We start from the raw sequence: 144,179 nt of genomic DNA, 5'->3' as shown, positions 1-144,179 counted from the left end.
TGCCTGACTCTTCTCCCTGCTGAGGGCTACGGAGGAATGGAGGATGGGGTTTCAGTCTGTTCATAACACTTTCTCTCTGCAACACCACCCTACCCATGCTGTTCCCCTGCTTCAGCATGGGGTCCCTCCCATAGGAGACAGTCCTTCATTAACTTCTTCAATGTGGGTCCTTCCCATGGGCTGCAGTTCTACAAGAACTGCTCCAGTGTGAATCCTTTCCACAAGGTGCAGTCCTTCAGTAACAGGCTGCTCCAGCGTGAGTCCTGCACAGGCCACAGCTTCTGCCAGGAGCCTGATCCTGTGTGGGCTTTCCAGGGGCTGCAGCTTCCGTCAGGGTACATCTACCTGTTGCAGCATGGAGTCCTCTACGGGCTATAGGTGGACATCTGCTCTACCGTGGTCCTCCATGGGGTGCAGGGGGACAGCCTGCTTCACCATGGTCTTCACAGTGAGCTGCAGGGGGATCTCTGCTCCAGCACCTGGAGAACCTCCTCCCCCTCTTTCTTCACTGATGTTGCTGTCTGCAGAGCTGTTTTTCTCACATTCTTCTCACTCCTTTCTCTCACAACTGCTGCTCAGTGTTTTTTACCCTTTCTTAAACATGCTGACAAAGAGCTGCTACCAGTGTCACTGATGGGCTCAGCTTTGTTCAACAGTGGGTCCATTTTGTAGCTGACTGGAACCAGCTGTGTCAGACACAGGGGCACCCCTGCAACCCATTTGCTATGAGAACCCCACCACTACGTCTGTCCTGTCTCTTTGGCCTCAATCATTTACTGAACACTAATATTTTTGAAATTCACTCTCAGTGGCCTCAAAGAAAAATGTAGAAATGAAGGCTGCAGTTACAATTAATATTATATGTATTATATGAGTCAAGTTTTTTAACACATCATTTCCTTATTTTCAGTTTTGGCTTTAAACTTTCGCAGTGTTCTGGTAGATTGGCAAATTTATTTCTATCATCAGCCAGAGGGACTAGCCATCAGTTAGAAGGCCAGTATAATGATTAGAGTTCAATTTAGTCCCATTTCTAAATGAGATGAGTGAGTCAATGCAGTATTGGCAAAGATACAGCATCTGTGAGACTGGTCAAATGGTTGACATAATAAACGTAATTAATACAATAGTGTAAGGTGATGTGGCTCAAGAGTAAGTTAATTATATGCAAGTGTTTACATATTTTGACTATTTGGAGAGAACAGGTAAAGTAAATGAACTGGGTAAACTTCAACAGACCTCTACTGTCATCTTTAGTCTCTTCTAAAAGCCCTCTCTTTAGGAGGGAAAAATAAAGAGCCAGCAGAACAATCTTCCCAGTTTGCATTAGCTGGACACACACTCGTAAGCCACATATTACCTCACGTGGCTGTGAGACTGTAAAGCCATCTTGGAGAATCAAATTGATAGTTGTGTCCTACACACACATCCAGCTTTAGCAAGTTGGCTCCTGTACATACACCCACAGCTGAAGTTACTGCAAATGCTCTGGCCTGGGTCTTTGAGTTACCATCATGGTGGTTTGCTTCCTTATTGGTAACAGTGCCATCACTAATCATAACCTACCATTACTCTATAGTCCCCCAATTTATTAGGGAGGCAGCTAAGGGCAAGGAATTGACCCCAGTGAGTCTGAACTGACCCTTTACAAAACCTCTTTAAGGGAAGGTTCAAGGGCTGTTGCTGTCTCATGTTAACTATTTCTGTTTACTTCTGCTTCTAAATTTTGAATCTCAGAATCACAGAATGGTAAGGGTTGGAAGGGACCTTTGGAGAGCAGGGTCATCTAGAGCAGGTTGCACAGGAACACGTCCTGTGCATTTAAAAATCTGCTCCTTTCCACAGAATAGCTTGCAATGCTTTGCGCTTACCGTGACTGCCAGGGTCATACAAAGCAAATTAACTGGAAAGAGAAAAACTTTTGCTGTTGCTCTACTATGTTGACATAGAAGCAATTAGATCTGACATGGTCTTGTCCATGGTGAAGGCTGGGGATAGATTTCTCACCTATGACTTCTTTTGCCCATAGAAGCGCTGAAATTTCAATCTAGTCCACAGAGATAATTCTAAAATTTTTGAAATGGAAATAAACCAATATTCCTTTGTTAAATATGGGCCACACTTGGTGTGAAACACAGATTCAAAATGGTTATGATTTTTGTTTGCGAACACCCCAAATTTCCTTTTTAGGCTTAATACATTTTTTCCAGCACTAGTGCACACAGGAACATGAGAATAAGCTTTTCCCTTTCTCTCATGCAGCCTCTTATGGAAAAGCGTGCTGAATTATAGGACTAAAGGAACTAAGGAACTTCCTTTCCTGCTCAGCTAATGCAACTGATTTTTCCAGTCATTGCACTATATTCACAAATTCGTAACACTGAGAGATTGGAAAAGAGGCATGTGCTTGCCCGTTCTATGACAAAATCACCTATGTCAGCATCATCTCTCTTCACAAATAAATTAAAAACATTGGACAGGAAAACTGATGAAATTAACTGTTCTGACTGTTTTGAGCCAAGGCATATAAGCATATCAGCAACAGCAAAAAGATCTGAGAATTATATAGAGATTTAACCCTTTGTTGTGATGTTGCTGCACTTATTTTAATTTTAATATTTGTTTTCTTGGGTTGCTGATAAAACATATTTTCCGTAGGTAATGCATGGGTCACATCTAGTTCAGGAAACAGAACACTTCAGGTTATATTTGGCTTACTGTCCCCAGTATAGATTTTAATTCCACACATTGAACTGGTCAAAACATATTTCTTCAATTCACCACCCAATAAAAAGGATGATAAATATATGCAAGGCATATACATGTTTCTGGAGTATATTGTGCTGGAGCATCTCTATGTATTGTTTGTGAGATCTGTTGCCTTGTAGTCTTCACCTTCCTAATTTATGATATCTACCGAAGCATCTCTTCACTTGAGGGTTTCATGTGCATCTGCCAGTCAGCTGTGTGATGCCAGGAGAGACACGAGGGAGAGAGCAGACCACCCTTAAGTAGAACTGAGCTACTGGGAACACAACAGGGTGAAGAGATTGGACCTAGGCACACTGCACCATCTCATGTGTGCGCGCTCTTAAGTACTCCTCTCAGCCTGCATCACTCTGTTTCCCTTGTGCCATAACTCTTTGACGTTAGACTGCGAACAGTAGGTAGTACCCCCTTAGTTTCAGAAGCATAAGAGAAAGGGTGCTTCTCTCAGAAAAGTGCTTCTTGTCTTCTCTAGCGGTTCTGGGTAGTAGTTGTATAACACTTGGGCACTTGAACTCATATGAAGAACCCCTCACACACATGGGGTGAAGGAGGGAGAGTGTAGATGTTTTTCAATGTGCTGGGATCAGCTGGACTGCCTAAAAGGGAGAGCTGGGCTGGATTGGGCTGCTGTCCCTGCCTGAGATGGGCGGACTCTGCCACCAGTTAAGCAGATAAAATTCAAAGGAAAGAGGCTCCAGCTGGAGCAGGTGATGGAGTGCCCTCTCAAGCCTGTACAGGACACCAAACTTGGGGGGGGGGAATCAGTCATATGTGCAAGGGCGGGACTGCCACCTCGAGGGATTGGGACAGGGGGGTTGGGCCTTGTGCAGTCTGGGCAGGAGGAGTGGGCAGCCCTGTCCTGGGCTGGCAGACCCCGGCAGCGATGGTGGCAAGGCTGGGGACAAGGCCTGGGGGGAAGGCGCTGCGTGCGGATGGGCAGTGAGCTGAACAGGGCCCAGGCCTGTGCCCAAGCAGCAGCAAGGTCCCGGGGTGGCATGAGCAGGGCACAGCATGGGGTGCCAGGGGACAGTGGGATGATCCCTCTGCTCAGCACCCATCAGGCCCCCCCAGACACCGCCTCCCACTTGGGACCCCATGCAGGAGGCACGTCGGCAAACCAGAGGGGCTCAGGGGAGGCCAGCGGGACAGTGGGGCTAGAGCACTAAGGGCTAGAGGTGCCGGCTGCTTTGTGGGGGGCAACTTTCTTTGCCTTTGGGTTGCTTTTTTTGCTTTTCTTTTTATTGTGGCTGGCTTGCTTTTTCAAAAAGGCCATGCGTGCCCGTCCAAGTGAGCAAATGATGGCACAGTTCGATCTCCACCGCATTTGTGAGCTCTCCAGTTTTTGCTTTGTCAGGTCAGATCAACCTCCCTGGCATGTCATTTCTGATTGCAGCATTGGCTTTGGAAACCAAACCACAGGGAGGAGCAAACAGCAGATCTCTCCCCCAAAAGGTGCACATACACTTAGAAAGACTCTGGGGAAATGAGGAGATGGTGGGGACTGATGGCATTTCAGTTCAGCTATGAGCTGACATATGAGCTGACTGGAACACCTATGCTATGAGGACATGCTGAGAGAGTTCAGGTTGTCCAGTCTGGAGGAAAGAAGGCTCTGAGGAGACCTTATAGAAACCTTCCAGTACCTAGAGGGGGCCTACAGGAAAGATGGGAAGGGCGTCTTTGTCAGGGAGTGTAACGACAGGACATGGCGGAAACATTTTAAACTGAAAGAGGGGAGATTTAGATTGGATATTAGGAAGAAATTCTTTACTGTGAGGGTGGTGAGGCACTGGAACAGGTTGCCCAGGGAATTGGTGTATACCCCATCCCTGGAAGCGTTCAAGACCAGGCTGGATGGGGCTTTGAGCAGCCTGGACTAGTGGGAGGTGTCCCTGCCCATGGCAGGGGAATTGGAACTAGACAATTTTTGAGGCCCATTCCAACCCATGCCATTCTGTGATTCTATGATTATATGATGTGCCTTTAGAAACCCTTGCCCCACCTCTGGGCCACAACAATCTCCCTTTGTGCACCACAAAGTACATCCTTGGTGGGTCTTCACACAGACCTAATCAAAGCACTCCTAAAACATCCACATCACACTGGGATGGATCCCTGTGGGGATCATGAAGCGGTGGAGAGGGCTGCCGAGACAGGAGGTGGGATACCAGCGCCTGCAAGGTCTTCGAGATGTGAGTGTCCCCAAGCCAGAGCACAACTGTCACAAGCCCATGAAGGGATGCTCACTCAAGTCCCAGAAGTGACACATTACCAGTGGGAAATGGAGCAAGGGTTTCCAAAGGTGTGACACCTCCGATAAGCTGCAATGTCAGAAAAACCCTCTCTGATTTCCCTTGGTTCAGGAGCTATTACAAACATTAGAATAGAATAGAATAGAATAGAATAGAATAGAATAGAATAGAATAGAATAGAATAGAATAGAATAGAATAGAATAGAATAGAATAGAATAGAATAGAATAGAATAGAATAGAATAGATCCCGTTGGCATGGACCTACCAGGATCATGTAGTCCAAGTACCTGACCACTCCACGGCTGACCAAAATTAAGGCCTATTGTTAAGGGCACTGTCCAAATGCCTCTACTTAAGGCATTGAGAGGCTGGGGGCATGGACCACCTCTCTAGGAAGCCTGTTCCAGTGTTGGACCACCCAGGAAAGGGTGGGCACAGCCCCAGGAAAAGGGGTAGAAAGTAACACGGGTGGGGACAGCAGTGCCACCTGTACAGTTAGTGACACACCAAGACATTTTCTGCAGTCTTAAGGCCTTTATTTGCTTCTACCGCCTGCTAATTAGACTTAGAGAGCTGGGAGCCCTTGAGGGCCAGCACATGCCCCAGCTGCTGGCCCAGTGCTGTTTTCGGCAGTGCCTGGGCTGTTCTTCTAGTGCCTCCTCTGGGGTGGCCTCTTCTTGGCTGGAGAAGAGGCCTCGGGGCTGCCGTTCATTCTCTCTGGGGGACGCCGTGGCCCCCCAGAGAAGCATTCCCTGCCGCCACTGGAAGTAGATGGAGTTGCCATGGCATCCTCGGGTTCCTGTTGGTGATCTTCTTGATCCCCGGGAACAGGAAAGGGGGCAGAAGAAAGGCTGGTGGCATTCCCACGAAGGGCAGCTGCTGACGTGCCGGGGAGGTCATCCACGCTGGTTCCCTCCACGCTGTTGGAGTGGGTCAGGCCCGCAGTAGGAGACCTTTCTCGGGAGAGAGTGGGACGAGGGCAGATGCGGGGCTGCCCTCGCACTCCTCAGCAGCACGTCCCCCAGCTGCAGCCTTGCTTTATCTGCACCCTGAGTGAATAAGGGGAAAGCAACAGACGTCATCTACCTGGAGGCATGCAGAGCATCTGACACTGTCCCGCCTTCGGGCACTTGACTGCTGAGCAGCACTTGCCTGCCGAGCAGCACTTGCCTGCCGATTGGCTTGTGAGCTGACACGTGCCCCAGCTGCTGGCCTGGCCCCGGTTTTGGCAGCTCCTGGGGCCTGGTTCGAGTGTTGCTGGCGGGGCGTCGTGGTCTCGGGCGGCTGTAAAGAGTCCTGGGAACTCTTGCTGCTCCCCGTGGGTGGGAACGGGGGCGTCGGGGGTGCTGGCAGGACCCCCACCAACAGCAGCCGATGAGGTGCTGGGGAGCTCTTCTGCCGCAGAGGTGTCAGCACGTCCCCCAGCTGCGGCCTTGCCTTGGCAGCCCCTGAGGCACCCTCCCAGGTTCACCGGTGGCGGGGTGGCTTCCTGGGGGGCTGGGAAGGGTCCTCAGGGCTGCCGGCCCTCCTCTTCGGGGCTCGCCGGGGCTCCTCAGGGGAGCGGTCCGTGCCCTGGCTGTGGCTGGAGGTCCCTGGCACAGCCTCCTCCGTCTGCTCTTCTTGCTCCCCGTGGGTGGGAACGGTGGTGGAGGGGGGGCTCCCGGGACCCCCACGGGGAGCTGGGCTGGGGGCAGGAGGCTCCCCTGGGGAGGCAGCGGGGACAGGGGCAGCCGTGGCACTGTCCTCCCGCCCCCCGGCAGCACGGGTGACCCCCAGGCCCACGCGACGTGGGGCCACCCCACTGCACCGGCGCACGACGGCCTCAATCAGCCGGCTGACAAAGGCCCTCGTGCGCCAGCCCAGGGAGGCCTGCAGCCGCTGGGCCAGAGCCTCCTCATCCAGCCCAAGGTGTCGCAGGCTGGACGTGATGAGGCTCTGCACTGCTGCTGCCTGCTGGGCGTCCTCAAAGAGCTGCCCGAGCTCCTGCTGCAGCCAGGGCAGCAGGGGCTGGAGGGCAGCCGGGTAGAGGCGGAAGAGGAGGGCATGGAAGCCCCCCTCTGGAGCCCAGGGCAGCGGCGACGCAGCTGCAGGCCGGGGTGCTGCCGGGTGACGGGGGCGGTGGGCGGCTGCCTGTGCCGACGCTCCTCCCCGCTGGTGGCGGACGACGACTGATGGAGCCACAGGAGGTGAGATGACATGTTCCTGGAAGTCGTCGTCCGCCCGCACCGAGTGCAAGATGGATCTCACCCTCCTTTTACAGAGGGGGCACTCGGGCTTGTTCTCAGCCCACCGCAGGATACAGGTGTAACAGAACTGGTGGAGGCATGGCAGCACGTAGCTGGGCTCCTCCCAGCTGCCCAGGCAGATGGGACAGCGGTCCTCCAGCTCCGTGGCCATGCTCTCCACGCTCTGCGGTGGGCTGGGGGGAGCCGAGGATGTTAAATTGCCCCTGCCCACTGGCCCTGCAGCAGCCGGTGTCACGCTAGAAAAGGAAGAGAGGCCACAGTCATTTGTCGGCTCCGGGCAGGGGTGGAAGAAATGCCCAGGTCCCCCAAGAAGGAAAGCCTCCCAGCTGCCCAGGCTGAGGTTTCCCCTCCCAGCTCACCTCTGCCGCTGCGAGCGCGCCTCCTGGGTGCCCCGGCTGCCAGAACGTGGCAGGGCCGGGGCAAGTCCTTGAGTGGCTCTGGGTCTGCTATGGAGAGTTGCAAGAAGCAACTCTCCAGGCGAGGCACCAGCACCAGGCTTCCCTCAGCACTCCAGCCTCGCAACCTTGCTCAGCTGGAGTGTGGACACGAGCCGGCTGGGTGGGACTCGGTGCCCGCATATAAGCAGTGAGGGGCACCTGGTCACAATCCATCACGAGCTGACCTCACAGTCTACCCCTTGGTGACGGCGGAACTCATCGCTCGGGGACATCGCAGCAGGCCATCTTCGACCATGGTGCTCGCTCCAACAGCGCTGTGGCCACAGCACACATGTCTGGGGCTACTGCAGCGCCACTGCCCACTCCATCCATGTCCCCCTCCCTTGTCTTGTGCTCAGCATCAGTGTTCCACGCCAGTCACCAAGGCCTCATCCGTGCCTTCCCAGGGCCCCCTCAGGTCACTCTGGCCGTGGCAGATGTCTCCAGGCACATGCGGCAAGAGGGTTCCGTGGATGACACCTCGTGCCTCCCTGGGAGGCTGCAGGACAAAGTCCCACAAGCTCTGCCCACACCCCAGCGCTGCTGGCCAGCCCTCTGGGCTGCCCTGATTCCTCCCACAGCGTGGCACAGGCAGCCCTTGTCTCACTCTCATGGGTTCTCTCCTGTCTTTCTCCCCTAGCCAGAGGACACCAGGGTGGTCCCCTCCGCTCAGCACCCGTCAGGCCTCATCCAGGCACTACGTCCCATTTGGGGTCCTGGGCAGGAGGGAGGCCAGGAAGCCAGAGGGGAGGCTCAGGGGAGGCAAGGAGGGTCTGTGGGGCTGGGGCTGGTTCAGCATGGAGCAGAGAAGGCATTGGGGCACCTCATAGCACACCCCAGTGCCTACGGGGAAGGCATCAAGGGGATGGGGACGGATGCTTGCCAGCCCTGTCTGGTGGGAGGGTGAGAGACAGTGGCACCTCCTGAAATGGGAGAGGTTCAGGCTGGAGATAAGGAATGAACCCCCAGATCCCTGTGAGGATCATGAAGCACTGGAGAGGGTTGCCCCGAGAAGAGGTGGGATCCCAGAGCCTGGAGGTCTTCAAGACCTGAGTGTCCCCAAGCCGGAGCCCAACTGTCACAAGCCCATGAAGGGATGCTCACTGAAGTACTGGCAGAGACGCATTGCCAGTGGGAAAGGGAGCAAAGGTTTCTAAAGGTGCAGCAGCTTCCCTAAGCTGCAATGTTAAAAAACCACTTTCCTGTTTCCCTTGGTTCAGCAGCTTTTACAAGCACTGGTTGCAATGGAATGGAATGGAATGGAATGGAATGGAATGGAATGGAATGGAATGGAATGGAATGGAATGGAATGGAATGGAATGGAATGGAGGAGTTCCTGTTGTCATGGACCTACAAGGATCATGGAGTCTAAGTACCTGACCACTCCACGGCTGACCAAAATTAAGGCCTATTGTTAAGGGCACTGTCCAAATGCCTCTACTTAAGGCATTGAGAGGCTGGGGGCATGGACCACCTCTCTAGGAAGCCTGTTCCAGTGTTGGACCACCCAGGAAAGGGTGGGCACAGCCCCAGGAAAAGGGGTAGAAAGTAACACGGGTGGGGACAGCAGTGCCACCTGTACAGTTAGTGACACACCAAGACATTTTCTGCAGTCTTAAGGCCTTTATTTGCTTCTACCGCCTGCTAATTAGACTTAGAGAGCTGGGAGCCCTTGAGGGCCAGCACATGCCCCAGCTGCTGGCCCAGTGCTGTTTTCGGCAGTGCCTGGGCTGTTCTTCTAGTGCCTCCTCTGGGGTGGCCTCTTCTTGGCTGGAGAAGAGGCCTCAGGGCTGCCGTTCATTCTCTCTGGGGGACGCCGTGGCCCCCCAGAGAAGCATTCCCTGCCGCCACTGGAAGTAGATGGAGTTGCCATGGCATCCTCGGGTTCCTGTTGGTGATCTTCTTGATCCCCGGGAACAGGAAAGGGGGCAGAAGAAAGGCTGGTGGCATTCCCACGAAGGGCAGCTGCTGACGTGCCGGGGAGGTCATCCACGCTGGTTCCCTCCACGCTGTTGGAGTGGGTCAGGCCCGCAGTAGGAGACCTTTCTCGGGAGAGAGTGGGACGAGGGCAGATGCGGGGCTGCCCTCGCACTCCTCAGCAGCACGTCCCCCAGCTGCAGCCTTGCTTTATCTGCACCCTGAGTGAATAAGGGGAAAGCAACAGACGTCATCTACCTGGAGGCATGCAGAGCATCTGACACTGTCCCGCCTTCGGGCACTTGACTGCTGAGCAGCACTTGCCTGCCGATTGGCTTGTGAGCTGACACGTGCCCCAGCTGCTGGCCTGGCCCCGGTTTTGGCAGCTCCTGGGGCCTGGTTCGAGTGTTGCTGGCGGGGCGTCGTGGTCTCGGGCGGCTGTAAAGAGTCCTGGGAACTCTTGCTGCTCCCCGTGGGTGGGAACGGGGGCGTCGGGGGTGCTGGCAGGACCCCCACCAACAGCAGCCGATGAGGTGCTGGGGAGCTCTTCTGCCGCAGAGGTGTCAGCACGTCCCCCAGCTGCGGCCTTGCCTTGGCAGCCCCTGAGGCACCCTCCCAGGTTCACCGGTGGCGGGGTGGCTTCCTGGGGGGCTGGGAAGGGTCCTCAGGGCTGCCGGCCCTCCTCTTCGGGGCTCGCCGGGGCTCCTCAGGGGAGCGGTCCGTGCCCTGGCTGTGGCTGGAGGGCCCTGGCACAGCCTCCTCCGGCTGCTCTTCTTGCTCCCCGTGGGTGGGAACGGTGGTGGAGGGGGGGCTCCCGGGACCCCCACGGGGAGCTGGGCTGGGGGCAGGAGGCTCCCCTGGGGAGGCAGCAGGGACAGGGGCAGCCGTGGCACTGTCCTCCCGCCCCCCGGCAGCACGGGTGACCCCCAGGCCCACGCGACGTGGGGCCACCCCACTGCACCGGCGCACGACGGCCTCAATCAGCCGGCTGACAAAGGCCCTCGTGCGCCAGCCCAGGGAGGCCTGCAGCCGCTGGGCCAGAGCCTCCTCATCCAGCCCAAGGTGTCGCAGGCTGGACGTGATGAGGCTCTGCACTGCTGCTGCCTGCTGGGCGTCCTCAAAGAGCTGCCCGAGCTCCTGCTGCAGCCAGGGCAGCAGGGGCTGGAGGGCAGCCGGGTAGAGGCGGAAGAGGAGGGCATGGAAGCCCCCCTCTGGAGCCCAGGGCAGCGGCGACGCAGCTGCAGGCCGGGGTGCTGCCGGGTGACGGGGGCGGTGGGCGGCTGCCTGTGCCGACGCTCCTCCCCGCTGGTGGCGGACGACGACTGATGGAGCCACAGGAGGTGAGATGACATGTTCCTGGAAGTCGTCGTCCGCCCGCACCGAGTGCAAGATGGATCTCACCCTCCTTTTACAGAGGGGGCACTCGGGCTTGTTCTCAGCCCACCGCAGGATACAGGTGTAACAGAACTGGTGGAGGCATGGCAGCACGTAGCTGGGCTCCTCCCAGCTGCCCAGGCAGATGGGACAGCGGTCCTCCAGCTCCGTGGCCATGCTCTCCACGCTCTGCGGTGGGCTGGGGGGAGCCGAGGATGTTAAATTGCCCCTGCCCACTGGCCCTGCAGCAGCCGGTGTCACGCTAGAAAAGGAAGAGAGGCCACAGTCATTTGTCGGCTCCGGGCAGGGGTGGAAGAAATGCCCAGGTCCCCCAAGAAGGAAAGCCTCCCAGCTGCCCAGGCTGAGGTTTCCCCTCCCAGCTCACCTCTGCCGCTGCGAGCGCGCCTCCTGGGTGCCCCGGCTGCCAGAACGTGGCAGGGCCGGGGCAAGTCCTTGAGTGGCTCTGGGTCTGCTATGGAGAGTTGCAAGAAGCAACTCTCCAGGCGAGGCACCAGCACCAGGCTTCCCTCAGCACTCCAGCCTCGCAACCTTGCTCAGCTGGAGTGTGGACACGAGCCGGCTGGCTGGGACTCGGTGCCCGCATATAAGCAGTGAGGGGCACCTGGTCACAATCCATCACGAGCTGACCTCACAGTCTACCCCTTGGTGACGGCGGAACTCATCGCTCGGGGACATCGCAGCAGGCCATCTTCGACCATGGTGCTCGCTCCAACAGCGCTGTGGCCACAGCACACATGTCTGGGGCTACTGCAGCGCCACTGCCCACTCCATCCATGTCCCCCTCCCTTGTCTTGTGCTCAGCATCAGTGTTCCACGCCAGTCACCAAGGCCTCATCCGTGCCTTCCCAGGGCCCCCTCAGGTCACTCTGGCCGTGGCAGATGTCTCCAGGCACATGCGGCAAGAGGGTTCCGTGGATGACACCTCGTGCCTCCCTGGGAGGCTGCAGGACAAAGTCCCACAAGCTCTGCCCACACCCCAGCGCTGCTGGCCAGCCCTCTGGGCTGCCCTGATTCCTCCCACAGCGTGGCACAGGCAGCCCTTGTCTCACTCTCATGGGTTCTCTCCTGTCTTTCTCCCCTAGCCAGAGGACACCAGGGTGGTCCCCTCCGCTCAGCACCCGTCAGGCCTCATCCAGGCACTACGTCCCATTTGGGGTCCTGGGCAGGAGGGAGGCCAGGAAGCCAGAGGGGAGGCTCAGGGGAGGCAAGGAGGGTCTGTGGGGCTGGGGCTGGTTCAGCATGGAGCAGAGAAGGCATTGGGGCACCTCATAGCACACCCCAGTGCCTACGGGGAAGGCATCAAGGGGATGGGGACGGATGCTTGCCAGCCCTGTCTGGTGGGAGGGTGAGAGACAGTGGCACCTCCTGAAATGGGAGAGGTTCAGGCTGGAGATAAGGAATGAACCCCCAGATCCCTGTGAGGATCATGAAGCACTGGAGAGGGTTGCCCCGAGAAGAGGTGGGATCCCAGAGCCTGGAGGTCTTCAAGACCTGAGTGTCCCCAAGCCGGAGCCCAACTGTCACAAGCCCATGAAGGGATGCTCACTGAAGTACTGGCAGAGACGCATTGCCAGTGGGAAAGGGAGCAAAGGTTTCTAAAGGTGCAGCAGCTTCCCTAAGCTGCAATGTTAAAAAACCACTTTCCTGTTTCCCTTGGTTCAGCAGCTTTTACAAGCACTGGTTGCAATGGAATGGAATGGAATGGAATGGAATGGAATGGAATGGAATGGAATGGAATGGAATGGAATGGAATGGAATGGAGGAGTTCCTGTTGTCATGGACCTACAAGGATCATGGAGTCCAAGTACCTGACCACTCCACGGCTGACCAAAATTAAGGCCTATTGTTAAGGGCACTGTCCAAATGCCTCTACTTAAGGCATTGAGAGGCTGGGGGCATGGACCACCTCTCTAGGAAGCCTGTTCCAGTGTTGGACCACCCAGGAAAGGGTGGGCACAGCCCCAGGAAAAGGGGTAGAAAGTAACACGGGTGGGGACAGCAGTGCCACCTGTACAGTTAGTGACACACCAAGACATTTTCTGCAGTCTTAAGGCCTTTATTTGCTTCTACCGCCTGCTAATTAGACTTAGAGAGCTGGGAGCCCTTGAGGGCCAGCACATGCCCCAGCTGCTGGCCCAGTGCTGTTTTCGGCAGTGCCTGGGCTGTTCTTCTAGTGCCTCCTCTGGGGTGGCCTCTTCTTGGCTGGAGAAGAGGCCTCGGGGCTGCCGTTCATTCTCTCTGGGGGACGCCGTGGCCCCCCAGAGAAGCATTCCCTGCCGCCACTGGAAGTAGATGGAGTTGCCATGGCATCCTCGGGTTCCTGTTGGTGATCTTCTTGATCCCCGGGAACAGGAAAGGGGGCAGAAGAAAGGCTGGTGGCATTCCCACGAAGGGCAGCTGCTGACGTGCCGGGGAGGTCATCCACGCTGGTTCCCTCCACGCTGTTGGAGTGGGTCAGGCCCGCAGTAGGAGACCTTTCTCGGGAGAGAGTGGGACGAGGGCAGATGCGGGGCTGCCCTCGCACTCCTCAGCAGCACGTCCCCCAGCTGCAGCCTTGCTTTATCTGCACCCTGAGTGAATAAGGGGAAAGCAACAGACGTCATCTACCTGGAGGCATGCAGAGCATCTGACACTGTCCCGCCTTCGGGCACTTGACTGCTGAGCAGCACTTGCCTGCCGATTGGCTTGTGAGCTGACACGTGCCCCAGCTGCTGGCCTGGCCCCGGTTTTGGCAGCTCCTGGGGCCTGGTTCGAGTGTTGCTGGCGGGGCGTCGTGGTCTCGGGCGGCTGTAAAGAGTCCTGGGAACTCTTGCTGCTCCCCGTGGGTGGGAACGGGGGCGTCGGGGGTGCTGGCAGGACCCCCACCAACAGCAGCCGATGAGGTGCTGGGGAGCTCTTCTGCCGCAGAGGTGTCAGCACGTCCCCCAGCTGCGGCCTTGCCTTGGCAGCCCCTGAGGCACCCTCCCAGGTTCACCGGTGGCGGGGTGGCTTCCTGGGGGGCTGGGAAGGGTCCTCAGGGCTGCCGGCCCTCCTCTTCGGGGCTCGCCGGGGCTCCTCAGGGGAGCGGTCCGTGCCCTGGCTGTGGCTGGAGGTCCCTGGCACAGCCTCCTTTGGCTGCTCTTCTTGCTCCCCGTGGGTGGGAACGGTGGTGGAGGGGGGGCTCCCGGGACCCCCACGGGGAGCTGGGCTGGGGGCAGGAGGCTCCCCTGGGGAGGCAGCGGGGACAGGGGCAGCCGTGGCACTGTCCTCCCGCCCCCCGGCAGCACGGGTGACCCCCAGGCCCACGCGACGTGGGGCCACCCCACTGCACCGGCGCACGACGGCCTCAATCAGCCGGCTGACAAAGGCCCTCGTGCGCCAGCCCAGGGAGGCCTGCAGCCGCTGGGCCAGAGCCTCCTCATCCAGCCCAAGGTGTCGCAGGCTGGACGTGATGAGGCTCTGCACTGCTGCTGCCTGCTGGGCGTCCTCAAAGAGCTGCCCGAGCTCCTGCTGCAGCCAGGGCAGCAGGGGCTGGAGGGCAGCCGGGTAGAGGCGGAAGAGGAGGGCATGGAAGCCCCCCTCTGGAGCCCAGGGCAGCGGCGACGCAGCTGCAGGCCGGGGTGCTGCCGGGTGACGGGGGCGGTGGGCGGCTGCCTGTGCCGACGCTCCTCCCCGCTGGTGGCGGACGACGACTGATGGAGCCACAGGAGGTGAGATGACATGTTCCTGGAAGTCGTCGTCCGCCCGCACCGAGTGCAAGATGGATCTCACCCTCCTTTTACAGAGGGGGCACTCGGGCTTGTTCTCAGCCCACCGCAAGATACAGGTGTAACAGAACTGGTGGAGGCATGGCAGCACGTAGCTGGGCTCCTCCCAGCTGCCCAGGCAGATGGGACAGCGGTCCTCCAGCTCCGTGGCCATGCTCTCCACGCTCTGCGGTGGGCTGGGGGGAGCCGAGGATGTTAAATTGCCCCTGCCCACTGGCCCTGCAGCAGCCGGTGTCACGCTAGAAAAGGAAGAGAGGCCACAGTCATTTGTCGGCTCCGGGCAGGGGTGGAAGAAATGCCCAGGTCCCCCAAGAAGGAAAGCCTCCCAGCTGCCCAGGCTGAGGTTTCCCCTCCCAGCTCACCTCTGCCGCTGCGAGCGCGCCTCCTGGGTGCCCCGGCTGCCAGAACGTGGCAGGGCCGGGGCAAGTCCTTGAGTGGCTCTGGGTCTGCTATGGAGAGTTGCAAGAAGCAACTCTCCAGGCGAGGCACCAGCACCAGGCTTCCCTCAGCACTCCAGCCTCGCAACCTTGCTCAGCTGGAGTGTGGACACGAGCCGGCTGGGTGGGACTCGGTGCCCGCATATAAGCAGTGAGGGGCACCTGGTCACAATCCATCACGAGCTGACCTCACAGTCTACCCCTTGGTGACGGCGGAACTCATCGCTCGGGGACATCGCAGCAGGCCATCTTCGACCATGGTGCTCGCTCCAACAGCGCTGTGGCCACAGCACACATGTCTGGGGCTACTGCAGCGCCACTGCCCACTCCATCCATGTCCCCCTCCCTTGTCTTGTGCTCAGCATCAGTGTTCCACGCCAGTCACCAAGGCCTCATCCGTGCCTTCCCAGGGCCCCCTCAGGTCACTCTGGCCGTGGCAGATGTCTCCAGGCACATGCGGCAAGAGGGTTCCGTGGATGACACCTCGTGCCTCCCTGGGAGGCTGCAGGACAAAGTCCCACAAGCTCTGCCCACACCCCAGCGCTGCTGGCCAGCCCTCTGGGCTGCCCTGATTCCTCCCACAGCGTGGCACAGGCAGCCCTTGTCTCACTCTCATGGGTTCTCTCCTGTCTTTCTCCCCTAGCCAGAGGACACCAGGGTGGTCCCCTCCGCTCAGCACCCGTCAGGCCTCATCCAGGCACTACGTCCCATTTGGGGTCCTGGGCAGGAGGGAGGCCAGGAAGCCAGAGGGGAGGCTCAGGGGAGGCAAGGAGGGTCTGTGGGGCTGGGGCTGGTTCAGCATGGAGCAGAGAAGGCATTGGGGCACCTCATAGCACACCCCAGTGCCTACGGGGAAGGCATCAAGGGGATGGGGACGGATGCTTGCCAGCCCTGTCTGGTGGGAGGGTGAGAGACAGTGGCACCTCCTGAAATGGGAGAGGTTCAGGCTGGAGATAAGGAATGAACCCCCAGATCCCTGTGAGGATCATGAAGCACTGGAGAGGGTTGCCCCGAGAAGAGGTGGGATCCCAGAGCCTGGAGGTCTTCAAGACCTGAGTGTCCCCAAGCCGGAGCCCAACTGTCACAAGCCCATGAAGGGATGCTCACTGAAGTACTGGCAGAGACGCATTGCCAGTGGGAAAGGGAGCAAAGGTTTCTAAAGGTGCAGCAGCTTCCCTAAGCTGCAATGTTAAAAAACCACTTTCCTGTTTCCCTTGGTTCAGCAGCTTTTACAAGCACTGGTTGCAATGGAATGGAATGGAATGGAATGGAATGGAATGGAATGGAATGGAATGGAGGAGTTCCTGTTGTCATGGACCTACAAGGATCATGGAGTCCAAGTACCTGACCACTCCACGGCTGACCAAAATTAAGGCCTATTGTTAAGGGCACTGTCCAAATGCCTCTACTTAAGGCATTGAGAGGCTGGGGGCATGGACCACCTCTCTAGGAAGCCTGTTCCAGTGTTGGACCACCCAGGAAAGGGTGGGCACAGCCCCAGGAAAAGGGGTAGAAAGTAACACGGGTGGGGACAGCAGTGCCACCTGTACAGTTAGTGACACACCAAGACATTTTCTGCAGTCTTAAGGCCTTTATTTGCTTCTACCGCCTGCTAATTAGACTTAGAGAGCTGGGAGCCCTTGAGGGCCAGCACATGCCCCAGCTGCTGGCCCAGTGCTGTTTTCGGCAGTGCCTGGGCTGTTCTTCTAGTGCCTCCTCTGGGGTGGCCTCTTCTTGGCTGGAGAAGAGGCCTCGGGGCTGCCGTTCATTCTCTCTGGGGGACGCCGTGGCGCCCCAGAGAAGCATTCCCTGCCGCCACTGGAAGTAGATGGAGTTGCCATGGCATCCTCGGGTTCCTGTTGGTGATCTTCTTGATCCCCGGGAACAGGAAAGGGGGCAGAAGAAAGGCTGGTGGCATTCCCACGAAGGGCAGCTGCTGACGTGCCGGGGAGGTCATCCACGCTGGTTCCCTCCACGCTGTTGGAGTGGGTCAGGCCCGCAGTAGGAGACCTTTCTCGGGAGAGAGTGGGACGAGGGCAGATGCGGGGCTGCCCTCGCACTCCTCAGCAGCACGTCCCCCAGCTGCAGCCTTGCTTTATCTGCACCCTGAGTGAATAAGGGGAAAGCAACAGACGTCATCTACCTGGAGGCATGCAGAGCATCTGACACTGTCCCGCCTTCGGGCACTTGACTGCTGAGCAGCACTTGCCTGCCGATTGGCTTGTGAGCTGACACGTGCCCCAGCTGCTGGCCTGGCCCCGGTTTTGGCAGCTCCTGGGGCCTGGTTCGAGTGTTGCTGGCGGGGCGTCGTGGTCTCGGGCGGCTGTAAAGAGTCCTGGGAACTCTTGCTGCTCCCCGTGGGTGGGAACGGGGGCGTCGGGGGTGCTGGCAGGACCCCCACCAACAGCAGCCGATGAGGTGCTGGGGAGCTCTTCTGCCGCAGAGGTGTCAGCACGTCCCCCAGCTGCGGCCTTGCCTTGGCAGCCCCTGAGGCACCCTCCCAGGTTCACCGGTGGCGGGGTGGCTTCCTGGGGGGCTGGGAAGGGTCCTCAGGGCTGCCGGCCCTCCTCTTCGGGGCTCGCCGGGGCTCCTCAGGGGAGCGGTCCGTGCCCTGGCTGTGGCTGGAGGGCCCTGGCACAGCCTCCTCCGGCTGCTCTTCTTGCTCCCCGTGGGTGGGAACGGTGGTGGAGGGGGGGCTCCCGGGACCCCCACGGGGAGCTGGGCTGGGGGCAGGAGGCTCCCCTGGGGAGGCAGCGGGGACAGGGGCAGCCGTGGCACTGTCCTCCCGCCCCCCGGCAGCACGGGTGACCCCCAGGCCCACGCGACGTGGGGCCACCCCACTGCACCGGCGCACGACGGCCTCAATCAGCCGGCTGACAAAGGCCCTCGTGCGCCAGCCCAGGGAGGCCTGCAGCCGCTGGGCCAGAGCCTCCTCATCCAGCCCAAGGTGTCGCAGGCTGGACGTGATGAGGCTCTGCACTGCTGCTGCCTGCTGGGCGCCCTCAAAGAGCTGCCCGAGCTCCTGCTGCAGCCAGGGCAGCAGGGGCTGGAGGGCAGCCGGGTAGAGGCGGAAGAGGAGGGCATGGAAGCCCCCCTCTGGAGCCCAGGGCAGCGGCGACGCAGCTGCAGGCCGGGGTGCTGCCGGGTGACGGGGGCGGTGGGCGGCTGCCTGTGCCGACGCTCCTCCCCGCTGGTGGCGGACGACGACTGATGGAGCCACAGGAGGTGAGATGACATGTTCCTGGAAGTCGTCGTCCGCCCGCACCGAGTGCAAGATGGATCTCACCCTCCTTTTACAGAGGGGGCACTCGGGCTTGTTCTCAGCCCACCGCAGGATACAGGTGTAACAGAACTGGTGGAGGCATGGCAGCACGTAGCTGGGCTCCTCCCAGCTGCCCAGGCAGATGGGACAGCGGTCCTCCAGCTCCGTGGCCATGCTCTCCACGCTCTGCGGTGGGCTGGGGGGAGCCGAGGATGTTAAATTGCCCCTGCCCACTGGCCCTGCAGCAGCCGGTGTCACGCTAGAAAAGGAAGAGAGGCCACAGTCATTTGTCGGCTCCGGGCAGGGGTGGAAGAAATGCCCAGGTCCCCCAAGAAGGAAAGCCTCCCAGCTGCCCAGGCTGAGGTTTCCCCTCCCAGCTCACCTCTGCCGCTGCGAGCGCGCCTCCTGGGTGCCCCGGCTGCCAGAACGTGGCAGGGCCGGGGCAAGTCCTTGAGTGGCTCTGGGTCTGCTATGGAGAGTTGCAAGAAGCAACTCTCCAGGCGAGGCACCAGCTCCTACGCTTTCTCAGCACTCCAGCCGCGCAACCTTGCTAGGCTGGAGTGTGGACACGAGCCGGCTGGGTGGGACTCGGTGCCCGCATATAAGCAGTGAGGGGCACCTGGTCACAATCCATCACGAGCTGACCTCACAGTCTACCCCTTGGTGACGGCGGAACTCATCGCTCGGGGACATCGCAGCAGGCCATCTTCGACCATGGTGCTCGCTCCAACAGCGCTGTGGCCACAGCACACATGTCTGGGGCTACTGCAGCGCCACTGCCCACTCCATCCATGTCCCCCTCCCTTGTCTTGTGCTCAGCATCAGTGTTCCACGCCAGTCACCAAGGCCTCATCCGTGCCTTCCCAGGGCCCCCTCAGGTCACTCTGGCCGTGGCAGATGTCTCCAGGCACATGCGGCAAGAGGGTTCCGTGGATGACACCTCGTGCCTCCCTGGGAGGCTGCAGGACAAAGTCCCACAAGCTCTGCCCACACCCCAGCGCTGCTGGCCAGCCCTCTGGGCTGCCCTGATTCCTCCCACAGCGTGGCACAGGCAGCCCTTGTCTCACTCTCATGGGTTCTCTCCTGTCTTTCTCCCCTAGCCAGAGGACACCAGGGTGGTCCCCTCCGCTCAGCACCCGTCAGGCCTCATCCAGGCACTACGTCCCATTTGGGGTCCTGGGCAGGAGGGAGGCCAGGAAGCCAGAGGGGAGGCTCAGGGGAGGCAAGGAGGGTCTGTGGGGCTGGGGCTGGTTCAGCATGGAGCAGAGAAGGCATTGGGGCACCTCATAGCACACCCCAGTGCCTACGGGGAAGGCATCAAGGGGATGGGGACGGATGCTTGCCAGCCCTGTCTGGTGGGAGGGTGAGAGACAGTGGCACCTCCTGAAATGGGAGAGGTTCAGGCTGGAGATAAGGAATGAACCCCCAGATCCCTGTGAGGATCATGAAGCACTGGAGAGGGTTGCCCCGAGAAGAGGTGGGATCCCAGAGCCTGGAGGTCTTCAAGACCTGAGTGTCCCCAAGCCGGAGCCCAACTGTCACAAGCCCATGAAGGGATGCTCACTGAAGTACTGGCAGAGACGCATTGCCAGTGGGAAAGGGAGCAAAGGTTTCTAAAGGTGCAGCAGCTTCCCTAAGCTGCAATGTTAAAAAACCACTTTCCTGTTTCCCTTGGTTCAGCAGCTTTTACAAGCACTGGTTGCAATGGAATGGAATGGAATGGAATGGAATGGAATGGAATGGAATGGAATGGAGGAGTTCCTGTTGTCATGGACCTACAAGGATCATGGAGTCCAAGTACCTGACCACTCCACGGCTGACCAAAATTAAGGCCTATTGTTAAGGGCACTGTCCAAATGCCTCTACTTAAGGCATTGAGAGGCTGGGGGCATGGACCACCTCTCTAGGAAGCCTGTTCCAGTGTTGGACCACCCAGGAAAGGGTGGGCACAGCCCCAGGAAAAGGGGTAGAAAGTAACACGGGTGGGGACAGCAGTGCCACCTGTACAGTTAGTGACACACCAAGACATTTTCTGCAGTCTTAAGGCCTTTATTTGCTTCTACCGCCTGCTAATTAGACTTAGAGAGCTGGGAGCCCTTGAGGGCCAGCACATGCCCCAGCTGCTGGCCCAGTGCTGTTTTCGGCAGTGCCTGGGCTGTTCTTCTAGTGCCTCCTCTGGGGTGGCCTCTTCTTGGCTGGAGAAGAGGCCTCGGGGCTGCCGTTCATTCTCTCTGGGGGACGCCGTGGCCCCCCAGAGAAGCATTCCCTGCCGCCACTGGAAGTAGATGGAGTTGCCATGGCATCCTCGGGTTCCTGTTGGTGATCTTCTTGATCCCCGGGAACAGGAAAGGGGGCAGAAGAAAGGCTGGTGGCATTCCCACGAAGGGCAGCTGCTGACGTGCCGGGGAGGTCATCCACGCTGGTTCCCTCCACGCTGTTGGAGTGGGTCAGGCCCGCAGTAGGAGACCTTTCTCGGGAGAGAGTGGGACGAGGGCAGATGCGGGGCTGCCCTCGCACTCCTCAGCAGCACGTCCCCCAGCTGCAGCCTTGCTTTATCTGCACCCTGAGTGAATAAGGGGAAAGCAACAGACGTCATCTACCTGGAGGCATGCAGAGCATCTGACACTGTCCCGCCTTCGGGCACTTGACTGCTGAGCAGCACTTGCCTGCCGATTGGCTTGTGAGCTGACACGTGCCCCAGCTGCTGGCCTGGCCCCGGTTTTGGCAGCTCCTGGGGCCTGGTTCGAGTGTTGCTGGCGGGGCGTCGTGGTCTCAGGCGGCTGTAAAGAGTCCTGGGAACTCTTGCTGCTCCCCGTGGGTGGGAACGGGGGCGTCGGGGGTGCTGGCAGGACCCCCACCAACAGCAGCCGATGAGGTGCTGGGGAGCTCTTCTGCCGCAGAGGTGTCAGCACGTCCCCCAGCTGCGGCCTTGCCTTGGCAGCCCCTGAGGCACCCTCCCAGGTTCACCGGTGGCGGGGTGGCTTCCTGGGGGGCTGGGAAGGGTCCTCAGGGCTGCCGGCCCTCCTCTTCGGGGCTCGCCGGGGCTCCTCAGGGGAGCGGTCCGTGCCCTGGCTGTGGCTGGAGGTCCCTGGCACAGCCTCCTCCGGCTGCTCTTCTTGCTCCCCGTGGGTGGGAACGGTGGTGGAGGGGGGGCTCCCGGGACCCCCACGGGGAGCTGGGCTGGGGGCAGGAGGCTCCCCTGGGGAGGCAGCGGGGACAGGGGCAGCCGTGGCACTGTCCTCCCGCCCCCCGGCAGCACGGGTGACCCCCAGGCCCACGCGACGTGGGGCCACCCCACTGCACCGGCGCACGACGGCCTCAATCAGCCGGCTGACAAAGGCCCTCGTGCGCCAGCCCAGGGAGGCCTGCAGCCGCTGGGCCAGAGCCTCCTCATCCAGCCCAAGGTGTCGCAGGCTGGACGTGATGAGGCTCTGCACTGCTGCTGCCTGCTGGGCGCCCTCAAAGAGCTGCCCGAGCTCCTGCTGCAGCCAGGGCAGCAGGGGCTGGAGGGCAGCCGGGTAGAGGCGGAAGAGGAGGGCATGGAAGCCCCCCTCTGGAGCCCAGGGCAGCGGCGACGCAGCTGCAGGCCGGGGTGCTGCCGGGTGACGGGGGCGGTGGGCGGCTGCCTGTGCCGACGCTCCTCCCCGCTGGTGGCGGACGACGACTGATGGAGCCACAGGAGGTGAGATGACATGTTCCTGGAAGTCGTCGTCCGCCCGCACCGAGTGCAAGATGGATCTCACCCTCCTTTTACAGAGGGGGCACTCGGGCTTGTTCTCAGCCCACCGCAGGATACAGGTGTAACAGAACTGGTGGAGGCATGGCAGCACGTAGCTGGGCTCCTCCCAGCTGCCCAGGCAGATGGGACAGCGGTCCTCCAGCTCCGTGGCCATGCTCTCCATGCTCTGCGGTGGGCTGGGGGGAGCCGAGGATGTTAAATTGCCCCTGCCCACTGGCCCTGCAGCAGCCGGTGTCACGCTAGAAAAGGAAGAGAGGCCACAGTCATTTGTCGGCTCCGGGCAGGGGTGGAAGAAATGCCCAGGTCCCCCAAGAAGGAAAGCCTCCCAGCTGCCCAGGCTGAGGTTTCCCCTCCCAGCTCACCTCTGCCGCTGCGAGCGCGCCTCCTGGGTGCCCCGGCTGCCAGAACGTGGCAGGGCCGGGGCAAGTCCTTGAGTGGCTCTGGGTCTGCTATGGAGAGTTGCAAGAAGCAACTCTCCAGGCGAGGCACCAGCTCCTACGCTTTCTCAGCACTCCAGCCGCGCAACCTTGCTAGGCTGGAGTGTGGACACGAGCCGGCTGGGTGGGACTCGGTGCCCGCATATAAGCAGTGAGGGGCACCTGGTCACAATCCATCACGAGCTGACCTCACAGTCTACCCCTTGGTGACGGCGGAACTCATCGCTCGGGGACATCGCAGCAGGCCATCTTCGACCATGGTGCTCGCTCCAACAGCGCTGTGGCCACAGCACACATGTCTGGGGCTACTGCAGCGCCACTGCCCACTCCATCCATGTCCCCCTCCCTTGTCTTGTGCTCAGCATCAGTGTTCCACGCCAGTCACCAAGGCCTCATCCGTGCCTTCCCAGGGCCCCCTCAGGTCACTCTGGCCGTGGCAGATGTCTCCAGGCACATGCGGCAAGAGGGTTCCGTGGATGACACCTCGTGCCTCCCTGGGAGGCTGCAGGACAAAGTCCCACAAGCTCTGCCCACACCCCAGCGCTGCTGGCCAGCCCTCTGGGCTGCCCTGATTCCTCCCACAGCGTGGCACAGGCAGCCCTTGTCTCACTCTCATGGGTTCTCTCCTGTCTTTCACCCCTAGCCAGAGGACACCAGGGTGGTCCCCTCTGCTCAGCACCCGTCAGGCCTCATCCAGGCACTACGTCCCTTTTGTTGTCCCTGTCTTTTTTGCCTAGTTTTCTTGTTTGTTGAAACTTAAAAAAAAGCAGAAGACATTGTCCTACTGATTTAAAATAAAAGTAGAGAGAACTTGGAATAAATATTATAGATCTTATTTTTTACCATGTGAGGCCTAAATGCCTGTATATGTAGATGGGAGGAAGAAATGGTATTTTGCTACTTACTAACTAAAAAACTCTTTGACTATCTGAAGTTTTGTTGCCTGCCAGAGGGCAGAAACTGAGTTTTCAGTTTTCAACAAACGAACAAACAAATTAATCATCCTCGGAATCTGTCACACTCCTTTAAGCTCTGCTTCTTCAAGTGAAGGAGGAGTCTCACGGAAAAACCCTGGACCCATTCTGAAGTCAGCAGCTGACAAATAAATTGACAGACTTTATATGTTTGATATAACTTAATGTAGCCATTGGGAATGTAATCTGCATCACTAACCTCGTGCATTTTAGTAGCTTCTGTGTGTGCCATTCTTCTAAACAGGTGAGTGGTAAATTCCTAATCTTGGTTGTTTCTGTATGATATGAACTCTGTTTTTCCATCACACTGATCTGGTGGCCTATGAGTCTCCTCATAGGTTGCTCCTGGTTGCATAACCCTGTCTTCTACCCTACTTCATAGCTTTCCCAATTGATGTCTCAGGGATGGTCTTGAACCTCTTTCTCATAGGTCATCTTCCATAAAGCTATGAGGAAGTTTCAGTCTGTCTGCTAAACCTGCTTCTCTCACTTCGAAAAAATGGATAAATATTGTTCCTGAAGAATTCTTTCAGGCTAAGGAAGAAAACCTTGAAATCATGCTTTCAAATTGATCCTACTTGTCACTGTGTGAAGTTCATTCATTAATAAATAAATAAATAAATATACACATATGTATGAAAATTGAGATCTTCTGGATGAACGATATTAAAAAAGTAACTTGCATTCGAAGCCAAGATGGTGAAAACGGGGTCATTTTGAAATCATGTGGTATATCGGCTAAAAACACATTGCTTCTTATTCAAAGAGCAGTGGACTGAGACTAAATTTCATCATATAATCAGTTCAGAGGCTGGAGTATTTTGAGCCCAAACTGACTAAACAAAACATACATTTACTACATGGGCATCTGTGCAGTCAAAAAATATATGTCAGGCCTAATCCAGGGCAAATGTCAGTCAAAAATATCTTGCTACAAGGGGACAGAGAAAGAATTTCTTATTACAGTTGGAATTAAAATGTTGAGTTCATGAAAAAAAAGACTATAAGGAGAGTCTGAATAAATGGATTTCCAGAAAATAAATGGCAGAATTAGGGACTTGACCAAAATGCTGTCTAGGGAGCTAATAGCTTGCTTATATAAGGAGCATGTATTCATCCAAATTCATCAGCGATATGCAGCAAGATAAAGTGTTCTTTACATTTTTTGATACTCATTTCACACAGAATATTGAGAAAAGTTTCATTTTCATTTTCTGTCACCTAAAGATACCTTTGACTTGTTCAGCTATCAACAATCTTAACTGATAGTCTGTTTTGTTAGTAACTATAAATTTGAATGCGTTAAGATGTTGTCAGCTGTCTAATTTGGGTGGTGTCCTTGCTGAAACTCAAAGGCCTGTTTTGTGAGTGGTGCGAAGCCACATTGAACCCGGGAAAGCAACCGCAATCTCTTGCAGAATATCTTCCTCTTCTTTTGTAGTACCCTTTTAAAATGTGTAGTTTCTCCAACATTTTTTCTTAGAACTTAAATGTCTTAATAGAGAGGATAAAAGGATCTGAAAGGTAATTACTCAAAAGCAGGCACCATGGGTACATCATAGCAGAGCTGGCTAGTCTCTGCTCTGCCCATAGAGTATTTCCAGTTCTTTTCACACAGCACTGCCATGTACAGGAAAGAAAGAAATAGCATAGCATAGCATAGCATAGAGTCATAGAATCATAGAATTGTTAGGGTTGGAATGGACCTTATAGCTCATCTAGTACCAACCCCCCTCCCATGGGCAGAGACACCTCCCAGTAGATCAGGTTGCTCAGAGCCCCATCCAGTCTGGCCTTAAAAACTTCCAGGGATGGGGCTTCCAACCCCTCTCTGGGCAACTTGTTCCAGTGTCTCACCACCCTCATGGCGAAGAACTTCTTCCTAACATCCAGTCTGAATCGTCCCATCTCTAGTTTTAATCCATTCCCTCTAGTCCTACCATTACCTGACATCCTAAAAAGTCCCTCACCAGCTTTCTTGTAGGCCCCCTTAAGATACTGGTAGGCCACTATAAGGTCTCCTCGGAGCCTTCTTTTCTCCAGGCTGAACAACCCCAGCTCTCTCAGTCTGTCCTCATAGGAGAGGTGCTCCAGCCCTCTGATCATCCTCGTGGCCCTTCTCTGGATACATTCCAGCACGTCCATATCTCTCTTGTAGTAGGGGCTCCAGAATTGGACGCAGTACTCCAGGTAGGGTCTCACGAGAGTGGAGTAGAGGGGGAGAATCACCTCCCTCGACCTGCTGGCCACGCTTCTCCTGATGCAGCCCAGGATACGATTGGCTTTCTGGGCTGCTAGTGCACACTGATGGCTCATATTGAGCCTCTCATCCACCAGCACCCCCAAGTCCTTTTCTTCAGGGCTGCTCTCAAGCCAGTCACTGGCCAGCCTATATCAGTGCTTGGGATTGCCCCAACCCAGATGGAGGACCTTGCACTTGGCCTTGTTGAACTTCATGAGGTTGGCATGGGCCCACCTCTCCAGGCTGTCAAGGTCCCTCTGGATGGCATCCCTTCCCTCCAGCGTGTCAGGCGCCCCACACAGCTTGGTGTTGTCGGCAAACTTGCTGAGGGTGCACTCTATGCCACTGTCCATGTCGCTGGCAAAGATGTTAAACAAGACCAGTCCCAGCACTGATCCTTGAGGGACTCTGAGGAGAAATAACTGGACTCCAGATGATCCAATGTGAATCAACAGAAGCCGTTTATTAAGCACAGATCATCATCTTTTATACCCTGTGTTGTAGCCATACATGCCACTTGCTTATTTCTGATTAGCTAGTTACACTGCCCACGCGCTGTCCATGCAGTTCATTCACAGATCAGATTGGTTACAAGAATTCGCATAGTAAATTGCTTAGTCATTAGCACAACATGTTTTCTACCTTCTCAGTTCCCGTTTTTCCCATGTACTAATTCCATCTTCTACCACCTGTTTTGCCCTTAATCTAATCTCTCATAGTAGGGAGGCTGGCTCACATGGCCGTTTTCTCTCAGATACATTCCTACAGGACTCCACTTGTCACTGGCCTCCACTTGGACATGGACCCATTGACAGCCACTCTTTGGGTGCAGCCTTCAAGCCAGTTCTTTATCCACTGAATTGTCAGTCCATCAATCCCATATTTTACCAGCTTGGAGACCAGGATGTCATGCGGGACAGTGTCAAAGGCTTTGCTCAGGTCCAGGTAAATGACGTCAGTTGCTCTCCCCTTGTCTATTGATGTTGTGACCTTCTCCTAGAAGGCCACCAGGTTTGTCAGGCATGATTTGCCCTTGGTGAAGTCGTGTTGATTGTACCCAGTCACCTCTTTCTTATTCTTCTGCCTCAGCAGTGCCTCCAGGAGGATCTGCTCCATAATCTTACCAGGCACGGAGGTGAGACTGACTCCTCCTTCTTTCCCTTTTTGAAAATTGGGATTATGTTTCCCCTTTTCCAGTCAGTGGGGATCTCACCAGACTGCCATGACTTTTGGAATATAATAGAGAGTGGTTTAGCAACCGCATCCGCCAGTTCCCTCAGTACCCATGGGTGTATCCCATCAGGTCCCATGGACTTCTGCACTTTCAGGTTTATCAGATGGTCACGAACCTGATCTTCACTTACAAAGGGCAGTTCTTTCCAACGCCTGCCATTATCTTCTGTGACTCCGGGAGTGTGGCTGGAGCCCTTGCCAGTGAAGACTGAGGAAAAGAAGTCGTTGAGAACCTCGGCCTTCTCCATATCACTTGTCACCAGTTCTCCCGTTTCCTTTCTGAGGCGGCCCACACCTTCCCTAGTTTTCTTCTTACCATTAATATACCTATAGAAATTTTTGCTGTTTCCCTTGATCTCCCTGGCTAGATTTAATTCTCACTGAGCTTTAGCTTTCTCACCAGGTCTCTTGCTGCTCGGACAGCTTCCTTATATGCCCCCCATTCCAGCTGTCCTTTCTTCCACTCCTTATAAAGTTTCTTTTTGTGTGACAGCGTGTCCAGGAGCTCCTTCTTCATCCAGGCGGGTCTCCTTGCATTCTTTCTTGCCTTTCTCTTTGTCGGTATACTTTGCTCCTGGACACGGAGAAGGTGATCCTTGAATACTGACCAGCTGTCCTGGGCCCCCCTTCCCTCTAGGGCTTTGTCCCACAGCACTTTGGCCAGCAGATCCCCGAAGTGATCAAAGTCTGCATGCCTAAAGTCCAGGGTTGTAAGCTTGGAATACATCCTCCTAGTTGTCCTGAGGATCTTAAATTCTATCACTTCTTGGTCACTGCATCCAAGGTTATCCCTGAGCCTCATGTTGGTCACCAGCCCTTCCCTGTTGGTGAGAACAAGGTCCAGCATAGCACCTTTTCTTGTTTGTTCCTCTACCATTTGGAAGAGGAAGTTGTCATCTACGCATTCCAGGAACACTCTGGATTGCTGGTGCCTTGCTGGGTTGTCCCTCCAGCAGATGTCAGAGTGGTTGAAATCCCACACAAGGACCAGGGCCTGTGAACGCAAAGCCACTTCTATCTGCCTATGGAGGGCCTCATCTGCTTGGCTCTGCTGGTTAGGAGGCCTGTAGCAGACCCCTACTGTAACATCACCTTCCCCTGTCTTCCCTTTAATCTTATCCCATACGCTCTCAACCAGCTCATTGTCCTTCCCCATGTGGAGCTCCATTGATTCTAGCTGGTCACTGATGTAGAGGGCAACATCTCCTCCTCTCCTACCCTGCTTGTCCTTCCTAAAGAGCTTGTATCCCTCTATCCCTACATTCCAGTCACGGGAATCATCCCACCAAGTTTCAGTAATAGCCGCTATGTCACGGCTTTCCAGCAGCACAGTGGCCCTTAATTCATCCTGTTTATTGCCCAAGCTGCGTGCATTTGCGTAGAGGCACTTCAGCTGGGCTGGCCGTGTCACCCTTTTGTGCGAATCCCCCTTGATTCCTTTGGGATGTCCCGGCACATCGTCTCCAGCTTGCCTCAGGGCAACAAATTGAGAGCACTTACTAGGACTCCATCCCTCTGATGTGCTGCCTCACTGTTTGTTACAGGCAAGTATGAAATTATTGACCTCTTCCCCCTTCAAATCTAGTTTAAAGCCCTATCAATGAGGCCTGCCAACTCCTGCCCCAGAATCCTTTTCCCCCTCTGGGACAAGTGCATCCCATTAGTTGCCCGCAGCTCTGGTGCCTCATATACCAAGCCGTGCTCATAAAATCCAAAGCCCTGTCAACGGCACCAGTCCCAGAGCCATGAATTGACCTATTGACTCCTCCTATATATTCCCTCATCCATCACTGATGTCAGAGGGATGGAGGAGAACACAACTTGAGCTCCAGATCCCTTTACCAGTTGTCCTAAGGCCCTGAAATCTCTTTTAAATGATTGTGAGCTTCTCATTGCTACATCATCACTTCCCACCTGAAAGATCAGAAGTGAGTAGTAATCTGAAGGACTCACAAGGGTGGAGAGTTTACCTACGACGTCCTTTACCCAGGCACCAGGGAGACAGCAGACCTTTCTATGAAACAGGTTCGGTCTGCATATTGGGCCCTCTGCTCCCCTCAGCAGGGAGTCACCTACAACAATGGCCCTTTGATTATCCTTTTCAGGGTCAGTTTTGATGGCCAGCCTGAGGCGAGTTGGCCTTGGTGGCTCTTCTGGCCTTCAAGAGCCCTATTCCGTGCTCGCAGTCAGTTCCTCCTGCAAAGCCCCATACCTGTTCTGCAAGGGCACTATAGGTGGTGTGCTTCTTAAAGGAACCCGCTTGCTCCATTTGTTTCTTTTGTTACGCCAGACAGAGACCTGTTCCCATTGACATTGCTCATGCAGGTTACTACGGGACGGCTGGGGGGCTTGCTGGTGAAAGGATACAGAATCCTCTCGTCCACTAAGAGTTACCTCCCATTCTGTTTTTGTAGATATCAGCTTGTGGAAATCATCAATTTCACTCTCACTCTCTCTGATGTTCCTCAATCTACTCACCTCTTCTCTGAGCCCCGTCACTTCATCTTGGAGCTGTGCCACCCGGCTGACGAGGTCATCAACCAGCTCACACCGCATGCAGCCATAGTCGGCCTTGTCCCCTGCTACCAGCGAAAGGCTGTGGCATTGCTCACAGCCTGTGTCCTGGATACCAATATCCGTTTGGGTGGGTGCTGAGAGCACAGCCTTCCTGCTCCGAGTGGCCACCATCACTCCTTGAGTGAAGTGCAGCACCTCTCTAGGAAGCCTATTCCAGTGTTTGACCACCCAGAAAAGGGTGGGCACAGCCCCAGGAAAAGGGGTAGAAAGTAACACGGGTGGGGATAGCAATGCCACCTGCACAGTTAGTGACACCAAGAGTTTTTATGCAGTATAAAGTCCTTTATTTGCTTTTACAGCCTGCTAATTAGAGTGCTGGGAGCTGTTGAGGGCCGGCGCGTGCCCCAGCTCCTGGCCTGGCACTGGTTTCGGCTGTTCTTCTAGTGCCTCCTCTGGGGTGGCCTCTTCTTGGCTGGAGAAGAGGCCTCGGGGCTGCCGTTCATTCTCTTCGGGGGACGCCGTGGCCCCCCAGAGGAGCATTCCCTGCCACTTCTGGAAGTAGATGGACTTGCCACAGCATCCTCGGGTTCCGGCTGGTGATCTTCTTGATCCCCAGGAACAGGAAAGGGGGCAGAAGAAGGGCTGGTGGCACTCCCACGAAGGGCAGCTGCTGACGTGCCGGGGAGGTCAGCCATGCTGGTTGCTTCCACGCTGTCAGAGTGGGTAAGGCCAGCAGTAGGAGAACTTTCTTGGGAGGCAGCAGGGATGGGGACAGCTGCGGGGCTCTCCTCCTGCTGCTCCACAGCATGGCCATTGTCCAGGCCCAGCAGACGGTGGGCGACCCCACTGCACCATTGCACAGCAACGTCAATAAGCTGTCGGACAAATGTTGCTGTGCGGTTTCGGAGGGAGACCCGCAGCAGCTGGACCATCATGTCTTCATCCAGCCCCAAAAGGATCAGGAGGGGCATGACGAGGTCCTCCACTACATCTGCATGTGAACGCCGACTCCCAAAAATCCATCGCAGCTCCTGACGCACCCAGGTCCAAATGGGTTGGACGAGAGCTGGGTGCTCCTGGAAGAGGGATGCCCAGGTGTGGGGCTGGAGTCCACCCAGAGGAGCCCTGGGCAACATTCCCACAGGCTGTTGTTCCCTCACTGCATGTCTGTGAGCAGCTGGATGTGCAGGAGCTCCTCCTGCCTGGTGGCCGATAACAGATGACACCGCAGGTGTTGTGACAACGTGCTCCTGGAAGTTGCTGTATGTCCACACTGAGTGCAAGATGGAGCAAATCCTCCTCTTGCAGAGGGGGCACTCGGGCTTGTTCTCAGCCCAGCGCAGGATGCAGGGGTAGCAGAACTGGTGGAGGCATGGCAGCACATAGCTGGCCTCCTCCCAGCTGTCCAGGCAGATGGGACAGCGGTTCTCCAGCTCGGCGGCCATGCTCTCCACGCTCTGCGCTGGGCTGGGGGGAGCCGAGGATGTTAAGTGGCTCCCTCTCGCTGGCGCTGCAGCAGCCGGTGTCACGCTAGAAAAGGAAGAGAGGCCACAGTCATTTGCCGGCTCCGGGCAGGGGTGGAAGAAATGCCCAGGCCCCTCAAGAAGGAAAGCCTCCCAGCTGCCCAGGCTGAGGTTTCCCCTCCCAGCTCACCTCTGCTGCTGCGAGCGCGCCTGCTGGGTGCCCCGGCTGCCGGAACCTGGCAGGGCCGGGGAAAATCCTTCTTCACTGGCTCTGGGGTTGGACATGGAGAGCTGCAATTAACAGCTCCCTGACTACACCACCAGCACCAAAGGCCTCTCTCAACACTCCAAACCTTGCAAACTTGCTCAGCTGGAGTGTGGACACGAACCGAGTGAGTGAGACTCAGCACCCGGATATAAGCAGCGAGGGACACCAGGTCACAATCTATTGCTTGGTGATGTCACAATGCATCACCTGGTGATGTCACAGTCTGTTTCTTGGGGACGTCACTATGGGCTGTCCCTACCCATGGTGCTCGCCCTAGCAACACTGTGGCCACAGCACACGCATCTGGTGTTATCGCAGCACCACCGCCCACGCCATCCATCACCCCATCTCTTGTCTTGTGCTCGGCATCAGTGTTTCACGCCAGTCACCGAGGCCTCAGCTGTGTCTTCCCAGGGCCCCCTCAGGTCACTCTGGCTGTGGCAGACATCTTCAGGCATGTGCAGTGAGAGGGTTCATTCAGTACCACCTCGTGCTTCCCTGGGAGGCTGCAGGACAATGTCCCACAAGCTCTCCCCACACCCCAGCACTGCTGGCCAGCCCTCTGGGCTGCCCTGATTCCTCCCACGGAGGGACACAGGCAGCACCAGGCTCCCTCTCACGCGTTTTCTCCTTTTCATCTTTCCCACACGAACCACCTTATGTTTCTCTTATTCTGTGATTAGTTCTTAGTGCCAAATCTCTCATCATTGATCAAACCGTGATAGTAAAGAACAATTTTGCTCTGTGTCCACAGTTTGAGATTTATCTTAAGAGGTCAGTGTTATAAATCAGGAATTACAGTATTTTAGCCCATATTATGCCATGTTTGTTCTTTGGTCACTGGTTTTTTAATGGTTAATCCAAGGCTAGTATGCTACTAAAAAGGGGAAATGCCTTGCTTTTGGCAACCCAGCTTTCCATCTTTCTGAAGGTTGAAGATTTAAGCATTCAAGAGACAGGCTTGAAAGTGTCACCCCGTTTACAGAATTAGTTCCTGTAGGAGCAGACAGTAATCAAAGTTCAGCAGTTCAAAATCAGCCTTGATTTTCCACAAAGCATCTCACGTACTATTTGCTTTCTAGAAGGTGGAAAATGAAATACGTTACTTGGTGGTCCAGCATTGGCAAGGATAACATTTTTTTTATTTCCCATGCTATTTCAAGATCCATTCTAAGCAAATGAAAAACAAAGGAAAAAATTTCAAAGCATTTCCCATCTTACATTAGAAACTTTATTAAATTAACCTACAGGTATGTGAAGTGAAATAAATGGTAGTGAAGGGCAGAATGATGAATATCAGTCATCTTTGGAAAATAGATATATTTTCACAACAAAACACTTTTTTGTTACAGCTAAGAAAAAAAGCCAGGCATACTTGATAGGTTTTCTTTAAAAATATATTACAGTTCAATCATGTCAAAGCAAAGTCTTGTGGGATAAAAAGCTGAAGATAAAAGAGTTAGGTTCAGTGCTCTAGCACTAGTATGAGTGTACCAAATGACAAGATTTTTTGTACAGTAATTAATAACCGTGCACTGATTTGTTTTCAGTCATTTAAACTACTATAAATACAATCTTTAATATAAAGCATTTTTGTCAAAATTAGCTCTGTATTCTTCAGTCTGGACTTTAGAGCTTCAGTATAAGGATTATTATTTGGACACATATCTAGTTAAAATTAAACTGTAGTCAGAGTTTTTTGGAAAATCCAATGTACTTTAAACAACACATTCCCCACTTTTGATTTTGTTTTATCCTAACTTTGCAGATTGTCTCAGCAGAAAGTATGAGTACAATTAAATCTTCTTTCCCCTGTAATCTGCATGCACATCTCTAATTAAAATTAATGGGAGTTCTCTGGGTAGATCAAGATAAGGACAAATTTTCTGTGTAACTGTGTTGTGATTAAAAATCCTTGATATAGTACAAAGATTTGAGTTCATTATGCTTCTAAATGACCAGAATTAATATGCCTACAGTATTTAAAACCTAACATTTATACTCACTACTTACTTTAAAATCAGCTATTAACTTTGTGCAGCACTTTTCACTTCATTAAACTGAAAACAAGTTGCTAGGGGATAGCTATGTCCATTTTCAATGCTATATTTCTCACTATTGTAATGTGAATATATAGAGGCAAGGCACCTCTTTCCATTCCTGTCTATGGTGAAGCCAATTCTCTGAGTAGATGGTGCTTGCTAAAATTTGATCATTACTCATTTCTCATTAAGTTCCCACCACAATATGTATGTATGTTCTGAAATATTTAAGTTCTCTAAAGAGCATACTGGGACCTACAAAAAGGGCTATCTGACATTCATGAGGATAGAGTTGTGGGTCTCTTAAATTGACAGCAGCGTGTTATTCACAGCAAGCCTCCCTAGCCATACAGGAGACAGCAGGATTGCTAACGCAAGTCCCCAGTGCTTTTTTCCTCTGGAATGATACACAGCTATCATTTAACAAGAATGTATTACCCTTCCAGGCAATCTGTTTTCTGAGTGTCTACCAATGATCACTCACTAAAGTAAATTCACAAGTCGTTTACATGTCCTATATGTATTGCCAATCCAGCACAGATATATGCAGACATTGCTTATGCCGACTACACAGCAGGAGTTTTACCCGCTTACAGGAAGGCAGACTTTGGTAGCGTGTATATTTAGAACATCCAGAGTAGAAAAAGTTATCAGAAACTCATCTGTTTTAATTAATATTTTGCTGAATGTATCACTTGAGGATATGTGACATACTGGAAATTTTCAAAGAAATAGAACTTATTCATCTCTTCACTTTTTCATCTAAAAGAGAACTGTTTATATTATGAAGATTAATTTACCTAGTGGTCTCCAAATTTTACACAGAGTAAGAAAATATTTTTTTGTGAGCTCACAATTGCTAAATACAGCATTTGCTGTTCATGGCTTCAGAGAATAAATGTTTTATTTTAAAGTCTGTTTCACAGAGTACAAACACGTACAAACCAGTAGCTCTACGTGTTATTTATATGCACACAAACCAAATCAATACTTTGTCTTATGGAGGGATTAAATGGTAACTGGCTTTTGAAATCTTGTAGTTAATTTCTGTACTTGCAAAATCCAAAAATAATCAAATTATTTATTCCAAGGATATACAGGAAATGCCCAGAGAACTGGAAAACTGCCAGTTGGCCAGTGAGAACCGAGAATGTTACAGGGCACTTCATAAAGGCATACACGTTCTCAGGCTTGGGCACATCCACAACGATGTCTTCAGATGCAGATCTCTCATTTATCACCGCTTCAGTGACAACAAATAAAACCAAACTGCATTTCCATTTCAGCTCTGGGGTTGCTTTTATAAAAATCTCCAAAAGTTTTTTCAGTTTTTCTTCCAGTTGATCTTCTGTTGTATTTAGTATTCCAAAGGCAACTGGTTGTGATTTTCTTAGGAGTGTATCAATGCTATCACAACAGTGATAATTCTTTGTCTCAGACTGTATTGCAGTCCATATGTAAAGATAGAAATGGTTGCGGCACTGCCTGTGCTGAGCTGGAAAGCACATCCACCAAACTCTTCACCTATCGACTGCCCTTCACATCGTTATAGCGTATCACAGGTCTCACGTGCCAAAATGTGAGCCCAACAGAGAAAAAAGAAAGGACTAGCGCTTCCCATTCCATGCCACACGATGTAACCGCCTGTACCTTTTCCCCATCCATCAGGGATATGCCCAACCCTTGCAACAAGCCATTCCCAAGAAGCTAGAGAGTTACTGCCGGGGCGGAGGAGGAAAGCCTGCTGGGGCTGTGTTACAAGCATGTCAGCAAGTAGCATCGCCGACAGCCGCAGCAGCAGCAGCTGAAAGGAATACTGCCACATCATTTTTAGGCTCCTAAAGGAAACTTTCCCCTGAAAGAGAATGTCCAGTCTGCATCAGTCCTTTTTTTTTGAGGCTGACGTGTCTAGGGGACGATTTTGCTTCCATGGTCGGACACCTTGGCAAATTTTAATTTCCACTGAATTGCACAGTTCATAACAGACTGTTTTTGAAGGAGAGAAAGGAGCCTATTGGAAAGATGGTCTCCATCCATATAGTCAACAGAATAACCTAAACTTTAAAGAGGGACTGGCTGTTACTTTTCTTCTGCATTCTTGTTATTATCCTTAACAAAAACACCTTGATATTTTTTTCCCCAATTAACTAAGTTAAACTATTCTGTATTAGCTAAGCCCCACTGATAGACATCAGTAAGACATGAATTCTTACTTTCATCCTCTCCTTCTGCCCAGAGGTCCCTTTCACCAGACAAAATAAAGGCCAGCTGGCAAAAATGCAAAAGAAATGGACACACAGTAGAATATTTTTGCAATTACAAGCTAGATCACTAGCAACATGGACACACAGCATAAAAATGGAGACACAAGTTAATGAAGAATGGGGGGTACATGTGTCACATTATTAGCAATGCAAAAGACCAGCTTAAGCATGTGTTTCCCTACATCAACTATAAAAAAGAAAAGGTGCCTTTTTAGCAAGTATGCACAGAGATTGCTTAGTTATTTCTAAGAAAAAAACATCAGAACACTTTACTATTTTTATCCTATATTACAGTCATTATTACTACCTGTTTATAAAATGTAAACCTTCCCTTGCAGTTAAGATTTACAGCAGTCATCACCTTTGTCCACTCCTTACATAATCAGTCCATGATGACAAAAATAAACTGATTTAATTTACATATTTTATGAAGTAATTACTGATATGTTACAGATTATTAGTTGTGTATGACAGAAATAGTGGTCAGTATTGCAACGTATGGAGTTGAATGGTAGCAAAAGATTTGTTGAAGATGGGCGCTGTGTCTGGAGTACCAAGAGATCTTCAGGTATCATATAGTACTGATGTACGCAATGCTTTTATCTCCAAAACTATTCAAGCAAGGTACGTCCACCACCACGAATGGACAAAAAAAGCCTGATGATGGATTTCCCAAACTGGAATATTGTACTTACTTATCCCCATCAGATCTTGTTTCTTACTATGTCTTGACTAAAGATCAGAATGGAAGGTAAAATTTGGCACGACAGTTTTTCTTCTACATAACTAGCGAATCAGATCACCTGTACAAAGTGGTATTTGGTAAATTGCGCTGTCCTGGGAGTATTTCTACTCTGAAACATGACAAATGTGAAGTCTGTATTTAAAGTTGCTGAAACATTTAAAATCGATGTTATCAAAACTGATCTGCAAACTAATATTTTTAAGCCAGTATATTACAGTATAAATGTGTTGCATACCTGTTTCTATAAAATTTACTGCCATGAAAAAAAGAATGATCAGGATCCCCAGAGTGTGGCATTTGTCCATCTGTCACTTGTATACACAATACAAACCTCATGTTGAGATTCTGTTTAATGCACAGCAGTTGTCTGCTGGACAGATTAGGAGCCAAATATGATGGTAAACTAGAGGAAGGAGCACAACGATGCCACTTTGCTCCTTGAAAGTCCCACTGTGCTCCCACATCAGCGTTTGGGGTCATTCACTGCTGACCTCCTTCGTAGAGGGTGTGGGGCTATCTCGAACTGGTAGCAAGTCATAATGACACGGAATATGGCTGTTTTTTGGAAGATCATAAGGATCCTGGCTGAAACGTCCACTGCTGCTGAATGCTCCCTGGACAACGCTCACCGTAGGTTCTGTGATAAAAGAGAGCACATGCATTCAACATAAGAAGCGGCAAACAGAAGGCAAATACTGTATTTTATTTCAGTTTGCATTACAAAATATCCTCTCCTTTCTGCTTCAACATAAAGATTCCTTGTCCTGCTGAGTCCTGACACGCAGGTGTAGAAACAAAGGTTGATGTTAAAGTGTTCTGGCTTTACACTAAATTGCACCTGTCAGCTTGCAGCAGGGCCCTGCCATGAGTATAGTTACTGACAGAAGTTAAGTGTACTGGCATCTGTTCTTTGTGTGTGGACAAAGTTAAAAAAAAAGTCCAAATCTGGGGCTTTTAATCAAGATTTTGTAAAAATCCTTAGAAACACAATGGGGATGTTGATGGATTTCAGAGGAATCTCTAACTGGCGACGAAAAAGGAAAATGGTATCCTATGACATGTGACATACACTTTATTCCAGTCAAGAGACCATTAGGATAACTACCATTCCATGAGACCCCTAAGTTTTCTGTAACTACAGTAACTACAGTAATACAGTAATCAGATAGGGCCCATATCAGTGAAATACTACATCTGTGGGTGAAGATGCTGTTTTTTTCTGATCAAGAGGAGGAAACGGATCTTTTCGATCTCTCCCATACAGTTACTCTAGCTGCCTTCAGTATTTAACAGCCTAATCCAGAGTTGAATTATATTGCAATCAAACGCTAATCTTACTTTATGCTACTGTTTAAAGAAAGGCTTTCAAAACAGGGAAATTCAGAGGCACCTGTAGGCTATAGAACAGACCTGAAAGTATTTCATACTCTGTTCTTGTGAATTACACCACTTATCTCAAAAGAATGAGATTTCTGTTATAGCTTTTTAGCAGAAAATAAAATCCGAACGCATCACCTTTTTTTTTCAGTGATTTTTCATATATTTTGATTAAAGTGACTCAAAAAAAACATATGCTGTGCTCCTTGTTCTTAACCTTCAACATCTAGAAGTAGCTTTTGTACTTACCAACTTCATAAACATTCTTATTGGCTGAAGCAGAGCCGGCAATCTCAGCATATGGGGAGTCCCTGCGTGCTGGTGACTTCATTTCAACATAGCCGCATTCTGAACTTTTTGGTACAAGAGCTGGTGGGTCTTTTATAGTAGCGTATGGGTTCTCAGAACTACTTAATGAGCAATTACTTAAATTGTATTCTGAGTTCTTCACTAGATCTGCAAAAAGAAAAACATATTACTCCCTCAAGCATGCTGCAGACTATGGACATTTCTACTAAACAGGGCCCTATTTAATTTTGAGTTCTAAGAAGTCACTCATAAATGCATATTTAAATGGAACCAGTAATAACACTTCAAAATGGTTATACAGCAATTAATGAAAGCACTTCTACTGCTACGCTCTTTTATGAGCTTGATCTTGCCATAAGCAAATTCCTGTTGCAAAGTCTGAGCACCTTCAATTCTGGTTAAAATAGTAGCTAGCATTAAATACAGATACTATGTAGACTCAGTTTTTAATAGACACTTCAGAATACTTTTTGCCTTTGCAAATCCAGGGTAAGTGATCTAAGACTGTTCCCAACAGCAATGTCCAGGCAGATGGTAAGGTGACTTCTAGGGATGGCCTGTTTGCTGCAAAGTTTGAGTATGCAGCCACACTAAAAGAGTATCCAGCTTCTCACAAATTTCTGTAAGATGCACACAGGAGAACTGAAAATGAACCATCTTGTCATTTCAGGATTTAACTGAAGGACAGATAACTGTAGTTTAAGAGAAGACGTATTTTCTAAGCTGGGATGAGATTTTGTGGTATCCGTGTTACTTCGTTCTCTGCGTTGTTTTGTGATATGCTGTGTTATTTAAGCTTTATAGAGGAGGCTTTCTCAGCCTGTTCCAGACTCTGAATATTCAGCCTGAGACTGACCTTGGTGAACCTGTCAGCGGACAGGTGCTCATAACTTCATGACTCCTTTAATATATTTTAAATTGGGCTTCCCCTAATCCTCCAAAACCAGGAAATGTCAGGTATAATAACTCATTCCTTCAGCTTAATTGCCCTGTATTATACACAAGGTGACAAACCAGCTGCTTTTCTCTACTTATTTAACTCATTGTTTATATGAACTTAGGTACGCTTTACTCGTTGTTTGGATATCCAGGCATTCTAGTCACGTTGGCATTAATCATATAACCCTTAACTTAATCATACTACAAAAAACAGTGACACACACCAGTATAGTCTAATATAAAGTCTTATGAGAAAACTGGATAATTCAAAAGGTCAAAACATCATCACTACCCTGAAGTTCTGAAGCTTTTTATTCCTCTCTGTGTATTCATGTTTTGATACCCTTTCCAAAGCCCTGCAGCCAATGTGATGAAGCACTGCAGGCTCGTAGTCACGAAGTGGTACATTGACCACGCCACGTGCAAGAGGGATTATCTCTTAAAAGCCTTTCACCAGAGGCAGCCTGCATCCTTACCTGGCTTACCAGGCTGAATTCAAGGGCCACCCCCTTTCTGCTGTTTAGAATAGAGCCATCTTGTGACTCAAGCATTACAAAAACGTTTAGTGTATGCGACACTTAGGGGACTTAGAAAGGCTTGGGTTTTTTCTTTTGTTTTGTTTTGTTTTTTTAAAATCCCTACCCTTAAAAAAGAATAAAAAGCAAACAAACTTCAACCATTGATTCAGTTTCTAGGAATAATTTAGTCCCAAATTATTTTACATTGTCTTCACACAGAAACCAAAGCTAATTTAGAAGAGAAAACTGGATGTCTGTATCATTTCATGTAAATACATCAGAAAATAAACTCACCTTTCAGGGACTTTCCCAAATATCCCCTATCAAGTCCAAAAGCACCTGAGAAAAATGATATAAAAAACAGAGTAGTTTTAGAATCAAAGAAAAGTCATTGGATAACAGCTTCTAAAGCTTTAAAAATTGCTTTGGGACTAATTTCTACCTTAGCAGAATAATTGTCATGCACACTGTGAAACTGCCGAGTATGGAGTTACAGAGGCATTGTTACTATTTGCACTTTCAAATGGCAGCTTTCTGAACAGGGAAGGTGGTTAAGGTCATATGGGACAATTAAATACTGTAGTTTGACCTCATGTATGTCACAGGCCCTTACATTACCCCCAGTGAGCCTAATAACTGCTGTTTGATTAAAGCATATTCTTTTTGTCTGGATAAACCGTATCTACCAGAAAGGCAAAAATCTCAGGGTATGCAAAGTTCACTCCAATTCTTGGTACTTTGCTTCCAAAGTTAATCACTCCCATTGTGTTGTCCAAGGTCACTCTGTTCCAGTTCCTTGATCTGCAGGAATGGCCTAAACACCTAGTGCCTAAGTCTAAAACTTCGCAATTATCTGTTAGTAACAGATTCTTCTAAATATAGATCCCAATATAAACATCAGCAATCAGCAATGCCTGTCAACTGTCTTTGGAGACCTGGCACTTACATCGTTACTAATCCATTCAAATACCTTTGATTGATATTATGGACTATTAATTTTATAATCAGATTGTATTGTGGTACTATGCTAGATGCCTTACAAAAGCCTAAAATGATTTTATATACACAATATCTCTACAAACGAAACCACTGCCAGTATCTCTTAGGAGTCTCAAGTGCTAGTACAAATGCTTTAAGTGCTCATACAAATGTAAGAAAATGTAAATTGAACATTGAACATATGACTGAAACCCTTTTCTAAAAAAAAACCCAGATCTGAGCCTGAATTTTGGTTAGACGAAGATTGGGGATGAGCAAGAAAATAACAATGCTGCATATTGTTGTTCTGATTCCCAGAATCTGATACTGATAAGGATCAGAAATGATGGTAATTAAATGGTTTAAATTATCGTGGCACTGAAAGTCCCTTTTAAGGCTTTCACTGGTCACAGATATGGTCAGTGCAATATAGCCTTTTGGGAATGCATGAGATTGGGTAACGATGAAAAGACAGCAAAAGATAGCACCACTTCCCAGGAATTTTTTTTCTTATGGATGGTGCTCTGTCTTTTAGAAAACAGGAGGCTTATGTGGGAAGATACTGCTAGAATTTGCACCTGAATCAGATCAGGTGATGAAAAACTACTTAATAAAGCATTCATTTCATTTAGTGGGGATTAAAATAAAAAAAGGATATATGCAACCTCTCATTTATTTAATAAGAATATGTAATTTTGCCAAAGCAGACACTTATTGCACAATACCCATTGTTTTATGAAACTAATTAATAAGCAAATCTTTTTATAAAAATAACATGAGATATTTTGAATATCATGTCTTCACTGGGCATCAGACTGATTGATGAGGTCAGGAAGGCCAAGGCACGGCTGGAGCTGAACTTGGCAAGGGATGCTAAGAATAACAAGGGCCTCTACAGGTATGTCAGCCAGAAAAGGAAGGTTAAAGAAAGCGTACCCTCCCTGATGAGCAAGAATGGCAAACTAGTAACAACGGATAAGGAGGAGGCTGAGGTTCTCAACAGTTTTTTGCCTCAGTCTTCACTGCCAGCCTCTCTCCTCACACCTCCTGAGTTGAAGGAACGCAAGATGGGGACCTGCGGGACAAAGTCTCTCCCACTGTAAGTGAAGACAAGGTTTGTGACGACCTGAGGAACCTGAACATACACAAGTTTATGGGACCTGATGAGATGCACCCCAGAGTCCTGAGGGAATTGGCTGATGTAGTTGCCAAGCCACTCTCCATGATATTTGAAAAGTCATGGCAGTCAGGTGAAGTCCCTGGTGACTGGAAAAAGGGAAACATCAGACCCATTTTTAAAAAGGGTAGAAAGGAGGATCCTGGGAACTACCGCCCTGTCGGCCTCACCTCTGTGCCTGGGAAGATCAGGGAACAGATCCCCCTAGAAGCTATGCTAAGGCACATGGAGGACAGGGAGGTGATTCAAGACAGCCAGCATGGCTTCACCTGGGGCAAGTCCTGTCTGACCAACCTGGTGGCTTTTTACAATGGGGTGACTGCAGCAGTGGACAACAGAAGAGCAATGGATATCATCTATATGGACTTCTACAAGGTCTTTGACACAGTCCCCCACAACATCCTTCTCTCTAAGTTGGAGAGATACGGATTTGATGGGTGGACTGTTTGGTGGATAAGGAACTGGCTGGATGGTCGCATCCAGAGGGTAGTGGGCAATGGCTTGATGTCCAGATGGAGAGAGGCGACAAGTCGTGTCCCTCAGGGATCCGTACTGGGATCGATGCTGTTCAACATCTTCATCAATGATTTAGACAGTGAGATCAAGTGCACCCTCAGCAAGTTTGCCGATGACACCAAGATGAGTGGGGCGGTTGACAGGCCAGAGGGATGGGATGTCATCCAGAGGGACCTGGCTGAGCTAGAGAAGTGGGCCTGAGCAAACCTTAGGAAGTTCAACAAGGCCAAGTGCAAGGTCTTACACTTGGGTCAGGACAATCCTCGTTATCAATACAGGCTGGGGGATGATGTGATACAGAGCAGCCCTGTGGAAAAGGACTTAGGGGTACTGGTGGATGAGAAGATCGACATGAGCCAATGATGTGCACTTGCAGCCCAGAAGGCCAGTCACTTCCTGGGCTGCATCAAAAGAACCGTGGCCAGCAGATCGAGAGAGGTGATTCTTCCCCTCTACTCTGTTCTCATGAGACCCAACCTGGAGTACTGCGTCCAGCTCTGGAACCCTCAGCACAAGAGGGACATGGACCTGTTGAAGTGGGTCCAGAGGAGGGCCACGAAGATGATCAGAGGGCTGGAGCACCTCTCTTATGAAGACAGGCTGAGAGAGTTGGGGTTGTTCAGCTTGGAGAAGAGAAGGCTCTGGGGACACCTTATAGCAGCCTTCCAGTACCTGAAGGGGGCCTACAGGAAAGCTGGGGAGGGGCTGTTTGCAAGGGCATGTAGCGATAGGATGAGGAGCAATGGTTTTAAACTAGAGCAGGGTAGGTATAGGTTAGACATTAGGAAGAAGTTCTTTACAATGAGGGTGGTGAGACACTGGAACAGGTTGCCCAGAGGGGTGGTGGAGGCCCCGTCATTGGAGACTTTCAAGGCTAGGCTTGATGAGGCTCTGAGCATCTGATCTAGTCAAAGATCATAGAATCATAGAATCATAGGGTTGGAAGGGACCTCCAAAGATCATCTAGTCCAACCCCCCTGACAGAGCAGGGTCACCTAGAGCAGGTTGCACAGGAACGCGTTCAGGTGGGTTCTGAATGTATCCAGAGAAGGAGACTCCACCACCTCTCTGGGCAGCCTGTTCCAGTGCTCTGACACCCCCAAAGTAAAGAAGTTCCTTCTTATGTTTAGGTGGAACTTCCTATGTCCAAGTTTGTGCCCATTACCTCTTGTCCTGTCACTGGGCACCACTGAAAAGAGCCTGGCCCCATCCTCCTGACACCCACCCTTTAAGTATTTATAAGCGTTGATAAGATCCCCCCTCAGTCATCTTTTTTCCAGACTGAAGAGACCCAAATCCCTCAGTCTTTCTTCATAAGGGAGGTGTTCCAGTCCCCTAATCATCTTGGTAGCCCTTTGCTGTCCCCTCTCCAGCAGTTCCCTGTCCTTCTTGAACCGGGGAGCCCAGAACTGGACACAGTACTCCAGGTGTGGCCTCACCAGTGCACAGTAGAGCGGGAGGATGACCTCCCTTGACCTGCTGGCCACACTCTTCTTGATGCACCCCAGGATGCCATTGGCCTTCTTGGCCACAAGGGCACACTGCTGGCTCATGGTCATCCTGTTGTCCACCAGGACTCCCAGGTCTCTTTCCACTGAGCTGCTCTCCAGCAGGTCAGCCCCCAACTTGTACTGATGCATGGGGTTATTCCTCCCCAGGTGCAGCAGCCTACACTTGCCCTTATTGAATTTCATAAGGTTCCTCTTTGCCCAGTTCTCCAACCTGTCCAGGTCTCTCTGTATGGCAGCACAGCCTTCTGCTGTGTCAGCCACCCCCCCTAGCTTTGTGTCATCAGCAAACTTGCTGAGGGTGCACTGTATCCCTTCATCCAGGTCATTAATGAATATATTGAAGAGGACTGGACCCAGTACTGACCCCTGGGGAACACCAAGATGTCCCTGCTTACTGCAGGGGGTTTGGACTAGATGACCTTTAGAGGTCCTTTCCAACCCAACACATTCTGTGATTCTATGATTCAGTGTTCCTCACAAAGAATCACTTTTTATCTTTAAGGGTATTGCCTTAAAGGAAGGTCAAACCCATAACCCTGAACCTCACACACAATCTGACAAGCCTTGCATTACCCTGAGTGGAGAGCCAGGAAAACATCCCTGCTTTCCATTCCATCCCAAACACAATTAATAACATTCACATTCTCCTCCTTTTTTCTTTCTTACCAAGCTCATTGAGGTAGCCACCATGCTTCCAGTCTGCAGGCAGTGTTCCTGTGTAGTCCATGACAGTGCCTCGTTTTCCAGGTTCCACATTTTTAAGGTTCACAAACAGCTGATTGTTTTTTGCCTATTTCAAAGAAAGAAAGGTAATAGAAATTGATGGGAAGTTGCTGAATTCCCAGGTAACCAGGGAAAGCAAAAATAAACCAAACATGAAACACCAGGGAACAAAGTAAAATAAGCCAAAGACTAATTTACACAGAAGCATCCAGATTTTTGTGCTTTACCTTTGCCAGGGTCAGTCTGTCCATGTTGTTGACATGAGGTGGAGTAGTGCATTGAGTTAGAGTATGATAACTGGGGTTAGAGAAATAGTGACTGTTAGCATTTCCACCATTACTGTGAGGGATGGTTTCTGAAAAGAAAATGAAAGGAAAATGAACAATTAAAAATAACTTGGCATTTCTTTCTTAGGATATATTTTTGAGAGTGCTGCACTGATTTCAGAATCTGATTTAGAGTTTCTCAAAAAAAAAATCTAAAGATATTGCATTCGTTTAAAGAAATCAGAGATACAGAGCAGTAACTGACCAGTCATGTCCTCACTTTCAGCAAAGAGCATTCACAAGTGATACTTGCTAACTCCTCTTTCTGCTGTGGTCCCTTGCTCTCCTTTGCCTCTGTAGTCATAGCATTGTCCTAATTACAGCCACTTTTACCATCAAGTGCTCAGCAACATTTTCTGATGCTTCAAGAGCACCACAACCTTTGCTGACACATCTTTCTTGACTCTGAAAACTGTTTCTGCTGCCTTCTTTACCTGCCACCTTCCTTAATAGCTGTGTGCAAAAGACAGCATTGCCTGAAGTTTCATGTACCCACTGCATCACAACTCACATGCCCTTTCATAGGTCAAAAACTCTCGTGTTGTTTCAGGAGCATTGCTCCTTCTCTTCATTTGTTTCAAACTCAGGCCACTCTGCTATATGGTGTTAAACGGTATGCGGTAAAGCAAGGTATCTGGTCACTTGTTCCTTACAATTAACACATTTTACCAGGGTAAGTCATTTCATGGTATCAAAAGCAGAGATTAAAAGAGTGTGTTGCAGAACAAACTAAGCAGCTACAGATTCTGGGGCAGCATCCTTCTGAACTTGGGCGAACTGTCTCTGGTAGCTGAAAGGTAAAAACAGAGGTCTCCCACTGCATCCCCTCCGGTCTCATGTGCCAGACCACCAGCACCACTGTCAGTGCCGTCTCAGTGGCTGCTCTCCTGCGAAAGGCAGTCGGGAGCAGTGTCTCAGTCTTCCTCTTCCTAAAGAGGGAAACCCTCCTCTGCCTCTCTTCCAAGGCAGAACTGTAGACACCCTTTTTGAAATCAAATGTGTTCCTGCTCACAGCAGCTCTTGCTAAGGCGAAAAGGTGAAACACGCGCATCCAAGCCCTGTTAGGGGACAATCTGAACCCCTTCAGAGCTCAGCTGAAAAAGCAAAGTCAAGAGAGAGAAAAAAACAAACTCTGTTCTGAATGTCACTTACCTGAAATGGTGTAATCTGCATTGATGACCCTCATAGCAGGGGTATAGGTCACTGCAGGCATATTTGTTTCTTTTCCTTTCTGCTTATGTCTGTAAATGATGAACAGCACTAGCAGGAAAAGCACAACCAGGACAAGAATGATGATGCCTGCTATGGCCCCTATCTGGTAAGAATCAGCAGGGATGGCAGTACTGGTACGGCTTAAACTGTTCAAGTTTCCCACTATAATTACACCAGCTGAAATGCAAGAAGAAATGAAAATATGTCACACAAATTCAGAGGCTTATGCGTCAGGAACAAAGACAGTATTTCATTTCTAAATCTTTCTGCTAATTTAACTGTATTTAATAATGACAAAATAGAACCATGTCAGAAACCAACATGAAGACAACCCTAGTCTTAAGGAAAAACATCGTCTTCATAGACAGAGAGATTTTCATGGAGTTGAAAAAGTAAGAATATTCTCCAGGCAAAAGCAGAGAGCAGGTAAAGGACATGCTCTCTCAGCAGCTTTGGATAGCACAGCACTGTAAAACATCTAATGCAATCTACACTTCAGTGCTTTGCTCCAATAAACTATCACAAAATCAACAGAACATATACAGTTTAATTGAAAGGACTATTTCAACACACGTGCCTTACCAGATTAATTTAATGAATGATAGAGAGATGGCATTTCATAGGTTAATTCGAGTCTTATGTAAAAAATTACAAACATTTTATTGCATCTAGACTTTACCTTGATCACACCTGGCCCCTTTCCAGCCTGGGCTGCAGTAACAGGTTCCTGTGATGTGGTCACAGGTTGAGTTGTTCAGACAGTCACATATCTGCCGGCATCCATACCCATATGTACCTTGAGGACATTCTGCACAAAATAAATGCAAACAAAAATCAGACATAGTCAGTACTTCTTAAATCTTTTGGTATTACAGATTTACAGCACCATACATGCTACCATTTGTTTCGAACCCCATCCGTTTTTGTACATGGCCAGCAGATGGCAATGTCTTATTAGTGGTAGACCTCCATGGAAAAGATTTTTTTAAGAGGACCTCTCTGTGTATGTGTGTGTACACACAGGAAAGGAGAAGGAAATTGTATTCAGAAGTGATTCTCCTTTTCCTGTAACGTTGCTGCCACTAAGGCAGTGAAATTAGGAAGGGGGGAAATTAAAATAAAATAAAATATAAAATAAAATAAAATAAAATAAAATAAAATAAAATAAAATAAAATAAAATAAAATAAAATAATAAAATATTAAAAGGGTAGAAGACAATGAAAAAATGGACGAAATGTGAACAAAGCGCCAATTCTACACCAGAATGTCAGGTCTCCCTGACATTACTCAGATCCCACTGCCTGAAAAATCTCATCATCATATGAGTGGATCCAGATGTGTGGCTGGTGTAATGCAGCATGACAGATGTGCTGATGTGGTAAAAAAGCAGGAGATAAGGGCCACAAGAATGAGCCTAACAGACACCACACATTTATATAAAAATAAAACCGGTCCTAGGCTGTTTATAGCACACTTTGATATTGTAATGTACACATTGACAAACCATCTGCAGGACAAAAATTCTAAATTATGAATAATAAGCTAATTGGAGGAGTTTTACATGATTTTTTCTCTCTTAGAATGATTTGAATACAATAATTAATTACTGATCAAAGTGTCTCCTACATCATGTAATTAGCATGGTAAAGAATTATCCTACACTGATAAAAATTATTTCTTTTATACTGCCACCTCTGTTACTTTGGGGCTTGTTACATTATTGTAGTTCTGATGGTTTGAGGAAGCATAGTATTTCTTCACCTTCTGAGATTCAATTTTCTGAAATCTCTCAAGAGTTTGTAATTATATTAAATTGTTTTTCTTTTTGTCTTTTTAAAAGAATCTAACTCATCTTTTATGTATTCCTAATTTAGAATAATTTACAAAATAGCGTAACACAATAGGTGCCAGAGAAATGTTCTTGCAGTCTTGATAAATCCAGAATCAAGTGTAATTTCACCCCTATATACCTTCTTCTTCTCTCAGTTACATTCAAAAAACCAAGATTATAACTACTGAAGTCAGTAACTGGGCAAAACCCCTTATGTTATAATATATTTTGGCATTTTGAAATCTGAATTGGAATGAAAAGTCAATTTTTAACACTGACATTCAAATTCAGAAATACCAAAACATTTAGTTTAGTATTGTTAAATCATTATTATCAAATTATAGGATAAAATATAAAATCTATAAAACAGAAAATAATATTAGATTTGCCAAAGTATTCAAAACGATTTTTTGATACGACATCAAGAGAGGATCTGAAAAAGTTTATCTTTTCCTAAACATCTGTGATTATTGCTCTTTTGAAGTGAAACAGAACTCATCAACAAAGAATAAGAAAATTCAAATAGCTAATAATTACGTGCTGCCAGCTATTATTTCACTGAAATAAATATATTCCTCTAAACTGTTCAGGTTTTGTTGCAACTGTATCTTTCTTATTCGGGAAAAAAATAATCCACTTCCAAATTTTTAGTGGTTCTACCATATAGATGTGGATTAGCCTTAAAAACATTAACTCCCGTTGCAGCTGGGGCTGGATCCACTGCTGAGGGAAGAAAGTGTGTTCTATAGGGATGGCAACCTCCCCTCCCCTCTGCCACACAGCTGCCAGGTGTGACACATGCTCTCTCGGACACTGCACGGCCTTTCAGATTCAGGCGCAGGTCAATCAGTTCTGGTTATAGGTGGTGCGTAGTGTCCTCAAAAACAGAGCCCTGTGCATGACGCTGAGGCCAAAGACAGGTTTAAACCTTCGCAGTAGGAGGGTGAATGGATTGCTTTGCACTGCAGAATGACGCATGGAGCGTGGGAGCACCACTCTGTGATGTTAGCAAAAGCTGGACTAACAGTTCTGGGTGTATGAGCCTGATTATTCTTTTAACGTTGTACAACGTTATACCACCACCGATGTCACTGGTGGTATTCTTGATTTTCTTGGGTAAAGAATCACACGTATGAAAACAAAATGCCATCTATTATGATTTTAATAATCCAGTTGTGTTGCGTTGTAAAATCAGACTGCAAAGACTAATTTTATCCCCTAGGATTGATGTGGTACTTCTTATTTTTAGTTTTCTCACTATTAGTTTTCATTGTGACAACTGACAACTCACAATGACAATTACTTGGATTCATTTGTTACTTTTACATAACTGAGTTGTTGGGGGTTTTTTAGCATTATGTCCAAAGCAACTAGAACGTAGTACAAATGCCTCTTACGTGTAGCTACAAATTGAAAGAAACAGCCATCACAACCATAATCAGCCTTAATAACTAATTCTGTGGGCTTTTATCTGTATGGAAAAAGCCTAGGTCCAGCTCACGAAGCTCTTTCCCCATCAAAACTCCCACAGAAGCCAAGAGGTTGCATCGCAACACCGGAGAGGGTCGGCTCAGGATTTAGTATTTCATAGAACAACAGAATCACAGAATGGTTCAGGTTGGAAGGGACCTTAAAGATCATCTAGTTCCAACCCTCCTGCCATTTGCTCTCAGGCTCAAACAATTCCCGTCCCGACTCACTCTGCTCGCAGTGCTTCCCCATGAACCCCGTGCGGCAGGTGCACTGCCCGCTGATGTGGTCGCAGTCGGCTCCGTTCTGACATTGGCATATCAATGCGCAGTCCTTCCCGTAAAACCCTAGGGGACACCCTGCAATACAGGGAAGGGGAAGGGAAAAGGAGTGAAACAACCGCTCTAGAAATAAAATGCAAATATTCTGGTTAAGGATGTTATTGAGAAGTCAGTTCTGCAGCCCCGCTACTCAACATGGTATTCTATAAGCACTTGACCTGGTTTAAATGGTTTAAAATCCACATTAGGCAAAAACTACTTAACAATGAGGTTGGGATATTGTGTGGACAGCAGATGTTCAGAATAAGGCAGCAAGAAGGACTCCTCAAAGAAATGGGTTTAAGAAGATATTTGAAGGAGGAGAAAGAGGGCAGTTTGTGAACCAGAGCAGGGAGTCTGTTCAGGGATGAATGAACCTTTCGGCATATTTTCTGCGCAGTTGAGGTTGAAGCAAAAAAAAATTAAAAATTATAACATATTGTATCTCAGTTCCTCACAGAGATACCATTTCAGTGTGAAGAAGACATATCGCTGCAAAGACATCATTATTCACCAGCAGGAAGCAAAATAACCGTGATAGCTGACAGCTGAACCAATATAGTGAATGTCTTCCAGAGCTGCATCCATATGGCCCTATAATATATCTGTTATTTCCTGCCACTATGACATTAGTCAGTCGAAAAAGGAGAGTTCTGATTCTATGAAAACCGTGTATTTAAACATTGAATGCAAAACAGAGTTAGCAGTCCTATCTTTCTTGAGTTCAAAGATAATGGTTGTGCCCAAATTACAGGCAGTGGGGGTACCTGGGTTGAAGATAAATAACCTTGAAGCCATAATATGAAAAAGATAAGAAGCCAATTTAATAAATACCTATCTCTAACAAATGTTTATTTCTGAAACTCTCTATATAAACTCTTATCCAACATATAATGAGTGCCACATACCCATGTCAGGCCATTGCACTGCTTGAATTTTTATTTTAATGAAAAGCTCTTAGAAAAAAAATCAGTATTAATGTATTAATTACATGAAGACAATTCCAAAATGAATTATAACATTACAGTCTAGTGAAGTTAAGTTTCTAAATTCCAAATAAAATAGCTTCTATATCAGTATTACAGGTGCTGAGCCAGAGCTGTTGTTGCAATTGCCCTCAGGAGGTAGCAACTACAGATACGAGATGTACTGTATGATCACTTTGCAGTGACAGCAGGGACCACAGACACAGTTAAGCTGGAAGCTATTTGCATGGCTTCAGTCAGCTCTGTGTTATCTTACAACCGTGGTTGTTGGGTGCCTGCTGCTAGAGCACTTCTTGGGGAGGTTTCATAGAGGGAAGGAATTAGACGGTACCATCGCCCCAGCCTGGGGGGAATGCCTGCAGAACTGACACCATCCACGCTGCGGACCGCAGCCATAATGCCACATCTGCAGTGGCCACACCTGAATGTCAGAGTCAGTCATTCTGCACATGCACAAGGCAGACTCTTCCACAGGGATGCCCAGCTGTGGCCAAAGGTTGTCTTTCTCTGAAGGAAGGCTAAAGACGAACCAGAATGCAGCAGCCAACACTCTGCCAGTGCTTATACAGGGAGCTCCCCTGCAACCACGGAGGTAATGATGTGTTGCATCTTGTGGATCAAAAAAGGTTCAGCAGCATGGGAAGAAATCAATGAATAAAGCACAAAAGTACTGAAGGGAAATTCTGTCAGTGATTTGTAGATTAAGAATGGGTAACAAAAGTCACTTACTTTGCGTACAGTAAAGGCCAGTCCATCCTGGGGTACATTTGCACTCCCCATCGTAGGCACTGCAGTAAGCTCCATTATGGCAGTTGCATGTGTGGATGCAGTTTGGTCCCCAGTGGGAAGGTGGGCAAGCTAAAACAACCCAGAGCAACTAATTAATCTCAAATTACAAAGATCCTTGATACCCATGAATAGAGCTGCTTACATTCATATATGAGTACTGCTTCATTTGGGGCTTGTTGTTTTTCTTTTAAATGCATTTTTTGGGCTGCTCCATTCTGAGCAAATAGCCACAGATTTTTTCTTAAACTCAGGAAATCATTTTACTCCAGATAAAAAGGGCTGAAAAAGATGAAATGTGTGAAAGAAACCAGAGATGCATACTTGATACTCAGTAACTAAGACACTCACACCAGCCTTCTCATACAGAAAGCCATGTAAATTTCCTTTCTTAATTTATTTTTTAATCTGCAAACAGTTCAACTGACCACAGTCAAGGGGATAAGCCTTTTAAGCCTCAAAAGTGAAGGACAACAAACAGAGAAGTTTAAAACACACCTTACAGCCTATAGCTTTAGACCCAATACTAAGCTTATTTCTTCTGTTTCCATTGTTAGGTTCTACCTAATTGCCTAAACGTGGTCCATATGATCAGGACTGCACCTTAATCAAGTCAGTTGCTTCCGTGGGTCCATTAATCAATATAGTATTTCTAAAAACCAAGTCATTATCTATAAAGTGGAGATTTTTTTTCGCTCATAACCATGTCAACATGTTATGAGATAGAATTTTACTGACTGCTTTGAAAATGTCATGATGAATGAATTTGGTATTACGTGCTGCCATTAGAATAGTGAAGTGGTTCCAAAATGCTAATTACTATCCAAAGACAGCAAAAGATAATTCTTTTCCTGTCAGAATATCACTAAATGCATAGGGTGCTCTAAGTACCTTTCTGCTGACTGTGATTCACATTGAGATTTTTGTGTCTTTAGTAAAGAGACGCTTAATTTAAAAATAGTTTTGTGAAAGTACAACTTGAGTATCTCACAGGAGAGAAGAAACAGGTCAGACACGGAAGCCTTAGCTTTATTCCTGTGTAACTCCTTATTGTTGTGTACTGATTTGGTCCTCGAGACCTGTCTGAGAGCAATACAAACTCTTGAATCCTTTAAATGTTTGCATAATGACTCATCTATGTGTGGGCTGTATTTTTGCAAAGTGCTACATTTGTCCAAATTTCATTTCCTTAAGAAATATATTATGTTGTATTGAAAAAAAAAAAAAAGTACTAAGTTTGTTTTTTGTTGTTTCCACTTCAGTTGTGCCTTATAATTATTTTTATTATTATTTTTTGTTTGAAATTAGGGGTCAACTAAGAAGGAATGTAAATCACATAGAGACGAAAAGTTAGAAGTTTCAAAAAGGTCGCTAGTTCCAAAAGAAATTAATGGAATCATTATTTTCCATGTGAACGAAAGGCCTTTATACAAAGCAAATAAACTTCCTCTGTTACAGTCCATGAGCACAGCCTCAATAGACGCTTCCATTCATATTGCTGGCACCATTTTCTTGTTATTGATTCAGTGACTAAGTCCCTCCTCCTCCTAAATACCCCTATTCTGCTACTCTCCCAACTACCTACTTATTTTACCATAAAAACAGGGACCTTTGTTGCTACTGGCTTCCACAGGAATAGGCTCAAGATTTATTTTGGTATCATATTGAGTTGTGCATGCTAATCACTTCACAGAATTTAGCCAGCAAAGTTGTTTTTTTTTTTCCAAATTGACCAGATGTTACATTGCACTGAGTACAGAGTCAGTTAACCTGAGACAGTCAAACCGTAAATGATATAAACCAATGAGGCATGTTATTAGGAAATGCACCTCCCTGGAAACCCCAGCACAATTTCTTTTGAATTTTGACGTATCAGGGTCTGGTGCAGCTTCTTTTATTCATGAAAATGGGTTGACTTAAATTTTGGCATGCACGGGTTTCAGACTGTATGGATTTTGGTACCTTAGGGAATTGGATATGCTTCTTGTGAGAATTTTGCTTCAGATATTTCTTTCCTGTCATTAGTAATTTGCATAGACCCAGCAAGGCATCTGGAGAATGCCTCGTTATTTAATAAAATAACTCTATGAAACATAATAAAATTTGAGTCTAGCCCTTCTCCTCTTTAAGTCAGCAACAGAGTCTTCACTGAGTTTAGCATACTAGGACAACACTCATTGAGTGAGGTAGAATGACACTAAAAATGTGTATCTGTGAAACATTTATAAAACAAATAAAGAGAAAAATCCATCAAAAAGTTATAAGCACTTAAAAAAAGTCACAGTGAAAAAATTTCTTATCAAAATGTTCATATATTTAGCAAGAATTAGGATGGTCTTGCAGCCAGAGCACTAACTTGGATTTGAGAAAATCTTGGCTTTGTTCTGAGCCTTGCCAGTAGCTCTCTATGCAACTATAGTAGGAAAAAACATCCTGTTTTTCAGTGCCTCAGTTCCTTATTTGTAAAATAATACCTCTGTTATTCGTAAGACTGTCCTGAGGATACAAGCCCTGGGATGCTCACAACATTACTGCAATAAGACTAAATAATTACAGACAAGCAAATAACTGGCCAAGAGCCCTCTCTGCAATGCAAGATTCATCAAATCACAGACTTTGTGTTGGAAGAGACCTCTAGCATCCCCCAGTCCAACATCCTACTCAAAGGACCTTCAACGATGATCATTTCAAAACCTCTTCCAGGCTGAAGACTTCAGAGCCTCTCTGGACAGTTGCTGTGCTTATCCACTCTCACAGTAAGGATTTTTTTTTCTCGTATATAGTAAAAGTCACCCTTGCTGCAACCTGTGAGCATTGCCTCTTGTCCTTCCACAGTGCACTTCTGAATCAAGTCTGATCCAGTTGCTCTACAACTCTTCTTTAGGCAGTGGAAGACTGCAAATTGATCCCTCCTGTTGTATGCTCTAGCCCACTTATTAGAAAAATCATAGTGCAAATGTGTTTATGATAGTGCCGATGACATGAAGAGAAGTGTAGCATCTGTTCATTATATACCATGAAGTCCTCATTTCTGACTTAGACAGTGTTTCTTTACCAAAAAGTAGAGAATTTAAATGGCCAAATGATTGATTGTTTTAAAAATAAAGGAAAAAAAGCTGATACTTACGCTGAGAGCAGTCGCTGCCAATCCAGCCAGGGTAACACTGACACGATCTATCAATAGGATTACATGTGCCATTATTGGTACAGGTGCATATTCCAATGCAGTTCTTGCCAAATCTGCCACTGGGACATACTGAGAACAAGTTGTTGAAATTAGAACTCCTTAGTAATCAGAACAAGATTGTATTTTCTTTATCTCAAGAGAAAGCAACTGCTATTTGGATCAAGGAACGTATTACTTAGTATAATGTTAAAGTAAGGCATTATAAGTTCTGGTAAACCCATTATACATATTCATTATACAAATAATACAAATAAGAATACAGTGGGTTTCACACTTAAGGATCAGCTTAAACCTGCTTAACGTTGCTAATTTATAAACTGCACATACTACAACAGAAACTATTTTTGGTTTTAGAGTTTCCAGGTGATGGAATAAAAATTATTACAGTGCTTGCTCTCTGCATCCCATAGCGTCTTTATTACAACTTTTACCTTCATTACAGAGGGCTCCTGTAAATCCAGGTAAGCAGTCACATAATCCAGTAATGTGGTGACAGGGACCACTGCTGTGTACACACTGGGGGCATGTCTGGCTGCAGCGGTGTCCATAAAACCCAGGGGAACAAACTGGAATCAGAAACAACAAACTGTCATTGCTTCCTGCACTTTCTATACAGCCATGAAGTACTCTTCAGTGCACTTGCTGCTGACTTTGAATCAGTTCTGCTTTCTAAAGACACAAGAGTTGTAATGGTGGTTGTTATTCATACAGTTCAATGCTTTACACTCACGAAAGGAGATTTGCTCATCTTCCTCAAGGGTTTACTATATTCTAGTTGTAATAGTTAGTAATGACTTGACATTCTATCACTTGTCAGGCCACACTGCACTTGGGTTATGTTTGAAATGCATATGTACTTTATATAGTATGCACATTTGGCTATATATTATATGTCCTCCACAACAACATGAACGTATTTTAAAACATATCTGAAGAAAAGTAATTTAAAAAACCAGAGTGGATAGTTTTATCTATAGCTGAGTCACCTTAGACCTTGACTTCCTATGAGGCTCCTAACTTGGAACACTAATAGCCATTACTTCACTGAAAAAAATGTACAGATATTTTCCAGTCATCCTTTCATTTGGGTACTCACTGTACTCATTACATGGTACAGATGGCTACACATCACCTAGCTTTTAGAGAACCTGGGACCAGAAATACAGAGTCGTCCATTTAATTCTTACGCTAAAGGTGCTAGCTTCTTTAAAAAAAGAAAAGTGGGGGGAAGGCGGGGGGAAGTCTGTGGCATAAAATCTCCTTCTTTGTTGCTCTAATCCCTTTTGGCATTTATTTTCTGATAAATTAGAATATTAGGTAATGCATCAAGAGAAATACCTGTTGCACAGAAGCAATTAGCACTGATGAAAACTAACTTGGAATCTTTTCAATATTTTAATTTCATTCAAGATTCATCCTTTTAATTATACACTTGATACAAGTTATGTGGCCAGATCTTTCTAGAGAGATTAACTTTTCCAAGTGAAACAGTGACAAAAGGTCTTCCTGTTTACTGAAAAGGCACTTTCTGACTGGGATCCAAATTATTCGTATGACCTTTGTCTTCCCAGCCTCCAGACCGTGCATCAGAGAAGGGCTCTGAGAGCCACCGGACTGGAAGCCTCTTGTCCAGGTTATAGGCACAGTTCCAAAACACAGGGAACATTTTTACACGTAGTGTTACACTTAGTCTGCTTTGGGATTAACTGATTAACTGCAAGGCCTTTACAGATTAGATAGTGAGAATAATTACTGCCCTTAGTTAGAAATGCTTAAGGAATACTAATGCCACGCTAATGCAGGATTTAGTAGTGCCATAGGCAACCACATTCTTCAGCTTGAAATCTTGCCATTCCTGGACTGTTAGGACTTCATCCTCCTCTGGTTCTCCTTCTACCTTCTAGTAATCATTTCACAGCGTCTCCTGCCCTTTAAGCCTCTTTTGGAGGACCTAGTAGCAACTCTACTTAGCCTTACTCCACTTGCTTCTTGACCCTGTTTCTGGGAGACCTCCTCTGAAAACAGAGTTGGTCTCCAAGTGCAGAGGGCTCACTTTTCTTTTCTCTGCGCACCTTTCCCTCACAGCTTCGACAGTTCAAACAGAAGACAGCTAGACTGCTGGCAAACTGTGACAAATCTTCTTGGGAGGGTAGACATTTTGCACATCATCTTATTTTTGCCTCGCTGTTTCTGGTATGAGTTACCTCAGTTCATCTGTATCTCTGTTCTTGTCACATTTAAATTTTGCAGTTATAAATTTTTCAAATGTAACTATGGGTAACTGTGATATCCTCTACTTACTGTGTGGCCTGATCCCACTGGCCATTCTTTGCTGCTTCAAAATAAGTGTTAAAAAAAAAGCAATATTTAAGCCAACGATTCCTACCAGACTCAGTGGGAAGCTAAGGTTTCTAGCTTCTGAAACTCTTGCATGTTTTATACAGCTACCAAAATATGCATTACAAAATTAATGTTTGTCAAGCACATTTGTAAATGCTTACCTTTAGAAAGGACTCGCCTACTGAATTTGTTTCTTAGAAAGTCATGTGTATAACAACACAACATCACAGCACAGACAGTGACTAAAAGTGAAGTTGTACCATAACACAAAAAGCACTACTAGTTGGAAACATTTGTTAATTTCTGATAACACTGATTTCTGTATATTCACACATTTTGACAAAATGTCCAATCAAGGAGTGCTTCATAGTACTTCATACTACAATTAATAAAGAATTATGGTATTATATCGTATGCATTACAAGTAAGGGAGGGCGAAACAGAGATTTTTAAGCATTTATTTCGTCCTTACTTCTCTGACAAGTGGTGCCTCTGTATCCTGGTGCGCACTCACAGATTCCATCATCTGGAGAGCAGGATGCTCCATTTTTGCAGTAACAAGACAATGAGCAATTTGGACCCCACTGTCCCTCAGCACACACACTGTCACAGTGAATGCCTGCAACCATAAATAAACAAAAATGTCAGCCTTTGTAAAGAACTCTTACGTGTAGTTAGGTTAAACCTTTGGTCCTCAGAGGACTCATTTTTAAGACACAGCTCACAAAACCTGTTTATGAAAATATCACTAACATCAGGAAAATAGAAAAAGAACATAGTAAATTTGCATCTCTGCTCCTGCCTTCCCCCAGAACAGTGAATTTCTTTCATATTCCAGTTTTGCCAAAATATACATAAGGGCTGATCCTGAGTTCTGCAACAGGAAAGCACTTTGCAGATTTACATGGAACATAAGAGCTCCATGGGGTGCTACCTCTAGGCTTCCTGCCTGCTAATACTTAAAGATTTACAAGACTTTTACACATATAAAAATTTTGAAAGGTCTTTTATTCCTCTCACTTTCACCACTGGCTCCAATAAAGAGAATTGAGAGTAGAAAGCAATTCAAATGCATCAAAATAATGGCTTTTTCTTCCTCCGTAACGGCTTTTTCAAAACAGCAAAAGCTTATTTTCAAATTTTATCTTAGGGAAATGCATGACAAAAGGTATTGCAGAAACTTTTCCCTCTGAATGTAAAAATTCTTAAGGTCTGACATAATTTTGTGTAATAATAGGGTGCAGGACAGAATGATTTCTAATTAGTGGTGAGCTGATTACTGCTAAGCCTCATACCAAATGGAAAAATGTAGCACACACAAAGGGTTTCCAAACACACCATGTGAGCATTCCAAAATGCTTAGCTGCAACAGTGTTAAGGATGCTGGTCAGTCAGTGCTTTGTCTAACCTTTTTTGGCATAAAATTGATTATAAAATGGCCACAACCTAAACCCCTATACATAAATCATGATACAAGCTACTGATTATAATCATCCAATCATAGGATGAGATTTCTTTCTTTGCAATGCAGCAACATTAAATATAACTTTCCTGTTTGTTTTTTCCACTATCTGATTTTAAAAAGCACGCTGCATGTTAAATGCCAGCAGGCACCACTGTGGAACTCAGACCGTATTGTGTCTACAGTACTTTGCATTAACAATTAAGTATTATTGTAGCTCCTCTACTGAATGAAGCCCTTCGCTAAGGGAAAAGTGGACTGAATCCAACCACAAGCATGTCTTGCTTTGTAAGTATTTCCAGCAAAATACGCCACAGGTTTGCTGGCTGCCAGAGTCCTAAAAAAGCAAAACAGTTTCACATGTGACAAGAAAAAAATCTTTTAACTTTGAAGAGCAAAACCTACTGTTTGTAACAATACTGAAAAATAATTACACTGTTTACTGACAGACCAGACTCAGAGGTGATTCCTCAACCCTCACACCAAGTGCCTTGTAAAGCTCCCTATATCCAAAGACTAACTCTCTAATTAGAGGAAAGGTGAAACTCCAGGCTCTCAAATTGTTTCTCTGCAAGAAAATCAACAGATTGAACAATCAAATATGTGGTTCAATAGAATGGACCAACTAACTCCGGCAAGAGAGAAAACACTTGCCTTTTAGAATCCAAATGCTAACCATGAGCAGACAGTACATGGACCACCTAAAACACCTAATTGTTCAATGATCATTGGTTAACACTGACCTAAAACAAATATATTGTCAAAAAATGAAAGGCTTCTTATATCATTAGTTCTTCATTTTTGCCTGCACAGGCAATGTTGTTCTCCTTTCTTCATCTACTTTCGAGAGTCAGTGTAGACTTGCTTCTCCGTAACCTGGGTCAACTTTTTCATTATGTCCCAATTCGTGGATAACGAGTTACAAGAGAGTGATTTGATTCTCATAGATGGTGATGCACATGAGCAGGATGAGATGACAGCATTTTTTTTTAGAAACAAGACCACTTATTTCAGATGTGTAAGATTGCTCTGCTTGAAAGCACAAGCAGACACATGCAGAGGATTTCAGAATTGAGCCTGGCATTCTGTTCACATGAGTGTTATCTGTCATATCACACATAGCTTCACTCAGTGAGCCCTGCTAGAGAAAAGGCATTTTTCATGGAGTCTTAATAGGTTTCAGCGGTGTTCAGTATACAATGGTCACTATTAACAAGTCAGTGGTTGCCAAGAGTTACCATAGTGCATTATCTGAGATTATGTAGACCAGTGACATACAATAACACCAAGCTCAATTATATCGTCCTGATCTGTGCACAGAGGATGCTTTATGACAGCATGGTGTCAAAGGGTGATACTGGGAACACTGGGATAGAAAAGACAATGGCCTCCATGCTGCATAGAGCCACGATACTTAAAAGAGCCAACAACTACCATTAAAAAGGAAAAAGGCACACATCAGGGAAAATTATCCGATACAAAAACTGAAAAAAATCACCTTTTCTTCCCACTTTCATCCCTTATGAGGAAGTAGTCGGGCCAAGAATGATATCCCTCTATTTAGCAAAGAAATAGTGTATCCTAAATATCACTGAATAATAATTATGACAATATAACATACTGAGAGAATGCTGGATATTACTGCTGTTTCACCATAAAAGGAATTTTTTGACATTCACTATTGGTCATAAGCAAAATCAGTTTCACTCCTGTACGTGAGTGTCAAAAATGAATGTAGCAAAGCAGAAATACTAATTCATTTAGTGATTTATTGCATTTCTAATTATAAAAATAATTCTAAATCTGACTCACTGTTATTTAGATATGCTCACAAGGCCCTTAAAAATGCAAAACTGAGTTTCATATCTTATAGCTGTAAAAATCAAATATGTGCATTTTTGAGAAAGAAGAAGTTAGAAATACTAAAAGGATTAATAAATTAAAAAAAAAATTCCACTCTTGTGCTTTATATGAAATGTCAGCAAAGAAAGCCAGGCTTTTATAGAAAAGCTAGAAATTAATGATGAAAAAGAAACATTTTTACTAGAACTTACAAAGCAAGATTAGACTTAGCTTTTACAACAACAGTATCAACAGTGTACTGGCTTATGAGTACCACACTTTCAAGCAAGTATTAATCTTTTAGGCAATAAAATTGTTTTTTATAAGTTTTCATGTTGATTTTTATACTGATAAGGATATCTGCGAAGAAATGTTTTTGCCAGAGCTATGAACAAAGAGCTCTTTGATGGCCTTCACAAGTTGCTAGGCAATGGCTGAATGGTCATGATAAACTTCAGCTAAGCTGCTCCGAAGAAATGCTCGTGCATTTAATGCTCAGTGCTTTTTGCTGGGGGCCTCACATCTAAATCAGCATTCCCCCAGCATTCGTAATTGTATGAATGAAGTAAATAATTCTTTAGGGATACCAGTGTTTCTGCCCGTGCTATCAGCGTGTTTACATACTCCCTATGCTATTTTTTTAAGTTGAGACTCAATGACCCATCCAAGTCAGATCAACAGGAGCTAATTTGTTTTAGTACTCGAATTGGAAAAAATCTACCAATTATTTCTTACGATATTCCCAGGCAAATTTATTGTCGAAATATGTGCTATTTTCCAGCTTGTTATGTTTCCATTAGTCTGATAAAAAGTTATCCAAACTTTAAAAAGAATTACTTTTTTCATAAAGAATATGTTTTTGCTGTACAATTTATCTTCACACACATGGAACTTTCCAGTATAGTCTTTCAGAATTAAAACCTATTTTCCAATATGTCAGAGCTAGACTGGATGCACAACAGCCTAAACAAAAGGACCAAGCCCCCAAAACTTGGGGAAATCTTAGTGTCATTAAGGCTAATGATACATTTCCATCATGGTCCAAGATCTCACCCTTCGTATCTGAGCGAAACAAACACTAGATCGCTTCTGTTCAAGGAAGCTAAGACTTCTGATGGTGAGAATTGCTTCCCTACTCCTCTGTCAAATGATGGATGAGAACTCCAAAGAAAGGGGAGAAACAGCACAGAGAAGCAATGAAAAACTTCATAGGCGCTATTTAGAAGTTCCTTCATTGTCTTTAAGGGAAAAGAATTAACTCGTTCCCTAGCTGAAGATAGCCAGAAGACTAAATGAAATTGTCTCAAATTAAGGAGATAATGAAAGGATCAAACATTTTCTCTAGAAGTTCAGGCTACTGCTCCTTCACTGTGACAGCAGGAGAGTTTGTGACTGCGAGTTTTGGTAGGAAGCCAGCTACAAAAGCTTGTCAACAAAACCAGCACTGTAACAGAGTTTGAAGGCAAACAAAACACCAGTATCTGCAAACTTCAATGGAAGAATCACTTTTGAGTATCTTTCTGAAGGCTGTACTGTTGCTACATACTGTTATCCACTCCAGCAGTGCTCTTCTTTTCATCTACCATGTTTTACGTAGCCACAAGAAAATAACACTTCTTCTTTTCCTACCTTCTTGATAGGTAGATAATAAGTGTACTTCATCTACTGATTTAAAGTTCTTCTTATAAGACAGTGGTATTTCTTTCACTTAAACACCCTCCGCAGTGTATAGGCAATAGAGGTACAGACACAGTGAAGTCCAGACACAGGGCAGGCCAAACATCTTATTGAAGAATTAATCTCCCTAAGTTTGGAAAGTAAATATGTCTTTTATCATGACACAGTGCCCACATATGATTTCATTTGCAGCACACTGAATATTCATCGCAGTGGGACCTCATGCTTCCGGACCCCAGGGGAAATTGGCCAAGGTGGAGGGAGACGTATCATCTTGCAAGAGGTTCTTGGCTTGGGCGCACTGTGGCACCAGCACCACACATGCCATTCCAGCAGCAGCTCGTTTCGGAGTCTTAAGGTGAGGGAGACCCGCGACAGTACTCTCTTGTGTCTTTTTTCTTCTTTGTAGGAGAGGGATAAACATGCGTACGTATTAAAAGCTATGGAGCAAGGGAGAGTTCTAGCTCGTGCTTCCCAGGGAACCTGGTTATTTGCATCAGTGGGGTGGGTGTCAGATGACAGTCCTCCCTGTTATAATCCAGCAACAAATGTGCCTCTTAGAAATAATGTCAGGAGCACATGCAAAGACACAGCACTTCCTCAGAGAAAAAACACATTTGGTGATGGGCAATCTGACTAGCATTGGCAGGTGTCCGGCACAGCAAAAAGTCGCCAACACCCTATCTGCTTTAGCATATGGATGAATACTGTACACACTGGTAAAATGTAGGCTGATATTACTGCATCTGTCTTTTCCATAAACCAATGCTATTGTTTTGGTACAGAGAGCAGATGAGTGGTATTTCATAATCCCTGGCACTGCACAACCTTTAAATTGATTTTAAAAATGACAAATGTTGTATCAGTATGACGTGACATTTTTTCCCAAACAGAAAGGTCCATCAGAACTGCACCCCAGAAAACACAACAGTAATGTGTTATCAGTAACACCCACATTACTGTAATACAGTAATAAACAAACTGTCTGGGGGAAAACCTTTTCCCTTTTTACAATGCCTTAATGTGAAATCTCACTTTGCAAGAATATGAATTCTCTCATCTTCTGGGCAATTTGGAAAAATTGTATTTTGACAGCTGCTTGCAGAACAGATAAGATTAAGGGATGAAATTAACAGTTACTGTGGTGCTTGCTGGATTGTGGTCACTAGGAGAAGTGGTAGAGGTAGCTTTTAAATGGAAGTTAACGTCTTGGTAGAAAATATTAGGAGAATTTTTACTTCTTGGGAGAGTAAGTTTTCTGTGTCCTTCTTCTGCTTTCTATTTTAATAGTTCTTATTCTTTTCCACTGTCTAACTATTGCGCTCCCTCCAAATGAAGGAAAGTTATTTATAAGATACAGTGAAAATGTCAAGGGACAAGAGCATTTGGGGCAGACATCATCCTCTGCGTGGGCGGATGTTTCTTGTTTGTACCATCCTGTCATGTGGCTCCTGGAACGTGATGGAATGGTGAGATTGCCAGGAAAAAAACATCACCCTTAACTCTTGCTTTTCTAAGTGCTCTAGGGAGCACTTGGTGTAAACTACAGAGAGGCTAGTATTTCTAACGGAAGTCCTATAAATGAAGTAACTTTTGTTTAAGATGAAAAACCTAAGTATCCTCCTAGGCAAAAGAACCTAAATTAAAACCAGAAACCCTAAAGTGAAATAGAACCTAATTAAAACCAATTTTAATTACTTCTTGAGTTTTGTAACAGATCAAAACAATGCAACAGTCAGTAACTGAACTTTCACTTTCATTGATAACTAGGACCTAAAAAGAAAAAGATAACACATGGGGCATGTTCAAAAAAATAAAGAAAAGACGACTTCAAAAACCTAAACCATATAGCACCTTACTGTTGACCCAGCTGCAGCTATATCTTGAAATTTCACTTTCATAGATAACTAGGACCTAAGAAGAAAAACGTAACACATGGGGCATGTTCAAAAAAATAAAGACTGCTTAAAAAACCTAAACCATATAGCACCTTACTGTTGACCCAGCTGCAGCTATATCTTGAGACTAAAGTAAGGGGTAAGGTGTTAGCTAGGCTGCCCTTTGGTACATGACAGTAGCGCTGATCCCCACTTCATTGTCTCGGAGCTCCCTCGCTACCCAGAGGGAGGTATTGATGCACCATACCAGCCCAGTGACCCTCCACTCCCTGTGCAGTGTGTTCCCTGCTCCTCAGCGTGGTGGTACAACTGTGCCATCCATCAAGGGAAAAAAGTCTTCCACCCTTCCATTATTTTTGCAAAGTTATATAAACTCTTCCCTCCGACGAAATCCCCTGGGTAAAGTGTAGACGACTGCTCCGTTCACAGGGTTGAGAAAAATACTACGTTTAAAATATCTTTTCAAAAACTTTATATACTTTTGGTGTCATCAGAACATTTGTGGGAGTTCACCTTGGATTCATCAATTTATTCTTGTTGAAAAAGAAAAAAGACTCAGAAGTTCAGATTTTTAAGCTTCTTCATATGTATTTCTTTTTTAATACTACTCTCCCCATGGTTTCTAAATAACTAAATCCTTCATTTGGGTTAGATAATCATTAGACTGGTCCAAATCAGTCTCTCCCACTCTTTGGGTTTTTTCAGTAGGTAATACTAACCACCAGAACCTGGTAAGTCTGATGGTTACTTTAACAAATCTAACAGAAAAAAAAAAAATCAAAGCTATTATAACATAATTTCTTGCATTTTACTACCTTCATATATTTTCACAAATCCTCCATCTGTTCTCCACCTTCTCCACCTATTATGCATACAAATAGTATACAACCTCCCTTCTTAATCCTGCTATCTCTGCAATGTAACATTACAGTACAGCTATTTGAGAACCTGTTTCTAAAGTGTTGTCTCCTTTTTTCAATCATTCTAAATATAAGTATCTACACAAAGACCAGATTCCTCTGACATGTGAAGTGTGGGAGGAGGATTTTTCCAGACACTAAGTATAAAGCAAACTATGCCGTTTATGTCATATTGTGTGTCTAGACATCACAAACATGTTGAAACTAGTCTGTTACAGACATTGTCGTGATGACATCACACAGGGACAGATACTCAATTTTATCTATAATCATGCATGAAGTCTCCTTCTAGTGAAACCTTTTTCCTTCTGAATATGAAGACGAAATAAGATTTCACTGCAGGCAAAAATATTGCCTTCTTTTCAAGACCTGAGTTCAACCACCATCAAAGTCTGTGCCACGCTTGAAGCCTTTGTCACATCCCAGGTTAGTTACACCACACTGGAGAGGCAATTTTTATAATCTGTTATAAAAAGTTGCTAGATCTTCAGTATAGCCATTCAAAACTATTTATTTTAATGTTGGCTTCATTCATTAACATACTTTTGATCTCCAATGATTTGTCTCAGTTTTAGAAAACTTGTAAGATGTATTTTGAGTAATACATCTGGAACTTATGAACAGCTCTAACTGCCTACACCACGGTTGCTCAAGATCAGCAACTGTTCACATATTTTTCACATGGGTATTCTTTGCTTAATACATTTATTAATTTAAGAAAACATATTTTGAGCAGATCCAAATGTAAGTTTGAGAAAGTGTGTCCAAACAAACACACACAATTACCTGAAACTACCTGAAAGTAAGAACAGTCATCAAAGGGAATTAACATCATAACGAAACAAACACAAACACAGTGTCTCAGAAATTAGTTACAGATGGCATGATACTAATCGTATTTTTTCATAATTCACTCAAATAACTGGTTTGGTTTTTTTTCACTCTTGTAATAGTCATTTCCCAGAGGTATCTGAGTGGCTGATGGTAAGTGACAGTGAAGCTTGTGGGAAGAGAATAAAACCAACAAAATCCCGGCTCAGTTGGGTGACTGCTGGCTCTGGAAGCCTCTCTCTTTCACACCAAAAGGGGCGACAACAGGGAGACTCAATGGTGAGTTCTCAAAGAACTTGGCAGAAGCTTAATAGACAGGAAAATTGCACAAATAAGAAATGGGTTTGGTCTTTCACAGCAAAGCAGGAGCCCTTCCTGCCCATGTCTGCACCCCTTCAGATTTCCACTTCTTACCCCCCAATAATCATAAAAGTCATGTTCATCTGAACAGAAAGCAGAAAAAACACCAGGTAAGCTGTCACCAACTACAACTAATCAACTGAACTGCAGACACAGAGTATTACATACTTTGAACAAAATGCCTGTGATCCATCTACAGAGCTAGTAAAAAAAAAGCATATAAAAATCAGTTTGTGAACTGGAAGGCTGTTTCTGAGGAAGTCCTAAGCTCTACAGAAACTTTTGTGAGCACAGTGATTTTATAAACTCGTCAAATAAATGGCTTGCTGCAGATTGTCTGCTCACCTCCATCTACTATGTCTGGAAGAACCAGAGGAAAAAAAGAACACAATTATATCATAAACCTGCAAGTCAATCAGGAAAAATGTTAACTTACCAATGAGTAAGCGGATAATAAATAGTACTAGGTTATATCTGAAATCACCAAAAAAAGCCTCCTTTATTTTCACAGCAGAAACCGGCTTTGTTCATTTAAGGTGTGCTTTCCATCCTGACGTCTCATTATTAAATGGAAGGAGTCCTTACAGATGGGTGACATGAAATCTCACCCTTGCAACACTACAGTATCGCTGTGAGACACAAAGTCCGAAACACTCCAAGAGGGGCAAACTTGTAGAGTCAATAAATCCTTATTGAAGATGGAAGAGTTTTCCCACCACTCAGAGCTTAGAAATCTATGCGAAAACTCAAACTACCTCATAGGGATAAAGGCAACATTTCATGATAACTTGCCCTTTTGCATAGTTTCATCATGTTTTCTTGCTTTCCACAAACGGGAGTGTAACAACAGTGTCAAACACAAATTTTTATAAATAATTAAGTTTATATATTTCTTGAAACCACAATGAAAATGCTGGAGAATCCTTGTGAAAAAAAGTGCAACAATTTTCACACAGAACAAAATACCTGCGGAGAAATTTAACTTTTTTCAAAAATTCAGGAAACTCAAATGGCAGCACAGCTTCTGCACAATTTATTCTCTTTTTGGCTGCTCGAGCAAAGCTTTCTGAGTTCCTGGATGTGATGCTTTACCTAACAAAGCTGCCAGCACAACCTTCAATATTGACACTTTTTCACCACTTTCATAAGGAATCATACTGTGGAGGCGCCCAACTTTTAAGATTTCCCCCTCTATTTCCAGTTTTCTGCGGATCCCATGCTCAACAAAGTTTCCATGCCTGTAAATCACAGAAGGGACACTGCCGCCACAGAACCGTCCATTTTGTCCTTCCAAGCCATACTCCTCCTCTACCCACAAAACCAAAAGGCAAGACCAAGTTCCCCCACAGTGGAATCTCTCATTGTCCTTCATGACAGTCTCTTTTGTACCTGACCATCCTGGTAGACAGCGACAGTAACCCGTGGTGGGATGACAACCGTCTGCATGGCTGCAGTCACAGCGTTCAGCACAATCCATACCATATGTGCCGTCCTGTGGCAACAAAACAAAAAACAAACCAGAGATGACGACAACTGGGAGTTAGTGGAGAACAAGTTCTGGCCAGTTGTGCCTCAAAAAGCAACCACAGATCGCTTCTGAATCCGTAATCGGCTTTCTGAATATAAAATGCTTCTGGATTTTGGAACATTTTAGTTTCCTACATTTTCATTTTCATTTAAGAGGGGAAGATAAAGAATTAATTACATTGCTTTGACAAATCACAGACTAATGCACCTGGAGACAGTGATTCAGAACACAGTAACCTACGCTAGCAGAGGCTGCAATGAAAGCTTTCCTGTACTGTCCCTGTGATTTCCCTTACAGCTGAGTTCCTACTCCAGGACCTGGGGATCCCTCGATGCAAAAGCAATTCAGTCTCCTTTTTGCCTCAGACCGTGGGCTCTCTACGTATTGGTCAAAAAGAATACCACAAAAAGCCACAATTTCTAAAAAAGAGTAGTAAAACAATAGATTAAAATATATCTTCAGTATGAAGTTTATTGCCTAAACAACGCAAAATGTATTACTTTCGATTAAAAATCCTTCCCTCTGCACTACAGCATATACTGTGTTAAGAAGAGAAGTTCTTTGGCTATAAGACAGTACACAAACCAAAATTATTTTCTGGCTATGCAACATTTTTTAAACTGACATGAGACATTAAAGTTACAAGTTGAACACACCTCTTGGTGTATTCAGCTGTGCCAAAAGAGCACAGCTGATTTTCATGGAACTATATCTAAACATTTGAATTTTACTTTTTTGTTTCTTCCACAGAAGGTGGCACATACATTTGGGGGTAATTCTGAACAAAATCGACCTGAGAAACTGAAAAGACCAAAATCTTTACAGTTGCATTCTGAAATGAAGGCAACGTGTAACAATAAATTGATCTTACAGAAAAAGTGTCAAAACCAAATTAAAAGACAAGGGAAAAAGCCAGTATAATTTAAGGTAATAATTCTGGGGTTGCCCATCGCGAAAGCAAAAGAAGAAAAAACATGTCAGGTTTAAAACTCAATCATTTAAAATTGAGATTAAACATTCTCTAAGTCACATTAAAAATTAGAATAAAACCTATATGAAAATTCATCTGCTGTTCTTTGATGTTCATGTCTACATTTCAACCAAGTTCTACAGGATTTAGCTATTCAGTTTCCAGTCTTTCAAGTCTAAAGTAGAACAAAATCTTACATTATGTGACTGTAACGAGCCTTTTGCTCATCTCAACAATACATTTTTATATAGAGAAAAAGAAAAGATCAAGCATTTCCTTTGCATATAATCAGATTTGGAAAGAAAGGAAATCCTCAAATATGTTGTTGAAAAGTGGTATTTTTAGTCTGCTATGTATTTGGACTGAAGTCCAAACTTCAGTCCAATCTTGAATAACAATCTGGGCAGTGACACTAATTTTCTGAAGTTATTGAAACAAATTGAAATACATTGATTCAAATAAACTCTCTGCTCAAACAAAAAAAAAAAATTCAGAAAACACTGGACACATTTTAATTAGTTTGCTGTTTATTCTCCTGATGTGGAATTTTAAGGCAGAATATGCATCTGAAATATGTAAATGCTTATGGACATCATTTGACACAGAGAGAGAGAGAGAGAGAAAGACAATGAGTATGGGCATGTTATCTGATACAGAAATGCTTCTAAGCATTATTTTGCTAAATTTGGAACAGTGAACAAATGCCATGAAACAGTACCTATCTTTTTTAATAAGTTGGTTTTGGAAGAGCTAATGGACCTTGGGAGATCTCATCATCCTTCAGAATCAGACACTAAGTGATAAACAAAGCTGCTTTAGAAAAAAGAAAAATTAGTCTTCTGATGGAGATGCATTATTGGAAACACTCCATAAATGTGCACAGATGGTACACTAATCAGCTTCCAGATCATTTTAGAATTTAGTTTCCCACTTTACTCACAATAACGGTGTATGCTATACCTCATCTTAAAACAAAAAAAAAAAAAAAACCAAACCAAAAATAACTTCTATGTATTCTGAGAGCAATTCAACACAACAAATTTTCATTCAAAACAAAGGTGTGGTTTCCGGTCTTATGTTGTAGTTCAGTTACTCCTATCACGTTATTACTCAGTAGATCTAGTCCAAACGGACAGAAGCTTGACTGTGATACGGGAGGGGAACTTACAAGGTTTATGTTCATTCAGGTGATTACTTTACAGTTACATTAAACCAACAACCTGCTATCCAGGTAGTATTGCAAAAGTGAAGGAAAGACAGTGGAGAGGAAAAGGAGAGCAGTTTAACACAAAAACGAATTTTATTAAAGATTTCCCACAAAATTTAAGTCCATCATGCGAAAAGATGGACTCTGGAAAACCCCATTTTTTATAAAATATTCCAATTTTTGTGTATGAAATGTAATTGAAACCAAACAGTTACATAATAAACTGAACTTTACCATTTTAAAATTTTGAAATTATATATTTTTATGGCTTCCCCAAACTACCGATTACAAGGTGGAACAGAACTGATGAGGAGCGTGCCTTTGTCAACACAATGATTTGTAATTTTTCAGTTCCCAAAGTCTGGGAGATGGTGGAAGTCAGAGCCCCATTACAAAGGCAAAAGACCTGTCATAGCACTGGGTAGTAAGAGTGCCTTCTCATGTCTGACTGAGAAGGAATGAAAGTTCTTCATTCATACTGTACCATAAATATAAACTAATTTAATTAAAATTATGTCATTTGATGTGGAATATATTTTTGGTATATTTTTTCTCTCGTCATTTTTACTTAAAGTAGTTTAACAGAAGCAGTTTGGATAGCATTTGACGCTGATTGATAGGGAAAAATTTGGTTCTGTGTTTTTCAACAAATTCTAAAGGAGCTAGTGAAAAGTTTGAGGTCCAACTTTAAAGTGTGAAAGCAGAAAAAGCGTTCATGTGTGCATCTTCGTTTTGTGTAGTCATTTTGTGTGTGCTTTGGTGTTCTGTGTGGCAGAATTCTTCCAGAAGAATTGGTGATGCACATCCCTGATCTTGACCCCAGATACCAGGTGCACTGCTCCTTAGGGACTTAATCCCCATGAAGTCAGAAGAATAACAGGAGCATCCCCCTGCCCATTATTATCCTACAGTGCAAAGTTCAGTGAAATTATTAAAGTACCTGGCAAGGGAGTTCACATTTTTCTCCTCTCCAGCCCGGGGCACAGGTACAGGTTCCATCCAGAGCATTGCAAGCCCCTCCGTTAAGACACTGGCAAGTTAAGTTACAGCCAAGTCCCCAGGTACCACTGGGACAATTTATCGAGCAATCTACACCATGCCAACCTGCCAAAAATAAGAATTAAAGCGACAAATTAATCAGGTTTTCCCCCATTCCTCTCTAGGGACATGTTTCCCTCCGCCTACCATGTGGCATCTCTCAGAGATGCACAATAGCCGGGTAACAGTAACTACAGGCTACTATCAGCAGTCTCAGCTGAGGACTTGTCCAGGTTTGAACAAAGGTGCTCAAGGGCACCTTGTAACATCTGTGCACAGCACACATTTGCAGATGGGTGCCAACATACAAAAGCAACTGATGGGAGACATGAAATGAAAACAGAGACACCTTGAAATTTCTCTGAGAAGCACTAAACTATACTGAAAGTTTTACGGCATACCCTGAAAAAAATTAGAAATATTTTCCTAGACCTAAGCTGCTGCATTCGTCATTCTTCCACCAGTGTTCAATACAGACAGTTCTGCAATATGGTTTTAACAGAAAACTTAGACACACAAAAAAGAGAAAACATAAAAGTAGTGCGTAAGCTGGATTTCTCCAAGGATACACAGAAGACCTTTTAGATTATTTCTGTACTTCTCTCCATATACAAAAAAGGAATCTAATGGAAAATAGTCATAACAAGGCAGAATTCACCACTGATTATGCCTGATAGCAACAACTCGCAGACTGCACACTGGATAGACAGAGATGTAAATAGATTTTTCAAAATGTGATCACCTATTGGATACAAGAGAAACAACGCGAGCCAGTGATATGTTATCATCAGCAATGACACAAGCCAAGTTTCTAATTTTGTACCTTGTTTACAGTAAACCAAGGGAAAAATAATTCTGCACTGAGCCTAATCAATAGACCATGCAAAACGCACATATTGAAATGATGCTGCCTCGTGCCCTGGATTGATAACTTTGAATTTAGGGGTCATTTCAGGAAAAAAGGTTACACTATACTAGCTAGAAAACTGAGACACTTTCTCTGAGTGTCTTTCCAGGATTTACAAATTTCCTTCATTTAGATTACAAGTATCTGCATTTAGTTTAATTTCACCATTTGCTGTCCTTCTTCATCATAGTATGACTAAAACTGCACAATGCACAAGAAGATAGGATTATGCATGACTGAAGGAATAGCTTTTTCTCCTCACAATCTAGCTATGTAGCAGTAGCTACTTTAACAGAGTTAAATCATCTCCACCGTCCCTGGCAAGAGTAGAAGCTGGGAAGTCTCCACATTTGCTACATGACTGATTTAACTGCATCAGCCCCTGACAAATAGTGGATCTTTGTCTAGGTAATTAACACTTCTTTCCCACTCTCAACCTTCACCTATTTTTACAAAAACATTTTTAGACGGATGGGTCTACAAAGCAGGCTGGGCATGGTATTTGCTTGGTTGCATTCAACAGCCTGTCCCTCTCTTCTCAGCAATCCAGCATCACAGCTGAGGGACGCTGGACTTTAAATCCTTTCTCACAGCAGAAGTGAAAAAGAGAACAGGTGTATTGCAGGAGCGGATTTTGAAGTGGAGTTTAGTAGCAGATTTTGGGTTGAACAGGAACACCATGAGGACCTGTACACCTTTATATAGGAAAAGATCTCTGCAGAACCAGCACTAGGGGATGGCTGAGATACCTTTGTTCCACCCAAAGGCATGTGCTACTGGGATACAGAGAGGTGGGCACACACACACGGTTTCTGGTGGAGGGGCACTGACCGTCAAAATACTCCTGGGAGGAGAGAGCCAGGCAGAGGGGTCGAGGAGAGCAATACCGCTCACACTAATGCATGCAGCCACAGTATCCCGCCCACTGAGGACTGTGTCAAGGAAACACAAAAGGTACATGCACTCTTCTCTGGGCAGATATTTTCACCTCCCAGAGCAGCAGAAGCATGAAGTATCTAGTGACATGGCCCTCAAGGTGGTCTCCTTTTTATTAAGTTTCTTTCTTCTCTACTTCAAAAACTCGATTTCATTTTATGATTACAGAAAAAGAAGGTTAATCTGAAGAGATACTTACCTGCTTTGCAGGCACAAGAACCATCTACTGGTGAACAGATGGCTTCATTTTTGCAGTTGCACACAGACGAACAGTTTACTCCGTATGTCCCCGGAAGACAAGGAGTACCACAAGCAGCGCCCTGAATTATACAAAACCAGAGTCTAAAAACTATTTGAGTAGGTTCAGATAATACAATTGATAAATAACCTAGACTGACTCAGGCACTACAAAAGCCAGAAAACATACAGCCCATGATTGTCCTCGGCTGTCACTAATTTCCTGAATTTAAGGCAGAGGGAGTCCTTCATGCTTTTTAAGTCTACTGCAAGCATTAGTTTTCTATTAGTTGCTGTGAGAGCTCAGACCGCATAACTAATAGCACTTGGTTAGATCAATGGACAGTATTTTCAGTAATAAAGGAGCCCTTTATGAATCCAAAACAGAGTAAGACAGCAGTTTAATGGAAAATTATGTGGATATGTAAAATATTTTTAAGAATTTATTTGGCTGAAGTTTTCACAGTTATTATTCCCAGAACTGTTATACTGTAAAATATTTTCTATGTTAGATTAGCATCCAATGCATAGGTAACAGCAAATATGTGTAAAAGCTGCAGAATAATTTGTCCAGCACTGAGAATCCATCATAAATTTTGCCTTTTCAGGGTCCTATAACACACCTTGTGGTACCTAAATATCCGTACTTCTTTTACTGTGGAGGAGAAAGGACACTCTGTCATCTTGAAGAATTTGGCACTCAACTAAAGGCACTGGAGTCGAAAATGGACTGTGAAAGTGAGACTTATTTACCTTAAATCCAGGGGCACAGGTGCATTTTCCAGTCACACTATCGCAGTCAGCTCCATTTTGGCAGCTGCAGATCTGCTGACACGACTCGCCATAGAATCCCGGGGAACATGTCTCGTTGCAGTAGAGCCCAGACCAGCCAGGCTTGCAGGAGCATTCCCCAGACATAGGGTGACAGCTGCCAGGAGGGGATGAAAGGATAAATAATTCAGGACCAAACATGACCTTTTTTTTTTTTTTTTCCTCCCCAGAGAACAAAACGCTGTTATAGATAGGTTGCATAAAGGATCTTGCGTACTATGCATAGAGGTGATTTTACTCCCCGAACCACAAAGCAAAGGTTTCTGTATATGTATATATAAACACATGCCAATTAAGATAAGAAATGTATCATACAACATATAGACATTTTGGGAGGTCACAGAAAGAAAAGAAGAGGTATCATTTTTCTGTAGTTAGTTGAGAAGAAACCTATCTGAAATACAGTTTTTACCATAAAATAGATATCCATGGTTACAATTATTAAGGTGATGAAATCATTAAATTCCCTAAAATGCATTGTTATGTTTCCGCTCCAAGTATAACAGGATCATTTTCGTAACACTGCCCAAACTCAGCAGCATATTGTGTGAGAAATATGATGCTTCAGTAAAACAGCGTGGTAGCCAACACAAAACAGTAACACAGCACCCAGTGAGTAGCAAGCATGCTCCTTTCCTTAAATCGTTGGTTGAAAAGAGGAAAACTAGCATCTTTCTGGGAATGACAGAAGATCATTTGCGTTGGGCAGAAGTCAGATATACCATCAGAGCTGCGACCTTTCAGAGAGTATCCATCTCCCCTGTGTTGGCCATACCTGGTGGTAGACCAGCTGTCCCTACCTGGAACAGCAGTTTCATTGAAGGGCCAGTCAGACAGCTGTTGTTCATAACAAATGGACATCATCAGCTGTGCAAAGATATATGTGCTGGAAAAGTGGACACAATGGGGTACTCTGTAGCACTCTGGCAGACAAAGCACTTGCCAAAGGAAAGCCTTAATATCCAAACCCCATATATTTACAATGGGAAGACTGTTTAAAGAAATTCATCTGCCACTGATTGAAGCGAAGATCCTTTAAGTGTGCTGGAAAAAAAATGTGCCTTTGTCCAGATGTATTAAATGACCCATGACAAGAGCCTGATTTTGCAAGATTTGCTGGCTCCTTGTGTGGGGGTGTGTTTGAAATGGAGTATTTTTCTGACCATTTGAAAGTTTGAAAAAATACCTACTGCACCTTTAGGTGCTATAACATAAGGAACAACAATACTGTTTGAAAAAGTTGCAACATAACAAGGGAATGCAGTATTAGCTGCAACTGCTCGTGGACTCGAGGACTACTCTTGTCAAACTAAGCATTTCCTATTGCCAAATACAACCAACCAACAACATATTGCTGATCAAGGAAAGTATGAATTATAAAGGTTGGAATGTCATTATGTATTCTGCTCTCCATATATTATTGCATACAATATGACATCACAAGTATTTGGGGCTCTTGAAGATCCTAAAATCTCTTTGCCGCCATTATGCTAGTTTACATAAAGTCAGAGGAAAGATCTTTTCAACTAAATGATACATGAAGAAATGGTTCAAAACTCATAGCCATTGTTCATAGCCAACAGTCCTGGTTATTTGTTCAGCTATAAGTATACCTGCCATGAAATATGTTGGAATGGAACTATTCTCATATAAAATGAAAACACATGATGCAGCAAGGTAATCAGATTTGTTCACTACTCCAAACTTCCTGTAATCACCCGGTGGCATTTTGGATGGGTACAGGACAGGGAATATAAAAAGATTTTTCTGTCCACAACAGGATAGTCATTAGGATATGAATCGGAATATCTTTATAACATAAAATTAGTAGTACTGTCATTTTTCAGACGTAAATCCCAGCATTGTTTGTTGTTGTTTTTTTTTTCTTTCAGGAGAGGGGGAGACCACATGCATGAACAAGCGTTGGGTATGAAGCAGAGGCATTGATATTCTGTGCCCCCCAGTGAGTGTTACTAAGGGATACTTGCGCATACATTGATTGACACCAAAATTAGTATTCCGTAATTTGTAATTAGATGTAGGAAGCTAAAGCACTTCTGAAGCTTTTTGATGGCTTCTCATGCAGTTAGATTAATTGGCAATGAGATTTATATATTAAGATAGGGAAATAAAGAGATGTTGAGAGATACTGCCAGTACATTCACTTTTATTCCTGGTCTTTTGTTCACACTTTCTGTAAATACAACCCTACTCTGTACGGAGACAAAGAAAATACTTGTGGGTAGTTGATATCACATATTTGAAGGACTTAGATGAATTTAATGTTTAATTATTACAATAGACAACTAAATTCTGTAGCACTCTATGCAATGTAAAGTTTCCATTAAAAGCTCTTGTAGATGTACATACATGTCCATTATAAAAATTAAAAATTGCAAGTTTCTCTAATCTTGACTTTAAAAACACGCCCAGACTATATGAACTAAGCATGTATCACACCACAAAATTCCACTCAACATGATACACATATCTCAGAAAAAGCATGAGACAAACCAAACCCCATTAGAGCTCATGACATGAAGAAACCCTAATTCCAGCCTGACCTATACAAAATTAGTTGGTGATACAGAACGACCCCAGCTGATCTTACCTACGGGTATGAAGCAGTGGTGGAAGATCACCAGAAAGAGGTTACAAAAAAGAACACCAACCCAAAAACAGTGACATCTCAAAATTAGCTTGGAGATCAACCTGAAACCAGTGCACATGCTGTAACAGGGCTATAACAAAAATCCTCTGTAAACCTTCTAGAGAAATATGCAGCTACAGTCTGCCCTTTTTACATTTTCTGAATAATCATCAGGTATCACTTGAGTAAGGCATGACAAACCCAGTCTCAAAGTGGTTTAGGCTAGAAGAACATTCCTGTACAAAATAAAGTGACAATGTTGATGAAAGGAGATCAAGGTCGTTTTTCGCTCATTCCTGCAAACTGGATCTTAAGAATGACAAGTTTCTGTGAACCCCACAAACTGTGGATGGAAGTGGCAGGGTGACACGGGTCTGCTCATACCAGCTCACAGCACTGCTGTTGTACCCCCCTGAGGAACTCTCTTCTATGTGGTCTTAGTCTCAGCCAGCGAGTGCTCACTCTCGTTTTTTTTCCTGACTATTGAGTAAAAAGGGAAAAATCGATAGTGTCACCTGGTCATAGAAAACAGAGGTCTGTATCTTATTTGCACTCTAGTTCAAATCCTTTCATATGTATCAAAAAGATGCAATAGAGATGAACCATTTGTGAAAAAAACTCTTGGCACAAGAGCATTGTTAGCTGCTGCTGTCCTCTGGACCCCTCAAAAAGAATAATATCTCTCAAGTATATCTATATCTAACACTTTACAAAGATTTAATAAAGGCTGCTGATACAGCTAAGAACAAGGTTGGGCTTGCCTTTCATCCGCAGGAGCTGCCATCAGCCAACAGCACCAGCAAAATCCCTGTGCCTTAGCCTACCCAAAATGCAAATTATGGATTATTGCCAAAGCTGTTTTGATGCAATTTCTTCAATCATAAAACAGTAATAGAAATATGTATACATTTTTGAACTGTAGTGTACCACAATGTTTTTGTATCCTTAAGTATTTGAAGACAATGGTGAGACATATACTTGTATACTGCAACTTATGTACATATATTTTAAAGCAATATTTTTTGGTGCTATGTATTTTTTTAACTAACCTTTAGTTCATTTCCATATCTATGAATACTAAGAATGTAAGTAATAGCTTAGGGCTCTAAGACTACCAACAGCTCCTCTTTGAGGACCTCTAAACTAGTGATCATACCCAGATGAAGAAAGGCTTTACTGTAACAAGGCCCCTAGAAGTCCTAACAGAATACAGACACACAAAATACAGACTACAGACATGCTAAGTGTGTTCGAAGAAGGAACTGTACCCCCTTATTAGTGTCCTGGAATTACTGGTTGTTACATTGCCTCTAAATGGGTTAGTGCTTTGAAGAAGATCCTTTGGCTACAGCCAGCCCAAACAGTGCTTGTGGTAGGCAAGTAAGGAGTAAGGGTATTTCCTGATGTGCTTAAAAAGTTGCCTCCTGGCTGACTGATATTTAGTGAGAGGCGAAGACAGCCAGACACAAATGGCTTCTCAAAAGATTCTCTAAAGCATAGTGTCCACAAGGAGCTTTGTCTTCTATACCATCACTCAGACGCCTTTTGATTTCTGTTATTTGCTGGTGTTAATCACTTCCTGACCCACGGGGATGGAACCTATACATGAAAAATACACTTGTGAAGTCAGGACAAGCTTTTTTTTCCCTCACAGACCATTTTGCCCTTGCAGATATGCTCCTGCACCTACAGGGTTGTGAAGTGCCATTTGAATTGTCATACAGAGGGGAAAATGTTCAAAAACAGACCAGCCATATGCTGCTGTTTACACATGAACATTTGTGATCTGATTTGACCACAAGCTGTCTTCCACCGGTATAAATGAAGGAACAGCTGTGTTGAACATGAATCAGAAGTAATCCCTGTAATATCAGACATACTATACAGTGCAATGCGTTCCTGTCAAACAAGGCTGCTACAACAGTCTGCGGACAAATTTTCAGGAAAGTAGCTAACCATAATTCATAATGCAATAGTATCTGGTCTACTAGCATAATCTGAAAGCTAGACAGGTCAGTGTTATGGTGTCATTTATTCTTGAATGCATTGCCCAGAGAGTGAATTGCTTAATTTTATGTCAAAAACTCTCAATTTTTTCAAAAGACATTTCAAGAAAATGGGATAAACAGAAGTGCAAGCACACAACTGTAAAAGCATATGAATGGAAAGGGAAAAGAATTCCGTTTGCTGTCACATGGTTTGTCAATGAAAGGTGTGTTGAACAACTCAGACAATCCACAAAATAATTTTTCACAGAGGCCGAACAGAATAGGTATTTCCACGTATGTGCTTGAGTGCTTTAATATCACTGCTAAACTCTGACTGAAGGCTTTTGCTTTATCTATGAGGAAAAGTGCATCTTATATACCACACACAGCAGCATTCTATGTGAAAGTCAATAGTTTCTGCAAACTTCTTTCACAGCTATTTTAAACAGCAAAATTTTAGATTACGCTTACAAACATTATCTAAGGTACTGTGACTAGTAATGCAATTAAGTGTAAAGTGAACATGTAAGTGAATGCACAATGATCGAAGTATTTAATCAGAACTGTGTTTTGTAACACGAGAAAGCTGTCCAGAATTGTTCTATAAATATGTTGGCTCGCCTCCACTGACATCTGACATTCCTCCCTCACAGCTGAGAGTTTGTCTCCAAATATTCACAACAATATGCTGAAACACTGCGAAATCCACAAAGACACACAAAACTCAAAAAATAGACCTCGTTACCGCCTGAATAAGGAGAGATGGTAAAAGGTAAGCCAACTGGAAAACTATTTTCCGTCAGTTTCCAGGGATCAGATTTTACCTGCTTTCTATGAAAATCATTTAAATGACAAAAAATGTATTTTTGAAACCTATATTTACAATTGGTAAGGCTTGAGAAATTTTGTATTAAAATAGTCACCTACATCAAATATTATATATGATTATGGAGAGAGAGAGAGAGAGAGAGAGAAACAGATTCTCTTCTCATGCCCGACTTAAGACTATAGAACTATTGATTTCAATTCAGTTATTTCTCATCTACAATACACCAAAATATGTGAGGGATGTATGATGTATATTGACTTCATGCAATGAACAATATAATGTGGTAAATATAGACAAAGGTCACACTTTGTCATAACATTAATTTCATGGGTCAGAGACCAAATACAGTGGTGAATATTAAGAACAAATATAGTTGCAAGCACGGATTCAGACTGTCTTTTGGGTTGATATTTTCTTTCTTGATACGGTAAGATAATATCAAATACTCTTACAAGTCTTTATCTGCTTCAGTTTGCATGAAAGTACTAGCAAAATCAGGAAATATGTATTTTCAGATTTTGTTCAGATTTCTACATTCTATATAGAGAAAGAAAATAGGATAAAGGGTGTGAAGCCTACCTCCAGGTGTTGGGCATGTGGCAGGGACACTTTTTATCACATTTGAGACCATAAATTCCCTCAGCGCATAGCCTTGTTTCACAGTGCTCTCCGGTGTATCCTGGTTCACAGAGACAGGCACCGCTAATATGGTAACATTTCCCACCATTCATACACTTGCAGGTCTCAGCACACTGCACTCCGTAAGTCCCCACTGGACACTCATCTTGGCATCTGTGAAAAAAAAAAAAACAAAAACAAAAACAAAAACTAGTTTCAATAACCTGCTTCTAAAGCTTCAATATCCTGCTTCTGAAACTTGTGACTCGTTTACTAATGAGTCATATTTTATTTATTCCCATATTTTATTTATTCCCATATTTTTCCATATATGAATCATATAAACTCTGAATTACGTTGACATAGAGAAAAAGACAAAACAGCTAAATCCCAAAGCTTTAGTGACAGAACATGCTGACATTGAATTCCTGAGGTATGCTGTGAAGTCAACCGGTGATGTCAGGCACATAACACCTTCTGCAATTTGGGTATCTGTAAGTTTTACCAAGTTACAGATTGTACAAAAATATTACTTGATAATACAGTACACTATTAATGGTTTATGAGCTTACAACATGCTCATTTCCCCAGTCCTGTAAAAGAATTTCCTTGGTGGCCTCTTTCCATTTTTTCTTATATAATTTGCTTTTTGGGTTTGTGTGTTGTTTTTTTTTTCCTATGATTGGTGGTTTATTACAGAAGAATTTCAAAGACGTGTACCATAAAGCACTGCAAAATGTAATAGAATTTAGCAGAGCCCTCTGACTGAGGTAAAATAGGCATACATGTTCATTTTATGCTTCTGCAGTATTTGCCTCAACCTGATACTGCTATCCAGAAGTTTCAACATATTCGTAACTCTGCCCTGACCGAAGCCAGCAATAAAATCCCTTTTCCTTCAGAGCTAATACCCCTGTTTAAGTGTTTCCTAATGAAGTTATACAAATAAAGCTGAGAATTAATTTTCCCCAAATGGCAATCAGGAATCCCTGCCAAGTTTGACAAAGTTTAACCTTGCAATCTGTATTTTTTTTTTAATTGCATCTTCATCCGCTTCTGAAAGACCCTTTTCCACTTCGTTGTGAGGACAGGTATCAATCAAAAAGTATTAGGCAGGACAATTACAAAGGTAGTTTAAACTAGATTCCCTTGTGTTAACTCAGGTCACCTAGGAACTGTTATATGCTGTAGGAGTCCGCTTTTTCTTGCAGTATGACCAAGTTCCAGGAGTCACCACCACACCAAAATCTCAGACAAATATGGTTGAAGTTACACACAGAAGTGGCGAACAGCTTAGCACGTTTAAAAACTGTCCTTTTCGCTGCTGGTGTGTATGTGCTAGCTCAGCCAATGCCCACACATTTCTTGTAACACTTCTCTCCCTTTGCAGTCCACTGCCGTGGAATAAGAACCAGGTCTACAACCTTGCTTGTGACCCATTCCTGCCCTTGTAGTATCTTGAAAAAACAAAACAAAAAAATTGCAAATACAACTTCTCTTGCAGGAAAAGAGGGAGCTCAGACTTGCAAAAGTGATCAAAATGCTGCGGCCTGTAAGGCATTTCAGATTAAAGTCAGATTTAAATTCCAAGACAAAAAAATTTAATTGCTTTTAGAAACACCAGTGGAGTGCAGCGCGTAGACTCTCATACGGATATTCCTTAGATTTCCCTACTGACTTGTCTGTGTCTCTTTAAACGCGTCTACCACGTTCTGCACTGTTTCTTCACAGACGCAGATTAAATTTTGTCATCCAAATGCCTCTGGACTAATTGTTTTTCTTCTTCATGAGTTTTTTCCCCTTTATGTCTGGCACAGCTCTCCCCACGTCCTGTGAACACTTGTGTGGGAAGTGTATATGGTTATAATACCTACTGTTGTTGGCAGAGATCCCCTGGACTGACCCCAGTGATTAAGCTGCTGCTGACTTCAGCAAATGAGTTGTGTGCTGTTTAAAATACATGCAAACACTTCTTTCATCACTTTCCACTGCCTTCAAAAGTAGTGTCTTGCTATATTATCTTTCCCGTCTACCAAAGATAATTTTTAACCAACAACTCAGAAAATAAAGAAGTTTCGCTTCTTCATTTGAATGAAATACTTTAGGAGACAACTCTCCAGCTTGGTTATTTTGAAGAGGAACTAAATGAGCCTCCCTTGCCACTATGACTAGTTGCCAAACATCTGCACGAAACCAAGAGCTTCCCTCCTCACTCCTTCACCATAACCCAAACTGCGTCATTCTGCAAGCCGCCCTATCGAAGACCCACAAGACACTGCCAGAGCACAGGCAACAGCAGGAAAACCCTGAAACCAAGCAGTTCCTCACTAATCACAAAGGCACTTTTAACTTGTGGCCCAGCATCATGTAAGTGACATAGTAAACATTTCATAAGACCGTTAATCAAATCACAGATATTATCATTCTTCTCTCTGGTAGGTTCTTAACTTTCTCTGTTGTAGCACACCCCTTGCTGGTTCAGCGGTCTGGCAAAAATAAGTTTTCCTTACCGTTCCCCAGTGTAACCTGGGCTGCAATGGCATTGACCAGTCGACGAGTCACAGGTTCCTCCGTTGTGGCACTGGCACTCCTGGGAACAGTTTCTCCCATAACGACCCTCCGGACAGGGCTGACCACAGACCATGCCCTGCGGATGCAGAAAAAAAAAATAAAAAATCTTAATATTAGATTTGTGTTTACACCTTGAATGGACAAGGAAGAAAGGTTTGTAACGAAGGAAGATCAAGGAGATCTCGTTTCACTCGTGTAGGGCTGATGGAAATGCCAGACTCTTCTCCAGCTTTAAACACGGAATATGTTTCAGCACTGGAGGAATAATCTTCTCGGAATTCCATTTTGGAAGGCAATGCTAATGAAAAACACTATCTCTAAGCAACGGTGAAAACACTTAAACATTTAAGACTAATTGATGTCAAGCTCTCCCCAATTTATTTATCAGGAGTAGTATATATCAAGACATCCGGAAATGCCCTCCAGTGCATAATGGTGTAGAAATCAGTAATTGCTGTAATGCCCCAATTATACTACTTTATGGTAAGTTGTTTTTTTCTGATGAAAGGAAAAGCTGTTTGTAATTTCATTGAAAGCAGCATATCTTAAAAGCTTAGGAAGGATGTCTGTTTCCCTTTAAGGGGTTTGGAATTTCTGTACTGCTATGTACATCCTCGGAATTAATTACACTTGTGTACTGAGGTGAGCATCTAATCTTAAGACTTTTAACAAGACATTTCAAGAAAAACATATTTACAGGCATTTCATCAGACAAATGACGTGCAGCTTTTTCAGCTAACATTAGATTCTGCAGAATTTATACTTGGCTACTTCAAAACCTTCCTTAAGGAAAAGCAAAAAAGATTATACTGACAAAATTGTGTTTCACAGAACTGGAAAATCTAAAACTAACACAGAGTTATGCTTAAATAACTGCTTGGAATGGAAAAATTAGTCAAAGAGATAAACAGTAATTCATTAGTTAAGACACACACTAGTATAAAATTTCCATCACTGCTTCATATGCTATCTCATTTTGCATTCATTTTATTTAGGCAGATAAAGGGAATGAAAAATGTGTGCAAACATTTGTATTCTATAACCAGTAATTTTGTTCTTCTAACATGAAGTGGAATAAAAGGTAAAAATGTCCATAATCCAAGCTGGGTAGTTAGGTGAGTGGTGCTACACAAACACCCAAACAGAGATTATCATTTATAGCTGTGTTCTCTAGTTGGTGAGAAATTGACCCCTGACACAGGTTATCTCAATATAATATCTCAATTATCAGGACATAATTAAAAGTTCAGTAAATGCAGATTTCCCCCCAAATAGGCATCTGAATAGAAAACATTATTAACAAATACTATTGATAAATATTATCTACAAATGGATTTAAAGAAATTATTTGGGGTTTGATGACCTTTCTACTCCATTATTATCCAACTCAGAGTTTGTAGCCTCGTAGGAGGGGAGGCTACTTGCAGCTCCAAGGTCAAGTCTTCTTTCCCTACCCACTGACAAAAGGGCAGAAAGTCTAAAGATAATGTCAAAGTTCCGATGTCCCATTTCCATCGCCACCATTTCACACAGCAACTCCTAAAGGTTTGGGGTTTTTACCATGAGTACTATACATATGAAAACAGGCACAAAAGCCACTGCTAAAATATATAACACCTCCGTGTAATAGCGAATTATACCTAGAATTGACTGTCTTCCAGACAAGATCTAAAAGACGTTGCCTTGTCAAACAACAATTCAAGTCTTTTGCTTCCCAGAATCTGATACAGTTAAAAAGGCAGTGCAGAACTGGAGGATTTTTAGTAACAGATGGTTTTGCAAGTACTTTATTCCAGTCCCTTATGCTAAAATATGTTTCTCGTTACTCCTGGCTACAGGCAGACTGCATTTGCTATCCTCATTTGGTACCCTTTTCTGATGCTGCCCAAAATCTACAAATATGGAAGTTTTACGGGTTTTTTTTTTTTATTTCAGAAAGTGTTTTTACCATCCATCCTGGCGGGCAGGCGCACTCCCCGGTGACGTGGTGACAGACGCCTCCGTTCTGGCACGGGCACCTCTCCTCACACTGCGGCCCATGCTTCCCGGGGGGACAGAGGTCCTCGCAGCTGGGGAGGTGGTGGTGTACAACAGAGACAACTGTTACTGCGGCACATGCTCCCGGGTACAAAACAGAAAGCAGTCCAACATAAAGAGGCGCACAGCTGAATATTGTATAGCACCCCTGCAATAAATCTAAGGAAAACAGACCTGGAAATCCAGGAATTATTTCCTCTTTAAGGTATTTCTTTCTACACTGGTTGGTGCTTATTCATTGTTATTCACAAAGCTCAAAAGCTATGACAAAGCCAAATAACTCCATGTTTCAATGCAATTTTCCAACCTTGCAGCCAAACCGCTTTCATGGTGGTCACGAAGAAACTCCTGTTGTTACTTTTTGTGGCTTTACCTTAGCAGTCAAGACCAAGAGGGCTTTCTCTCAGCTACACATCCGCATGTGCACTGCAACATAGCTTGCCCAGCTGCTTCTTAGCCACCAGCCCTGCTTCCCTGCATCTCACAGCAGCCAGCCCAACACCACTATGTTAAAAGTCAATCTAAACTTAATTTCTCTTGTTAGCACTATTTAAAACCTGTATCTCTGCCCCATAAATAATATACCCGCTGCTTACAAAGCACCCGTGTATCCAGGGGGACATCTGCACTCTCCAGTCACGTGGTCACAGGTGGCTCCATTTTGACACTGGCATTTTTGATGGCAATCGTTGCCGTACGTCCCTTGATCGCAGCGTTCCTCGCAGCGCCAGCCTTTGAAACCTGATGCACAGTGGCAGGCTCCAGTGATGGGGTTGCACAAGGCTCCGTTTTGGCACTGGCAGCGGCTGCTGCAGTGCGGTCCCCAGTGGTCACTGTCACATGCTGAAGGGGTGGAAGGAAAAATTTACAGCAGTTTTATAATAGCTCATGTTACAGCACTGAAGATACTATGAGTCAACTGCAAAAACAAAAACAAAAACAAAAGAAAAAGAAGCTGCAAAATGGAAATAGTTATGCAGTACATCCTCAGTTCTCCTTGGTCCTCAAGGATCTTGGCAGGCAGACCGAACTTAATTTATGCACACAAATTAATTTCTTAAGCACAAAAGCAAACACTTTAAAATGTGAAGCTGTGAAGTAAATGCAAATTCTAGTCTCCTCATTGTCAAAATTTCGTTATGACTTTCCACTGTCAAATAACAGTTATGGTTGCAGTGAGCTTCCATTTACACAGAGGAGTCTTGGTAACTTAAAAAAGTTTAAAAAATGTTGTCTAAATCTATGAACAACTGTCTGAATCTCACAAGAAAGTTGCAAAGCTTACTTAACGTAAGACTATGATTTGTTTCAAACCCGTAAGTTCCTACTTGTTTACATAATGGCAAATATTTCCCCTTAAATCTTGCAATACGATGATAGGGCAAAAGAAAGCATAGGAAGTGTTTCACGAAGAAACAGAAATTAGCGATTATATCGTTAAACTTCAGCTGGATGTTACAAATTTGGTCATCCAATGTGTCTTCACAATCATTCAAATGCATCTTTTCTTGCCTGCCCCAAAGCAGCCCATTAAAACCACTCAGAAGTTATTTCAGCATCAAAAGAAAAACTTTAATGTCAAGGAAGAAATTTTTCTTAAGTGAGAAAAATGGGAGTTCTGTAAAGAGCCAGAAGATTAAGGTCACCTAGAGTTCAACACGAATCTGCTATTCATATGGTCAAATGATCTGATTTTATTTTTATATTCTGATGATAACTGCAGTGCGACAAGAAAGCCTCAACTGCAGCAACTGGAAGCCTGGGCTCTCCTCTTGGAGACTGACAACCATTGTTCTCCCAGTCTTCTCCTGGGGCAAAAAAGCCAGGCAGAGAACAGGCACACTTTCCTAGACTAATTCAAGAATCCTCCTCAGGGTAGGAATTACTCAGCCATAGGAGCTGTTCATTCAGGCTACACAAATAAAAAGGGATTAGGGTCTTTTAAAGAATCTACTCCTTAAGATTTTTTTTTCCAGGCAAGGTCACTAGGACATGCATCCATAACGGAGATATTGTGAGCACCTACACACAATAAAATGCAGAGCAACACAAAGTATTGTGTGTATTATAAACACCCAGCACTACTGAGAAAGTGACAGACCAACTGTCCGTCTTATTACTGGCCTCTCTCTTTGAAGACGTCTGGTTTTCGTTCTGGACTATACTACAATGCACTGCTGTGTACAGCACACAGCATTTCACAAGTTCCCTTTCCCCATGATAACTCACATTCATTCAGAACTGCTGTATGTTTACTTTCAACATGTCTGCATGGAATAGAAAGTGTAATCCTTATGCTTAAACAGTCCGCAAACTGTTGTCAGGAAACTAACTATTTTGGGATATATACAAAAATATATGTAGGGGTGGTGAGACATCTGAGGCAGTCACATGTTTTCTCATGATTGAGCAGACACCTCTACTTTTTTTTTTTGCTTAACACATTAGTCTGGATTCAGATAACAGTCTTCCTCCTGTTCCCAGAGAAAACAGACAATTTCCATTTCAGCCATTCCTCATGGAATAATTAAAAAAATTAAAAAAAAAAAAAAAACCAAACCAAAAAACCAACAAACAACCAAAACCTGTCCTGGCATGTCTGATAAACAGAAGAATTTAGAATGATTGTCAGACTGCTACTGTTCCACTGCAGAGCTCAGTCAAGGACGAATGTGGCCTGAACACTCTAGATATGAAGACACGACAGCAAGAGAAGACTTATTCTTGGTTGGTAAGTGTGAGCTTATGTTCTTTCACTAACAGCGGGAAACGAGATTTTTGGTGCAGTGCAAAAACATTCATGCAGCTGCCTGAAGACCAGACAGACCAGAAACATCTACAACCACACGTCTGCCATTGCATCCAACACTGAGGCACCAAGACTGCTTTGCTAGAAAACGCCTCACTTGTGAAGCAGTGGAGGCCTTGTGTTCCCTCTGCTCTTTTTACAATCCCATCCCCAATCTGTCTCCCTGGGATATGTCCCACTGTCTCCTGGAGATTTACTGATGTCCAAGGTGAACGTGCTGTCTCTCTGAACTTGACCTTTTCTCAACTATTTTACTGTTAAGAAGAGCATGTACCGCACAGTACATAACAATTTATTAGTTTCCTGGCGTGATCTTCTTGTTATATGTGCAGGAAATCATTAAAAAAAAAGGCATCATATATCTGCTAATAGGATTTCCAGTCTCACGACCCTTCTCCTGGCAACGGCCAGGTGGGGAACAAATATTGACTATGCAATTTTTCACTACAGCACAATGGTGGAGCATTCCACCAGGACAACACTGGCCCCACTATAGTACAACTGCACGATAGTCCTTTTTGCAAGGTCTGTCACCAGCCTAGCATCTCTCTGTGAATTATGGCCAGAACCATGGAGAAATCTTCAGGATTAATGGGAATAAATAATAATTTTGAACAAGATGGATAAATCATATATTTTACCTCTATATCCCAGGACTGATAATCAATAATGTTCCCCATAGGAAATTAAAGTGATTTGTCAAAAACTGATGCTCAGTTTACTATTGAAAAAGAAGAGGGCAAAGGGTAGAAATGTTCCCTGTGGTGAGTTTGTTTTATTTTTAATTAGTTTTGGGGGCTAAATTTACCAACTATTACATCAGACTACTTCTGTTGCTTCCTAGTATTCAGACATTCATAAAGCCGGGCTGGAAGTTGCACAGCTGCTAATCTGGTGGAATGGCATAGTCTTTGAGTTAATGACTATCGTCAGGTTACAGACTGTCAGCTGGAGTTTAATCAGAATAGCTGCTCTGACTGTCCCGACGGCACCAAGGTCACAGGCACACGCACATATGCAAACACTACATGCACAACACGCAAAAAAGCCAGCTACTGGCTTCTTCTGCACAGATTTGGGGCTGTAAATCATCTGTCTTGGCACAGGGTATATGTGAAAGGGAAGCAAAGTACAGACACAAGAGGCCCATGTTCAGAATGGTTTCAACACAAGGAAGATGCATCTCAGCCCAAATAACTCCTGGAAACACAGTCTGAATCCTGCAGAAGTGCAAACCCCAATCACTAAATCAAGGTTAATTTTCTGTGTTGATCTGGCCTGATGCTTCTCTGTTTTATGCAGAGCACCTCCCTTACAAAAGTTGTTCTCCTTCCCCTTTTCACATATGTTATATTCACCCTCAGGTTTTTCTGTGCAAAACAGAAGAACCAGCTGGCTGTACTGCTTCCCATCAGCTTTTGTAGTACACTCACAGGGTCCTTTCTGCCTCCCCCTGATGCTGCAGGGAGAAAAAAAAAATCAAAGTAAATGCTGAACAAACATTTTTGTATTGATGCCACACCTTGTTGTCATTTTTCTTTTTATACATGCTGTTCACCTGGGAATACCTTTTTTGTTACGGCCTTACGTACTGCGCACATCACACAATGCTACAAACACAGGACAGAGAACTTTTCTCTCAAAAGCTGACTCAGTGAAAGCAAAAATTTGCCTTTGGGAATAAGGGTACTGCATCGTATAAACCCTCATTGAAAATGAGCAAGTATGGTATGAAAATCTAAGACAATACAGGTCTACCATCATAAAGAAATGCTCACTGAAACCAACTGCCAAGCAATGACTTTAGAAACATACAGAAGCTCAAGGATTCAGTGGTGAAAAAATAACCTTCAAGAAGAAACTGAAATCTGTGATGCAAATTGCTATCATCTGTGGGGCCTTCTGAAGATATAAAATTCTGTATTTCCTAGTATAATAACTTTCATGCACATTATTATTATGCTGGGCTAGATTTGGGTTTATGCACGTCGTTTCTGTGAATGGCTGGTGATTTGCAAATTGGGATGGAGGGAGCCCTGATATTTTATGAATTTTTATAATAACATGAAGCACATCTGAAGACTTTGCTAACTCCTTTATTGCTTCTTATAAACAAAGACATTTTTAAGTAAATATGGTCACATACTTATGAGGGTTTTTTCTGCTTTTTTTCATTGATTTCATTAAACGGCAACAAAAAGAAAAGTGCAAATGAGTCCAACTTTATTCCTGACAAACCCACCTTGATCACCTACAATCCTGTTCTTCTCTAAAGAATGGCCTATAATGAGAGCAAAATAAAGCTATCAAATCAAGTCAATGAACATTTCAGAAGAAAAACCTCCTTAGAAACTCTGACTTGCAGCTATCTTTTAAGTATGCCACAGTTTCCTGTATAACATATTATTCAAGCCACAGTATTTATTGCAATGCTTTTTTTTAAGATCTTTCTTCTCCTTTTGTCTTTCTCTCTTTTGCTAATGAGGAGGTGAAAGTGAAGAATCACAGCAAAACCAAGATTTACTTTTTTTGCTATCATTTTTTGTAGCTGTCTTATATGTAGCACCAAGACAACAGAATTTTATTCTGTTTTACACATATTTCTGCAACACACGCTGCTGTGTTTCTGGAAATATGCACCATTGCCATGAAAACAGAGGGGATTCTTAATGCAGCATTAGGCTTATGCATTTTTATGGTCTTTGAAAACAACTGAAAACATAGTTCCCTACCACAAACAGTAGAAACAGAGTAAACACTCTCTCATTTAGAATACAATATTGTGAAATACAAATTTGAAATAAGAAAACTGAGGCAAATAAGCAGAATTTCTACCTCTCCTCAAAACTGCAACATAATTTCTTCAGATAGGTTCAAGGATCCACCGCTTTTAGTGAGTGAAAGTTTATTTTCCTGGCTGCAGCATGTAAAACAAATTGAAGCTTCCCATAACTTCAGCATTATATTTGACTGACCTTTCTTCCCTTCTAGGTTGTCACATCAAGGAGAAGTCTAAATCTTCATGCCTTCCTTTGCATCCCTCTTTCGACTCTCAGATCTCTGTTGCCTTGTCCTTACTTTCATGGCCTCTATGGTCTACCCCTCATCTATCATTTCTCATCCAGTATTCAAACATCAACCCCCCCTTCAAATTGCCTGTGACATTAGCCCTTTGTTGCATTTTCAGACTACCATCTTCCTTCTTTCTCCTCAAGTTACCTCTACAACTTGGCACAGCTCTCCATACCCCAAACCATAAAACTACCATGACGTCCTCCTCCACATCCCTACCTTAAAACTCCTTCCTGTGAAGTCCACAAAAAGCTGATGCAGCAAATGCGTCAAAACCACTACCTGCCATGGTCATTTTCAGTGTTTGCTTCCTTCTTTATCATAGAATCATAGAATCATAGAATCGTCATAGTTGGAAAGGACCTTTAAGATCATCGAGTCCAACCATGCACACACAAACAAAAAAAACCCAAACCCCTACAATCTCTGCCACTGGAGCATGCCCTGAAGTGCCAAATCTAGATGTTTCTTAAACACCTCTAGGGATGGTGACTCAACCACCTCCCTGGGCAGGCTGTTCCAGTGCCTGACCACTCTTTCAGTAAAGTAATTCTTCCTAATATCTAATCTAAACCTCCCCTGCCGCAACTTCAGACCGTTTCCTCTGGTCCTGTCATTATTCACCTGGGAGAAGAGGCCAACACCCACCTCTCTACAACCTCCTTTCAGGCAGTTGTAGAGGGCAATGAGGTCTCCCCTCAGCCTCCTCTTCTCCAAGCTAAACATGCCCAGCTCCCTCAGCCTCTCCTCATATGACCTGGTCTCCAGACCCCTCACCAGCCTGGGAGCTCTCCTCTGGACACACTCCAGTACCTCAATGTCCCTCTTGTACAGAGGGGCCCAGAACTGAACACAGTACTCGAGGTGAGGCCTCACCAGTGCCGAGTACAGAGGCACGATCGCTTCCCTACTCCTGCTGGCCACGCTATTTCTGATACAAGCCAGAATACTGTTGGCCTTCTTGGCCACCTGGGCACACTGCTGGCTCATGTTAAGCTGGCCATCCATCAGCACCCCCAGGTCCCTTTCTGCTGGGCAGCTTTCCAGCCACTCTTCCCCAAGCCTGTAGCGTTGCTTGGGGCTGTTGTGACCAAAATGCAGGACCCGACACTTGGCCTTATTAAACCTCATACAGTTGGCTTTGGCCCATCGATCCAGCCTGTCCAGGTCCCTCTGTAGAGCCTTCCTACCCTCAAGCAGATCAACTCTCCCACCTAGCTTGGTGCCATCTGCAGACCTACTGAGGGTGCACTCAATCCCCTCATCCAGATCATTGATAAAGAAATTAAACAAAACTGGCCCCAAAACTGAGCCCTGAGAGACACCACTGGCGACCAGCCGCCAAGAGGATTTCACCCCATTAATCACAACTCTCTGGGCACGGCCATCCAGCCAGTTTTTAACCCAGTGAAGAGTACACTTGCCTATGCCATGATTCGCCAGCTTCTCCAGGAGAATGCTTATCTCCTACGTGTTTCCAGCTTTGTGTTACCTTTTTTCTTTTACTTCAACCACATGTTCTCTGGGGTGGAGGCAACTTTCTTCTGTATTTTTACTTGCAGAAGGAGTCCACAAATCCCCAGCAGTGACAGCCATGAGGTCTACCAAGGAGCAAGAATGACCATCATCTACAACTAAAAGTAGACGAACTGTAACATGCCCTATTTACAAACTATTCCAGTATTTTGGAGCAGAGTATATAAATAAGAAAAGAGTAACATTTCTAGGAGGGCCTACAAGTCACTTGCATTATCAAAGAACAACCACCACTAATAGCCAACCAGAGCCCGTGTAAGTAAAATAGACCAATATTGAAAAAACTTTGATTTATCCAAAGGAGTAGCCCACTGAAAATCTTGTCCATAAATTGCTCTAAGGCTGTCTAGAGTTTAGCATTAGGAAGAATCACTCTTCCCTCTGTTTCAGATGCAAGAAACATGTTTGTCTCAACATAAATATACATTAGTCGAGCTAATACTTTAGACATCTAACTGGCAGTAAGTAGAATCTGATGAATCTCCCAACAAAATAGAGTAACTTTTTATGAAGATGGCATTTAAATTCATAGGTGAGAGGAGCAACTCACCTCAACACTTCTTCAGATGACCTCAGTAAGGAGGGACACCCAGGACAAGTCCTCCCTTTTCTCCATCAGCAACGTATGTCCATCTAACTTTCAAGTGTCAACAGAAGGGAAATGTAACTCCAATTCACGTGTTAGTCTTGTATTTTGCATACCTGAAAATGTGTTTACTGTTCTGCCCAAAGAGAGTGCCATAATTACAATATGAAGGCTTGCAAAGACATGGCATACACCACACTCCGGATCAAAATTTTGTCAGAAAACTGGATTATTGTCCTTCTTCACAGGAAAGGAGGTATTTCACATACAATGACAACAGTCAAATAGGTCATATATTATTATATCATGTACCTTTGGTCTATGCGAAACTATACTGGGATAATACTTTATGGATCCTCAGTTACACTTAACTGATAAGGATGTGAAAAGTCATAGCCAGGTAGATGCTACTCTTAATCATCTTCATTTCTGAGCATGTTTGTGTTCCGAACAACATTAATTGATTCACTGAGCAAAAACCATGACAAAAATATAAATGTTGTCACTAATCTAAATCCATATCATCCTTATTGGAAAGTTTAGGGAGTATTCTGGAAACTGCTCCCTGCTATTATGATTTGGTTAGCTGCAGAACTAAATTGATGGTGTTGTTTTCGCTTAGGATATTCCTGCAGGATAGGAAACCGATAATAATTCTCCCAACTGGAATTTAAACCAAATAAAAGTAAATTTCCACTGATTCTAAAAGCTATAAATACACAAGTGTGTTCAAAATTCAACAAGATGCGTTAAGCCCCTAGTGACATCAACTTGTATGTCAGCCTGGACTGCAAGACAATAAACGTGGAACATAGCAAACAGAAATTTAAGAAATGAGTCAAAAAAGCGAGAAAAAAAGCCCATCTGTTCTGAAAAGTAGAATAAAAATATCCTTTTAAAAAGTTCAAAGACTTATTTAATAAAAACATGAGATTATTCCTCCTATTTTTTTAATATGCTCTGTTCTAGTCACCTCAGGATGTTATGAAAATATATGCACATACATATCAGAAAAGAATCTTTTCCCTTTAAAGAATCACTCATAGTAATTATAAAATATCAATGCCTTTTAGTAAAAGACTTATTTTACCTACATTCCAGACACATAAATGCATAGTAGTGGGCTTTTTTCCAAACACTCTTTCTATTAAATCTGGATTTTCTTTGAGTCTTTTGTTTCTATCTGATTTCATTTGTTACACTGTAGGCTTTTTACCCTGTGGCATATTTTTCATTCTTACGTTTTGTTTTGTGTGTAAGAAAGGATTTTTATTCAAAATGCTAAGCTTTAATTTAATTTAGGGATTTTTCTTTTTTACTTTGTAAAAGCCTTTTGATCCGTGAAGTGGAAGAACAATGAAAATGTGTTTTTCAGATCCTATAATAGACTGGAAATATATGCCATTCACATGCCATAAATTTCAGAAGACTCTTTAAAGTGCTTTGGACATCAGAACACAAGGTTGGATAGTTGCTAAGGAAAACACACACAGATGGCTCTTGGTGCTGTTAAAAATAATCAGTACTATAGGAAAAATTACAAAATTATAAGAATGTGATTGTACTGTACAAAATGGACTGTTGTCCATGATCCTGATTTTGCACAGATCTCCTTGTAGGACCATAAATTAGACTTTATGGTTTTTTTTGCAATGACTTGAAGGTCATCTTAATTTTTAAATTACCAACAAATCTTATCCTTCACATCCTTGAAAAATCTCTAAGTGAGCCACCAACAATACCTAGGTCTGCCAATACGTAAGGCAGATTGAACTTAAGCCAATACTTTTGCACTGTTATTAGAAAAACAAAATTTACACAGATATTATTCAAGAAATCAACTTAGGTAAACACCACAAATACAATGAGTTTACAAAATGGTGAAAAGAAAAAATGAAAAGCAACTCTGATTCAGAAAATTTTTACAAATCAATAAAGTATCACCATTTACTGCAATGCCTTCCTGCAGTAAATCTCACATAGGTATATTTAATAACTCAGCTTTCTAGAAAATATATTTTTGATTAAAGATTGGAACTGTAATTCAGCAAAACACTGAAGCATGTCCAGCTCCCCAGAACTTCAAAACCAAAATGCTTTATAGGACAGAAATTATATCAAACATAAGAATAATATAATTTCAAATACATCATTGGACTGAAAAAGCACAGCTGCTATGTAGCCCTGGTAATTTTGATATCACGTACCATAGCGACACTGTAGTGACTCTGTCAACAATGAAGGTGGTGGCAACTTCCATTAATACCTGTTTTTCCTATTTGCACCTGATCTAACTTGCTGGTGGGTTATTTTCCCAACCCAAAGACTTTTAGCCTTGTTAGAGGAGAAAACAAAGAGTTCAGCTGGCAAAACTGAAGAGAAGTCTGTTAGGTGAATCACAGAAGTAATAATTACAGAAGAATTAAGGACAGTGAAGAGTATGGGAAGACACGTGTAATAGGAAAAGCTTAAATTTAAGACTGTTTATGAGCTGCTGCCACTTTTGCTAACGGGATGCATTTGCACGTGTGGCCATTTGGGAGTCGGGGCAGGAGGCATTACTTGAGTGAGCTATTGCTCTACATTTTCCATAAAAGCACACAGCTCTCTGCCAGGATATTCTGCAGTTTCACTTGTGTGTTTAGCTGTTTCTCAGTTCTGGGAGTCAAGCCCTTCTGGTGCCAGCATGTGGTTAAAACCAGAACTTATTTCTGCAGCCTGTTGAATGGCTTGGAAAACTTAAGGATGAGCTATCTCTCTAAGCGTATCTTGCAAGCTCCATTACTCAAAATGCTTTTGACAAACAAAAAGGAAAGCAATGCCTTGTTCAAAGAAGCTCAATTCAAGATTCATGAGCTGTGCCATCAGAGTGTACAGGATGCTCCCAGGCACCTTGCCTGGTACTCACACCAAGGGGGCTGCTTCATTTGGGGTGCCAGTGTGTCCGTGGGAAATAGTCGCACATCCACCTCTGCAGGGTTAATGGAAATTATAAGCTCCACTGAGAAACTGGCAGTGCTTGTAACTCACGTGAGTGTCTCACACAAGCTATGCCAAAGGATCCAGTTTCTGCCATATTCTGCATCTGCCAAATCCCATGAAGAAAACAGCGAGATTGTCATGGAATTTGCGAACTTTACGAACACCATGACAGTGAAGAAAATCTGACACTAGCAAAGCTACCGTACCTTGAAAATTTCCTTAACAAGTGCATTTAAAGGCAAGAAGATGTTTCTCTGAGATGCCAGGTTTAGATGCTTAGCTTAATGTGTTAAGGAAAAAGCCAGTTCTCTTCTCGTGCTTTATAAAACCCTGGAGTCAAATTACGCCTTAGTGCCACTTCTTCTACCCCCATGCCCTCATTCTATAGTCCCAATGAAACTCTATTAATTACCAACAGAATCAAATTACAAATTAAAATCCAGTGATTCAAACAAACCTCAGATTACTTAAATACAATAAAAATAGAAAATCCTTTTCACATTTCCACAAACAATCCTAACATACTTGTCATAAACCAAAAACATGTCATCCCCTTTTTGCTTTACTGCTTAGGCCAGCTGGGGGATCATGAAGGCTATAATCTTTGCAGACAAGTCAGTGTAATATTGATTTTGGCCTCTTGCCTCTGGTCTAGTTTATTCAGAAAGTGTCCTATTGATTTTGAAGGAATTATTTGTGGACTACTAGGCATGAGAAGAAAAACAAAGTGAATGTCCTGATTGCTTAGTGGGGCTCCGTGTTAGGCTGCATGTGCATCTCTCTTGCACACGCATTCACAACTGACAATCAGGTCCGTATACTGTGTATTACAGCAAATACAGTTGCAAGAGCGTGAGCAGAAAACATAATCTGCAAATGTAAAACATGGTTTGATCTTCTTTACATGTCTAGACATCCAACTATCACTACATGTAGCAACTTTTACAGAAGACTGCTTTATACACAACCTGTAGTAAAAATGCTCTTACAACATATAACGCATCTGACACATGCAAGTTAAAAGTTTGATATAAAGAATAATCCGGTTTGGGAGGGAGAGTTTCTGTTGGTTTGTTTGTTTATCAATAAAATGTATTTGCTTTCATTTTAAATCTACACACATGCCTATCTTTACAACTGTGTCCTTTTTTCTAAATTTTGTCTTGTCCCCAGCCCAGACCCGATCAACTTATACTCCTGAAGTTCACAAGCACTTCTTCAAAGGGGTGCTGACAGTGCTGCTTGTACTGATTCATTCGCTCCAGGGGACAGGTCCAACACTCTTCTGTCCACTCATTTGTCATTGACGTGACTACTGTGTTCGGTCAATAAATCTTTATTAGAATAACTTGTTTCACATGACTGTCATCTCTCCTGCTAGAATGGAAGTGTTCTGCAAATGAGTGATGTCTCAGTCCAAGTAGTATTTCTTTTCAGATATTTGTACGTTATCATCATCTCCTTCATCACCTCCCACTGAAATTCGCTGCAAGGAAACACTGCCTAATACAGTATATTTCCTTTAACTGAAAAGAAAAGGCCTGAAGAAAGAGTACATCTCAACAGAGGAAATGTTCCCCAAGGAAATATTATTTAATTAGCCAAATTCCGAGACCACCACTGAGGTTTTACTGACAGAAGAATACATGAAATCCTGTTTTCCTTTCAGGTGGGATGTAAGGTTTTCAGAAAGGCAGAGGATGTGATGGAGAGTTACGGCTTGGGCTAGAACTAAGCACTCAAAGAGGACAGACTAAGTAGTCTAGTCAAATCTTTACATTCCTCTTCTTACTAAACTGAAAGCAGCCACTGACCTAGGCCATTGGGAGTTGTCTAAGACTCATCACAAAAAGGAGGTAATGGTTGCTACAAAAAGAAATGGGAGTCTCCCAAAAAGCTGAGTCCCTAGCAAGGTTATTAGGCCTTGCTATTATAGGCCTACCACACAGTGGAAGGCAAAGACAGCAGGGGAAGCTTGCTGATTCAGCTTTTACAGCACAATGCACGAATTAAGTCCTTGCAATCACTCTTGTCATTTTTGGAGAGAACATTACAGCATCTAGGAAGCACTTGTCTGCAATTAACACCCAGAAAGCCATGGTCACACTGTGGCATATGGTTTAAAATGTTATTTTAAACACACTGGATAAATACAACAGAGAATCAACAGATAAAATAAAGCTGGTGGCTGGCAGATGGACAGATGCTGCAATAGGACTAACTCTGTTCTCAGATACTGACAGATTAAATTCCTTTGTAAAGAGAATAATCAATCCCAACGCAGAAAGCATAGTCCTTTGGAAGAAAAAGGTTAGTGCTGCAGTTTTACAAAATGTTTGGTGCTTAGGTAGAACAGTTGCTTCTGAGATGTTTATGTCCATGAAAACAAACAGATTACTAAATCTGGAAGTTTGCCTATTATGTCACACTTTGAGAATAATCTATCCCTCTCAGTCACAGTATTTTATTTGGTCATCAGTAACCATTAAATCCCTGACTGTCTGCCTTACAAAAATACTGGCCTGCCTTGTAATCATTGTTCCTTTTCCATTATTCAGTTAAATAGTTACATAGTTACAATGTTTATATGATAAACATTACTACAGTACAGCAATTTGCATGTATTTCTCTTGAATAAATAACTTGCCATATCAACAAAATTATTACTAAAAAAAAGCATCTCTCTATTTTATCTCATTGTACCTTTCTGTCACTAAAACTAACCAAGTTAAGGATCATGCAGGAAATACAGTTGAAGGCAAAATTTTAAAGTCTCCTATGTAGGGCAAGCAACAATAAAACTCAGTGCCAGAGAGCCAACACTATCCACTGCTCTTTAATTCAATTTGATCTGCACTGTGGCTCTCGGATAAGGAAATCACACAAGCTTAAAACAAACTGCAGCACTCAAACTCAGAACTGATGAAAGCAACATCTTCCTTAAGTTTTTCCACATAGAATGGGATGAATTCCCCAAAAAATGACCCTGTAGTGCAGGCACAAACATATCCTCTTCCTCAGCCTAGCCCCCCTTCTCCTAGGGCTACAGTAATGATCTGAAACAAATTTCAGCAGTTCCAGTTAGCTCTAACGTCACACAGAAGCCTTTAGAGGATCACCAACCTCTCCAGAGATCGCACTGTTCAAAGGTACATGAACAAAGGCTCTTTCAGCTTTGGCCTGTTGTGTACACCCACCAGAAAAGGATTTCTGCTATTGAGGCCGCTGTGACAAGCAACCAAAGGCAACCAACTGAGGAAGAAGCAGAGGAAAAGAGCTGCACATGTATTCAGAATGAATTATAGCAGGCAGGTAAAGGAAATGGACTCTAGAAAATCCTGTGAGAGGAAGGATTATTTCCAAAGACAGATTTAGAGGTTCCTGTCTCATCTAAAGTGCCCTCTCAGCGAGTTTCGAACTTGGAAATCTCAATAAATAACAGTATCTCCCCACTCTGCATTGTTTAGTGACACACATTTCTTCTGCGCGTTTGATTAGTTACAGAAAAGCGCGATACGTAAGGCTTTCAGAAAGAAAGATAACATTTTCTGACAATTTCTTTTGACAATTCAGCACACTAGATTAAGATCAGTATTACAGTAACATTGCTTTGCTAACTCATTCGGTTTTATGTCTTACACAAAACTTAGTGTTTCTTTAGAGTTGTTCATGAAAAGAATCACATGTATATACAAAGACTATACAAAACAATGTAATAATTTTTAACTGGTTAAGTTCTTCCTCATGTAATCTTTCTCTCTCAGATTTCACAAAACAGGCTGCCTGAACAACAGATCAGCTCCAGATGAAGAGTCACTATAGCACCTTTTTTGAAAAAAAATAACATTTGCCTATTTTTGTTAAGCAGAAAAAAAATGAAAGTGAAAATATAACCACATTATTTTTGTCCTGCTGATGATCTAGGTTTTTCACAGTTATCTTTACAGGAATCGCATACTAAGTAAACTAGCAGCATAATGTCTTTGCAAGACACCAAGCTCTGTTTTATGAATTGGAATTTTATATGCTCTGTGAAATTTAAATTATAAAGTGACCCACTAGCAGTGACCCACTTTGAACTTGATTATAACAAAGCATATGGTTGTAATGTTAGCCTAAACATTACGCTTCCAAAGACCTTACAAAGGGGAACAGAAAGGTGGAATAAATAACAAATACTAATGAATAAAAAAAAAATCAACAATTACTCTGAGAAACTCTTGTTGAGGGATATTGGTTGTTTAGCTTAACGACTTCTCCTGTAAGAGCTCTATATCAGGCAAAGGGAAGAAAAAATAACAATGCATGTTCTGCACAAATGATTATTTTTGACAGAGGAAGGGAGAGTGCACAAACACGCCAGCCCTGCCACTGAGGGGTTTCTGCCCTCTGTCCAAACCCTGTTGACTTACTGGAGCCTGCAGTGTCTGGATTTACGCGCAAAGAAAACAGCAGTGACCGAAAAGGTCATGAACTGTTATTCCTTTACTACTTCACTTTGTGTTTCTGACATCATGCTATGTTCCTGCATCGAGGGTGCGATGGCCTTGATCTTCATACTTTCCCTATTAAGCGTGACCACCTGCTGGCCCACGCCAAGCAGGAAAGGTGCCAGCCTGCCCCTGTCCCCCATCGCGTGTGTCCTCGGCACTCCTTGCCTGCTGCCCTCATCCCCTGCACGCGCTCTCACAGCAAAGGGCAAGGACAAGGAAGTTGGAGAAACGTGACTGCTTCGGTGAGAGTAAATTGGAAAGAGACTGAGCGGACAGGGAGCAACTAGTAGTGCGGGGAACACAGTCAGGGGGGAAAAAGGGACAAGTTAGTGGCAGAGTGAAAAAGGGTCGTGAGGACGGCTTTGCTCACAGCTTTTAAATATGACCAAGGCACCATCATCCTTTACGCATTAGGAAAATAAAAAATTAGAGATTTTCTTACAGTTGAAATATTATTTTATCTGCTTCACTCCAGATACTAAGTCCAGTACCTCCTGGCTTGTTTCTGAGCACAAAATAGCTCATGACATTTAGTGCTGCTACAGGGTAACACTGTCTGCAAGTAAATGAAGAAAAATCAGGTCATGCAGAGTAACCTGATAACTCCGAACAACCCCCTGACCAGAAAGCAGGAGTCCAAGCACAGGATCGATGGTAATCCACCCAAAAGAGAGGACAACACCGTGGAAAGAGCATAAGACAGACAGAAGCAGGTGAAAACTCACCACTGGAGCAGTTGGGTCCTCCCCAGCCAGGCTCACACTGACAGGTGTTCGGAGCAATACAACGACCGTGGACACATTTATCAGCACAATGAGCTGTCAGAGAAGGAAAGGAAAACAGAATTAAAGCAGAACTCCCAACACTAGGAAGAACATCCTAAACTTATTCCTAATCCAGATCTTTCATGTCTCAAGTATTGTTTAAAAGCAAAATAAACAGTGTATTAATATTTGATGGTATCCCTTCAAAATAAATTTTACTTCACTCTTTACTATTTCTCCAAAGTTTGAAGGCTCCAACTAAAACCATGTTGGTGCTATTCAAATACTTTTATGTTTAACAAAGAGAAAATTGTCCACATTTAATGAAAAAAGAGTCATAGTATGATATAGGTTGGAAACGCATCTGACCATGATCCTGGACAAGAGACTTGAGGTGGCCCTGACTGAGCAGGGAAGTTGGCTAAGATGACTTCCACAGGTCCCTTCCAACCTCAGCCACCCTGTGATTTTCTGAGGCAAACTCTCACACCAAGAAAGAGAGAGGAACTTCTGCATGCATAAAAAGAGGGGTTCTCTTGCAACGGCATGGATAAAACACAATTTGCAACACATCAGTATTTTAATATTGATTTTTCTGAATGGTTGCAGAGTTTTGTTTTGGTTTTTTTTGCAAGCATGTGTTCCTACAGTTAAGGCTTACTTTGAAATACAGTTTTTATTTGAAACTTTTAAGAAAAACTTGAAATAGCTTAGATACCCAGCACATTGATGCAATTGACTCAAAATACAATACTCTGAAGAGGAAGAATCTACAACCAGCAACTGGTAACCTGGCATCACATTCATCACAAAATAAATACCCTTAATTTTCCCAAATATATACACTGTAATACTTTCCTTCTGGTTTGATAAAAAACGTGCACAGGATGAGAATTTTCTTTGTATCAACATTTCCAGAGGAATTACGACACAAATCCCGTTAGTATACCAATGAATACAGGGTGAACGATGGGAAAAAGACAAAGTTGGTATTTATAAGAAGTTTATTGGGACTAAATGTGAGTCATTTACATTCTGAATGGATTGAAAATGCTGTACAGTAATTGCAAAAAATACTTGCAAAATGTCCTGGTTTTTTACGAATTAAACACGATGAAGCACATTGGTCATCTTTATACTTTGTATGGCCAAGAAGAAGGAAAGCCACACAGAGATCAATCATATATATAATATTAAAATCTTTGATTATCTGGGTTTCCAAACATTAATTGTTTATTTTTAGAACCTTTAATTTTCATTCTCAACTTTTATTTCTAATAAGCTACTTTTCAGATGTGTATTAAACTGATCTTCATTAGAAGTCAACAGGGAGAATACGGATTTTTAAATGTTAGATGATACAAGGTATTAATACAAAGCTATTTCATTGTTCTCTATTTATTTATTATGAAAAGGATTGCTTTAAATAATACATCACAATTTTCCATTAGTCTTATAACTAGACATGAATTACTTGTATGTTTGAAGATTCTTGCCTTGTACATGCTGCCCTGGGCACTGAAGCTCTCCCTGAACCAGACGTGTGAAAAATCTTACCAGTAAACTGTAAGACAATAGACGGCAGTTGTACACATACACATCTCTGCATGTGCATATGTATGAATAACTTAGTGAATACCAACATACTCAACCCAAATTCCCAAGCACTAAGGCTAAACACAATAAAAGTGACATTCCACCACATACGCTGTGAGACAGATGGGAAAAAAAAATAAAATCAAAATGTGGTAAGAAAATGGACCCAGGAAGAGATACGGAAGAAGCTCTTGGAGCATCTCCTTGCACTGCCCTTCAGGCCACGCTGAGCACATAGGCCCTTCCTACAATCCATACGTAACAGCACACGCTATGGTGCTATGGCAAATAATCATTGATTACTTCCAATAATAAAATGGAGTTCTCTTAGAACAAATGTAAAACAGATGAAATTTTGGGTCAGCGTGTTTGCAATGCAGAGTCATTTCCCAAATTAGAGTTGCATTCCTTTCTTAGCCACAATAGCATAAATCAACAGTAGCTCCTTTTCAGCCACTGAAGTGCTGTTTCAGTTTTCCACTAGTAGAACATAAACACAACTCTTCAAAACAGGCTACCACTACTAAGTCGCTATAGAAGTTATCTATAATTAACAGTGTTGGGGGTTTTGACAGACAAACCTCTGCTGACTCTAAAGACAAAGAAATATGTTATAAGGACCACTGGAGGAAGTTGTATAATATAAACACTGCTGCTTGAAAATAAATTCAATGAAGATCAATTATAATTACACATATACGGCATACAAATACACAAATTTCTTTCTCAAAGAAGGGTTACATGTAATTCTTTACTTTGAAGAAGCTAAACTAAAACCAAGAACATTTAAAAAAATGTCAAGATATATAAAAGAATTAAAGATAGCCAGTATTTCCTCTTTTTTTTCCCCCCACAAGTTTCTTAATGCCCCAAAACATATCTGATCAAAGAATCATTTCTTTCTACGCTCTGGATATACATAAAAACCTATTTTGTAACAAAAGAAATTATTCTCTAGACACCTTATGGGCTGACTGATTCTTGGCAACTGAATCTGAGTTAACATCCCTAAGAGACAGCATCTGTAAAAAAAAATAATTATTGCAATGAATACAGGGATAAGAGAACCAACATTTACTACATGACCTACAAAAAAGTGTAAGGTGAGAACAACATGAAAAGGACTAGAACAAGCCGAAAAGACATGAATAACACGAGGGAAAGAGAAACTATTTTCTCTTGGTTTTCCATGAAATTGTTGGACGTGATATAAGAAAATACACATGTGCAAGTGCAGGTGAAAAAACTTAACATGAAGGCTTTTTGATACTGAGCAGTGTAAAGAAGCACCAAAACCCCACTGGCAGCAGTAAATTGCATAAGTCATATCTTCTTCTTTTGTAAGGCAAAAATCAATTATCATATGAAAAGCAATCTGAGCTCACTCTTGTGTATTTCCTTTTACAACTCATTTCCCCTTTTCTTCTGTATCTTATTGTTTCCTTCAAAGTCTTTAAAATCTTGCCTTGTCCAAGTTACAGGTCTGTTTGAGTGGATCGCACCCTTTCATTTTCTTAAAAAACAAAAGGTAGACTTGCTCTTTCTGATTATAGAGAATCAGCATGCTTATAGTATCTATATCTGCTGCTGTGTGTGCAATTCCATGTAGCAGCCCTTTCTGCCCCATGGGAGGAGCTGCCCCATGCACGGGACACAAGTCCACCAGGCTGCTTGAGCTCTGTTCCCACCTTGGTCGCAGGCACTGGTACTTCTGTAACCAGCTGAATGAACCTTCCTCCCCTGCTGAGGAAGCTCAGCAAAGAGAATCAGTGTCAAAATACCTGTGTAACCCACCCACATCATCAATACCATTATTACAGCAAGCTAAGCGACGTGAAGCAAGGACTTGGACAACATGCTCACAGACATGCCTTAGCACCACAGCTTCAGGATGGGAGCTCATACTAGAGGGATTAAGCCAGTCATGCTAGATGCATAGAACGTATAATGCAATTTTAGGTCAAGTTGCCACTTCCAAACACTTTTCACGTGTCTCATACTGATATCAATGAAGAGCGGGAGATGGTGCTCCAGCTCAAGAGAAGATTGCAATTCAAATGCCTACTTACATGCTGATGGGCTACAGCACACCTGCTGTGGTGCAAATGTGGATTGCCTCTCCATTGCTACACCTCCTTAAAGTATTACAACTGAGCGGAGTAACTCCCGCGCCTCATATGACTTCCACTTCAGAACTAGGCCATATATGAAGAGTGGAACATTCCAAGACTTGAGATTTCTGAATAGCATATTATGAATCTGCTCCCCGTGCTTAAGAAAGTGACATGAAGTTATTTCATTATTATTTCATATATATTAATATATCATATAAATTATTTCATTTATAAAGTTATTTCACCATAGACAACATTTAGACAGCTGTGCACTGCATTATCTGATGTTAAAAGAAGATACAGAAGAACTTCCAGTAATAATATTTTTAATGCAAGTTTAGGCATGCATTTTGATCTTTCATTTTGAGAAGCCAGACATAAATCAATTAATATAAAAAAGCTTGAAATATTTTGACTGTAATTATGCACGTAAGTAAATGACCAGGAGAATGAACTATAGTTCCACAATTAGACTTCCACCTTTTAAATAAATTAATCGTACCATCAAATGAGCAGATACCTGAAATCATATCTGATTTCATGAGATTTCATAACTGACATTTATTAAATAAAATTCCTATCAACTTTACAGACAATTCATTTTAGGAAGACTGGAAGAGTATCTGAACTGGGCCTGCTTTTTGTATTGTAAGTAGATCTCCATATTATTTCTTTCAGATAAGACTTTCAACAAAAGAAGTCATACTGCATGTCTGACTGTGCTTTGTGTTTAGCATTTCTGCTAATATCACTCTATCCTGATCTGGACACCCAGTCTTTGAAAAGAGCAAATTGAAGCAATATATAAATTTAAAAAAAAAAAATTTAAAAAGATTCTTTAGCTGTTGAAATTCTCAAAATGTTGTGAATTACATTTGAATGCACAAGCCATTTTAGACTGGAAACAGAAAAAAAGAGCCTCTTCAACATATTTCACAAGGCTTAACTTCAGCTTCCTCAAAAGTAATTAAAACAAGGTCCCTCGGCACTTATCATTCCAAATAAAATTCAAACACCTTTTAAACTGTATTATAAATGTGTTTTTTCAAACAAATTCTCCACTTCCATACTGAATGCTAGACCATATGCATTGGTTAATCCTTTTTTCCTATGCTTGATAAGTAGTTGCTATTAAAGTGAGTGATGCCCAGTCATGCATTAACATAAATGGTTTGTTTTCTATTTCATGTGTAGAGGAAATTCAACCAGCATAATTCTGCTTTAATGTTCTTAGAAATGTGCCACACTGTCAAAAACTGTATGTGAAGTTAATGTTCAAGCTACCAAAATGCTACTAGGATCAGTCAGCCTCTGTGTGTGTGTCAATCTGCAACAAAGTCACCAGAAGATATCTTAAAGTCTTTGAATGCTTTCATTTCAGAAACATGCTAAAAATTGAATGGACTTTGTAAATGTGGAAAAAATAAAGAACAACATTGCCCTTTTTGTAAAAACTTCTCAGTCTGTAGCTCAGCCTAGCATCTGTCTGCCAAATCTCCTAGGGATTGCCACTGATATTAGGATTTTGAATAAATATGAGACTAAGTCAATTACTCAACAGACATTCTGAGGCCAAGAGTAAATTCCTTTACAGAACTTAATGGAATGATTCTATCTTTGTATCTGCATATAAAATGAGCTTGGATCACCTCAGAAAGTCCATCAGATCTAAACATTAGTTACATACACTGTAATTTTTCAGAGCAAAACTAAATAATCACCTGAGCTCCAGTTAGCCTACTCTTCTGCAGAGGCACTGGCAATAGTGAAGACAGAAGTCAGAAATTTGCACATTATTTGTATCCTTTACAAACAGGAATTATATGAGGAGAGCACAAACCATGGTAATACTGGAAGTATTAACAGATATCTTCATGCTTATAAAACGGTCCAAGTACTGACCCCGTATAATCTTGGAATTGAAACTAAACTACAATTTTTTTACCCACCTGAACACAAACCCATATGGCACAACTAATAAAACAAAGGATAATTTTTCTATTCAGCATGACTGAACACTGCTTGCCATAATAAATCTGCAATAGAATATATCTATACTGGCCAAAAGTTATACACACAAAAAAGGTGTCTATTACAATATTTGTTAAGATTATTTAAAACTTCCCCAAGAGGTTCCCTGAAAAGCTTCCAAAGGCTGCAGGTGGAGGCTGACTTCTGATGCCACTTTGTTTCTTACTAATAGTGATGTAAATGCAGCATCATTTCAACAAACTCAGAAACATTGGAAAGACAGGTATCTTTGTTTTTTAAAACTTATGATTGCTGTAGTGGGGTGGTCTTTTCCGTAAAACTTTTAACAGATATCTACTTCTAGTGTGACTGTCGTCTTCTTATCAATGGCATTAGTCAAAAGAAGAGGATGCTAAAATTCTGTATCAGAGTTTGGACAGGTTACAATACAACAGTTATTTTTAATTTGGAGAAAAACAAACTAAACTAAAATTTCCGTATAAGTGATAGGAAAGGCCTCTTTGTATATTTTCCACATATATTTATATATTACACACACATACACACACATATATATATTCCATATATATATATATGCTGAATCCAAAGACAAAACACAAAAAGGAATTTTCATCAAAAAGTGAAAACACAAGTTTCACCTATTGAAAGTTTTCAGGAGCACGTATGGAAGTCAGTCATAACTCCACAGAAATTTCGTATCCTAAGATGAATTCAAATTCATCTGTTCAGACTGGACTCCAAAAGACTCAAAATACCCCACTTATATTTCAGACAGTGCTGTTCTCCAGCTGTTGGCCATTCTTTTCCTTTGCAGATACAGCATTTACAGACTTAGCAACATGAGGCTGGTACATTCATTCAATTCTTTATGCAGTGACAAATAATTCTCCATTATAGTAAGGACAGTAAGTCTCCACTAGTAAGGACTACCTTTAGGGCAATAGTGACAGGTGAGTATTCACGCTATAGATTCCTAATTATTATTTTAAAAAAGAAGTCACAATATTTCAGTTCATCACTGTGCTCACTGAAGTGTTGAGTCATACCAAAATCATCTACCAGTAGAATTTTCTAATTGAGCTCTCTAAATTGAGAAGTCACATAAAGGGACAAGCAAACAACAAAACATCAACAGGACCACAAATATTTTGGCCTTTTAGAAGCATCCTATATCGTCCACTAAGTAAAAAATAATCCGCACTGCATGGAAAATAAAACTACCCTAATGGAAATGTTGTGTGGATCGTGGAGCAGCAACAGCATAAAAGAAGGTATCTGCAGCACTTCAAATGGCTTTGATTCTCTTCTGTCTTTGCATATAAAAAAGGGGGGAGGTGTTTTTCAATGTGGTTGCCATTTTCTTGCAGAAAAGATTTATGTTGACTTTTTGCCACTGATATTTCTGCTATGATGACACAGCAGAAGAGTACTCCCTATATCATTATCTCTTACCATCTGATCTCAGCTGACAGCACCACACTCGCTTTCCAAGTTAAACTGGATGACTACCATTATCACAGCATATGTAGGCATTATCTACTCTACTGTGTACAAGTTCATTATGAAGAAAGCTGGTTGAAACAACGGAAAGCATGAAATATTTGCCGCCACCTATTAACCACTGAGCTCCTCCTTTGCCCTGAATCCTCAGCTTCAGTTCAAGACCATGAAGACTGAAAGTTTCTCAATGCCTTCCGGAGTCAACCATTACAGAATCAAATAAATGCAAAGTTAGCTCCACTGAAAGATCTTCAGTTTTACAGAATGTGAAGTCTGAAGCATTCCAAAATTGCTTCAGAAGTCAGAGCAGAGATGTCCTGAATATCAGCATTTGGGATCTTTTTATACAGTAACAGTAAAAAATTAGTACATCCAATGTGATCTGAATTTATAAGGTTCTGAGTACTACTATGTTGATATAGAATTAATTTACTACATATACTATAGCTATGTAAAAGCTGTAGTTACATAAGAGACTCATCATCACGCTTCTCGTGATCAGTCTTATATACTTCAGGAAGTATACAACTTGTGAACTGTTATATACTTCAAAAAGTATACTACTTAATAAAAAAATAAATATGACCATTACTATATGCTTGTATAATAAACAAATGTAGTTAGACATTGGTTCCTGTAAGTCCAATACATACACGTCAAAAAGGCTGAAAAAATTGCCAACATGATCTCAGATAGATCCACCCATCAGATAGATCTGATCTATCATCAGATATATCTTTTTTCTAAAAAGTTGGTTTTTAAAAATATCATTTTCACCGTGCTTTTTCATGTGCAGAAAACACTTTAAATCAAATATCTTACTGTTGCATTTTCAAATTCCAGTAAATGCTGTAAAACAAAAATATAAATGAGGATAGTGTGACATGTTATGACATTCATGGGGTATAATTTTCCAGGGATATAAATAAATCCTGTTGGTCACTTCCAGTACGCACCTCACAACAAGCAGAAAGGCACAAATTAAGAAACTATTTTGCATTTGTATTGAATAAATAAATTTAATGTACATACTGATAGTGATTTTCAGACTCTTGTTTATCAGTAAAGACCAAAGAGTTATCCACCACACTCTCATCTCCTAAACTGGGCTGCAAAATCCAGCAGCAATGACAAATTTCTTGTTATCTGTTACTTCACAGGATGTTTTCCCGGATAAGCTTCTTCACACCTTGAGTGCTATCCTTCACCCCTGTCATTATAGCCATAAGGCAGACAATAAAGCAATGAACGACATAACTCCATTTTTCTCATTCTCGGCTGAGAAAAAACACCAGGTAAAGCAGTGTGCCTTTGAGAGGTAGGCTGGAAACATGCTGTTGGCGAGCCAGCCTTTTGCACATGCCTTGGTCCAGGTCCCACTTTGGGTTGGTGGGAGGTTGCCACTGGGCTCCCCGCGCAGACCAGCCGAGCCGGGGTTTGACTTGGGGACATGGCACGGAGCTTCACATGAGAGGAGCTAAAGCAGCCGCCAAAACAGCTCACATGCTGTGGCTTTCCCAGTAAGATGGGCTTTTTGCTTTTTCTCTCTTGGCAAGGCTTGCCAGTTGGTTGCCTGTTTAGAAACTGGGCAGCAAGCCCAAGGGGAGCCCTGCAGCCCAGAGTCTCCAGCCTCTCGCCAGTCTGCTCTTAGAGGGACCCACATTTCTGAAAAACTTAAACTATACTGCCTCAGTCCCTCTGACATTGTTTGTTAAGGTTCTGCAGGTTTTTTAAATCTCATTATTAGAAGAGCTGAAGCAAAAGCAAGGAATGGATGTATCTGCTGTCCACTATAATGCATGCCTTTTCTGTCTCCTAAAATTAGTAAAAGTATATGCACAGGTCAACATCACAAATGATGTTACAGACAAAAGGTTTTCCCAGATGAGTCCAGTTTTTCAAGGAGATGAAAAGACAAAGAGATTTGTTTCCCTGACTTCTGGAAGACCTACCGTTGCAGTCCGTGCTGCACATGTGCATTCACAGGGACAAATAATTTGAATTAATTTCAGTTTTAGCCCTACACATTTGCCCTTCTGCAAGGATATGCTGCCCTTCACAAGTGCTTACCTATCACAAGTTCCCTGCTGTCAGTCCTGCCGACACAAGCATTGAGCTACCCAACCCGCTGCACGACTTCGAACAACCCTACGTTAAACTACTAAACACGCTCCCAGGGCTCTGGATTAACACCTGCTCCATTTTCATTCTGCCTTTCTATGCTCTTGAATGATTATCATTTCAAGAATCAGACCTTCCTCGGTCTGCACAATGCCATACAGCAGAGAGAAAGGGAGCTGAGCCAAGGCCACCGCCAGGCTTCAGACACAGCTCTTCCCTCTTTAGACTTAGGAAATGTGGAGACTGGGGAATGGGCCACACAAAAAGGTGGTGCTGCTGCCTTCAAACAGTCATTAAGGTCTCTCTATCTGCAAGAGAAGCTAAGAATAGGGATCAACCAGGGCCGACGCTAAGGAGAAAAACCTTCTGTTTCACTTCTGGTTTTGAATCTCATATTTATTGACTGTGTTGGAAAATGCACTGACACTTGTGCTGTGCATTTTCCATAGGATCATTAGCTAGAATCACATCAAGACTGGTTACTTAGACATGTGAGATCCAATTATCCCGTCATTTGCATATGCACAACACCAATTGACTTCGACGAGAGCTGCACGTGCACCACTAATGAATAACCGAGCCCCCATAACTCAGCTTCCACAGGTCGCCCATTAAAAAGGAGTCAAACCAGCATTGTGATAAACATACGGAATTTCAAAGCAAAAAGAAGCTAAACTTACGGACACACATTTCCCTGCTTTCATAAAATCCAGGACAGCACTGGGATTTACGCCTGTACATCGTTTTTTCACCATGTCTGTAGGCAGTACGGTAACTGATCCTAAATAAAAGAATAAATGGTTGTTACATATAATTCATGGTTCAGAAACAAAAATATATTGTTACACATTTTAAAAAAATTCAGGTATCAGTAAGAGGAGAGAAAAAAAGTTTAAAGAGACATTGATTTATCTGTTGCTGAGTTCAAGACCCCTAGTGGTTCCTCAACAAGCACTATGTCCATGGGTGGCCAGACAGCAGGGAAAAAAGTTAAGGATTTTGGCTACTTAACTAATATGCAAACCAGAGCATCACTGCCTTTGCCATTAGCATCCCCTGCGGAGGCTAAAGGCCAGCAATACAAATCAGTTTGCTGGATCATTACAGCTATCAGTTTGCAAGGGAGAGACTTGTGGGGATCATCCTGCTGCGACTGAGCCAGTTTTTTAGGGGCAGAGATGTCATGAGAAGAGAAGTTCTGGTTACGGCAAGAGATGGAAGAGCTCAAGGGAGAGCTCGGACCTCCTGGGCATCCGGTAGCGCTGCGCACCTCTCGCCAGGGGGGAGGCTGCCTTTTGCCGAGCACAGCCCTGCAGGGCAGTGGTGAGCAGCACACACAGAGAAATCAGCACATAAACCCATCAAGAACTGCAGAAAATATAGCTTCCTTCTGACACCAGCAGGTAGTATTTATCAGAGTCAGGCTCTCCCACTGCTCTCTCCCCACTGCTCCTCACTGTGTCCATAAATCCCCCCCCTCAGCTCTCCTGGCACTGACCACATATTCCACCAAGCAGTAAACACGTCCCCTCAACACCTGAGAGAGTCTGAACTCACAGCAAGAAACAGCTCGCATACAAATGGCATCATAGGTAAACAAAGTGTAATCTCTCTTTGAACTCAGTATTTGCTTTTTACGTACTATCCATACTGATCTGTCTCTTCCAGTTGCTGTGCCCGAGGGAGCCTTTCCCACTGCTGATGGTTCATAGTTACGGGCATATTCCTCTGAGGAAAATGCTTTTTACAGCTGTGAACAGCTTTTAATCATTCACCCCTTGCTTCCTTTCTGCAAGCACAAGGAGTTTCCTTTAACGAATCTTTATTTTCCTTTCAAGTAGTGTACACTTCCCCCAGAACATAAGGTTGCAAGCAGCAAGGGGTCTCTCATGACATTTCTAAACAAATACACCTTGCAGGGTCTGGGGAATTTAATTTTGTGCATTGCATGCTTTTTCCCAACCTGTTCATTTTCTGTTAGCCCCCCGTTGAATGATACACACCAAACTGCTAACAAAACATACAGGACATTGCTTGGACACGCATTTTCCAGTTGACACAGACCACAGCAGTTAGACAGACTAGTCACTATAGCTAAAACATCCTACATATCATGCTCGATTTTGACAAACACACAATCTTTACAAATATTTACAATATCAGCAGTTTGACAACATTAACAATTATACGTCACCTGTGTCGTGTGCACTTAAACCAGTTTAGGATGTCAGTACAGCTGGTGTAGTAAATTTGATCAAAAGGATGCGGATATGACTCTTGCACTGTAACTGAATAGCTGGGGGGAGAGAGAGAAAAAGCAGACAGATTATAGAGCAAGTCCTTTATAGTACAGTCTGGTTTAAGTAAATCCTGATGTAGAAAGGAATAAATACAACAAAATACTCACATGCAACAAAAATTCACATACAGTTCAAGCTTAAGTGAAACGTGAATGAGCTAACTTTATAAAACAGAAGGTATCAATTGAAAGGTTTTTCTTCAACCAAGCAAAGAAAAATATATATGCAGAGAGCTGTGTGTCTCATTTGATGAAACATTTAAAGAAAAGTAATGTAAGCCTAAAATTAAACAAAAACCAAAACACCTGAGTTTCAAATTAGCAGTAAATTGAATTAGTGTGTAATATGTCTTCTCCTGTGGCAATAAATTTTTGCTAACATTACTGGATAGCTGTAAAACTAGTTAAGAGCCAGAATATGAGGTTTCTTCTGTTATCATACAAAACAGAAAAATCTCACTGGATTTTCTGAGAAATTTCTTTTTAAAACTGTAGCTATATCCATAGCAAAACATCTCCTTCAGTAGTGGAAAGGTCTGCCAATGTATTTATATGCTAACTGATTGTGAGCACAGAAATACACCTAATTAATAATTACTGAAAAGTAGTGTAACAATTATGCCACCAAACAGCCTATTCGGCAATCAGAAATTATAAAATATTAAAGCCCATACCTTATTTTGTTTACTGGCTGATTTTTAATACATAATCTTTTTTTTTTTTTTCAGAAATGTTTTATCGAAGTCCTATTATTCTTTTCTGCCAAATTATAAGCACAGTGTCCTAGAAATAAAACTATCCTCTGAACTCCAGAGCCTCCAGAGCTGCCAGTGGGGCAAGAGGAACAGAGCCCTGTTGCAAAAGAGAGAAATATTGAATCACCCTTGAAAACGCCTCAGCAGGCTGTTTGTGCTGGCAGCCAGTCAGTCCTTGATTGCGCAAGGGGTTTAGAAAATACGGGAATACATGGCAAGTTCCTGCAGCAGGAATAATTCCCAGGACCAGCCAAAACACTTACAAAGTGTGTAGCTTGTCTGGCTTTGACTCACTTTCGCTCGTGCCCTCTTTGACCTCTTAGCACCTATTGCAGAGTAATAGCCACAGTCTCTGCTTCCTCCTGTCATCGCGTGTACTGAGGGAAAACACACCCAGACCCACTTACTCCAACTGCCCAGACCTTACTCCCTGTTTTCCCTATGTCCATAGGAAGGCAAGCAACCCTAATCCATCCAGCTGTCCGACCTAGTCCGACAAAACGTTGGTGGGGCGCCGACACTTGCCTGAGGCTCTGCGCTCTTTGTTTCAGGCAGGGCACGCTCTACCCCTTCTTGCTGGGACCGCGATTCGTTTGTAAAAAAGCGTTTTATTACTAGCTGGGGTAGGTTTATATAAAGCACATAGCACTGCCAGTGACAGCAGCAGTAAAGAGATTGTATCTGGGGTTTTCCTTTTTCATGCTTATGTACTTTTGCCGCCTGCTCTAAGCAACAGCGTGGATGTTCCTTTAAGTTTTCTCGGGGTTCCTCCCCATTTCTGAGACTCAGCAAAAGAAGGAAAGTAGTTCACGCAACAAAATTGGCATGCTTGCTAGATATATTTTTCTTTCTGCAGACTTTGATTAGTCTGTTTTAAAGCACATTCTGTAATGTAGATAGCTATATTTGGGGTTTTTTCCCACTTTGTTTTCACTATGTTGTAGCTTCCCTCAAAATCACATTTTTCTATAAAAACTGCAAACAAAGCATACACAATATAGAGCAGTATCTAGTAAGGTTGTAGACACATGCCTGAATACTGTAAACAGGTATTTAGTATGGTAACTACTTCACATACAGATTGTTGTACAAGCCAAATTATGCACAACAGTACAAACAGAGACTCCAAATTCTTCACATGAAGCTCAGATAAATTCCTGGGCAAAGTCCTTAAGTGATTTTTTTTTTTTAATATATAGAGGTTTTATAAAAATGTAAATAAATGTTTACATTTTCTTTGTAAAGATTCAGCATCAGCAATCACAAATAAATGTACAGTGGGTTAGCAGCACTCCCAGTGATTAAACATAAAACACAGTTTACCTTATATGCAGGGAATCAGCAGTCTAGCTGATCAATCATGGGAATAATAATATCAACAACAACAACAACAATAATAATGAAACCCTAAGGCTTGATTTCACTACTACAACGTTTACACAAGAAAAGAAGTAGAGCAAATGTTGGTGGCTCAATCTCTCCTACCTATTGCAGCATTCTCTTTGAAATTAACACAAAATTGGGTGAATGAATGGACCAACTAAATTGATGAATTTCCTTCTGTATGTTATCAATTTATGAACCCCATCAAAAAAATTAAACAACAAATCTTAACTCAGATTCTGTGACTGTTGAATAGGAAAGAATCAGCATAATCAAATTTGGCCAAACTCCAATATCGTTAATTATATTTTGCATATTAAAAGCTTCTTTTCACTTGAATTGGAAAAAGCTATTTTTATTCACTTCTTGTACCCAGATGGTTGTGTAACATTGCTGGTGCCACTGTAGTATTTTTTGCATCCCAACCCCTACTGCAAAGATGGCTGCATTTGAGCCCAGTGTGAAATAGCCCTTCACTTATCCATGAACTTACTTTGCCCATATAGCAATGCAAATTTTCTTTTCCCAGTTCATCACTCAACTGAAAGCTTCAAACCATTTAAAATGTGCCAAGTAAATCAAAACACAGTTATTACAATCAGAATTTGTATCACGTATCTTCCAGAAGAAAATATTACCTTTCCCAGTGGCTACACACATTGGGATCTTCCAGATTCAAAGACAAAGTTGTCCCCATCCAATGGTACAGCAGTATGACAGGGAAGCCAAAAAAGGAATTCGAATGAAGAACCATATTTCCAAAAAGGTGTCTGTAAGAAAAAATATTTATATCACATTAACAATATTATACAAACGATAAAGGAGCTAAAACTATTGAGCTACATAAGGATGTCTAAGCAACCTGGGGCCGGGGCCAGCAAGAGGGATGATGCCCAGGGTCTGCTCGGGAAAGGCTGGGCACTCCCTTGACCTGGCTGTCTCCATGAACTGCCTTCGTACAGGACCCAGGCAGCAGCATCACATGGACAGATGCAAGTCAGAGGAACAAAAAGCAATATAAAGATGTTCTGCAGGACTCAAGGGGTGGCAGTGTTTATTTTTTAATGCAAATACATAAATGTAATTACATATATGCATGAATACTCCTTATCAGTTCTACAAGATGCTAAACAACAGTCCAATGTGAGCTCAGGACTTCCTAAAAATGGCACAATGCTTTTACTAACTATCCTATAATCCTCATGCAAACAAATTAATTAATCAGGGGAAGGGTTGAAATGACTTTGCTTTACATTGTTAAGGAACAGACTCACGTGTTAGGCTGCATTGTAACTGCTCTTTAAAGTTGAATTCCCAATACAGTCTGCAAAAATACCTGCTCCTCTGCCAGTTGTACCATTCCCAAATAGAATAAACATTCTGCTCACAAAGAAGTTATAGTAATAACATAAAAATCTAAAAAAATTATCCTAACTCTTTGACTAGGTCTATCTTTGTTTCGAAGTAAATTATTTTATTTTGCATACTGAAACACCTTTAATCCAACCAGCCATTAATCCACAAATGCCAGAATGAACGCTGGTAACAGGCAACTCGTAATGATTTAAGCTACTGTATTTCCCTTTCAGTGAACGTTTCACCTTATACCCTCATTTTCACACAAATTTTAACACTATGTGGCTGCAGAGATCACCAAAAAAAAAGGAGATCACTCAGTCTAATCTGTAGTATAATAAGAAGATAATTTCTAATAAATACGTTTGTTTTGAAATAACACACATATTTTTAAGGAATTAAGTTAATCAGAAATAGAAATTTCTTACTTTAAATATTATGGAGCAGAATAAATCAAACCACACAAACAACTTTATTTTAAGAGGAAAAAGTCAACCGGGCCATGAAAAAAAAATAGAGATAAAATAGTCTTATTTTACAGTACCTTCTTCAGAAGTCAGCATAAAAAAGCACACAAAAAGAAACTATTGTATTTAAGATACCAGAGGATATAGAGATGATCCCATTTTGCTAAATCCCTGTTGAAAATTCAGGGCTGCTGAAAAACATTTCATGGTCTGTAACTTTCTCTTCATGCACACTGCTTAGCTGAGTACTCAATGTGCACTTGTTTAAAAAGCAGTAAAAGCAGCTGTATTTTCAGCGAATAACTTCAACACAGTAGTGATTTCCTTCATTGAAAATAGTCACTTTGATTATGCAAACTGCATTTCCTTTTTTTCTTTTATTCTCAATCTCAGTAACTTTCCTTTGGATACATTCAGCAAAATTTAAAATTAAAAAAAAAATAAATCATTTGCATGAACCCCCTAGTGTAAAACTTGATTGCATTCCAGATCTTTTGCTTAATTATTAAGGAAAATCAAAACAGAAAATCAGTACAACTGATTAGCATTGCTAAAGTGTTTATATTAGCAATAAAAATGTAGATGACTCATTTAACTCTTGCCTTTTACAGTTTGCACTGATGCCCTGTTCAGAGATTCACTTTTCTTATTATATATTGCTTAAATTATCTCTACCCAATAGTACATCAGTATCTTCTACATATACATAGTACCTGTGTTTTAAGTACTGAAAACGCTGATGTTGGAGAATGCTTTCTCTATGCAAATTAGTGATTAGTAGATGTATGAGAGAGTAAATAACTCATGCTAAAACAGAAAGCTCCTCTGACCTCGTACCACATATTGTATAATTTATGTTCCTGAGCCATAAACGGGAATCTTGCTACCAGGCATCAAGCTTTCTACTGTGAGCAGCACCATTGACCTCCACGAAATAGAACTTCAGAGGTAAACGGTTGTTCCCGAAATGCTCTCCAATATCTAGCAACATGTTTGCATATATGCAGGGAGGGAGGGGGGGGAAATAAAAGAAGATATTTTTTAAACTTCATATAGGAGTTAGCAAATCTGACTTCATAACCTTACTACCCACACAACAAATTTAACCTAGCCCACAGTGGTTTACTGCCAGGTCTTTCTTCCACAAAAGCACACGACAGAAGACGTATGTCTCAACGGAACACAAAAATCTTATTGCCCCTCCGCATTTTTTATACTGTTCGAGGCAAAAAACTTTAGTTGATTAAGCTGCATCTTTACTCTCATCTGGGCAGGATCTTTAAGGCGGGTCCCATTCAATATGACGTCTGTTTCGCTCAGAGACTTCCCTGTTTCCCTGGACTTTAATACAGGCCCATGGTTTAAAAATGTTAACAGGAAAGCAGTGCAGCTGCATGAGGCAACCATAGACTACTCCCCTAAATTTCTGTAATCTAATTAAGGACATTTAGTTCATTACACGTTTATTACATCAAAGGAAGATATTAATAGTCATCAGTAATAGTCACATTAAAAAATTAATCTGATCATTCCAAGGCATATTATAATTACTAACAAGCTCATTTTAGTACGGTGTAACAGGTGTACAGGTATCCCAAAAATATACTGCCATAAATTACAGGTACTCCCCTAAAATTCTTTTTAATGTGAGCAACTACATAAAATGCATTTGTCTCACTAGTCAGCAGATGAAAAAGCCTCTATGCACCATATAAACACAGACAGTTAACCACTGCTACACATCACCTGAGATTTGCAGGCACTTTCTCCACCACTAGCAACTGTGTTGACAGTTTTGCACATCTTTTGCTGTCGTTTGTGTTTTTTTTTTTTCCCTGTAGAGTTTAAGATCAAAACCAGAGTAAGAACAGATAACTAAAAAAGGCAAACAAATGCTTCTCCACTATGTAGTGAAAATTCAGACACAATTGCAAACTAATCTCTCCACCCACCCACAGCAGAGCCACAAGCAAACTCGGGGGATGCAACTCTCCCTCAGATTTGTCATACCAAAAGGTAAATAAATATGAGGGGAACTCTCCAGAGTAAAACAACGCAAAACATAACAGAAATAAAGGTTGCTCAAGGCTGCGAACAAGTACTTTTTGGTCAGCAAAATCAAGTGCTGCTGGTGAATTAAGCAGGATTAGAACTGCATGAGCAACAGAGAATAGTACGATGCAGTTGCTAACACGACATAATGGACCCAAGACCAAGGGAAACGCTGATGTAGCTTTCTCATTATTGTTGCAAAAGCATTTTTACCACCGCAACATAAAAAATGCAGCAGGAACATGCCATTTAGTTAGAAGACAAACTTCAGAATAGTAAGAGCTTTTCATACTCTGTCATGGTACCTCTAAGGTTTTACAACACTCATTTCTGCTTTTCCGCAGCAATATGGCGGAGGTATGTCAAACTTTTCCCTGGGCTGTAATCCCGTGGGCTGTTCTTAATTACATCTACATTGCATTAGCCTGCATGTACAGCAAATGCTGGGTTTTTTTTAAAAGAAATCTTCATTCTGTCCATCACAGTTAACCTTTCAGACTGAACTGTAAACCACACTGTCACTACTGCAGAGGCCCTTGCTGGTGCCTCTGCCTTCACACTCTCCAGAGCATGACAAAGCCAGCACCCCATAACAGACTTAGTGACTGCTACCTGCAACTGGAAATCACAGCTCCAGAGGAGATAAAGACTTTTTCTAAAGATATTCCAGTGAAGAACTGTTGGGTCCTTCACTTCCTCCATAGTGTTTTTTCATAACATTGTACTCTCCTCACTCCTGAGTTTCAGCTCCTCTACCAGGGGCACAATTTTTGTTTATAAAGTCATCTCTTACACTACCGATGTCAGGCAAAGCAGAATTTGAACCTGACCTAGTCTTGTCAATGATGATTAGTCCCATGTTAACTTCTGTGAAAAAAAATGATTGCTTTTATTGATTACATTAGAGAATTAATGGGTGAAGAGCAGAAGGCGTTTTTCCTTTGGAAATCAGTAAATCAGTTTGATGCACTGTCACATGAAACCTCACTCATAAACTAAATACGAATTAACCTGAATAGAAGCATTATCACACAGACCCTAGACTGGCTCAAGAAGTACAATTACGGCAAACATAAATAAAGTGATAATAAATATGTCACTCTGAAGGCATCATTGCCAGTTAGGGGAGCTCAGAAAAGGCCGATATGCAACCCATCTGGCAAGGCTGAGGCTCTACTTGATAGAAAATGTGTGGGATGTAGACAGATAATATGTCAGTTTGCTAAATGATAAACCAATAGTGCACTGAACCGAATGACCCTTTCAGATCCCCCATGATCGAAGACTACAAGGGCCCTTCTTGATGCTGCTTAATCAAATCTGACCCTTTTAGCTCGTGCTTCTTTACGAGAAATAAACCTCACTGCCTCACTGTTCATTCGAACATATGCTAACTGGCAGGTATTCCCTTAGCCACGCACTCACTAACAACGTGACCATGCTGGATGAAATTGCTAAATATATGACTAGCCATAAACCATACTAACCCAATCACTGAGCCCTCCCTCAAACCACAGTATTAATTTCCTTATTTAGAATCCTAGAATTGCCTAGGTTGGAAGGGACGTTTCAGATCATTTAGTCCAACCATCAACCTAACTCTGACAAAAACCATCACTAAACCATATCTCTGAGCACTATGTCCACCTGTCTTTTAAATACTTCCAGGGATGGTGCCTCAACCACTTCCCTGGGCAGCCTGTTCCAATGCTTAATAACCTTTTCAGTGTAAAAATTTCTCTGAATATCCAGTCTAAACCTCCCTTGCCGCAACTTGAGGCCATTTCCTCTTGTCCTATCACCCATCACCTGGGAGAAGAGACCGACCCCCACCTCTCTACAACCTCTTTTCAGGTAGTTGTAAAGAGCCATAAGGTCTCCCCTCAGCCTCCTTTTCTCCAGGCTAAAGAACCGCCGTTCCCTCAGATGCTCCTCATAAGACTTGTGCTCTAGACCCCTCACCAGCTTTGTTGCCCTTCTCTGGGTTATTTCATACCCTAGTGCACAAAAGTAACAGCCCCTCCAGTTTCCCCCTTCACACATTTGTTCTTCTGCAAGCTTTTTCACTCCCAAGGTCCCTCTGGGGGTGGCAGCCATTTCTACCAGTTAAGACCAGCTTAGGCCTAAAAGCCAACGCAGCCACGTCAGGCTTCCCTTCACAAAGGCTAGCAGGTCTTGCACAAAGAGAGCACCCCTAAGTCACTCAAAAACAGTTATATCGCAAAGTCTCAAACCTGAGTTAGTATCTAAGATTCAAAGTGAAACAAACTGGCACATTTGAGGAGTCCAAAGGTGTTCAAGATGGACTAAGTTCATGAAATGGAAAAACAGTTAATTTATACTGGTACCTGAAGACTAACCAAATCAGAGGCTGAGTGTGCTGGAACAAGTCTCCTTTATGGGGACAGATAATACTGCTACTTTTTTCAAGTGCCATGTTATTAAGAAAAATAAATCATTAATGAATTGCCATTTTTCTTCAGTTAATAGATTAGACCATTTTTATTTTTCTGTCTCCCTTTAATTACCAGAGGTTTCTAGAAAAATGAGGTTTATTTAATCACAACGTTTGTGTATGTGTTCTGGGTTCATGTGCAATAACTTCCAAATCCATTCATCATTTACACTGGAGTTAACAGAAGGGAAGAAGTACTGAATTGTCAAGTTCCAAAGAATCAACAGATAACCCACAAGTTTGGAGGACACCAGGCTTTATTTGCCCATAAGTCATCGAAATCTCTGTTTTGAAAGCTATGGCATCACAATCCTTTAAGTAACGTTATCATTTCACAAGGGTCCTCCGGGACTACCTGCTTCCCTGCAAGTCACGCAGCAGTATCTTTTACAAGATTTGTTCTTACTGTAAAAGATCAGATGAGAGTTTCCCCAGGATCTTATGACATCTTGGGAAGCAAGACTCTTTTTGGCCCTCTAGCTTCTGACGCTGCCATACACCACTTTCACCGTACAGTGAGAGTTTCTGTAGCTGCTAAGCTGGCAGGCATGACATATGCATTTATCAGTCCTCTTTTCCCTCAAATCAGTATTAAAAGGAGAAGGAAAGAAAGTTCAGTGGAAGTCAAGTCTGCACGAGGCAAGGAGGCATGGTAAAGACAAATGCCAGCATGCCGGATCCTTTGCAGATGGACTCATTATTATTCCTCTGAGGCAGGCTGCCAAACATCACAAGCATGGGGTCACTTCACTGTAGCTGTCATTGTCCGCTAAATCAGAGCTCTGTTCATATTAAAAGACTGGGGTTTTTTTAAGGCAGATAACACGTATAGGTCTTGAACATGCAAACCTGTGATTGTTAAGGTTACCTACAGCCCATGGTACCATAAGTTTAAAGATTATTCACATGAGAAGTTGACAGCATGAACTGTTAACAAAAATCTTTTGGCTAAATGTGCAGTCCACTTATTTTCCACCCAGATGAAAGGCTACCAAATAAAGATAGTTAAAGCTGTCTAGAATCCAAACTAAAGTATCTGAAAAGCACACTTTCAGAAGATGAAACAGCAGCTAGAACATAAACCCTGATACACTTTCTGGTCTGGGTATTAGTGGGCAATAATTTATTGTTTTAACTTCAGGTTCTCATACCAAAAAGAAAAGGGAAAATTCCTCAAGATGCTTAATGCTTCTTCATCCCAAGCCAAATAATGAAGCAAGAGTGAGATGAGGAATGACAAACAAAAAGAAACAGTTTCTAAAAATAATTTATAATAAACCAATTTTGTGAACACAGACCACTGATAGTCTTCCCAGGTGTGTCTGTACTGTTGGTGGTAGCATTGCCTCAGGTTCGTATTTTTGGGTAATGGCAATGTGCAGCTTGTCACCAGGGGACAGCTTGGGACCAGGACTAGTTCCCCCTTCCATGCACAGGGAAGGCCACGCAGGAGCCTTGTTTTAGAAATCCCACCTGCAACCACAATCTCTTTCTCTTAAGCGTGTGTAGATCTTGGGAGGTTGCCGTTTCCCAGCTGACTGCCTGTTTGCGGGCGAGCTATTGCAGCTGTTTGTTGCCTGCACCCTCCAGCCAGACCTTCAAGGTCTTCCTCCTCCCCTTCCAGCCACTCTCCACAGCTGTGGATTGCCCCGGGGCTGGCCGGCTGCCCCCAGGGAAGCCACAGGCCACGTTTTGGAAGAAAACAGTGGTGGGACGCAGAGACATGCAGGAGCCAGGGGCTGGCTGGTGAAGTCAGCTGTCTGGGACAAGGCTACCAACACAGGGACCAGCAGCTTTCAGTCCATGCACAGATGGCACCTATCAGCCCTGGGCATCTTTCCCAGGGTGGCTGTTGACAGTTAACAGTCAGTTAACAGTAACAAAAGCAAATAACACATATTTTAAGAGAGGCTATACAGTAAAGGGCTTGATACAAAAATATCCACACAGACAGACTTCCTTTTCCCTCTCTTCCCCTTTTCTTTTTTTAACCAAATAACGTGTTCCTTACCGGACCATCAGTCTGTATATTAATCCTAGGGCTGTTTTAATAGTACAGGTGAAGGCTATAAGGCTAGGAGTAAAAACGGCTGAATGCATGTGTTTAAGGAAAGTTATTTCTCAAGTTAGATGTTAGTGGCATGTATGAAACCTGTCTATTACAGAATAAGACGATAAGAAATCTGTATCAAATTTTTAGCGCAGTCCCCTTAAGCAAACAGCATCACCAGACATCTGACATTTCTTCTTTTTTCTAACGGGAATCATAAGAATGGATATTGTATTCATGGATGCAACTGTGAAAACTTTGTGGTTGCTGACAAGTTGCCTGGGAAAATCCTGTGGTTGCCCAAATACACTGATGCCCTGGTTCCACTGCTGTGGAAATTCTCATTCATGGTTTTACCCTCTCTTGACCGTAGCTTTTGTGACCCTTCTTTTCCTATTATCTCAAGTACCAGCCTTCCAGACACTGTGTCACTTCCCGTTTATTGCCAGCATATAAAGAAGTACAATGACAGGACTCAGACAATTCCTTTAGCTTCCTATGCAATTTAGGATCCATTTCAAATGTGCCTGCCATCCTTTAAAAGTCTTCTGCTTTCTTGTTTCAGCCCTCTTCAAAGACCGCCTCTGTTTCTTTCCTTCCCCCATTACATGCATGTTCTCTTTTTCGACGTACATTTTCATCATACACTAGATTCTTCCCATTCCCAGACACAGCCTCCGTTATCACTGACAAAACTATTCAGTCTGCAGCTCCCCACACTTGTCACAGCCTCTCACTGGACCCTTTCATTACAAAAATCAGACATATAACACCCTCATTTTTTTACATCTTCTAGTTGCTAACGAATTGTTATAATTCGTGAACAAATTTGTTGGTAACACTGCTTCAGTTACATTTATCTTTGTAAATCATCCAAGGAAATGACACTTTGCATATAACGCTCTACAGAAAATAAAGTTGTCATTTCAGTTAGCTCCTGTTTTCATGATTTTGACAGAGCATTTCGCTCTTGTAAATTCTTATCGCAGTACTTTGTTACAGACTTCAGTTTTCAAATGATCTGCTGTTTGGTTTTTTTTTAAAGTTAATTAACTGACGCCATCTCATTTTAACAGCTTCTGAACATTTCAATGCATTACTTATCAGCTTTTCTTTTCCACCTCCAGCAAACTAGTTCAAAGCATCTATGAATCATTGCACAAGCCTCCCACGCCCCCCTGCAAAGTAAATCCAAAACGCTCTCGTAGAAGAATGGGGAACCCAGAAATGTTTCCTTTGACACTTGATTCAGTCACTTCCTCCATCTCTTATTTTGGCACCTGCAAAGGTTAGAATGGATGTAGTACTCATGCATTCTTTCCTCAAAGGGGAAAATCTAAGACCACAATGCAAAACCAAAAGAGACTGGCTAATTCTGATTTTTTAACAAAACCACAATTAAAGGGACAAATCCTATTCCCATTAAAGTCAAAGGGAATTCTGCCCTGAACAGCTTTCAGTGAGACTATAATATAAACTGATGAGGCCATCCAATAGTGTGAGCAACACGCAAGACTCTGGTTTTCAAAGTAAACTGGTTCAACAACATTGGGAGATCCTTTCAGTGCAACCTTGGGAGTTGATACTAGCTGGAATAAATCTGTCGCGGTTTTGGCCGGATTGGCCAATCAGAACGACAGATGGCCGTCCCCCCGCTCTCTCCTCAGAGAGAAGAGGAAGAAATAAGGAGATTTACGACTTTAGAAAAAGAACTAAACTACTTTAATGAAAATAATAATAAATAAGAAAATAGCAAATAATAATAGAAATTAAAGAAAAATAGTATACAATATATACAAAACCGTATCCAGCTCCCAGGATGACAATTGTGTCACCAGCAGACACAGGGACAGTCCCAGACTGGAGTCAGCGATGGACAGGAGCTGAATTCTGGAACTAGAGTCAGGAATGCTCGGATCAGGATGAAAGGCAGATGAACAGACAGGGTCCTCTTCACACATTGGCCATTGAAGAAAGAGAGCGAGCCAGAGGCGCCTTGCCCCTTTGATCCCTCAGCTTTTATACTGAACATGATGCATGTGGGATGGAATACCCTGTTGGTCAGTTTGGGGTCACCTGTCCCATCTGCTCCTCCCTGCAGGTGGGACCCCTCTGTGCTTCTCTGCTTCCGACCCTCTAACGGGGCAAGCAGCGACGTTAGCTGACCTTGGTTGTTATAGCAATAAGTATAAGCAAGAGCCTCTGTGCACACCATTCCTTGGTGTAATCAGGTCTCATCACTCTGAGAGGGAACAGTGTCTGAACAATATGCTGTTAATTTCAGGCTTTAGTCAGTTAGAAGAGGCCCAGCTAAAAAGTAAAATTACAAATCAGAAAATTAGTTCTTTTTTACCTCAAACCAGGACAAAATAGAAGGAGCTCTATAGACCAACATGTGCAAGATCAGACCCATTTTCCCACCTACTCATTTCATTTCTCATCCACCTCCCTGTCTCTCTCCACCACAGTTAATTTACTACTACCTAATGAGATGCCACCAAGTGTGGCATCATACTGTGTCCATTTATACTGGTGGCAGCTGTATATCACTTAACTTTTATCCTAACTGTATACCTTTCCTAACACTTGTAAGCATATGCAATTATGGAAACAATGCTTGTATCTATGAGCCTTCTCCTGTGACCTTTAGTTACTAGCTTGTTTGGTTTGCGCTGCTCCTTGACATTGCAGGGTGACAATTTGGTCTCATCATCCCATCTATGGCTGCTAATATCTACAGACATAATATGAACAACAGTTTAAGGAGTAGCTGAACATTTAAGACACCTAAACACAACATTGTATTCTTTTTAAAAAATACTACAATCTTAAAACCATGTTTGTAGTTCTAAAATTTCAGTGCTTCGTCTCCCTATCCCTCAGCAGAGAAGAAAAAAATATTCCTAGAGAGAAATTCGGCTTGCCAGGTGCCAATGGTGTCTGTGGGGTTTGTGTCTTTCATGTGTTTGTGTGTGTCCGTACACGCGCACTTGCATATACATGCAGGCAAATGTACACAGACAGATTCAGTACACTCCTAGGTATATAGTTGAAGCTGTAAGACAAGACACTGTGCTTTAGTGAATAAATAATACCTGTAAGAAATAAAACCGCCAACAACACTCACAATGGACAGCAAAAAAAAGTGTTCTTTCCAACAATGACAAAGTAAACAACTTGGTATTTTATGTATAAAAACACTTTGATACTAAAAGAATAATTTCATATCAAAGTTTCCAGTTCTGATTTATATACGTTTCAGTTTTCTCTTACCATAATTTTTAAGACACCTCAATTCATTAAATTTTTAAATTAATTTCTTTTAATGATGAATCAGACTTTCCTTTAAAAACAGTGCCTGGTACATCATTAAAAGAAACTAACGAAGGCAAATGCCTTAGAAGCTCTAACAATCTAAAGAAGACTTTTTTGGTTGCAATTAGTATCTTTTTCAAGACAGTTTCTCATATTAAAATATGTTAATTTTCTTTGGTTACAGGTTATATGAAACCTTCCTAAATGTCTGCTGCTAATTCCAGCTGAAGGCAGTGTAATTTGAACCCAGAAGAATCAAGAACACATTTTTATTAACTTGAGCACAAGGCCCTAAATCCCTCAAAATGTTATCCTTCAGGACACATGTTGCCTTCTTTAAACCTGTACCCCTTTGCAGTATGGGTTGTAAAAGGACAGCAGTAGCACGAGCACATATCTGTCATTACAAAAATGGTCTATTCATAGCATTGTCTGACAAAGCACCTTTAGTAACAAGGCGCCCTATTCAGGGATCTAATTTTTGCAGACATTTGTATGCCAAATTAAAAAAATCTCTATGATGGTGGGTTTAATGAGGTACTTTGTTATTCTCTGTAATAAAAATTAAAAGAGAGAGACAGAATTCTTCAGCTTAATTGCCACATCTGTTATTAGGCACTTTACTGTGATTGACTGGAGTGTATGTGTCAGAGACTGTGCCAGAAAACAGGCAAACTTTATAAGTAGACTTATAGCCCAACTGGCATTAGCAGGATCTCTGTTACAACTTCTGCTGCCGCTCAGTGAAAACTACAGGAACGTTGGCCTTGGTTCAGTCATTCATTAAAAATAAAAACAAGTATTGAAAATTGTGCGTGGGGTTGTGTTTTGGTTTTGTTTTTTTTTTTTTGTTGTTGGGTTTTTTTTAAGGGAAATTAAAAGCATTCACTAGTTTCAGAAGGAAATGCAGTGAATGTGTGAATGTGCCACCTCTCATTGATGGATGAGAGACACAAGCCATCCAAAGTCTGGAAATTGCACAGGATGAAACTTCATGTCCAGTAGTACATCTGCTGCTTTATTTTGCTAGCAGACCAGCCATCAGCTGAGAAGATGGTGCAAAACAATTTGCAGAGGGACGGGACGATCATGGCAAGGGAGCTTCTGGGAAGAGCGAAAATGGAATGGATGCTCTCCTCTGATCTGCATGGAAATTTGGGATGAAACTTGAACTCGCTCACAAAACTCCTTGTTCTCTGTGAAACCCAGAGCAGCCCAACAGCACAACCCTGCCAGCGTTTGCCAGGTCACCTCCCTGGCCACAGCAGGGACACTCCAGACAGCTTAGCAGGGCACTTCATAAAGAGATGGCTAACACGACTGCAGCTCCCTGGCAGCAGACAGGTAGGGGAAAGCACAGCCCACGTAAGAGGGAGAGATCAGAGGAGCCACCCTGAGGGACCGCGTGATGCCGGGAGGAAGAGCGTCCCTCCCCCTGCCCATTGCCCTGTGCTGGGTGGTGCTGACAAACGACTTCTGATGACTAAAGACTCAGATTCACAATCACGACACCTGGTGAAAACTCCGTGCTTGGGCTGGACAGTAACTGCTATTAACACTGTTTTTACTACCAGCTGATCTTCCTCTGGCTCTAAAAAGCAAGCTCTTGGCATCTACCCATCCTGATATAGCAAAACGAGTCTGAGCTTACACTCACTTTCTCCCTCAACTGCTTCTTTCCGATTTCGCACAGGCTTTCTACTAAAAGCACAGAAATGTATGTTGCTATTGTCAGCAAGGAAGACAGACAGGCCAGCTGCCATATTGCTTAAAATTACTTCTTTTCATCCATTTCATCCAGTAAGGAGTAAGGGATTATCTGACCTTCCTCACTGATTTTCTGCCATGCTCTAGAGAGTGTAAAGAAAGGTAGGAATGTGTAGGAATGCAAGGAAAACTGTACCGATATCCATTGCATCCGCTCCTGAAAGGCAGAAGGATGCCCTTGTGTTGAAAGCAAAGCAAAGCTCTCTATCGTGGGCTGGGGCAAGTGGCAGGCACTTCGTCTGACCCAACCTGTCAGCTGCCCAGCAAACTAATCCATGAATAAATCTCTCTTCTCTCTGGAGGGCAGATTGGGACACCCTAATTCCCTCCCTCCAGGAGAGCAAGTGACCATTTTTTGGAAGGAGTCTCCCACGACGGGTGAGATGAGCCAGGGCAGATGCTCTCTGTCACTGTCTGAAGGTCTTTGTTGCGCTCTCAGGAGTCCAAGGCCGCTCCACGCTGCAAGGGGTTCCAGCAAGTTTCCGTGTGTCTCTCTATCGCGGGGGTCTCTTCCCTCTCATGTGTGTTTTCCAAATACCTGATCTCCCTCAATCTCTTTAATTTAGCAAAAGATGGGATTCACTTACTTAAGCACACTTATTTTTAGGTATATGTTATGTAAATAATCTCGCATATGGTATTTTTATCAATGTAACTCCCTGTAAGATCTACAATACTTTTTCTAACACTGTAAGGCGTTTTGTTCGTAAGGCTACTCTCAGTAACCCCACTGTATATGGAAACTACTTAGACTCCTGTCTAAATGTTTTGCCTCATTTCATAAAAGAAATCAACAGCAGATCTAAAAACAGAATTTAGGTCTGCTGGTCTCTATTTTCAGCCTATTCTTAGGACCCATGCCACCAGTTCAATATTTTTTCACAGTGGCAATAGCATGCACATTGTGCTTACAGTTCTTACCGTGGATATAGCATCAGAATCCTGAAATACAGTCTTTTGGATCTTAAACATTTACAAAGGAATCACCACAGACAATATCATGACTGAGAGAATTTTTAACAGATTTGGGTCACCTCTGAAGAGGCCAATAATGCCCTCTTGTCTGTCTGCTTTTTCATTTCTTTATTTTTCCCACTGGTATTCTTGTAAACTGCAATGAAGAAAAACACACATATATGCCGAAGAAAAAAACTTGATGTACTAAAACTTTGGTATTTCCCTGGAGATAGGCAATAGAACAGAAAGCAGGGTAGTTTTTGGAAGTGTAGTGAGAGACTCCCACAGGAGAAGAGGAAGCTTAAAGTACATCCTAGGATGCAGCCTTTGGAGTGACTGCAAATGGATTTCTACTTCATTCCAAAACCTTCCTACTGAAGACCAAGAGGCAGGGACCTCAAACTTTTTTTACATCTTCTCTCATTGCTAGATGAGAAAAAGCACCTCCTTCCTGCATCCCAGCACTACTTTAGCAAACCAAACCAAACAAAAATCTGTTTTCTGAAGTCGTTCTACTGTCAAAATAAAAATCAACTTGTAAAAGGGTGTGGTACATACAGAAAGGTTGACGGTCTGCAAAGACACAAAAAGATTCTTCTGTATTTTATTGGCGCAGACCAGAACCCCAAATCACTGCATCCTTTGAGGTTCACTTAGCATGAATGCATATCCTGGCTGTCATTATTCATACATAATGCAAATTGGCATGAACTAGTGTTCAGCATGAAAAAATGGAGCATATCTTGAAAGTGCATTAAAGTTGCAGAAGAACAGTATTGTTCCAGAGATGAGATTAAGTCTCCCAGCTCTCTGAAATGGGTTATGGAGATGGAAAAATCTACTGACAGCAGTGGGGATACTTAAAGCAAGGAAGCATCTCTCTTGCTATGTTTTTGTCTCATTTTTCAACAACTCCTCACCCAATCTTCTTAATTCAATAATTAAAAATGAACTCTTTTGTGGGTTCGGAGTTTAAACAACTTCCGTGGAACCAGCGAATCTCACTTCTATTCAGTACCATCTTCTGTCTTAAAGTGTTGAAGCCCTGTGGCATACCTGCACAGCAGTATTTGCAACGTGTAGTGCCTCTAATCTGAAACAACCCTAAAGCATAAAGAGCACTAATGTTGCTATGGATTCTCAGCAGAGTCCACTACAGAGCTGGCAACTCCCCTTTTTTCTGAAAGAAAATTTATTAATCTATAAAAAGAGGTCAGTTGTTCTGGCTTCGGTGGAGGCAGCTTTGGGATATCTGGACAACACAGACATGTGTGTTCAATGCACTACCCAGGCGATGCACAAGGGATCCGTGTTCATGCAGCTCACCTCCATTACCTTGCAAGTCCATTGATTTCACTTGAGTTATTCCTGGTTTACTCAGTGCAAGCAAGAAAATCAGTCTCTGTTCTCTTATGCCTTTTATTTTAAAAGAAACGAAACTAGCTAAAATTAATTTATTAAAAAAAAAGCACATTTTTTGCACACAGCTAAAATCTTCATGAAATCTACCCCTCAATTTAAAATACGCATTTCAATCCCACTGCCAGGTACCCTTCAGAAACAGTTGTTATTTACAATATCAGCCTGGGGAGGGGAAAAAAAAAAAGGGGGGGGGGGGGGGGGGGGAAGATTAAAAGATCAAGTTACTCTTCACTTCCAAACAAGCCTGGCCACAGCTGTACATCAGCTTCCGAGCAACTGCTCCGCAAACACACAACAGGGCTTCTGTCTTCCCACAGGGTTTGCTCGGGTCACCCGCATGTGGCGTGGATTAAAGCAGCACTAAAGCTCCGTTACAGAGCAGGCGGAGACACGAGTTAAACGCAAAAGCTGGTGGTGCCGCTGGTAAATGCCCCCATCCCTGTCTCTGCCCCGAGAGGTCTCCCTCAGCTCCTGCACGGTCGGTGGCCGGGGCAGAAAAAAGCACCTGAATGATTTTTCTGCTTTTACGTTTTCACTGTCGAAGAAGAAGGAAGTCGGAGGGAAGGGGACGAGTGTGTTAAGGGGTGTTTTCCTAGGCAAAAAGAGGGCAGTGAAGAGGCAGCCTATGATTTCGACAGTGACAGAGCAATGGAGTCAGGCAGACTGTGGCAAATTGTGAAATTTTCTTTAGAAACACCGTTGTCAAAACTGAAAACCAGAGGAAGGCGCAGTCCCCACTATCCAACACCTGATCAGGCGGCGTGGAGGCTCCTGTACAGGGGGAATGCCTCCTCAATCTGCTGGAAAGGCAAAGCTCATCCCTCAGCACCCGTTCTTACAGCCAGAGCATCCAAGCCCACGTGAAGCCCACACCCTGGCCAAGATTTAAGACCTCAGTCCACTGCATGGGAAGGGAAAGAGACAGTTCTATCGGGGCTGTTACATTTGGTAGACCAACAGCCTTCCTGCACCTCAGCAGGGAAGCGAAACAGCCAGCAGGGCCCGGGAGGTGAGGTTTTTTGCTCCTGAACTTACGGTTCCTCTCTTCATAAACATGACATTGAGAAACTGCAGAGCGTTAGGTATTTTTTCTTTCCCATGGGTCATGCCAGGAAGTCAACACCAGCGCAAAAGAGGGGCAGCAGCCGTCCTCCGGCTGCAGGTGCCCAGGTCTTTGTCATGGCAGGAGAAAACTCAATGTCTTAATTGGCATTTGTATGCAAAGCAATCATGTGGTTAATCAGAATCCACTAAAATAGACAGATAGAGAGACAGATAGATAGATAGATAGACAGACAGACAGACAGATAGATAGCTGCAGTGTATCAGAAACTCTCGCCCACTGGCAAAGCAACACCACCCTGCAGGAATAATGGCACCAGGCAATTTATTCTGCCTCTTCTCGATGCTCTCCAACAAACACACAGCCAAGGTGGACTGGTATTAATTATTTCATAACTGCTTCACCTTTGCAGCTTGGAGGAACATGGCCTTCATCCAGGAGAAGGGACTGTGAAGTAGCAGGGGGGACACACGCAGTCTCTGACGGAAGAACCGCCCAGGGTTTGTGGATATTCACTTGCTCACTCACGAAGCACACGAGAACTCACAAAGCACATGAGTAATAACTCTGGAAGTAGCATCACAAAATTAGGGGCAAACAGGACAATGGTACAAGTGAGCAAATGGGACTCCCGTTTAGGAGTTCACAAAAATTCTGTTTAGACTTAGGTGTCTGTTTATTACTATTACAATTATCTAGATTTGCTATGAAAGTGAACACCACTCTAGAGAGGATATAAACTAAGACTTGTTGAACACAACCGATAAATCTCCTTCCCATCTTTACACGAAATCTTCTTGAGGTGTTTAGATTCCTCAGTCTCCTAATTGCATTACAAAAAAAAAAAAATTTCACAAGTTTCAAAGCTCCTGTATTTTGATGTCACTGAACGAAGTAATTTGGATGCTGCCAATGCATCAGATAATACCAAAAGCATAGGTGGACCTGACAACATCAAACGGGGCCGTGAGAGCTTACATCATGAGAGACAGCGACACCTATACCAACCGTACATAGCAGGCAAGAATCTTACAGCACCATCTCTGCATTAAGCCTTAACCATCATTTTTAAAATACATACTCAAATGTCCTTGTCTTTTGTGGTCCCAAAACCAAACAAGGTACAGGCAGATGCGACATGAACAGTAACACGTACCCAGGACAGCAGTTCATTTGTACAAATCCAAACGTTAGTATTTGGAAGTAATAACTTCCTTTCGCTGAGTAAAAGGGCCACGTGAGAGATGTCATTTCAGATTTCCAGAGGCTATTCGCTTTGCTGTCTTCAGAAGACAGACAACGTGCTGTTGCACATAACACGTACATTTAGGACATTCGTAGTGACATTATAATTTAAGAGATTCTTATGCACCAAAAAGTAATTATATGGATAATTAAAATCCACTGCTGCCATAAGGCTGTGCAGAGGCCTACAAACATCCTTTAATGGCAGTCCATACAGAGATTGCAGGCATCATTTCCACAGAGAAAAGGAAATCCTAACTTCTATGCAGTCTAGCACCCTTCTAACACAGTTTAAAAAAATTATTAAGTGCCAATACTTTTCTTGAGGACTGTTTGAAAAAAACAGCCTGTCTAGCCCAGCTTTACCCTCAGCAAGCATTTATTCACCTGACTTAGACAGATCCCTGAATTTCTCAGACCGACAGCTGAGTCTCCCTCTGACACCAGCTGGGCTGTATCCTCAGTATTTCTTTCCATTAAAAATATTTACTAAAACAGGTAAGGTAAATGCTGGAGGAAGAAGCTGGTCAGGAGTCTAGCTAGGCCAACCTTGCTCCCTAAACCAAACACCTCTGGGGTTTTTCCCAGGAGCAGTGAAACTCTTCAAGCACACCAAGGTTCAAGAAAGAAGAAACAGCCACCAAAAAAAACATCCAAGTGTCAGGCCAAAATTGGCTGGGATTCTTACTGACATGTAAAATTTACACAAAATCATTAAGCTGTGTAGTTTTGATAGCCAAACACGGGCAACTTGGTGTAAAAAGGAGTTTGTGAGCAAACATGCATGTTTTTGCAGTGGGGGGTGAGTGCATGGAATGGCTGGGGGCCGGGGGCAGCCTTCCGCATACACTGGATGGAGCAGGACAGAGCTTGGCCCCTTCGTTGGTGCAGGCAGGAGTAACAAAATCATCAGCTCTTCAGGCACTTGCATTGTGTATTTAAGTAGATACTACTAATATACCACGTTTCTTGATTTACCATTTGTACCACAAACACAAAATATAGCCTGGGCCTCTTCAGATTAATTCTTGATGACACAAAGTCCTCGATACAGGCATAAGTCATTTAGGTGATTGTCTTTCCCAAAACTATAGACAAAAAACCCTCTGAAGAAAAGCCTAATGATGGAGAACTGAATAAATAAAAAGATTAATTATATAATACTACTCCGTCACCAGTTGCAATAAATGCTTTCTGTTCCTCTTTGCACTTCAAAAGCTTCTCTAAAATAAAATATTCACTAGGAAAGTGTAAACAAAGTAGGAAAAATGTGTCAGTATAAACAAAAATATTTTGAATTTCTGCATTCAGAAAGTGTAACAGTCACAGCAAAATGAAAAAACATACTTGAACCTCACATGAAATTAAAGAAATGTAATTCACGGCACTTTTTTTTTGTTATACCAGTAGCAATATACCAACAAACAGGCAAAGACTGCTTTGTAAATGATGTGTTTCCCTTAAGTGTTTAGAAGCAAATACCATTCAAAAGCAAACACTAATTTAATAAGGTCCTCAATCAGAATAAGAAAAAAGAAAAAGGAAGGGGGGAAGGAGGAGGAAGGAGAGAGGTGGAAAAAAAGAAGAAAAGGGGAAAGAAAAAGAAGGAAAGGGGACAGGGGGGAGAGGCAGAAAAGGGGAAAGAATGAAAAAGAAAAAAGAGGGGAAAAAAAAGGAAAAAAAAAAGAAAAAATGGGGGGGAGGGAAATAACCTACAGCTGTAGCTAGAGAATGAGGTCAAAGCGCCTTTGCTGGGTGTGAACACCAGTGACTCTGGTCATCATCTGGTTCCACCTCCTGTGCGCTGGAGAAGACAATCCCGCCCTCAGGGCTGCAAAGGCGAAACAGTTGTTTTTAAACAAATACATTTCTAATTGAAGAGCTTTCCACTCCAGCTGCCGTACCCTATTTTTTAAGTAGATTTACAATGGCTGACGCAAGCATGCTGCCTTTGGGGCCAAGATTGCTGCAGCTCACAAGTTGTCAGGGATGTTTCTTCATGTACCAAGTGCTCTGATTCTTGCCCATGGTCTTGAACCCTTTGAAGAGGGTTTCTAAGTCACCAAACAAATGCTTCCCACAAACACACATAAGCATTATTTTTGCCTTAGTTTCAGTGATCGTAACAGCTGTGTGTTGACAGACCAGAGCAGTCCAAGATTTTGTCCACACTTTAGAGGAAACTAAAACTAAGTTATACATGCTCAAAAGCACACTGTAGGAAGCAATCTTGCAGCATGGAGCAAGGGAACTGGAAGATCTACTTGGTCAGTTGACATACTCTGTCGTGTTCCCACCATGTCTGTCCTCAGTGCTACATTACATGTTTTTTGCTGATTCCTGACAGCCACTTCCAAAAAAAAAAAAAAAAAAACCCAAACAAATCCATTGTGTCATTTTGTACTTAGAACTTAACTGGACCTTGGCACGTAGACACATATGCGTTCCTGCACACACACATATGTCTTCTCTTTTTTTAACATGCAAGCGCTTCCACTGTATTCATGTTCTCGGGGCGACCAAGCTCCGACTGACTATTGGCTTTGGGAGGATCTGATGCCAGCCAGCCGTGCATAATGGCCTCTTTGTCTGGCTGTCACATGAACAGTGTTGTGTTACAATCATTGTCACTCCGGGCTTAAACTGCAAGGCATGCTTTCACACAAAACATTCACTTTGGGGGCTCTTTTTGGCAGAGCCCTGTGATTGAAACTCTTTTGCTCCTCTTTAGTAAAGCAGTTCAGCAATGCTGAAACTTTGAAAGTCAGGATTCAAAAGCTCTCATCCAAATCAACTGATTCTGAAACTTCTCTATGGGTCACATGAAGAAAGGGGTAAGCAACATAAAATAGCCATGATCTAAATCCCTATGTGTGAATCAACACCAAACTCAAGTGCCGAGCAACGTGGTTAATAAAAAATAGACTGCTGTAGTACAGAAGGTCTGAATGAAGCCTACAACGGTGAAAACATAAAAATAAGGTTGATTCAGTTCACCTTTGCAGTATGTGAGGTCAGAAGGATACCACCATGGTAGTGGGATCCTCCTAAAACCCAGTTTAGAAGACAAGCACAACACCACAGCTGCAAATTCCTCCCCTTTGTTCCACCGGCTAACAACCCGGCTGCTCCTGCCTGCCGCTACAACGCAAAAGGCAGATGCACCCTTTAGCCCTGATCTTTAGGTATGAATTACGATGGTCAAGAATTGCGTGTCAAAACGAGATTGCAGCGTGCCGCTTCCTCCAGCACGTGCCTGGCTCCCCATGGGGAACCCCAAGGCATGGGGCAGAGCCGGAGCCAGGGAGCTCTTGGGGCAGCTCCCACACCCCGGGCTGTTACCGCTGTGAAGCCGCAGTGTGAAGGCAGGGCACTGCCACATCCACTGCGAACCATGGGTGAGGATCTCGTCATGACTTTTCCCAAGCCCTTTGACAGCAGAGTATTTTGTTCCAAGTAACAGTTGGAGACGGGAAAAATCCCAACTCAAAGTTATCTCCACCTTGGATGTTTTTTCTCCTGCACTTCAGAAAAACGTCTGCAAGATAAAATCAAAATGTTTCCACAAGACAAAAATGAGTAACTTACCAGGTGACAATGTTATTACTGGCTGTGTAAATCCTTTAAATTCACCAAGAACCCAAAAAAAAGTCTGAGAAGGAGATAAACAAGATTTCTGTATAGGAGAGACTTCAAAAGATGTGTGAACACACTGAACTCATTGAGACCTTGCACGGATGTCTTTGTTTTCATTAATGAAAAATATTCTCACAGAGCTAAGACCAAAATATGTTAAGAACGACATCCTCCTGCCCTTACTGTCTCTCTGAATCATTTTGTGCTGCACATATTTGTCTCATACAGTTACTTATGGAATACAGCACTACTCGCTTTGAAGAGGGCTCTACAGGATCTACCCCTGAAAGACGTAAGCGCAATGCAGGAAGTACTCATAGCATAATGCTTGCCATGTACAGAAAGCTTTACAAAGCAATGGCTTCTTTCCAAAAGAAATGGGGGTATGCATGGAGCAGCAAACTACCAGTTTGCTTATTGTTTTCTGTCCAGTTCATTTTTCTTTCCTTTGCATTAAAGTAATATATCTTCTGCTAAACTCTGGTTAGGTATTCCACCCTGCTACTGCTCATAGACTTGTCCATCGCCCTAAACACACATTATTATTCTCTTGATCATTCTTTTTTCTTGAGCAGCCTTAACAAGCCCTCCCTCTTCTCTACATCCTCTGCCACTGTTTCAAGCACACTCTCCCAGAGCATCACTGCCCATGAGAGACACCTTCGGGCTGGGTCAGGGCCCCCCAGTCTCATGCCTGGACAACTTCACCCATGCCACAAAACCCTGATGGTCTTCTCTCGTCCAGCCTGACAAATCCACCTTCTGCATCACCCTAAGGTCATGACTCCTCTGAGTCTCCCCTTGCCTTTCACGGCCCAACATTTCTCATACTTAACAAGATGTTGACCCTTTCTTTGGTAATTGGTAATATACTGCTGTTTCAGAGAAGTACTTCTACACAGTCTCCTATTTGAGGACTCTCACCTGAAAAAAACATCATTAATCCCTTTTAAATGTTTTCATTTCCATGATTTCTGATGAATAATATAATATGACTGTGGCTTAACAGCTGTTTTCATTATTTCATTGTCCTTCTTTATTGCCTATTGTCTTTTGTCTTAAGTTTTAGATTATAAAAGGCGGGATCATTTTTGTTATTGTTTTTGTGCTGTTGTAAAGCTCCTGTTACTGTAGGGGTGGGACAACCTAACAGCTGTTCGTGCTAGTGTTTCTATTTTAAATATAAGACACATTAATGTGAAGTCTTTATATTCAAGTTTCTTTGCAGGAGTTAACTTGCATCTCTGTGTGTTCAACAAAAATAATTTGGTAGGCTTAGAACAGTGTTCTTTTACAGCAGCAGAAAAATGATTAAATTTCTTTCCTGAGGTCACACAGCAAGTCAGTGTCAAAGTTAAAATTATGCTTTGTGCTTCCCAATCTATATTCTTTCGTTGTCTTGCACATCAAAAGGGCTCAGAATTAGTACCTCATTGCTGACTATGGGCTAATTTCTCTGACAATCAGATACAAAACACAGATAAAACATGAAGAGCTGTCTGTCTACATTTTAATATAAACCTAATGTGTACATCCAGAGGCATGAACCACAAATCCTTACATAAGCAAAACATCAATTAAAGACCAGACAGTTTGAATAGGTTAATTAACAAGAATGCTGACACAATCAATAAAGCTATTCTAATGAAGCCAATCCCTCCCCAGAATACTACTCCTATTTTTATGACAGATGGCTTTAGACGATACTGGTTTTATAAGAAAAAAACATTTGGAACATCAAGACACAGATTCTTCTCATAGGTGAAAAAATAATGCAGTTATTTCTAAGTTTATGGTATGCTGATTCTAGGGTCTGTATCAAATCTTCAAAGGGGAATATGCGTACCAATTACTGGGAAACTCATCTCTTAATAGTAAAAATCAGGGTCAAATTCCATTGCTGACAGTGAGTCTGTAACATAACTATGATACAGTAAATTCTGGTGCCACTGGCATCATCCATCAAGGAAGACACTGCTTAGGGGAAGTAAGGATGTAAGAATTTTTGACTGTAATTCCACTACATCATTCCACTCCACATCTAAAGAAAGGCTCATGTGGATTTTATTGCTCTACACTGTGTTCCATTTAAAAACTGAATGTTACAGTATTCTCCATGGAAGGATCAACACATCTTTGTTTTGACTAAGGCTGTAGCATGTATGCAAAGAATCTGTTTCTTTTTTTCCTTCCTCAAAAGCCACTTACTTCCCCTAATGAGAAAAAGTGAAAATGCCTAGACAAGAAAAAGGTATGTAGAGACACGGTGCAGAACTCCTGCCAAGTAATCTGAATATAAATTCAAGGGATCCTCAGCAGCTGCAGTCAAAAGCCCACTCCAAACTCTGTTAGATGTTAATCAAACTTAAGTATGTTAATGCACGGTTCCCGTGTTCTTTGCATAGATGAGTTAACTGCTTTTGTTAAACTGTATTTGCTAGGTGTATGCCCTCATACAGCAAAATGCATCCTTTTGTGGGAAGCAGGGTTATGAGAGTCACCAAAGGACTGTTCGCTTGGTCAAACTCTTCTGTTCACCTGCGGGGCAAGAACAGCTCGTTTAAACATTGACAGCCCTGGAGAGGTCCTGCTGGTACCCACCTTGTAAGGACACCACCCCACACCGCCAGTTGCATTTAGAGTGTTGGCATTAGCCATGCATATTTTAGCTAGAGCCCCAAAATGTTAAAATGTATGGTATCCAAAGGGCTAAAGGATCACGCTATTGAGGCAAAGGCAGTGCAGTTTCTGTCTATGGGGGCTGTCCGTGGGGAGTCAGAACTGGCGTGCGCAGCCCGGCCCCTGGAGAACAGATCTGTCCTGTCACCACCTGATACTCAAAACAGGGGATCTCTGATAAGTGATTTCCAGGGAAATTAAGTAGATACAACTTCACACAGGCCACTGAGCAGCCAGCAGCTGAGAATTTTTTTGCAAGATGCGGATTGTAACGAGGGAGCGAGAAACAGAAAATTCACTGCCAATCCTGTGAACTGCTTGTGTTCTAGCAGAGACTTGTAACACTCCAGACGTACGACTGCAACATCTTAAGAAGCCAAACGCAAAGCCATGCCATTTCCACAGCATACTAACAACCAATGCTAACATTATGATCCACCTCTTTTGGGAGCAATATGCATTTAAATTTGATTGTATGACAGGGCCACATGGTACTTATAGTTGTCTGTGTAAGAAAAATAGAAAAAGTTTTACTAGATAAGGTACCATGTTCTGATGCTGTGCAAGTGCCCAGTTATATGAGCAAACAAGTAGGAACCTGGGCCTGAATTACGTTGTTTGTCCAGCTTATTAAAAATATGGAGCACACCTGCCCAGCTGGCCTTTCTGACTTGAGATGGAAAATAAAAACAGGCTCCCTAATACCATTTCATTTTCAGGGCTACTGAGTAGCAACTGATACAGATAATTTGGCCACCCAAGCTGTTATTTTCCTAAATTCTGTCTCCAGCTCAGACACTTGCACGTCCCCCCTGCGCTTCAAGAAGAACGCACATACCTAATTACGTATGCTTTACTCCCGGTATTGTGTTATTGGGCAAAAATGCCATTTAGGGGTGTTGACAAGGAAACTGAAGCCTGAAGGCAGCTTTCAGTTTCAGACTCACATCAGACATGCTGCTCAGTCAAAGCATCTAAGACTTTTCGGAGTTGTTCTGTAGCTTATCTGCAGGGAAACAAATGTCATTTTCCAGACTTGGCTTTTTTTTTTTTTTTGGTTCTTCCAAGTTGCTGGATAAAAACATTTTTCCTAAATAAGAGTCATTATGTTAATCAGCTTTCCAAACTGCTGCTGCCAAAGCTCAGTTACAAACCTGAGAAAGTATGCCATGAAACATCTTCAGTACTGACGGCATGTTCCAAACTGAGGTTTTAAACTCACTCTACCATCAAAAGTTTGTACTTGAGAAAAACTTGAGAGCTGTACACGATTCCGGGAAATATATGTCTGCTTTGAGTACATTTACTCAATGACTGGCAGCAACGTTTAAGTAATTTATAAGGTTACCAAAAAGCCCTGCATTCCCAGCTCATTCTAGGAAAAGCAGCTGCTTATTTTTCCTAATTGATTTGTGCCTACATTTCCAGATCGAGCCTACTTCTTGGCTGAAACACAAAATAGGAAATATTTACACTACTATGACTGTCGCCAAAAGAAAATCTGTACAGGATACCACGCAACTGAGAATTTCTCTAGGCAGCTTCTGCTGAAAGACATATGCTGGAGCAATGAAGTCAAGTTATTAAACAGATGTACGTTTTCACGTGCAGGTCATGTTTATTTACATATATACACAAACATCCCTCTGTCTCCGTATGTACCCTCATTGCGGCCTCTGTTCAGGACTGCCAAAAGCCTTCCGTGAAAACGAACGGTAGCCTTTAAAATACCCATCTTTCGCGCAAATCTGCTCTGCGGGGAGCCTGAACCGACTCGTCCCGTCTGTGGACGGCCGGGGCGGGAGAGTGAGGCGACGCCAGCTGGGGACAGCGCGACGAGCCTGCCCGGACGCCGGAGCCGCCCCACCAGCCCGGTGTTCCCCCCGCCACCAGCGACAACGCGGAGCGAAACACGCGCGGGCGCCCGGCTGCTCTGACAAAGCGGCGGTACCCACCAGCGGGGCGAGCATCCCACTGAGGGCAGCCCCCGCTCCACTCCGGGGGCGATGCCGCCTCGCTCCCCCCGGGGATGCTGCCTTGCTCCCTTCGGGATGCCGCCTCGCTCCCCTCAGGATGCCGCCGCCCGACCCGGGATGCCGCCGCGCTGCTCCGCCGCACCCGCGCCCGGCGCCTGCGGGACGGGACGGGACGGGACGGGACGGGAGAGGACGGGACGGACGGGAGGGATCCCTGCCTACCTGTCTCGCGGGCGCCCTCCCCGTCCGAGCGGGATCCGCCACCGGGAGCTGCCGCCGGGTTCCGCGCCGCCGCCGCGCCGAGGGAGGGGCGGTGAGTGCGGCGGAGCCGGCGGGGCTCAGCCCCTCCTCCGCCCGGCCCGGCCCTCCACACGCCCCTGGCCCCGGCCCCCGGGGCGGTGTCCGAGCGACGGACAGACAGGCAGACACTTGGCCACTTACACGCTTTCGGGCTGGTGTCGCCCGCGGATGCTGTTTCCCCCCCCATCATCCCGCCCCAAAACAGCCTCCCTGCGATCGCTTGCAGGCAAAATGAAAACTACATAGGGACTTCAGAGGTCCCTTGCTCGGCCGGTGAAGGGTGGGTACCTACCCTGCAGGTGACCCAGGAATAAAATCTTCAGAGCGCCTTCGGTGCCACCAGCAGGAGCTGGTCGTCCGCTCCCTCAGGAGACCCAAATCCACGGAAGGGCAGGCGTCATGTGCTCCCCTCCGGTACTGTTTGAGAAAAGAAAGGCGTCGTTACTTTTACGCTCCCCCGTTTAATTGGTGATACTCGTTATCCCCCAAATATTTCAGGTAAACAGACCCGTGAGCCTGCTTCGTGACTAAAGTTCCAGCACGGGGCACGGGAAGGAAAATGTTTCGTGAAACTAAGCAACCACTACTTGTGTCTTTATACAAAAGGCAGACCAAAACAGACTGACAAATGTCGTACCGCCCCGCAACACAGCCTCTGCACGATAAACAAATAGTAATATGTTTTAAATATGGAAAGCACTCATAAATAATGAGGACAGTAGCTAATCTACCAAATTAGCTTTTGCAAGGGGAAGTCTGCGTTTGCATAACTGCGAAGTATTTCTTTGCCTATAGACGGAATTTTGCTCTTCGCACTTCACATACGGGGAAGTTGTGCCATTAGAGCATCTCCTTTTTCACAGAAGAAGAGCGGTCAGCGGTCAGGTTTTCTCTCTGCCGGTGGCTGCGGCTGGGGTTTGGGCAGGAGGGAGAGGCGGCAGGGCCGGGGCCGGGCGGGATGTGCTGGGATCTGCGGCGGGATGTGCTGGGAAGCAGAGACACCTGCTGTCGCTGCGGGCGTCGGGGGTCTGGGACGCTCCTTCCAGCACAGCGCGGCAGCTAGGCAGCTGTTGTAGCTGTGAGACTCTCGGCAGATAATAGCTTCCATTTACCAAGAAAAAAGAAAAAAAAAAAAAAAAGCGATAACCCAAATTTTCTTGTCACATTTTTTCCTGATTCTAATATAACCTTATTAGAACTAATGGCAGGTTTGCTCTGATCTCAAGCCTAAATGATTAAAACACTAGGAAATAGCACTAAGATGGCACATACAAAAAGAAAAAAAAAAAAAAAAGAAATTTTTTGAGCTGATTCAAATTAAGTATTCTAATTAACAGCCAGATTTTTTAAGGCAATCCATAACAAAATGGTAATTCATAGAGTCATAGAATGGTTTGGGTTGGATGGGACCCTAAAGATCATCTAGTTTCAAGCCCCCTGCCATGGGCAGGGACACCTCCCACTAGACCAGGCTGCTCAAAGCCCCATCCAGCCTGGCCTTGACAATTACCAACCTGGTAATTGTCTGCACAAGTAGTTAACTAGCCAACTGAAGATCACCAGTGTCAGGTGTATGTTTGTTGCTTAAGCTCCTTCATGGGAGCATGTATCTGTTTCCTCCTTCTCAATGTGTATGCCTTAAGACTTATTAGTACTTTAAAACACTACAGTTTCTCCAAAGCGGTAAGTTTGTAATTTGGTTGCACATCACTGTTCCGCCAGTTTTGGTGTCAGAAAGATATATTCATTGTCAGACCCCCAGTTAACATATCAAATCAATTTATGCCAATTCTGTGTTACGCCATTTTGATTGACATCTCTTACAAGTTGAAGAACTTCCTCCCTGCTTCTTTTATCATTTGTTCATCTGTAATGTATGCATATAAATGTGAAATAGGAAGAAAATACATTTATATTTTTCATCCTGCATAGCACTGAGAACAACATTCTCCTGTGAATCATCCTATTTTCTTTAAAGGAAGTTGTGGAAGAATAAGGAACTTGTAAGAATATGGCCCTAAATGCTCATTTGAGGATAACTTCCTGTGGAGTACACTTGTCATGGAAATACACATACCAGGTAGAAAATGAACAACCTTAGCAACAAATGATGCAAAGAGATGGTCTACAAATTAACTGGATCACCTTTGATAATAAGTTCCTTTTTTTCTTTTTTTTGGGGAGTGGAGTTGTACCTCTTCAAACTGAACTCTTCAAAGTAGTCAGAAGCAAATAACCCTGTCTTACTATCAGGATAAGAATTAGTTTAGAGATGCGCAAGACACACAAATCAGGCCAAGAGCCAATATTATTTGCTTTAGAAGCCAGTTTCCACATCTCTCCTCAGTCTAAAAGTCCACACTGATTCCTCATTATTTGGAACATTATTTTCACTCATAACAAAACAGAGAACAAATGCTTATTTTCATTTCCCCCATCCTAAACTGGTGTCTTTAATCAGACAAAGTTTAAAACGTTGTTCAGTGAATGTGCTCAAAAACAATCTGAAATACAATTTGCATGTCTCTATAAGAAATTATGAACCTGTAGAGAATCAAACATTATACTAAAATGTCGTCATCCCTAAAAATTAAGTGTCAAGTTTAGTCAGTCATCATTGCAACGGGCAATTAAGCTTACCTGTGGTAAGACACCTGTCTTGGGATGGGGTGAACTGGCCTCTAAAGATGTTTGTCCATTACTACTGACTAGCCATGATTTAGATTAGATATCTTAACTTTTAGACTGTGATATGTTGCATAAGATGAAAGCCACCCTATGTTGCATGCTCAGGAATGCGCCAGGCAGTGCATCTGAATTGCTGGCCAGGAGCACACTCTGACCTGCAAAGCCTTGCTATAAAGAAGCTGCTATCAAGAAGTCATGATTCTCAACAATTAATTGTAGCAATCAAGAAGTAATTCCTGTTCTGAGTGCGGAAGAGAGCTGCATGTCTTGAATACTGCAAGATGATAAAAATGTCTGAGTTGTTAATGAAGCCTGAACACTCTTAAAAATTCTGAGGACTACAGGACAAAGAATGAGACTCATTATGTCTCCACTCTGATATTATCAGTAATGCTCTTCAATTCAGCCAATAAAGCTTAATTTCATAACACTCTAAATGTTTTTAAATGTTATGATGCCCATACATGGCCCACATAATTTCTATGCAAGCATGATTAGTTCTGCAAACAAGTAACACTT

At 43.6% G+C, this 144,179-nt stretch overlaps 1 protein-coding gene across 2 annotated transcripts; it reads right to left on the bottom strand.

The window, feature by feature from the left end:
• Positions 1-32,297: 32,297 nt before the first annotated feature.
• Positions 32,298-141,028, bottom strand: MEGF10 (multiple EGF like domains 10). Of its 2 annotated transcripts, none has more exons than XM_063320632.1 (25): positions 140,895-141,028; positions 114,871-115,002; positions 111,990-112,091; positions 110,476-110,576; positions 100,434-100,526; positions 84,827-85,073; positions 84,142-84,262; positions 82,133-82,269; positions 79,584-79,796; positions 73,460-73,634; positions 72,669-72,789; positions 70,529-70,692; positions 67,273-67,375; positions 57,366-57,512; positions 54,985-55,119; positions 54,494-54,622; positions 51,310-51,438; positions 49,505-49,633; positions 46,652-46,780; positions 45,913-46,149; positions 44,662-44,789; positions 44,378-44,501; positions 39,824-39,868; positions 38,013-38,219; positions 32,298-37,023 (listed from the first exon to the last, which is right to left on the bottom strand). In XM_063320632.1, the coding sequence occupies exons 2-25, from the start codon at positions 114,984-114,986 to the stop codon at positions 36,863-36,865; spliced, it is 3,393 nt and encodes a 1,130-aa protein (XP_063176702.1). In that variant the 5' UTR covers positions 114,987-115,002; positions 140,895-141,028; the 3' UTR covers positions 32,298-36,862. The 2 variants fall into 2 exon arrangements, with proteins under 2 accessions (XP_063176702.1, XP_063176701.1); XM_063320631.1 differs by lacking the exon at positions 140,895-141,028 and adding an exon at positions 140,652-140,782.
• Positions 141,029-144,179: the final 3,151 nt, after the last annotated feature.

This window comes from Chroicocephalus ridibundus, chromosome Z, assembly GCF_963924245.1.
Source record: "Chroicocephalus ridibundus chromosome Z, bChrRid1.1, whole genome shotgun sequence".
Classification (NCBI taxonomy): domain Eukaryota; kingdom Metazoa; phylum Chordata; class Aves; order Charadriiformes; family Laridae; genus Chroicocephalus; species Chroicocephalus ridibundus.
The sequence above is the reverse complement of the archived record's forward strand: the minus strand, read 5'-3'. Positions and strand labels throughout refer to the sequence as shown.

Coding starts and splice junctions, on each gene's coding strand:
- MEGF10 (XM_063320632.1), bottom strand. CDS start 114,986: ATGGTTCTTCATTCGAATTCCTTTTTTGGCTTCCCTGTCATACTGCTG. Junction 82,270..84,141: donor CCTGCCCGCCAGGATGGATG/GTAAAAACACTT, acceptor CTGCATCCGCAG/GGCATGGTCTGTGGTCAGCC. Junction 55,120..57,365: donor AGGCACCACTTGTCAGAGAA/GTAAGGACGAAA, acceptor TTCTGATTCCAG/TTTGTTCCCCTGGGTTTTAT.